Source organism: Protomyctophum parallelum (assembly GCF_964188405.1).
Source record: "Protomyctophum parallelum genome assembly, chromosome: 7".
Lineage (NCBI taxonomy): Eukaryota > Metazoa > Chordata > Actinopteri > Myctophiformes > Myctophidae > Protomyctophum > Protomyctophum parallelum.
In genome coordinates, this window is record NC_139705.1 from 45316916 (window position 1) to 45426991 (window position 110076).

At 44.5% G+C, this 110076-nt stretch overlaps 2 protein-coding genes across 6 annotated transcripts in view; both read right to left on the minus strand.

The window, feature by feature from the left end:
• Positions 1-6622: 6622 nt before the first annotated feature.
• znf512b (zinc finger protein 512B) lies at positions 6623-88388 on the minus strand. Of its 5 annotated transcripts, none has more exons than XM_083769078.1 (17): positions 87350-88388; positions 81213-81362; positions 50755-50834; positions 49439-49567; positions 47354-47529; positions 46470-46798; positions 45814-45885; positions 41956-42096; positions 38013-38143; positions 32702-32794; positions 20908-21006; positions 18778-19413; positions 17001-17381; positions 15388-15489; positions 13793-13855; positions 12379-12477; positions 6623-9923 (listed from the first exon to the last, which is right to left on the minus strand). In XM_083769078.1, exons 2-17 carry the CDS (start codon positions 81358-81360, stop codon positions 9504-9506), a joined length of 3099 nt encoding a protein of 1032 aa, XP_083625204.1. In that variant the 5' UTR covers positions 81361-81362; positions 87350-88388; the 3' UTR covers positions 6623-9503. The 5 variants fall into 5 exon arrangements, with proteins under 5 accessions (XP_083625204.1, XP_083625203.1, XP_083625206.1 ...); XM_083769077.1 differs by having other exon boundaries at positions 87287-88388; XM_083769080.1 differs by lacking the exon at positions 49439-49567 and having other exon boundaries at positions 87287-88388.
• An 11243-nt stretch (positions 88389-99631) lies between these two features.
• Positions 99632-110076, minus strand: part of LOC310862129 (sterile alpha motif domain-containing protein 10-like) — a gene marked incomplete at both ends in the record, with an annotated part of 60315 nt that continues 49870 nt past the window's right edge. Inside the window, one exon of the mRNA XM_083769865.1 lies at positions 99632-99654. Within this exon, the coding sequence (XP_083625991.1) occupies positions 99632-99654 (23 nt within the window). The remainder of the gene's footprint in view (positions 99655-110076) is intronic.

A 110076-nucleotide genomic window follows, 5' to 3' on the forward strand; every position in this document is an offset into this window, starting at 1 on the left:
TTTTTTTTTTTTTTTTTAAGATGTTTTTTTGCGGCTTACGCCTTTATTGATTTTTTAAGGGATAGACAGTAGGCTGACAGGAAACGGGAGAGAGATGGGGGGATGACATGCGGTAAAGGCCGTGTCGGGTCCGGGAGTCGAACCCGCGGCACACCGCGACTGGATCACCAGTCCGGTGCCCAGACCGTTACGCTACGGCCTGGGCCCAAATTCAAGATTATTAAATAGGTTTATCGTTTATTTAATTTTTAGCCTACATGAACATGTGGTCAGAGTCAGACTCCACCAGACTGTGCTAATAAAAACAAGCTGGTGTGCTATAATAAGACAATAAGACAATATAATAGCCCTACAAGTAGGCCTAGGGTTAATATTATAAGGGAGGTGAGAAGTAACACAAAGTAAAGCTAGTGTAAATTGTGGAAAATGTTAATGGCGTATATACGTGATATTTTAAAATGTGTTTATTATATCTCTATATAGTTGTAATGTCCTACAGTAATCCTGCATGGCTAGAGTGATTGTAACAGGGGTCTCCAGAAAATTCATTTTCATGTCAGGATACCATGCGATTTCATCACGAGAGAGAGCACAAGCTTCAATTTTATAGGGTTCCAATTACAATCTTTGTATGCCTTTTTTTAATTTATTTCTTTGGAAATTGGAAGTGATGGAAAAGATAATAACAGTCACAGTTGAATTACCATATGATTGAAGCTGATAAATGTGGTTCAACTTTCCTGAAATTGGTGTCCCATATATCTGAAAATGTGTTTTAAGTGTATTAAAGAGCTGGAGAGATGTTACTGAAAAAAACACTATAGCAATATTAGATAAAATATCGTATATGCTCTATATAGACCATTAATGTTTTAACGATAAAACGTTTGCAATTTGTTATAGGCCTTGCAGACTGCCTCCAAAAAAACAATAGGCCAGGGGCAGCGGTGGCCGAACAGTTAGCGGAGCGGTCTTGATACCGGAAGGTCGCCAGTTCGCATCCCCGGACCGGCACGTTAAAATTACCACAGCTGAAGTGCCCTTGAGCAAGGCATTGAACCCCTACCATGAAATGTTCTGTGAGCAGGGTGTGGCTGTAAACAAGTCCTTGGCTTAGTCCACTTCCCTGGGTAAACAAAGAACTTTGCTTTTGCCTATGTACCTAGAGGAGGCAGTATTTGCAACAGATGGTGCCAGGCCTCCTCTGGCACCCCCGTGGCGCATGCAGAAATAAATCAGTTTGTCCAAACACTTTTTCTTTGTATGGCAGCGTACGGTTCTCAAACTTTTCAGGCCGTGACCCCCTGAAATAATCATATTTGAACTGGGGACGCAATTAAGTAGGCCTACTTAACGTAGCAGATCTACAAGCTCACAATTACACAATTTAATACAATATCGCAGAACCTGTTCCTGCAGTGCCAACTGAGTTCAGATCAAATTAAGCATGTAAAAATATAAAAGAATAGAATAGTAAAATTATTTTACTATTAACCAATTATATATAGGCTATGCTGTAAGTGATGTGTTTTGGTAAAAACAAAGTGTTTAGTTAAAACGATGTTAAATCTATAACAGTAATCATTGCGTGTTTGTCCAATAATGGGTCTCGGTCCCCTTCTCTCTAGCTCTTTAGTAAACTTTTGTAACAATTCAGGTGCTGGGACACCAATTTCAGAGAGAGAGAACCCATTTATCAGATTCAATTTGACAGTGTTCTAGCCCTGAAACATGACTGTCATGAATAATCATGACAGTAATCAGTCAAGCTCGTGAAGTACCAGCGTCATGAACCATAACAGTGCCAATTCCAAATGTTCTGTCAATTCCAATTTCACTTGGATTAGTAAGTATTAGTCATCTCTCCTGACTGGATGAAACGGATACAAGAACGGTCGCCTCAAAACACTCCCACCCCGGGTCAAATCCAGCCACCTCTGAACGTTCACCAGCAGGTATTCCTAAACATCACCTCTGTAAAACTATGCCTAAACCTCACCTTATTCCTCAATAACCTCTGTAAAACTATGCCTAAACCTTACCTTATTCCTCAATATAAACCTCTGTAAAACTATGCCTAAACCTTACCTTATTCCTCAATATAAACCTCTGTAAAACTATGCCTAAACCTCACCGTATTCCTCAATAACCTCTGTAAAACTATGCCTAAACCTCACCTTATCCCTAAATGTAACCTTGGTAAAACTATGCCTAAACGTCACCTTATCCCTAAAGTATAACCTCTGTAAAACTATGCCTAAACCTAACCTTATTCCTAGTAACCTCATAAAACGATAGGCCTATGGCTATGTCTGAACCTACTGTAACCTTATTCTGTACGTAACCTCATTAAAACTGTTAAACGATTAAACTATAAGTAAGTCGCTGAGAGGCAATCATATATGGGCCGTATTGTCAGACGTGCTCCGCATGCAAAAGGAATTCCTGGGTCCAAATAATGTGTTTTAGGGGTTTATTAAAGCAGTGTAAAAAACTCATAAGGGTGCTCAAACGTAAAGCAAAGTAACCACAGCATCAACGTGAATAAAGTAAATAAAATAAAGCTAAATAAAGCAAAATAAAGCGGTGTAAAGCGGTCAACACAAAGTACAGCGTCCCACACACCCCACCCCCTCTCTCACTGTACCACCAGCAGGTGAACAGGGGATGTGAAGATAACCAGGTCCGCCCCTATGCCCGTCAATCATCCACATTAAACACCAGTGACAGACAGCCCATTCATTTCATTGACCAAAACGTAAACATAACAATAAACCAATTCATGGCTCCTACAAAAACTATATGCCTACTAACCTTATTCCTAAACTTAACCTCATTAATGCCTAAATGTAACTTTATTCCTATAACTTTAACCTCAGTAAAATAATACAAGGACCGCCGGGGGTAATCGGTCTGTGAACAAAAAGGGACGAGTGCATTTTTGGACGATCGTTCCGGTTACAGATGAAACTGGTATCCCAACCTGAAGATGTATTTTTGGGTATACTAAAGAGATCGAGAGAAGGGGAGACCCTACTGAACAATGCAGAATGTAGTAGACCTACTTAAAAAAAAAAAAAAAATCACTTACAAATCCTTCAAGTGTTTCATCATGTACTACACATGGCAGTAAACAATAACAGCAACTTAGTCAACAACATTTTTATTAATTAGTTCAGGGATAATAATGCACAGGTAATACAACAAGTTTGTGGGGGTGGGGGGTAATTGTAACAGTTCAGACTCAGAGGAGGTGATGCCTCCATTTTGTTAGGTACTATACAGCCTAATTTAAATCATGGACACCTGCAATACAAAGGTATAGGAACATTATTATTTTCATTTCACCTACACAGTAAAAACCCTCAGTGTTAATTTATCCGTTTGCAACCCAGAGAGAGAGAGAGCATACAATACAAATGTAACCGAATGGACCCGTCTCACACGTTCATTTGGTTATGTTTGTGCACTCTCTTGGGTTACATTAAACACGTAAAAGATTTGACTGCATATATACCAGTTATAATCTAACACCACCATCTCTCATACAACTATAGCTTCATCAGGCAATGTAGGTCGATGCACATGTCCTGCTTTTTACCAGTAGGTGGCATACAAAGTGAGCCACTCTTCTGAAGGTTCTAAAGAAGGATTTATAGGGGGGAGAGATTAGCCTTAGTTTGGAGGGAGGATGGGGGGGGATAACATTGCTGACAAAGGGAAGACAACTCAGCCTGCAGTATCCCCTCAGATACAAAAAGTCACGCCACACACAGTTCCAGGTTAACTAGAAAGCTCCAACAACACTCCTAATTCAAGCCTATTTCATGGGATAGTAAGTGCACTAAAATACAGAAACCAACACACCGCACGTACTGTACTGTATTGTACTCACGCCTCGATCGTCGTCCCTCATAGAATATAGATCATCATTATATAAAGGACTGTACCCTTTGTCAGTCAATTAATTAATTAATTAATGTGCATCAAACTGGATAAAGCAAACAGTGTATTCCAACACATTAGGCCTACAATGTTTTTTTTAATGATTTTCTTTTTGTGGACTACAAAACAAGTTTTAAATGTTTTTTTCTTTTTCTTACTTGTTTTAGATTTAATAATATGTAAAAGCCTTTTCAAAGCAAAACAAAAAGCCAGGGAGTGTGTGTGTGTGTGTGTGCGTGTGTGTGTTTGTGTGTGTGTGTGTGTGTGTGTGTGTGTGTGTGTGTGTGTGGTGTATTAGTGGGTACGGGGGTGGGGGAGAAAAAAAAGAAAGCCATACAATTTTGAGAATACACTTATCAATATCAAAATATCAGCAAGCCAACGAAAACAGCTAAATATGTGTGTATTGCTGTTACTGTACTCTCTTCTAAACAATGTCTGCAGTTCTAGCCTCACACCGCGGGATATGTGCGTTTCTCCACATCCTAGTAGGAAGACAGATAATAAAGGGCGTGATAAAATAGAAAATACTCACTGGTTAAAAAGCAGTGCTAAAACTATCATATTGCAACACCAAAGCTCGTTAGGTAAACATGGTCAAATTGTGGTCGTAAATCGATGAAAACAAGAGACAAAGCGACTAATGAGTTGATTCTGTGCCACAAAACAAAGAACTCTCAACCATTAAAGTGTTATTATAACCAAATCATCCTGACATCCAGTCATCATCATTAAAAAGGTGCTAACTCGCTTCATACACAGTCACTTCACAGCAACGTTCATCTTGTTTACTCTTGAGACCAAATGGACCCTTAAAGAGTTTATACAAATGGAACCAAACAGATCCTTAAGGCAGTGGTTCTCAAGACCCCCCAAAATAGTCATACTTGAACTCGGCGCCTCACTCTGACAAGCACTTGGAATTGTAGGAGTCGAGGCATTCAATTTAGTTTGATTTGGTTCTACAGATAAATATTGTGAAAATAGCCGAACTATTTCCGCCTCTTTCAGGTAATATTTGACAATTTGGCCAATCTTTTTTATAGCATAGTTTGTTGGTTACCTTTGACATACAGTAGTTTTTTCATTTGAAATCTAAAATGCAGATACCCTGTATACACCAATACTGTATGTTGGTTTGTTTACTGTTGAGAATGATGCACATTAAACTAATCACGCCCCCCAAAAAATAAATAATACAATAATAATAATAATAATAATAATATCACCAGTTTGGGAACCACTGCCCTAAGGGCCCGTTGAATCTTGTGAACACTCAGGATTTCACTGTATATACTGTAGGTCTGAACAACTCTTCAGTCAAACCTGGACAGAAGGAAACAAAAGTCCCCCCCCCCCCCCCCCCCCCCCTCCCCACACACCCTGCTAGAAAACCGACATGTGCATAATCATCACCTCCTACCCGAACTCCACTCCATTAGTTGATTGAAAAATGGAGGAATTCCATTCGAAATTGTTTTAAAACAGTTTTAAAAACAAAACAAAAGGTGTAAGGACAATGCACATTCACTGGGACATCCTTGTTGAATCTTAAACTCATTCTTTCCGGCAAACACTCTTTAGTTTTGACATCAGCCTTTGATTTTGAAACGATGGCATTAACAATTGTTTTTGTTGGTGATTTGACTTGCCAGCTAGTGCAGTGGTTCCCAAACGTTTTCGTGTCAAGGACCCCCAAATCAACATTTATTAGGCCACGGACCCCCCCCCCCCCCCATTTGAAAACATATGCCAGTGACCCCGATAATTAAGGATCTTTACGGCTCTAGCAGTGATTCCAAAACGTATTAATTTCAAGGGCCCCCAGTTTCACACGCATTATGCCACGGATCCCCGATTTAATGGCATTTCTATCTCTGGTACCCCAATTTATATTGTAAAACCACTGTTAATTTAACTCTGAGAGTGTACAAACATTTGTACACTCTCTGAGTTACAGACCCTTAAGGGTCCATTTGGTTACAAATTATCATTTAGCTGGGTCCCCCCTGGAATTCCCTCAAGTACCCCTGGGGGTCCCCGGACCCCACTTTGGGAACCACTGAGCTAGTGGACTGACTTGAGTGATGCTACGTCTCTTCAGCAGTCTGTAAGGTAGAGTGGAGAGGAAAGCACCCTTCAAAAGAACCACTTGAACCCTTGCATCTCTACTCTGTCTCTCGGAGGCGCTCACAACAACGCCTCGGAGAGATCACAACGTTTCACTTCAAAGCCTTCAATACACGTTGTGAGCTTCAGCTTTTATTTTGTTTCTTCCGCTGAAGAGCTTTGGTGTAGAGGGAAATATTAGCAGACCTAGTATAGACTAGCCCATACTAGTATGGGCTAGTCTATACTAGGTCTAAGTTGACCCGGGTCAACTAAGCATACAGGGTTTACTGGAAGTGGTTAAGTATCACTTGGTCGACAAATTTATACTTTTGCTCGACAAAAGTGGCATATATTCAACTGAAGAGTGTTGCTTAACAGTTAAAATTCCGTACTTTTTTCGAGTGAATCGGTTGACAGTACATCATCATCTTTGAAATTGTTATACGACAAAGTATAAATTTGCCTTTTTAAGTTATCTCATCAGAATATCCTCTCATCAACAAACTTTTATACACTCCCAAAGCTATCTGATTGCTCTCTGGGTAATAACACACAAGAGAATATAAAATAGATCTATGATCTTTCATTTTTCAGCAAGCAAGTCATTGTTATTCATCATTATGGATAATATACACACTAAAATATAAATCAAATATTCATGGTTCTTTCATTTGCTCAAATCATTTCATATAACTTTGTGGATTCAAGTATCTACTTTTAAAGGTTGTTAAAGTGAAAATATTATTATTCTCTGATTGCACACATTAGGTCTTTCCATACATGAAAGAATCTTGTAAAATTGGACTATTTTATTCCTTATAACCTTTTTTATTTCATAACTTTTTAAACATTATTATTATTATTAATCTGAGGATGGACTATCAGTGACCGAGCAGCCTTGTTTTCAACAGGACCAGATATGGCTTTAGTATCATGAGTTAGAAATGATGTTCCTGCTGAATCACATAGAACTACACAGTAAAATCTTTACAGTAGTGTACAGTCATCTGCACACTGTCAGAGTTAAATGAAAGCTGAAATTCATAACTTTTCTTTTGTGAACAAAGCGTTATTTTAACCAATCTGTCACTACAACAGTAGAGCATATGTTAATACAATATAACAAACACAACTGTGGTAGTTATATTTGGTCTCCCTGTTCTTCGACTGAGCAATTCAGATGGCTGTGATTGGGTAAGGGCCACTACTGGTTGACAATAGGTCCTGCATGAAGCTCAAAGCATAATATCCCTGTCGACAAAACACATTTTGACGCTTGTGAGGGAGACCCGAGGTGAATCCTGAGTAGGACATAATACATTTTACGGATTACAGCTTTACAGTACTCACAACTTTACTGTGTAGTAAGAGTTTTAACGTGCTGCTCGTTATCCATCGAACTACAAATTTTAGTGTTCGTGTAGTTTATCTTAGGATTCATACATAATCCTGCTTCTACGTCTCACTTCGGCGAGGCTCGGTAAGGGTTAAAATACTCCTAGAGTGCAAAAATACAAGAGGGCAGCCGGAAGGGGGGGTTAAGGGTTAAAGTGCAAAGGTAAATAGCTTTTTAGAGACCCAGGAGTCAAACATTAAGCATGACGATCACTTCTTGAATATTCATTTTGCAAAGACTTGCCGTTTCATAAAAACACCGTCGTCCACAGACTTTGTACAAAAGACGACTGGTTAATTATTTCGTTTGCTCAGCTGTTTGATTCTAGTGAACGCCTCGCTAGGTCCTTGAGGCTCACTTTTAGTGCTGAATTTACGCCCTGTCGCACGCCCGCTGTCGCTCGCCTGAAAAGGAAAGCTGAACGATGCGTCGTGCAATGGAGTCTAAATAGAGCTTTTTTAAGATGGTAGCATCTCATTTGATTGTGCCGCAATGGTGCAACAAGATCTCCTCCACACGCCTCCCCACTTTCTGTCAAGCATTTCGCATTCATCAATCCTATTTCTTGGACAGAATACTTCAAGTTCTATTAAATCTATTAAAACAATGTCACATTTAGTATTACTGTGGCTGAATGAAACAATACCACAAACCTATTATTATTATTATTATAAACTGGCTTGATCTCTCGCTTGTTTTTTTTCTTCTTCTGGATATTCTGCTTAAGTTGCTCTATAAAAACTGTGGCCTTTTTGTTAATTAATTAAATTTGTCAAATCGGACCGATTTCGTACTGTAATCATGTGTCGACATAATCTCAAAAGAAAAGGCGTTGAAATTACATTTAGAAAGTAACAAAAATCATTTGATATCGAACCACACGCAGAGCAACAATGCAGAGCAGAACATGATTAACAACTGATTAATGTGTTAGCTTACAAAACATTCAGTTGTAAAAAAATCTAATCAAATAAAAATAAAGCATGAAAACAAAAATGAGGGGAGAAAAAGAAAAGTGACAAACGTAGATCAATACAACATTGCACTATTAGCTCGCACAGCACATAATTTAGATTGCTTATGATCCAATTTCACACGTTGGCCATGACAAGTGATAGATGGCATCATTGCTTTGAGTATATAGATATATAGATATAGATATCGTTTATGTACATAGTACAGTATATCCGTGAGATAAAAACAAAATGTGAAAACACTATTATCAATAAAAAAGGACCTCACCATGCTAATAGAATATCCTTTTAAAAAACCTCTCAAACACAAACATGAACCTATACTGACCTGTTCACACTCAATTTAGTTTAGAATACTACTTGAGATTAGAAAACGCTATCCTTATTAAACGAAAAAAAATAAAAAATAAAATAATACTATTAACCACTCTGGCATCCCTATTTTCATTATACTGTAGGTCGAAAATAGCTGATCTAGAAGCTCAGTGAGCTTGTAGAGTGGCAATTAGATTATTATTATTATTATTATTTTAAACAGGGCTGAAGTGGTTCACTTCTGCTTATGACTACATGAAACTGAAATGTTGTGCCATTAATAATGCTGAAATTAAATGGAATGAAGGGGGAAAAACCAAAGCGTTCCACATGGACGTGGTTACTGTATATATACCAGTATAGACACATTGTAACTGTAGGGCCATTTAAAACATGGTTACTGTATATATACCAGTAGACACATTGTAACTGTAGGGCCATTTAAAACGTGGTTACTGTATATATACCAGTAGACACATTGTAACTGTAGGGCCATTTAAAACGTGGTTACTGTGTATATATATATATACTGTATATATACCAGTAGACACATTGTAACTGTAGGGCCATTTTAAAATCACCATTTTAAAGTGTGAACTAAGAGTTTTGTACTTTTGCAAGGTTGTCGAACGACGCGTTCTTCTCTTGTGCCGAACGTCCTCATGGGCGTTATTAGTAACATCTTTTAAACACATCCTGGTTTTGAAAATGTGAACTGATAGCATCCACTCCTGGGCTGTTGGGGTTGGGCGGGGGGGGGTCTATTCGGGGGGTGGCAGCACCCTCTTGGGTTTGCTCCGTCTGGGGGCGTGGGAGGAGGTGACGTGCTGTCTGTTTAGGACCGCACTCCCACTGCTGTCCGTGGGGCTTGGGTTCTGGTGGGTCTGGGTCTGGGTGGTGCTGAGGGTCTGCATGGGGGAGGTGGAGGAGGGGCTGAGGGTGGTGGTGGTGGTGGTGGGAGGAGGAGTCGAGTTCAGGGCGATGCCACCGCCGTCGGGAGTCTTTTCCGGGACGGGGACCGGATCGGCCGCCAGGGGGCGCTCTTTGGGCTTCCTGCCTCTCTTCTTGCCAGGGGTGGCTCCGTTCCGCACCTCGGCTTTGATCCCCCCGTCGCTCTCCGGGGCTTTGCTCTTGCTGCTGGAGGAGACGGTGTGAGTGGGGGCCGCCGCTCGGAACCAGTTCTGTGGGGCGAAGGAGGCGCAATGAAGTCATTCTACGCAAAACAACGCTTTCCTCTATTTTGACCCCTTTTCTCCCCAATTTAGTCGTTATGCCACAGGTCTGTGTTGTCACTGCTGTCCTACTGGCTGTGAGGAGCCCCCACCGGGAGGACATAGGGCCTTCGTCCTAGTCCTCCCGCCCAACACTCCCCACTGACAGCTGCGTAGGAGTACGTGTAATTACCTCCCCGACCTGCTGGGGAGGTGGAGGATGAGTCAATGTCTAAAACATTGACACAAAATGTTTTACACAAAGTTTACCGTGATCGTCTGTCATTTAACAAAAAGAAGACAAAAAAATGTGAAGTTGATGAATTTGGCAAATTACTTTGCTAAATTAGCCCCATATTTGCACGTCGATTTCAGTATTGGCATTTAGCGAAATGACAGACAACTATTTGAGGATTTTTACGGTCTGTGATTAAGTAATTTACTTTTTGTTCACTCATGTGTGGGAAAACCCCAGCCTCGGTCAGATCTGGCCACATGTTGTTGTTGCACCATTTTCACTTAGCTAACTCTCTCCCCACAATTCCTGCTGTAATTGGAAGAAAAACTCTCTCCTGTCGTTAATCACTTCCCTGTGCTTCAGCATTAACCCTTTAGCCTCACCATTTATACGCTGCAGTGTGGCTGCCTGGCTGGAAGAACACTTCAACAAGCGACTGGGCAACTGGTTACGCCTGGCTGTTTTGTATCTTTGCCGCCACTATAGAGCGTCGCAGTCCCTCCCCCTTTCAGAACGACGAGTGGCCCAGGAAATGAATCCCAATGCATTTTTCCCATAGGCTTTTCTTAAAGTATTTATTTAAAGACGGTTACAAACAAAACAAATAGTGTTGTCTCCTGCCTTTATTTTCTTCTTTCTAATGATTTGATCGGCCCAAAATATTGTGTTCATTGTCATGATTTGTCACGATCAGAGTTGGCTTTGTCCGCGGCGTAACCGTCTTTAAATAAATACTTTAAGAAAAGTATTTGGGAAAAATGCATTGGGATTCATTTCCTGGGCCACTCGTCGTTCTGAAAGGGGGAGGGACTGTGACGCTCTATAGGGTGAATGCTGCTGCTGTACTCAAATGTTTTATTTAAGTAAAAGTAGCAATGCTGCAATGTCGAAATACTCCATTACAAGTAAAATCCGGAATTCCAAATTTAAAGTAAAAATATATTGATATCAAAATGTACTTAAAGTACCAAAAGTAGAAAGTACTTGAAAAAATAGCAGATCTACAAGCTCACAATGCATCATCGGCTATTTCCATATGGCTGAACAGCTGAAGTGGTTTATGTATGTTTTGTAATAACAATAATCTACAAAGTAACTAGTAACTAAAGTTTTCAAGTAAAAGTACAAAATTTGCCTCTGAGATGTAGTGGTGTAGAAGGAAAAGTACTGACATTTACTCAAGTACTGTACTTACAGTAAGTACAGTACTTGAGTAAATGTACTTTAGTTTACACCACTGCCACAGAAATGGCCAACGTGCAAGGAACAGCTTTGTCCGTGTCCTGCACCTACGTATGTGTTCACCTATGTGACTATGAGCATCATATAATGAGTACCAGTAGGGGCGCTGTTTGCCAGAAACAAAGAGAGAGAGACAGAGAGACAGGCACTGTTGCCTGCTAATGAGAGAGAGAGAGAGAGAGAGAGAGAGAGAGGAGGGGGGGGAGTTGCATCATAAAGTGTCACTCACATGTATCAGTCTCTGTTTCAACTGCTGTCCGCACGACACTGAATATTAGAAATAATTTCGTGATTTTCTGCCTATGGGCCGAAGTCAGGACTGATACCGCGGTGGAGCAACGTGTTAGTGAACCCGCCCTATCAGACGGACTAATGCCAGGCTACAAGGTTTCCCCCCCGACAGCTAAGATAAGAGTAAATAATACGGCACGCTCTCACTGCAAGTGATTCAATTTACAATTATAATTTACAATTTAGGCATTTAGCAGACGCTCTTAATCCAGAGCAAATTACATTAAGCAATACTAAAAAGCATGGCATACATCACAAATATAAAAAGTTGAAACATGCGTAAGCTAAGAACGTAACAGTGTATCTATGTAAACTATACATACTATACTATATTACATATTATACATGTGTACTATAAAGTGCTATGACTACATAAAATGTAATTCTAGTGCTGTCTACGTATAACAAGCTATAAGTATGTTTAAAATACTATCTAAGTCTACATAAAGTGCTAGGCTAGGGCGAGTGCTATGGGCCATGGTGGAGTCTGAAGAGGTGGGTTTTCAGACTACGGTTTTCAGAACAGTATACGCTGGCCTCAAGAGAAACAAGCTTTAGGTCTACTGGACAGGACACGCTGCCTACAGTAAGTGTCAGGCTTGGGGAAAACAAAGCGGCGTGTAGCTACAAGAGGAGAGGCGTCTGTCAGCTCACCTGTGAGTGAGTCTTGCTGATGTGATATTTGACGCCACTCTCCGAGCTGAACTCCTTCTGACAGATCAGACACGTGTACTTCCCCAGTTCACCTCCTCCCTGCACGCACGCACACATGCATGGACACGCACACGGACGCACGCACGCACGCACGCACGCACGCACGCACGCACACACACACACACACACACACACACACACACACACACACACACACACACACACACACACACACACACACACACACACACACACACACACACACAAATGTAGTTGCAAGGACATTAACACGCATCAATCTCGAGGACATCAACATTTTCAAACTGCAATGTTATGGATGTCACGTATACGTTTGTAATACATTTAAACCCAAGCAGCAAGTTATATACTTAACTTAAGGCCAAAAATAGCCGATCTACAAGCTCACAATGAGTTGCAGCATGATGTGTTGTGAGCAATATTTGCACATCAATGCGACCTAATAATCCATATGTATGTAGATCAGCTATTTGTGGTGAGCGACAACTTATAAATAATAATAATAATAATAATAATAATAATAAGAGGAATGAAAATCAGGCTTTAGGTTCTTACGTACATGTACACGTACAAATACAAATACACATGCACACAAAACACCCGACAGGACCTGAGACCTGTACGGGACGGATCTGTGTTTTATCATAATCACTCAGAGCCGGGTTGTAATGGGCCGTACTGTATATCCTGTGTGAGTCGGGACTGTCTATCATCAGACGTGTACTACTGTGTGCCCGTGTGTGTGTGTGTGTGTGTGTGTGCAGGCGCGACACACTGCACTGGTGAAAGAGAAACGCAATGAAGTGCTGTTTAACTGTTTTAGGCTGGTTTAGGATCAGCGCAACAACAACAAAAAGTTGAGCTACGCAATGCATGCGTAGTGTACCATACTGCAAGGCTAAGCCAGCTGCCACAGCCTGCCTGCCTGGCTGATTTGAATGTAAAACTCTCTCCCTAGGTCATCCTCAGATGAGCCCTCCACCGTCGCTTTCAGTCATCCCGGTTCTTCGTACATCTGGTCAGTTTGTTGGTACTTTGCAACACACTGGCGTACAATCATGGATTCCTTGCCAGGTCTTTAAAATCTTTAATTTAATAATCGGATCTCGGGAAAAAATCAAGTCCACAGGTAAAGAAGGAATATCGGAACGGCTCGGAATCTGACCAAATTGTCAAGGGTCCACTCTGGCTAGATGCCGTCATTTAAAATAAATTGGGAATTTGGGGTTCGGGACCATTTCTTGTTTGACCCGTGAACGGTTAACACAGGCAAGCAAGCAAGCACGTAAACACACACACACACACACACACACACACACACACACACACACACACACACACACACACACACACACACACACACACACACACACACCTGGCTGCAGTTGGCTAGATGGGCTTTGAGTCCAGACACACTGGAGTAGACAGCTTCACAGTTCTGGAAAAGAGAACAAACAAGACTGAGCCACAGTAACACAATACCAGGAGAAAATGTTGAAACATACACACGTACAATTTAAATACTCTGTACATTTGTTATATGTTTAAATACCAATGTAAGCAAGCCTTTGAACTAATAGGTGGGAAATAGTAACCTGACTCCGCCAGATGGAAGAAATGCTTGTTTCACAATCAAATTTGTTTCACAACGTGAAACAAAATCCTTTCACCTGCATTTTTCACATCTGCTCTTTATAACGCCACCAGGTGGCCAACATATGCATTGTAAAACACTTTTTTGGATATTACTCCTACGCAAATCGCTACACATGATTCTCTATACGGGGATAATAAATCTTTTTTTTTTTAAAGATTCCCTGATCCATGTGATCAGGACGGATCTATTTGATTTCTCCTGACTGGCTAAGATTGCCTTACAAAATTCTGCAAATCATTAACAAAGCGTCCGATTGCGGTGAAACTGTGCATGCATATTCGCACTAGGCTGAGGAAGAAATGCCACTTGACATTTTTCCAAAAACGCTCCTATCCTGGTGGAGACCTGTGCCCCAAGCGTGAATTCCGTTTGTGTCCGAGCATAGGCAATAGGCATGGTAACGCCCCGCTTGCCTGTGATTGGCCTACCGACACTGCCCTCCTACTTGACTGTCCTCCGAGGTGGATATGCTATGCTGCATAGTCTGATGCTAGGTTACTCCGTGGTGGGAAGTGGTCCTCCTGGAGGTATGATACAAGAGAACGCTATTATGTACGTTTTATTTTTGTAGAAGAGGCAAACTAATATTGTGTATGCCGTTTGCTTTGATGGAATAATGGATTGAACATGTACGCCATAATATGATTTGATTTGGGTGTGTTCTAAAATAAAGTGTTTGTGTTGATTATTGTGTAATTTGTGTAAACATTATGTGTAAACATTATTGTACACTATAAAAATGTCTATTTTCCCTTCATCTTTATCCTTTTTAGTGTAATAGTATATCTATAATTAGATTAATACACGGTAATCAACACTAACACTTTATTTAGAACACACCCAAATCAAATCATAGTACAACATACGTGTTATTCAATCAAAGCAAACGGCATAAACAATATTAGTTTGCCTCTTCTACAAAAATAAAACGTACAAGTTAGTTACGCGTGTGCCAAGCTGTCATTCTCTTGTTGTATTATTTATTTCTCAATCTCACCACAGAGTAACCTCGCGTCTCGGAGGACAGTCAAGACAGGCAGTGTCAGTAGACCAATCACAGGCAGGCGGGGCGTTACCATGCCTCAGCCATGTCTATGCTCGGACACAAACGAGATTCACGCGTGCCCCAAGGGGCACTTTATTAGTTCATCATTTGTTTGCCGTTTCCGTTTCAGTCCAGGGACTGTTTAACTTCACTGGGAGGCTGTTCTTGTAGTAAGCAGTATGTGTGGTCTGCTACTCACACAGACTACTGCACATAACTATTTTACTTTACTTTAGCACATTAGAGAGTGCAAATGCTTGGTCCTTACACTGTTGATGCAGCAGATGAATCCTTTCTCCTTGACTTCATTCTTCCACGTCTCCAGTAGGTCCGGGCTGAAGTTGGGAAGGCCGGGCCGAGTATAGTTTAGCTGAAACATAAGGAACCACCAGTCAGTCAATATCCCCTGTCTGCATGTGTTCAGACATTACAGCCATGACAGAAAAAGACTGGGTTTAACTACCATATTTGTAATTTTGTATAGTTGCACTTACAGAGTAACTGTGCTTATTCCATGTTGTATACACATTTAGTAGTTATACTCCTCCTGGCAATTTAAGCATTTAGCAGACGCTCTTAATCCAGAGCCATTTACAGTAAGCCAGGTTAATACATCAAATTCATAGAAATAGTAATGTAGGATTACAGGTAAACCAAGAACTAATCATCAGTCTACACCAGGGGTTCTCAAACCTTTTACAACCCCATATTATGAGGGATTTTTTGGGGGAGACGACCGCACTTTGTGGCCCCCTTCCCGCGACCCGACTTTGAGCCGCGACCCATAGTTTGAGAACCGCTGGTCTAAACTAAACAGTATAATATCCAAAAATAAAATAATCTCTACATTTGAACTATACAAACTATACTATAGGTGCAACAAATGAACCTGCCATCTGCAGGGCTTAAAGCAAAAAACTGAAAAAGACTGAAAATGTTCTTTTGCAAATCTGCACTGATCTCATTAAATGACCCCTATGAGATCCTCAGGACTGACTATAGATAATTAGATATAGGTACAACCAGTATAGTAGCAGCAAAGTGACTTTATGCCTAAAGTAACTAAGTATATGTACTCAAGTACAGTACAGTTTAGAGGTATTCTTTTTAACTTCACTGGAGCATCTCCAATTTCCAATACTTTTACTTCTACTCCATTACATCTCAGAGGAAAATATTATACATGAACCACTTCAGCCCTATATACATTACGGTTATGGCCATTTGAAAATAGCTAACAGCTACAAGCTAACAACAATGCCACACATTGTGAGCTTTGGCTATTTTCAAAAGGTTTTATACATTTGAAAACTTGTGAAATGGGACATTCTGCATAATGAGTTTCTATAGTTTCTTTGTACTTTTGGTACTGTACCAACTACCAATACCTCTGTGCTGAAAGTGTTCATAGGTGGTTTTGAGGTGGATTTGGTGACGTGACGATGATGTTGACTGAAGTGCACTTAAAGCAGAATGAAGACATCAGTAACAGTGTTGAGTGTTTCCTGGAGGGAAGTGAGATACCGGGTGGTGTTTATCTGTTTGATGTCAAACACAATTTCAGCTTTCTCTTTCTGCCGCTGTGATGCAGTCCGTTGTCCTTTTCATGTTCGGGTTGGCTTTGATGTACCGGTGTGTGTGTGTGTGTGTCATAATTCCTCTGATGTGTACTGTGTGTGTGTGTGTGCGTGTGTGTGTGTGCAACATTTACAAAAGAAACACAAAAAGCTTGAATACGGAGATAAAAGGTTTCTTCATATTTAAACTGACATGATGCTTTCCCAGATTGAAAGCTATCAAATAATATAGGTAATATAGGTTTTCCAGGTCTTAATGGGTTAGTAGATGCATGAGCATAATGGTACATGGTGCTCCTCTCACCCTCTTGCTGTCGGGCACCAGGTCGTCCTTGATGCGTCTCTTGGTGCCCCAGTCCTTGGCCAGCTCGTCCTCGGCTATCTCCTGCAGGTGGAACACGGCCACCTGGGCCGAGCGCCGCCGTACCCGGCCGCTGGGCGTCCGGTCCAGGTCCTCCCCCACGGTGGTCTGCCGCTGCTCCGTGCTCACCCTGTCCCTCTCCCTCTCCCGGGCCTCCTTCTCCCTCTCCCTCTCCTTCTCCCTGGCCGTGTCGCGCTCCTTCTCCTTGGGCCATGAGCAGCATGTGGCCGCCGTGGTCGGCCGCTCCGGCCACTCCTTCCTGGAGTCGGCCTGGTGACTCTGCTCCTTCCTCTGCCCCGACGATGGAGATTCCTCGCAAGTCACCTAGAGGACAGAGGTCAGAGGTGAGAGACGCTTCGCTTTAGCGTCCGGTCGAGGAGAGATGCCACCAAATACACGTCACCATCTATTCCTGAATGCTATATAGAGCGTCGCAGTCCCTCCCCCTTTCAGAACAACGAAAATGAAAAGGAAATGAAAACGCAATGCATTTCCCCATAAGCAGTTTTTTTTAAGCGTCGTACGAAGCCAACTCTTGTCGTGACAAATCATGACAACACACACAATATTTTGGACCAAACAAATAATTACAAAGAAGAAAAACAACAAAAAAAGTGTTTTAACCTGCCGTTTGTTTGGCCCGAAATATTGTGTGTGTTGTCATGATTTGTCACGACAAGAGTTGGCTTCGTACGACGCTTAAAAGGTCTTTAAATAAATTAAATAAAAACTGCTTATGGGGAAATGCATTGCGTTTTCATTTCCTGGGCCGTTCGTTGTTCTGAAAGGGGGAGGGACTGCGCCGCTCTATAGAGCATCGCAGTCCCGCCCCCTCGAGAGACCCGGAAAATAATTCCCCATTCATTTTCTTTTTTTTTTTTTTTTTTTTAAGATATTTTTTTACGGCTTACGCCTTTTATTGATTTTTTAAGGGACAGATAGTAGGCTGACAGGAAACGGGAGAGAGATGGGGGGATGACATGCGGTAAAGGCCGTGTCGGGTTCGGGAGTCGAACCCGCGGCACACCGCGACTGGATCACCAGTCCGGTGCCCAGACCGTTACGCTACGGCCTGGGCCTCCCCATTCATTTTCCTCATAGACTTTTCAAAAAGTATTTATTTCAACTCTTGTTGTGACAAATCATGACAATAAACACAATGTTTTGGGCCAAACAAAGAATTAGAAAGTAGAAAAAACGACACTTTTTTTGTTGTTTTTCTTCTTTGTAATTATTTGTTTGGTCCAAAATATTGTGTTTGTTGTCATGATTTGTCAAGACAAGAGTTGGCTTTGTACGCTTGTAAGGTCTTTAAATAAATACGTTTCGAAATGTCTATGGGAAAAATGCATTGGAAACTATTTCCTGGGCCTGGCGTCGTCATGAAAGGGGGCGGGACTGCGACACTCTATATACTTCACCCCCAGACCAGGAGTGCTGACGGAGTCTTTGCAGTTACAGGTTGCTTTCTATAGTCGTTAATGTATTGGAGAAACAGTAATGGCCCTAGTATGCTTCCTTGGGGAACCCCACTGTTCAGTGGGAGGAACGAAGACAAACGCCTTTTGTAGGTCCAGCATGACCATGCCGCAGTATCTGCCCGAGTCTACTTCACGTTTGACGTGGTCGCTCAAATACAGTAGAGTAAATACAGTGGAGTGGGATGTTCTGATTGGAATTCAAACAGCAGGTGTCACCCTGTGAGGTGTGTACGACTTACCCTTTCTTTGCCTGTGTTGTTGTTTGTGTCCGTGGTGGCGGCAGACACGTCCTTGTTGTGGTTGGTGATGGCGTTGGGGGCGGGGTGGTGCTCAGTGCGTGCGTGGTAGTCCTTGACCTTGGGCGCAGTGGGGTGCTCGGTGCGTGTGTGGTGGTCCTTGGCGTTGGGGGCGGGATGGTGCTCGGTGCGTAGATGGTACTCCTTGGCGTTGGGAGCGGGGTGGTGCTCGGTGCGTGCATTGTACTCCTTGGCGTTGGGCGCAGCGGGGTGCTCGGTGCGTGCATTGTACTCCTTGGCGTTGGGCGCAGCGGGGTGCTCGGTGCATGCATTGTACTCCTTGGCGTTGGGCGCAGTGGGGTGGTGCTCGGTGCGTGGATGGTAGTCCTTGGCGTTGGGCGCAGCAGGGTGCTCGGTGCGTAGATGGTACTCCTTGGCGTTGGGCGCAGCGTTGGCCGCAGTGTTGGGCGCGGCGGGGTGCTCGTTGCGTAAGTGGTAATCCTTGCCGGCCTTGGAGCGGTAGGTCTTCCCACAGTGTTGGCACAGGAAAGAAAGCTTCTCATCTTCCGAGAGCTCCCTGCCGCAGCGCTTCTGGTGGTACTGGTAACCCATCAGACTAGTGAACTGGGCAGAGCAGCCCTGTGGATGTGTGCACGTGTGTGTGCGTGTGTGTGTGTGTGTGTGTGTGTGTGAGGTCGTATGTAACATGGAGAGAGAGGAATGAGACGAAATTAATAAATGCAAACGTCAAAGGGCAAAGTTGAATTTAAATGGAACACAATCGTTGTTTTGGTTTTGCAATTTGTTTTTGTGCAATGTATTTATTCATTTACTTACTTTGACTGTCATTTATTTTTAGACATGAGAAAAGGGAGGTAAATTTGATTTGTTTTTTGTTTGTGGGTGAGTTTTAGGCAACGTGACAAGAACAAGAGCGAAAAGGGAGGGAAAGAGACAAACGACAGGATGCAGTGTCAGAGAGAGAGAGAGGAAGGGAGAAGACAAGAGAAGTGGGAATAAATAAAAACCTCTAACCTGCCGAGGGAGGATACAAAAACGAAAAAGACATTAAAAACAAACCGGAGTGAAAGGGGGAACAGAAAGGCAGGGGAGGGGAAAGAGGAGAGAAAGAACACGGATTAAAGAAAGAGAGAGAGACAGGAGATAGAGGGCTCCATTTTTTCCCACCGCCGTTACCCGCGACGTGGCCCGCAAGTCAGCCGCTGCCCGAAAAGGACAAGTATAGGAGCTTGCTTTGTCCCTTAATGGTATTTTGGTCCAGTGTCACCTGCTATCTATTTTAACGAGACCGGTATTTGAGCCTAGAGGTGTCGCCATGGGCGTGTTTCCCCTAAATCGCTATTTTGGTCACACACATTCGGGAAGGCGATAGAGGAGTTTAAAAGCACCCGTAAGCCGTATGCCAAATTAGTTTGGTATAGCGCGCGCCGCTATACCAAACTAATTTGACTGCGCGGCTGCATGGAGATGTCCACGGAGTGCAGGCTGTGTCATCTCTCCTTATTCTCCTACGCATCTCTTTGTAATTGTCCTATAATCAGCAGAGGTGAGTGCCTGCCACTTCCTTGTGTCCATTGTTTTTATATAATTGTCTAGTCAGTTATTTGGCTTGTGCCATTTGCTCATTCAGTTTCATCACCCCATAGAGCAGCAAATGGGCAGCACAAGTGAGCCTTCAAGGCACTCTTCCATGGGCTGTAACCCGTAAGGCTATGAAACAATATAGAACTGGGCATAACGGTCAACGGATAAGGGATCTCTTAAAGGCAAATGGCATGTGGCACAGTGATTGGTTTAATTACTGTAACGCCCAAACCACACCTATGCATAATGTAACGGAGGTGTTTTAGGGATTTAGGGACAGGTAACCAAACAACTTTAGTGGGGGAACACCCTTTCCCCACTGCTAAATCCCCAAATTGTGTATTTAGGAGCCCAGAGAGTGAGTGGTGGGAGAAGCTTGAGTTATAGTTAGTTGCATGCGGGTGTCACGTCTTGTGAGCTTGTAGATCAGCTATTTTCGGTGCTATAGAGAAAGAGACAGGCTTCTTATCGCAGAGCAGAGAGTGAAAGAGAGACAGACAGACAGACAGACAGAGCAGCATGACATGCCTCGCTAGGACACTTGATTCGTCCCATCTGTTTGAGCACGCGGCGCAGTCTCTCTCTCTCCTCCTGCTCGTCCCCCGCCTGGCCATCGCTCCCCGAGGGCTGAGAGAGAGGAGAGGAACAAACAGATAAACACACATACAGTATAAAGTCGCGCACACGCGCACGCACACACGCACGCACACGCAGGAACAAACAGATAAACACACATACAGTATAAAGTCGCGCACACACGCACGCACACACACACACACGCACACGCAGGAACAAACAGATAAACACACATATAAAGTTGCGCGCACACGCACACACACACACACACACACACGCACACGCACACGCACACGCACACGCACACGCACACGCACACACACACACACACACACACACACACACACACACACACTTCAATTTCTTTATTTGAGTCCACATTTATAAAATACATTTTCAAGGGCACAAATATATGTGTCTCAGTGCTTGAGTCCAAACAAGCCCTATAAATGTACAGAATATAGTCTACACATGAACTTATTCACAGCCAACATTGGGTCACTTCAGTCTGTCATATTACCAACACCGAAAGTAAATCAGCACCTTCTCCTCCAAATAGACCGACTGCCTATAATGGAGGAGATTGAACAGTATGTTGCAAAAGCTGCTTTTTAAAAAGCTGCTATATGAACACTTGTATTTTTTTCCCCATCTCAGGGCTGTCTCACACTGTGCCAGGGATCATTAAATGGTTTTCACGGCACGGGTGGGGCAGGGGGGCTGTTAGTCAAGGCATGGTTTATGACTAACTGTCAAAACCATGGCGGTGGTGGTGGTGTTGTTGTCGTCGCCTCGTGCCACCGCTGGGGTGTCGGCCGGTCGGTGCCAAGCCCCCCCCCCCCCCCCCCCCAGCCACCAGGAGGACCACGACAACAGATGGTTGATCTGCCAGGGAGGAGGAGGGGGAGGGGGAGGAGGAGGGGGGCACTGGAGGGAGGAAGAGGGAGACCGTCGGTCGGAATGTAAAAAAGAAACGAGAAAAAAAAAAACCCACAATGTCCTCATCGGGCGTCAACGTGTCAGAGGAGGATTGAGCAGATTCAGACACACAATAGCAGATCTAAAGTTCAAAGCGTGTCACTTTGTGCCACGCTGAGAGAGAGTTACAGGTGTGTTGTGTGAGATTATCATAATGATATCCGTTACAGCTGGTGCCCGTTGACGCTCGTTAATGTCAAGGCAATTATTATGCACTGTCAAATAGGTCTACATATATTCTAAATTAGCATATACTTGTATAGACATATTATAACCCTGTGATCATACAATTTTTCGTGCGGCCCCCCATACACGCTGTGCGGTCCCCCCATACACAATCATTGTACAGTTGTGGAACCTCTGCTATAGGTTCTGGGTTTACCTATGATGCCAGATTACCATTTCATTTGCATTGAATGTATTACCTTGTGTTTCCCTTGCTTACTGTAAATCGCTCTGGATTAAGCGCGTCTGCTAAATGCCTATACATTGTAAATAGTTTGAACCTCCAAGACAATGGCCGACTCGGCCACATCCCCCAAAATACCCCCCAAATACCCGTATGTGTGTCTCGGCCACAGCCCCCAAATACCCGTATGTGTGTGTCTCAGCCACAGCCCCCAAATACCCGTATGTGTGTCTCCGAGAAGGAGCAGGACACGAGATGGCGACAGGATGCATCCCTGCTCGAAAGTAAATGTTGTTACGGTGTTAAGCCCTGCAGGCAGAGAGTACAGACATAAGCTATTCTGCAGGGGAAAGGATCTGTGAAACTACACATAGAGACATCATGTATACTTAATGTCCACCGTCAGAGAGAGAGAGAGAGAGAGAGAGAGAGAGAGAAAAGACGCAGGGGAGAGAGGACTGAGAGAGAGGAGAGAGAGAGAGAAACAGAATGAGAGAGAAAGCGGTAGAGAGAGAATGAGGGAGAGAGGAGAGAAAGGGAGAGTGAGAGAAAGCGCGAGAGAGAGAATGAGAAAAGATAGTAAGAATAAAAGAGAGAGAAAGTGAGGGAGTGGGCAGGGGGTGCTGAGAGAGAGAGAGAGAGTGTGTGTGTGTGTGTGGGGGGGGTTACAGGACAGTGGCAACACCACCAAGGTCAGTCTCAGCGGGTGAAACCTGCCCTTCTGTTGGGCCACACTGTGATTTAAATGCCATGGCGACTGCGATGACATCATCACCACCGGAAGGTTTAGTTGGGGAACAATACCTAGCAGCGCTTTCAAAGCGACGCTCGTGCCAACGCTCGCCGTTTCCACGGCGATGGCTTCTTAGCCTGGCACGAGGTGGGGGGGAGGGGTTTGTTTGTCTTGGAAGGAGCGGTTATAGGAGACAGTTCAATGGGTTCAGGGCTGAGGAGGGAGACCGACCAATCTGAACGTTTTGGACGGTTGGCGGTTTTTAAAACACGCCCCTTCCTCTTTTCTTTTTTGTCCCCCACGCCCCTCTCTCTGCTGGGATTGGCTGGCTGCCAACGAGGTCATGGCAACCCAACAGGTTTCAGACGGAAGACAAACGACTGTGACAAACTATTTAGCTTGCCAGCCACAGATGGCACCACCATCGATCATTGCTGCTAAATCAACTGTCTGTGATAAGGCACTCATAAGTCATAAACACTCATATGGTGTGCCTGACGGTACACACAGTACAATGTGGGGTACGGGGACCTCCAGGGGGTCCTTGAGGGGGGTTCCACGGGGTCCCCAGGTAAATGATTGATGGGTAGGAACTAAATGGTCTGGAATGGTCTGGAGGGGGGGGGGTGTCCCAGAGATAAGGAATGTGGTATCTGTCTAAAATACTATCTAAGTCTACATAAAGTGCTATCTAAGGGGCTAGGCTAGGGCAAGTGCTACGGGCCATGGTGGAGTCTGAAGAGGTGGGTTTTCAGACTACGGCGGAAGATTGGGAGTGAGGCTGCAGTTCTGACTGTGATGGGAAGTGCATTCCATAGTTTTGGAGCCAGAAGGGAGAAGAGTTTGGGACGTGTGGAGCGTTGTCCCGGCGTTTTTAGTGAAGGTACCTCCAGCTTCCCTGCGTTGGCTGATCTGAGTGCGCGGGAGGGTTTGTAGGGTACGATAATACTTGTGAGATATGGGGGAGCCATGCCTTTGGTTGCTTTGAATGCCAGCATCAGAGTTTTGTATTCTGTGCGGGCAGTGACCGGGAGCCAATGGAGGGAGCGGAGCAGGGGGGAGACGTGTGAGAATTTTGGCTGGTTGAAGACCAAGCGAGCTGCGGCATTTTGGATCAGTTGGAGGGGCTTAAGTGCACATGCCGGTAGGCCAGTGAGGAGAGAGTTACAATAGTAAAGTTTTGACGATTCCCTCAGCCCTCAGCAATAAGTGTCAAACAGAGCAAGACACTTGACCCCTAAGTGCTCCCCGAGCGCTACACACCAACGGCTGCTCACCGCTCCTAGGAGGGGGGGAAACGTCTCATAACGTTGCTGTCGGGCAGAAAACTCTTATCTTTTTTTATTTATTATTAATGCCATACTTGATCATACTATATGCAGCATCACACAAAAGCATAAAAAGTAGAAGATCAGCAAGCTTGAAACGCGACGTGTCACGTGATGCTTGTAGATCTGCTACTTTTGACGCTTTAGAATTTGAATCCTAACCTTATAGGTTTTGGACCTATACGGTTTCCACCCGACAGAGACGACATATATAAATATATATATACAAATTCATTGTTATTATTATTATTATTATTATTATATAGTGATAAAAAAACAGCCTAAGGACCAAATTATATCAAATTGGAGGACCCTTAAAAAAAGAAAGAAAAGGTTGAGAATCACTGCAGAATAGCACGTGCACGCACACACACACACACACACACACACACACACACACACACACACACACACACACACACACCTCTGCACACAAGGACATGTGCAGATAAGCGATAACGTACAACGCCAACAAACGCCACAAGCTCCAGTGCACATACACATATACACGTTCATAAATCATGCACGACTTATACGTTCTGAAACGTAGCGCTGCGACCGGTGAATTATTTAGCGTAACATCACAGGGAACAGCAGCGCACAACGCTCCGGTGTGTGGTACAGTGGCACGATAATATCTTAATGAGGCCTGCGCTGCGCTCGGCTGTCAGGAGTTAAGACAGCTGCAGAACGTAATGTGAGCAGTCAAGGGTGGGAATATCACTCATCATCAGTTGATAGATCCCAACGCCCCAGGGATCGGCTTTCTGAGAGGAGAGAGAGAGAGAGAAGCACCGGCAGCTGACGGTGAACAGAGACTCTACTATACTGTACTGTACTGTAAGAGAGAGTACAGGTGCTTATACTGGATTAAAGAAAAATGAGATCTCACGACTGAAAACGGTTGCACGGCCGAGTCCCATAATGGATTATGAAAAGGAGCCCCTCCCTCCCTCACACACACACACACACACACACACACACACACACACACACACACACACACACGCACACACACACACGCACACACACAACTAGTGCCGATTCCTAAACATTTAACACGATATGTAACATTATGACATTTTAGTAATATTGTTGCTGCTGTTCTACGTCTGCCGACCATGTGCAGAAGTCGCAGACTGAGGCTTTAACCTGTGCTTTTATACAAAAGTATGGAGGGAAAATGCGTCTGAATATATTGCTGTTTTAACGACTATACAAATTCTTAAAATAATAACCGAAAACAGCTACAAGTTCTTAAGTAAGCGCCTGTAGATAGGCAAATTTTTTTTTCCGCTGGGCAACATGCTGGCTTCAGATTATGGAATCCAAATGGCTGAAATCAGTCGGGGAGGCTGATGACTTGAATCAATGTACAGTGTACTGTACGTACACAGGCAATAAAACACAGGTTGAATGCAGGTACGGTTGTGAAGTTGCTTTAAGTTGTGCGCTAAGTACTGGGAGCTGATGGTAGGTTTGACCTCAGCAATCCATCTCCCAGGGGCCTAGAGGATTGAAACGGGGATGGACTCCTGCGCCCTAGCTGATACCGACAATAAGCCTCTCTGACTTACCCGGAAGGCTACTTACTTTTTGTGCGACACTGCTGTACAACCAAGTATAAAACAAGGGCTTAAGTGTTTAATTAGACTAATTGGTTTTGTCAGATCTGTTAGAATGTGTTGATAATATAGAATTATATATAGAAAAACTAATGTGCTTAAATATTACACATACATGTTTTATTATTGTTTTATCATTTCTTCTTTATTATGTACCGTACATCTCTTTTTGAGACATGTTTTGGGCTATAATATAATTTGACTTGAATGCCCCTTGGCCAAGGGGAGATGTATTATTCTTATGAGCTAGAACAGGGCTATACTCTGATACATTGACCTGCCTGTGACCTCAGCCCTGTGTCTTATGAGCTAGAACAGGGCTACTCTGATACATTGACCTACCTGTGACCTCAGCCCTGTGTCTTATGAGCTAGAACAGGGCTACTCTGATACATTGACCTGCCTGTGACCTCAGCCCTGTGGGAAACCCCATCAAGGTCATGCTACTAATGTAACACGCAGGATTTGAACCCAAGAGGGAAGCCAAACATCTTCACCGCTCAGACAAAAGGGGGATCTCTGCTTCTCCGCCGGGGGGGATTATTAGGCTGAGCTATTCAGTGATACTCCACCTTTTTCCATTTAACGTACCCCAAGGCACCACATTGACCCATTATTTGAATCCATTTAACGTACCCCAAGGCACCACATTGACCCATTATTTGATTCCATTTTTATAGTGCTAGAGTTAGACCCATTCTGGGCATGTCGAAATACAGGTGAACATTCTGCAAAGAGATTGAGGGCTCCATTTTCGTCACCGCTAAACCCCTTGGTCCTGATTCTTCAAAAACGAAATGCGCCAGAGTGTAACGGTGACGGAAACAGATATCGTATTTATCCGTCCGATCAAGCTACGTTGAGATGACGTGTTATTCAGAGAGTGGTGTGTACCACAGGTGCGCTGGCGTATCGCAGGTGTATGTCATACTGAAAGCAGCGGGTGCAAAGTGATCGGAAAAGCAACCGACAACCTCATCTGCATTGATCCACGCCCAATTTCATACCATAAAAGGCTTCAAGCATGACTCAGCAGACAGCAGTTTGTCTGAGATCACAGCCGCGGTCACTGCTATCCAAGCTTGCAACGTTGCGTGCTCCGCTGAAGCAATATAATTATAATTTATTTAATTAAGTTCGGGACCAAGGCGGGTGCTCACTCACACCTTTGCAGAGGTAAAACATATCCGATATTTAAAATATCGGATATGTCAATGCAAAAGTCGTCTTTTCAGCGAGAGAGAGAGAGAGACGAGAGAGGGAGGGGGGCTGCATGGGCCCTCGACACTGTTGCGCGATAAAGAACAGTAGCCCATACATTCATAAGTAAATATATTATAGGCCTGGGATCCTCTTGTCTGAAGAAATTATAATCCAGTGAGTTTATCCAGTGAGTTAAACTATTCTGTGTGTGGCATCCATGTGATCAATATCAATATACATTATTATAAATTCTGTCTGTCTGTCCGTCATGTTCACGAGTGGAGGTGAGCTGGTTTAAAACTGATATGACTGGCCGACTTTCAAACACGCTGCATTCATTAGGCTATAAATGTGGTCTTCTATTTTTTATATAGGGCTAATTAGCCCTATTCATTTTCCAATGTGAATCGGATCGGCAGCACGCTGCTGTCTGCCCCCCCCCCCCCACACACACACACACACACACCGAAACAACGTTAGATTCGTACAGTGCAAAATGCAGATAAGTGTAGGCCTATGTTCTTATTATAATTGTGAGTTTGTTTTTTAACATGCAGTCCGCGAGAGCCGATCTACAAGCTCACAACGAGTTGCACTGCGAGTAGCCTAGAGAAGGCTGTCAAGTGAGCAGCGCAATCGCGCATGGCATGCTATAGAAATATCCTAATAAATAAATAAAAAGGTGTCGGGGCTTGCAGGGGCAGTTTCCTTATGGGACTCTATAGGCTAACTTGCCTCTAGAATGCATGCATTTAGGCATACAAGTGCACTCGGCTTTTATATATATATATATCGTTTTTTTATGTGCTGATCGACCAATATGTTGGGGACACATGCCTACATATTTTATCTGAGATTTGGGAACAATTTATTGATTCAGCATGAAGACTAAAGCCTTCTGAATAAATCTATACGCTAGTGTATGCTTCCGCAAATTTCTCCGCCACCTAAAGAGCTCCCGTAGCATTTAGCGGAATTTCCGACCAACCAAAGACAGCGTCAAGTTCACGGCCATTTCCATGAATTCCAAATTAATGTGGGAAATCCACGTAAATGCCTTTCCGCCAGCGTCACGGCAATATATCAGCGGAAACGCGTTAATGAATCAGGCCCCTTATCCCTAAACTTTGTTGCCTTTTTTACTATTTTGCTAAACATTTTTGAATAGTTAAAATGGCCAGTCTACAAGCTCACAACGTGTCAATGTAGATTGGCTAGTTGAACTATTCAAAAATGTTTTTCAAAATAATAAAGAAAGGCAAAGAAGTTTAGGGATAAGGGGTTTAGCGGTGACGAAATGGAGCCCTTTAGTGTAGAGGGAAAAGGTGGAGACCACGTCACCCCAGTCAACTAAGTACCGGTATATATATATATATATAAGTTGGGGTTAACCACTAAACTAAAATAGTATATCATCTCTGTCAGGTGGAAACCTCATATGCCCCAAAATGTCACTTTTCAGGATTAAAATTAAAAAACAGCAAAAGTATCCACAAGCTCAAAAAACAAGCTTGTAAATCTGCAACTTTTGATGCTTTTGTGTGATGCTGTAATATGATCAAGCACGATCCTTTACGAAATAACTAAAAAAGTTAACAATAGCCTATACTTTGTTACTAGGCCCCTTGACCCCTTTGCATTGAAGAGCCAATATAATTTTTAACAGAATGATTGTCTGACGCTACAGCATGGCTTTTCAACAGGTGGTCCACAGAAATATTGCAGGTGGTCCCTGGCCATGCATTCAGATCAAATCAGTACTTTTCCTTTTTTAATTTATTTTACTTTTACTTTTATTTGCTACTCTTGTTTCTTGTTTGAATGTGAATAATATTCTGAGAGGATTTGAAGTGTCCTGTTTGGTCTAGGGAAAAAATAGTTGATGGATTCAAAATGTGGCTGTCTGCATCCAACAAAAATTTTACGCTTCTTGCTAAATTATATCCCTGCTGTTTACTGGAAATAAACGGCTTTGAAAACTAGATTTGTTTTAGCACAGCTCATGAATGTAGCCTGTGATAGTGTGATTAGTGAGTAACAAGGAAGAAGAAGAAGAAGAAAAGATAATCTTAACTTAAATGGTGCATGAACCCCCCCCCCCCCCCCCCCACCACTATTGTGTCAGGTAGGTCTCTGATGGACCCACCGAGCAATAGTGCTGGTCCCCCAGGTTGCGTTTAGTCAGGATAGTGGACATTTGGACAATGGGTCAAAATCAGTTGAAAACCCCTGCCCTACAGCATTGGTGTGGTTAACATAAGGCCCACCTCTCTGAAAACAGAGCGGTCCTTCCTGCTCCTTGCAGTGTGGAAGGGTTGGCTGCGTGCCAGGCGGTGTCAATGGATGCCGTTGGAAGAGACCACGGCATGCAGCCTGCTCCATCTACTGTTACCAACAGTTGTTTCTTCATAGAACCTACATATAGCCTGCTTATATTCACAGTTCATTATATTCACCCAGTCATATAGGCCTTGTCATAACACCACCGCCAGACATGCCTATATTATGGGATGCGTGGTGTCTCAATTCAAACCATGCCACCCCTTTTTCCCCTCACTGTATACTGTACCTCCTTTATGATGAATTCCCATTCTGTTCTTTGACTATATAGAAGTGTCTATTTGATAAATTGAACATGGTGGACCCTCTTGTAAACAAGTGTAATGCTTAATTGGGTCGTCCACTCACAGTTAACAGTCTTTGTATTGAGTTTGCGCTTGAAATGTCGTGGAGTGAACGGATTACAGACGTACACACGTACGTACAGAGACTTGGTGGCGCATTTATAGATACACACAAGTATACAAAATAGCAGATCCACAAGCTCGAAACAAACGGACTCACTGACTGACTGAAAAAAATGGCGTGTTTTGAGTTTGTAGATCTGCTATTTTTGCTACTTTTGAATTTGAATCCTGAAAAGTATCGACAGAGACGATAATGTAAAATGCATTGTTGTATTGTTTGTGTGGACAATTAGCTGTTACTGCAGTAATAACTAATGGGGATCCTACATGAATAAACAAATAATGCTTTGCCAAGCGTCTATAAAAACACAATTGGCCCATGTTCAGGGGAGGGAAGCCGGAGGGTGATATTTGTCACTAGACGTACTTGGTCTCCTACGTAACGGGCTGTGGCGGCACTCGTCAGCAACGACTGTTGGGTGGGAGGAGTAGGACGGAGGCTCTAGTCTCTGTCCTCCCGGTGGGGGCTCCTCACTGGCTAGGTGAGCCAGTAGGATACAACAGTATGTCCTCCCGGTGGGGGCTCCTCACTGGCTAGGTGAGTCAGTATAGGATACAACAGTATGTCCTCCCGGTGGGGGCTCCTCACTGGCTAGGTGAGTCAGTAGGATATAACAGTACGTCCTCCCGGTGGGGGCTCCTCACTGGCTAGCTGAGTCAGTAGGATACAACAGTATGTCCTCCCGGTGGGGGCTCCTCACTGGCTAGGTGAGCCAGTAGGATACACCAGCAGTGACAACAACACACCGAAATGTGTGTGTGGGGAGGAATCAATTGGCATAAAGACTAAATTGGGTAGAAAAACAAAAAAAAATGCCAAATTAATAAACAATTACATTTAGTTGGGGGATGCCCCGGGAACTCACTCGAGGACCACGAGGGAACCAGTGGTTCCCAAACTTTTTAGATCAAAGACCCAAAAGAGAAATTAGAAATTTGCCCGGACAAAAACTAGAGTATAGTGAAAATAGCACTGTAGCGTCAAAGTGCTATTACTTTGGGCTACTGGTTGCCCGATGCCGAGGATCTAGTTCAGACGTGTGATAAAAAGACTGATATCCAAACGTTTACTTAAAGTTCCAAAATGATATTTATTCACTGTAACTGTATTAAATAAAACAAAAGAGTGTCAAAACCATATCAATCACCAGCCTGTGTCTCACAGTCAAAAAACTGTTTGCCTTCACATCAGAACAACAACAGAGCATTCAATCAGGTCTCATTAAATAACCTGGCCAACCTTGACCTTGACCAAGGCCTTGTAATGACGTCATCAAAAAACATAGAAATAAAATGAATAGAGAAGAAATGGCTCTTACAAGCACAGTTTAACACAATTTGTGCCCAAGACGTCCACAGACGTCCTAGGAATTAATTGATGCAAAGTTGTGTGACTAAATCTCCTGGAACAATGTCATTTCTTTATTATTATTATTTATTCATATTTGTTTAGGTAGGAAACAAAAAAAAGGGGGACATATTTACCCGTGACCTGCAGAAACTGTAACCTGACTCCGCCAGATTGCGGCAGTACTGAGTTCACCAGTTCCCTCCTCCTGCCTGGATCTGGGATCTCTCAGGCAGAAACGATGAATCCGGAAGCAGCGGGACAAAAATCTGATATCTCCATAATAATTCCGAGTTGTAGTCTTGTTAGGTTGTGTTTACATTAGAGTTGTAGTCGTCTAAGGTTGTGTTTACATTAGAGTTGTAGTCTTGTTAGGTTGTGTTTACATTGCGCTGTGGCAGCGCTTCAATATGTCATAAGTCTCGCGTTGATCCCGCCTCTAGTGGCCTCATACAGCCGCATATCGCTCCGGCCAGAATTCGACCGGAGTACATCGTCTCTGCCTGAGAGATCCCAGATTCTCCCAGCTGGCAAAATGCAAATGTTGTCCAGCAGGGGGAGTGGTTCTACCAGGCTACAGAAACTGGTCCAGCGACACAAACATGGTATGGGTCCCGACTCCCGACCCACTGTTTGGGAACCAGTGGCCTCTATAATGTCACTGGGTGAAACCATGCGTCTCTCCACAAAGCCAGGGGTCCCGTGGTGGTGAGACCACGGCATCATATACCATGTCCATATGTGGCCAGTGAAAGTGTGTGTGTGTGTGTGTGTGTGTGTGAGTGTGTGTGTGTGTGTGTGTGTGTGTGTGTGTGTGTGAGAGAGAGAGAGAGAGACGAGGGTGTTCGGTAACATTCTGTGGTCACTGGGTCAGTGTGTCACTGGTTGAAACTTAAGCTCTCTTGACTCACTTGAAGCAACACTTAAGATTCTTCACCACTGGTTAATTAGAGCCCCAGAGAGTCAACAGTCAGTAAAGTGCATCCTTAAAGGAGGCCGACTGTTGTTAAATATTCAAAGAGTGTCCAGTTAACTAACACGTTGATTGGCAGGTATTCAAGAATCATTCATTCATTCTTCCTCAGTGTTTTTACCTTATATTGGCATCATCCCGTGCGGGCAGTGAAAGTGTGTGTGTGTGTGTGTGTGTGTGTGTGTGTGACTGTGTGTGTGTGTGTGTGTGTGTGTATGTGTATGTGTGTGTGTGTGCGTGTGTGTGTGTATGACTGTGTGTGTGTGTGTGTGTGTGTGTGTGTGTGTGTGTGTGTGTGTGTGTGTGTGTGTGTGTGTGTGTGTGTGTATGACTGTGTGTGTGTGTGTGTGTGTGTGTGTGTGTGTGTGCGTGCGTGCGTGTGTGCGTGCGTGCGTGCAGTACCTTGGTGCTGTGCTCAGCCATAGTGTGGTAGTTGAGACCAGCCTTGGACCTGAATTGCTTGTGGCACTGCTGGCATTTCAGGGCGTCCTGGAGCTGCGAAGGATTAGAAGGATTGCAAACACTGCGGTCAGCTTTTCTTCTACAAGGAGAAACCAAACTGTGTTCATGCTTACGGTAAGGTTCAGCCATACTATCCCTAACCCATGCCAAATTCACAATGCCTTTGCTTTTTGTCGTTAATACATAGCGACAAGGGTATTCAGGGTATTATGACCCAACTATTCTTTGTTATTAGCAGACAAAAGCCTATTTATCACATCGTGTACATTAAGGACATAGCACATATCAAGTGGCATTAAGGGAACCAGCAAAAATGACACTTTATGATACACAATGTTCTCTCTCACAGACATCATCGCGGCACGGTATCGATCCGGCGGGGGACAGAGGCGTTCTGATGATGGGTGACCCGGTGCTAAATGTGGTGATTGTGTCAGCGCTTAACAGCGAGAGCTGTCACTTTAATAGAGTCACACGGCCTGCAGAGAGCCAAGGCGCCATTAAAAACAGAACGGCTGTGAGAAAGAAGAACACATCGCCTCGGAGGGAAGGCCCAAGAGAGCACTGTCTGGACCGCTCTAAGCCCAGAACCGGTTTTACAGGTTCTGGATTGACTGTATTATGATGACACCACTAGGCCTTACTTCATACTCCCGGTATGAACGATGAAGTAAGAGTATAAAGCAAAATGGAAGCCAAATGACAGGAGAGAAAAAAACTTGTATGTCCAAAATGTATTTGTTACTTTTCAGGAAATGGAAAAACCTTTGTTGCAATGGATTAATGTAACTATTATTTAGTTGACCTGAGATCAGATTCAAAAAAATTCTTCTACATCTTGATAGTTTTCTGAAAAAGCTATGTTTCTATGTCAGTGGTTCTTTGATTTTTCAAAAATAGCAGACGTAGAGCTTGTAGATCTGCTATTTTTCAATAGCTAAAGCATAACATAATGCTAACACCAAAAGGGGTTCCCGCTACTTTTTCTTGGTTGAATATTTATAAAGTCCACGCCTCACGGACATAGACTTAAAGCTGCACAATGTAACTTTTCTCCTCTACCAGGGATCTGACCCGGTTTCCTGCGTATGACAAAGTGCTGACATTTTTACCATTGAGGTAATAGAGCCTGCCTGCTTGCTCAGGGGATAAATTGAATATTGACCATAAGGTCAAAATGTGTGTCAGATCCTGTGTCTAGGTGAGACACATGACATGGGGCGACTGTGGCTCAAGAGGTAGAGCAGGTCGTCCAATGATCCATGGGTCGGCAGTTCGAATCCCGGCTCCTCCTGTCTACATGTCGAAGTGTCCTTGGGCAAGACACTGAACCCCCAATTGCTCCCGATGTGCTGGTTGGTACCTTGCATGGCTTCCGCCGCAATCGGTGTATGAATGGGTGAATGTAATGTACAATCTATGTAAAGCGCCTTGGATAAAGGCGCTATATAAATGCACCATTTACCATTTACATGACCTTTGAGCAGGGAAACAGAATACCACTTGTATAAGTTACACTGTATGAACTTATTCTACCACACATGTTGGACAAAATTACATTTTGTTACGTAATTTTTTTTTACATAGTGCTGCTTTAACCACTATCACTTTCAATATAACAGAAACTGCAGATCTACAAGCCTTTACAACAAAGTAGGGCGTTCATGTACGAAGAAATACATGAAAAGTTTAAATATGGAGATACAAGGTTTCTGCCCGACAGGGACAACATGGTCAATACCGCCGCACCCAGCGGACACACTCAGGCCATGTTCCGTTATTGAACACAATAAACTGTAATGAAAACAAACCGCGACAGTGTAACCGTATCCTCCCGATACATTTCAAGACACTATTATATAGCTTTCATATCATCGTGGCATTATAGGAAGGGAGGGAGACCAGAGGAAACCGGTTGACAGCACTGTATTTATATAACAGACCCAGTATTATTTCCGCTGTCCTCGTGATCAATATCCTTACTGTAATTGCTCCCCAGACGACTCTGGGCAGTATTGTTCCTCAGAGAGGAGGCGAGACAAGGTCATTTTGCCGTCCCCGGAGGGCTCTAAACCAGTGGCGGTGATAATCCAATGTCGAGGTCATCGCTCCGAGGGGCGTGAGCCAGGAGTTTATTTCGCTACGGCACACACAGGCCCGAATGGGAAAAAATCTGTTAAAAAGTCCAGACGAATAAAAACGAAGGGCCCGATAGTCTTGTAATTATATTACTGTTTATCTGGGCAAAAGGGACTGGGATTCCATCACTTTGACGTGGCGGTGGCGTGAAGACAAAGCAACAAAACAGTTGATTACATGCGTCTGGAATGGTATGAAATCAACCCTGTGGAGTTGCAGTTCATATGCTAACTCAACATTAAGGTAACTCCAAACATATGGTACATTCATTTCAACTTACACCAAAGCAGAAGTCTAGGGAAGTTTACATTAACCCCGCCAAATTGTTTGAGTGTGCATGAATTGAAAACACATGCGCCACTCATATAATTATATATTATATTAAAAAGAATGAGTGTCTCTGGAGTGGAACATGTGGCACATGATTTATAGGGCCAGTGTCACCTCACGTGCGGGCGGTTTGAGGAATCCAAGAACGAGCAACTGACATAGTTTCCGATTGTAGAAATGCGAGGCAGATGTCGTAGTAATGGAGACAGTGATGACAGCTACTTTAGGACAGAGAAAGGAGCAGAGGGAAGGCAGCTTAAAGTCCAATTTATATTTCGGCATATGGCCGCATCGCTCACTGAAAATATATTACTCCCCATGTGACATTGTAAGTGTTTTGACCATGGATCCGAAATTAACACCAGCCAAGCACCAAATGCGGGTTTAATTAGTAAGTATTTTACCCCATTCCCAGGCCTATAGCAATCATATGGTGCAATAACGAGTGTGTTATCAAGACAGAAGGTGTCACGTAACAATAATAGATCTACAAGCTAATAACATATCACAGTGTATAATGTTTACATCCAGGGGGGAAGTGAAGCCAATAGTGTCTGAAGCCAGTAGGAAATCCTGACTTACTGAAAGTTCATAATATAATGGCCTGTTGTGGCACTGTCATTGGGCCCAAAAAAAACCCACATATCTCCATAGAGGTCCATGTATTTGGGCCCAAATTCACATAGACTGTATTACCTTAATAAACATAGTCATGAATACTTTCTGCTTCCAGTCACTAGTTTAAACTCTCATTTCTCATGTCATAATATTCTTTTTGGAAAATTATGGTCCCATTTATTAAAAAGATTACCATAAAGTCGAGTATGTTCTGAGGGGCGTGGCTACCTTTACAGTCTATGATTGGGATCCACCCCCCGCTCGAGTCAAAATAAAAACCAACGAAGAAGAAGGGGGGAAGTCCCGCCTCTTTGTCTGGGCCAGCCAATGGCCAGCTGGGCCCAAACGGATCTAGAAAGATGGCGATTTACAAAGGACTGACAGGCTTCATCTTACGTCCATATCAGACCCGGAGAACGCTTTGTCCATATATTTTTTTACAGTCTATGGTTTACATCTATTCTTTCCCTGTATGAACGGAAGCCAATTAGAGGCAAACAGTAAGGAATATCAAAACCATGTTCGATATCATGTTCTCATCCACATACCAGGAATATCTTAATGTTCCATAACATGTCACTGTGTTGTGCTGGTATGTGCGACTATATATTCTACTTACAGTAGGTGCAAATATATAGATTAAACACACACATCACAATATCTCCACTTTAGCGCTTCTCTTCCTGCATGTCTTTTTTCATGGACCCAAAGAAGAAATGTGATGTTTTAATTTTAAAACTAGGATCGTTTTAACTCTATTTAGTGGTAAATATACAGTATATTTTTTACCTTAAGGCCAGACCGCACCAACGCAACTAGTCATAACTCAAAACAGTTTTAAGGCCAGTCCACAGCCCACACGTCACCAATGCAACAACTACTTGGCATTGGGGATAATAGTCGCATGTTGCAAGGAGTTGCATTGGTGTGGACTGGCCTTTACAATCTGCTCTGACCAATGATTCTATTCACCACCACAATGTGTTATTATGCAGATTCAATGTGTAATACCTGGCACAAAAAGCAAAAAGTGTATATATATTTTTTATTTTTTGGCTGGTGAGCTAAAAAACAACAACTCCTCCTGTCTTGTACCATCAAAGCATACAGCAGGTATTAACCTACATATCGTTCTTGGAGATACAAAACGTGAAGGAGACATGATTCAATTTTTCCAGCAGGCGGTCTCATTAACCACCAACCCGTCAACCGTCAGTATGAGCCTGAGGTGAATGAAAATAATCCTCCAAGCACGTCTTCTGAAATTATCTTTATCTACCGGGGAATGAAAACCCTTTCATCTATTTCTGTGACTTATTATAATACAGTAACAGTATAGATCAATGGTTCCCAAACATTTTAGCCCATGGCCTGAAAACAGAAATTAGATATTCGTCCGAGACCCAAACTAGTGAAAATCTCACAACATGGCGCGCGTTGTGAGTTTGTAGATTGGCTATTTTCACTACTTGTAGATTGGATATTTTCACTAACTAATGGAATTTCTTAGATTTTTCTTTTATTTCTTCATGAAATGACTGAAAATAAATCATTGGATTTAGTTTTTTAATCCATGAAAAGTTTAGCTTTTTGGGGGGAATGTTTTGAAATAACAATAACCAAATCTAATGTAGGAAACAAAAAAATAAGGGGACCTATAACAATGTGTCCGTGACCCCACAAGTACAGTAGGCGCCGACCCAGTGTTTGGTATAGAGCGTCGCAGTCCCACCCCCTTTCATGACGACGCCAGGCCCAGGAAATAGTTTCCAATGCATTTTTCCCCATAGACATTTCAAAACGTATTTATGTAAAGACCTTATAAGCGTCGTACAAAGCCAACTCTTGTCGTGAAAAATCATGACAACAAACACAATATTTTGGACCAAACTAATAATTACAAAGAAGAAAAACAAACCTGCCATTTTCTTCTTCTTTCTAATTATTTGTTCAGCCCGAAATTTTTTGTTTGTTGTCATGATTTGTCACGACAAGAGTTGGCTTTGTCCGCGGTGTAAACGTCTTTAAATAAATACTTTCTGAAAGGTCTATGAGGAAAATGAACGGGGATTTATTTTCCGGGTCTCTCGAGGGGCCGGGACTGCGACGCTCTATAGACATCTCTCTCACAGTGCGGACAACTCCATGCAGGCGAGCCACTGACCTTCTGGCAGATCTCCATGTGTTTCTTCAGTCCATGGACGGTCTTCCGGGTGACGATGGAGCAGGTGGGACACACCACCTCGCCTCGCTCCGAGATGGTGTGCTGCCACTGGGCGTCTGACGACGGAGGGCCTGAGAACAACGGGGTCAGACGGTTTGGATCCGTTTTGATGGACATATGAAGGCCTATTCATAGCTAGATTAAAACTCACTGTAGGTGCCAATTGTCAATGTTCATGTTTAAGTGAATTCATGATTAAGATTAATAATTATTTTGGTTAAAAAAGGTATTTGATTGCATCTCATGAGTGTCATGTGTGTGTTTACAAAGGTCTAGCTGACCTGACCTGAGTGTGACCTAATTGCCCTTTGATGTTGATGGGAGCCAATATTGTCCTTTGATGTTATTGGGAGCTAATTTGGACCTGTTTGAGGCACCTGTGTGTATTTCTGTTTGATGTCACAGTCTTGTAGTCAGTTGGAGTCAGACACAGAAGGAAGCAACACAGTTTTTTGACCATACATTGGACTCTGTAATTGTCTCCACCAGGCCGAAGGCATGTGGGGAGAGTATGTTTTGCACTCCGTCCGTCCGTCCGTGTGTGTGTCCGTGTGTGTGTGTGTCCGTGAACAGCTAATCTCGGCCACCGTTAACCCGGTCGATGCCATATTTTGCACACACACTCCCTGGATGCCAACCATGAACCTCTGCCCCAAACTTTCCAGAACGGCCTGTTATAGCGCCACCAGGAGGCCACTTTGTGCAAAACAAGTTTTTCGATGCCATATTTTGCACACACACTCCCTGGATGCCAACCATGAACCTCTGCCCCAAACTTTCCAGAACGGCCTGTTATAGCGCCACCAGGAGGCCGCTTTGTGCAAAACAAGTTTTTGCACAGTACACCTACAGATTTTGTCCAAACATCACGCAAATTGGTACACAGTCTCTCTAGAGCCATTCAACGAAACGGGTCTTTCAGATTTATCAGACTCCATCCTGATTGGTTAAGATTGGCTTCCAAAGTTCACAGGAGTGCTCAGTTTCAAACAAAATGCTGCAAATCATGAACACATCGCGTGATTTCCGTGAAATTGTGCACCCACATTCCCACTAGGCCGAGGACGAAATGCCACATGAACAATTTCAACTCAGCCTCAAGGTGGCGCTATAACTGGCCCAAAAGTGTTTTTACCTCTAACTGCACGGATCTGTGGATAACCTGGTGGAGACCTGTGCCCGGAAGGGCACTTTTTCTAGTTTTTGGTGTTTTTTCCCAGTAAAACCTTTTGATGAAAAGTTATTTTTGTCTTGTCGTTTGCGTACAACTACTGTTTTGTGTTTTTGTGAGGTCTACTCCACCAAGTGGTACATTTTTAAAGAACATTTAGACTGAGTGCCACTACACTCACTACTGAATTTTTTTTGTTAGACCTGCAATTTGTGATCCTGCGTGAAAGGAGCCCACCACACGCTAGCTCTGTGTTTCATACAATTAACACATTATGTAAAATCATGGTGTTTTGGTAGCCTACAGTCAGCCAAACAGTTTGCAGATTTGAGTTTTTTAACCTTTGCTTTTTTATAATTATTCAAGATCATTAGGGTTTTATGGACAATTGAGCATGTATTTTATTGCTAGTTTGACCACTTAAAATACCCTTTAACCTTAAATTAACAAAGCATGAAAAATAGGCTATCTACAAGCTTACAGGCATTGTAAGCTTGTAGACAGTCTATTTTAACATGCTTCCATGGAAGACGTGCTGACTGAAATCAGCCGTGGCGACAGAGAACTTTAATCCATAAATACTTCTATCCATACATGATCCAAAATGCAGCAGCTCGCTTGGTCTTCAACCAGCCAAAATTCTCACATGTCTCCCCCCTGCTCCGCTCCCTCCACTGGCTCCCGGTCGCTGCCCGCACAGAATACAAAACTCTGATGCTGGCATTCAAAGCAACCAAAGGTATGGCTCCCCCATATCTTACAAGTATGATTGAACCCTACAAACCCTCCCGCGCACTCAGATCAGCCAACGCAGGGAAACTGGAAGTACCCTCACTAAAAACGCCGGGCCAATGCTCCACACGTCCCAAACTCTTCTCCCTTCTGGCTCCAAAACTGTGGAATGCACTTCCCATTGCAGTCAGAACTGCAGCATCACTCCCAATCTTCCGCCGTAGCCTGAAAACCCACCTTTTCAGACTCCATCATGGCCCATAGCACTTACCCTAACCCCTTAGATAGCATTTCTGTTGGCTTAGATAGCATTTGACACAGACTTATAGCATGTTATGTAGACAGCACTATAATTGTATTGTATATAGTTATAGCACGCCATAGTACATATGTATAGCATAGTAGTAAATATGTATAGTTTATATGTATAGTGTATGTATAGTTTCATTATATAGATATTCCACTGTTACTTTCTTAGCTTACGCATGTTTCATGATATTGATAAATGCTTTTATGTGATGTATTCCCATGCTTTTGTTCTTGCTTAAATGTAAGTCGCTCTGGATTAAGAGCGTCTGCTAAATGCCTAAATTGTAAATTGTAATCCCAGCAAAGTCTCCATGTTATCCGCAAGCTCAGAGCTTCATATGTTTCCCCCACCTCTTGTTGTTACCCTACAAATGCATAATTCATCCCATCTGCGCATGTTATCCTCTCCTTTTTCAACACACACACACACACTCTCAGACAAGACATAACAGAGCCATCACACCTACTGCAGATCTCACAATAACAAATGACAGTGACGACCACTTCAATTCACCACCAATAATGGCACTTGGACTGAGGTATAGAATTTAGAGATGGGGAAAACGTCGCTTTAGCAGCGAGTTTTGTCCAGCGTTTGTTTAATGCAGCAGCACCACTGCCAGTGCCTTAAACAAGTAGTGTTGTTGTTAGACACACAGTTTGTTCTGTTGTTACACAGAAGTACAGTACCCTGGAGGAAGCAGACTAAGAAAGGGGATGAAACAAACAGAGTTCTACTACACAAGAAAGGTGCAAAAACAAAGGGATTTTATTTCCATTTGTTTCTAAAGGGTTCCCAGATTGAACAAACACTGACATGTTTAGGAGGTGTTAGGAGGTATGGATGGATGCATTATGGAGATATTACGTATTGTCTTTACAATATTGTGCTGTATGTTTGTGTGCCAGTGTTTCCTTTTCCCGTTTCTATGTGGAACAAGGCTGTGAAAACAAACGTCTCCTCTGGGACAATAAAGTCTATTCCAATCAAAGACGGCCCATCAGTCAGTCACAACTCGTTCAGTTAATTATAGCCTTGATTGGGCCTGTGTCGCCAGGCTGTCCTGATGCCACAGGCCACCACGCGCTGTCACTTATGCACTCCGTCACGTTTGTACTATGTCTGCTGCTATTTTAACTGCCTTATTTCACTTTCACATCTGCAGCTATTTAACTGTTACATTGCCCAATTTCGCAAGAGAAACAAGCGGCCAAGTCTACGAAAACAAGCCCAGAAGAAGCGACTAGGCTTCGAAGTACTATGTTTTACCACTTGGCTATTTGGAAATTGCAGATATACAAGCTCACAACGTGGCGCAATGTGAGCTTGTACATAGATGCCAAGGGGGGCCATGGCATGTAAATGTTTGAGAACCACTGCAGTGTAATGAGTCAATGTTTGTTGTGTGCTGGTCTGGTAGCTTAGTGGTTCTCAAACTCTCAAACCCCCCCCCCCCCCCCCCCCCTAATCATATTTGAACTGGGGACTCCCACCCCCATAAGCACTTGAAATCTAATATGGTTTGCCTCAGTAACAACTTTAGAAAGGTGCAGATGCCCTGTATGCACTTATAGGCTACTGTATGTTGGTTTGTTTACTGTTGAGTGAGAAAACAATGTTGCACATTAAGCTAATCATCTGGATTTGGGAAACAAAGTGTGGTGGCTCACCAGAGCTGTGAGGAGCTGGATCTTTCCTAGAAGCTTGACCACCAGTGTTGGATCTTCTCTGGGTCTCCTCACCGTGGCCACTCCCCGCCTCCGGTCTCTTCACACGACCAGCCTTCAACTTCTCCTCCACCTTGGTCATACCTGTGGAACATGCACACGCACGTCACACACGCGCGCGCACACGTACACACACTGTTGGCAGTAATGAATACTTCCTATTGAAGCTGTTCAAGGTAAAATGAGACAAGAGTCATAGGAGGATTGGGGGGGGGGGAGACGAAGGACAATGCTGAACACGAAAAGAGAAAGTCGAGACTATGCATATAAAATGGGAAATTTCTGTGACCGCCAGGGAAGAGAGAGAGAGAGTTCAAAGCTCTGCACATTATGGATGGATTAATACAGTATTCTACACGGTGATAAATAATTTGCAGTCTTGCCTTTGCACTCTACTGTATGAGTCACTGCACATTCCCTGAGAGGGACAGAGCTTGTAAACGTGGACACGCATGCACACGCACGCACGCACACACACACACACACACACACACACACACACACACACACACACACACACACACACACACACACACACACACACACACACACACACACACACACACACACACACACACACACACACACACACACACACACACACACACACACACACACACACACAGGCCGCGTGACTATGTCTGGGTTCCATATGATGAGTGCATGTATGGGAGAACTGCGTCAGTGATCCATTCAGCAGGATATGAAACACCTTTTTAAAAGTCTCGCCTCATGAACGCCGTTTAGACCCACCACCGCTGATAAGAGAGTTCACACACACTGGCAGAGCTGAGGAGCAACACAGTATAGAATCTCCCATATTTACAGTTTTAATGCCGTGATTCATTAAACAATCGTGATCCAGATCTCACTGCCGTGTTTTCACTGACCGTTGAAGAGCCACTGCGCCGACCGCCGAGTTGCTTGTCGTGATGTTTTGGTGTTTTAAACATTATGTTATAATTTAGCAATTGAAAAATAGCAGATCTACATGCTCATACGAGCTTGTAGGTCTGCTATTTCTTTTTAATTGTGAAAATATGGCACACATCTTTGAATATATATTCTTTCAGAGCCAACGTTTTTAACTCAAATCTTTGCTTCTGAGGGGTTCCTGGAACAACATATTTTCAGATGGGGGTCGGCGGCCAATTACATATCATTTTAGGGGTTCTTGACATGAAATATTGAGCACCACTGATACAGAAACATCTTTCAGAAAACTGTCAGAATTTAGAAGACATCTTAAAAATGGGTTAAAACGGTGTAACCGCTTGTCGTAGTGTTGATAAATATTCCAAAGTGGCGATCACAACAACAGAGCGGAGAAGGAACGTGCGTGATGCACAGCACCGCCGCCATTGTAATGCATTAGCCTCAATTTCCCTTAATTAATCCATTTGTAACTCTGAAAGTGTAACAAACAATGATATTTTATCAACTTGAATCCTGAAAAGTAACAGTTTTGGACCATTTGGGCCATATCTTGCCCTTATCCATAAACTTTTTTGCCATATTTTACTATTTTTAAAAACATTTTTTTTAACAGAAATAGTTCTACTAGCCGATCTACATCGACACGTTGTGAGCTTGTGGCTATGATTGATTTTTTTTAAATGTTTTTCAAAATATTAAAACTGGCAAAGAAGTTTAGGGTTAAGGGGTACGGCGTGCAAGATAGGGCCCATGAGGTTTCCACCCAACAGAGACTAAATTAAAGGTATGGTAAGTGATATTGTTTGGTTAAAATGTTATAAATATATTATGATAGTAATCATTGCTTTTAGCTCATTGTTTTTTTTTTTATAATAACAGGGGTCTAGCTCTTTAATGAACAGAAAATACATTTTCATGTGGGTTGCCAATTCAGGAGAGAGTACCCATTTATTATCAGCTTACATTTCCTATATTGTTCCAGTTCCACTTACATTCTTTCTGCTCATTTCTGCTTTTCATCACTTCCAATTTCATTTGTTTATGCTGTATATATCCTGGGTGAGTTCTGTCTCCTGATCAGATGTAATTGGTATCCAGACCTGAACATGCGGTTTCTGTTTATTTAACCCATTTTGGGCGGGAACCCCTTTTGGTGTTAGCATATTTGTTATGCTTTAGCTATTGAACAAGCTACGAGCTTGTAGGTCTGCTATTTTAGAAAAATTGAATAACGACTGACATAGAAACATAGCTTTTTCAGAAAACTGTCAAGATGTAGAAGACATTTTTAGAATCTGATCTCAGGTCAAAATGGGTTTAAGAAGAGCTGGAGAGACTGGGAGACCCCTGTTACTAAACCAACTCTCTATTGGCCAAATTACACCAGGCAATTTTGCGCGCGTGCGTATGCTTTTACTGCGCGCGTACAGTGTGTTTGGATAGGACCAATATATGTCAATGATACCAGCTACACCAGACGCACGGATACCGCGGGCCATCCTACGCGCGCTCTAAAAATAGGATCGGTTCTAATTTTTTTACGTGCGTATGCCCCCATGCGCGCGTATCTATATTTCCTCCCGGAAGGTCCCGCACAAATCTGCCGCGCGCCACAGATCTGGTGTAGCCGGGGCATTTCGCAGGCATACTTTGTGCACGCAGTCAAACGCACACATGCCTGGTGTAGCTTGGCCGTATAGCAATGAGAATATTGAGCTATTTCATATCACTTACCCTATACTTTAAAGCTGCAATCTGTAATATGTATGTCCTTACCAGGATTCCTACAGTTATTTTAAACATAGTTTTGTTCACATTTAGTTGAATGTTTTGTAGTAACTGGGGAATTGAAATTATATATATATGTCATATTTAATGTAAAATTTAATGTAATCATGTAAAAAATAAGGTCATCCATCTCTTGTTTTGTGTACATTAATGAAAATTGAGGCCTCCGATGAAAACAAGCCATTGTGCTTTTCTGGGTATTTCAATCATCTTAGCAGAGTATTGACCTGTGCTTTCCTCGAACTGTGGTTACTCTACAAACTGTTAATACAATTTCCAATCATTCAATCAATAATTCAGAATTTCTATTGTATTGCCGAACAAAAATAAACTGCATGTAAAATGCTTTGACGACAACAGCCGGGTGTAAGAAATGCACTGAGGTGATGCCGTGACATCGTTTCTGTAATATCTTTGCATGGCAATTTTTTTAAGCCAAGCTTCATTTTCATATTCCGACATCCTGTCGAGTCATTTTGATCGTAGTTAATCTAAGCTGTTTATCACATTTTGGGCAGGAACCCCTTTTGGTGTTTTAAACATTATGTTATAATTTAGCTATTGAAAAATAGCAGATCTACAAGCTCATAGCGTGCCACCGAGTGGCGCGCTACGAGCTTGTAGGTCTGCTATTTTTGAAAAATCGTGAAAATATTTATTTCAGAATACTGGAGGATTTAGAAGATTTTTTTTTTAATCGTCAGGCCTAAATGGGTTATTCACCAAAAACAGGTTCCGGATGGCAGAGGATTATACTGTGCTGTTGTAGCATGGTACAGTTCAGCTGCTTCCTAGCTGCACTATATTTGTCCTCTCAAGGATTACGTTATTCAATGAATCATCACAGGGGAAACTGCGGTAGACCGGCTGTACTGTATAACAATGATGGATCATCCAGTCGCATTACACTCCTTTCCATTCCTTCACTTGTTCAGTCATTTATATTACACCCAAACCGGCTGATTCGATTGTTTCATTCAATAAGGGACGAGACCGCAGGGGAAGCAGTTTTCCTGTCAGGGAAAGAGGTATACAGTATACAACCAGACCAACGTAAAAGGATCTGTATATTATTACCTTTCAGTCCAAACGTCCCCGAGATAGAGGGCTGCTCGCCAGTGAACTTCTTGGGGGTCTTCTGTTTCCGTCCTGGCTCAAAAAGAGAACGTTAGAGTTATGGTCAAACACACACACCGGGACGAGGGACATGCTACGTTACCACAGAGCATTTCAGAAGATTTTCAGTTAAACAACCACTTGGACCCCTATATACCTGGGCCACCAAGCGGCTCCTTTATTCCCCCTCTACAAAGCACACATGTGCTGAATTTTGTGAATTTCGCAGATTTTTTACCCCAGAATAGGGATGTTAGGATTCATGTGGTTTAACTCTACAGTATTTATTTCATTGACTGGGTCCTCCTTTTTTCACTCCACACCAAATCTCTGTGAAGAGAAGCATTCTCACAACTCGTCCTTGTTACACGTTGTTGTGAGCATGTGTAAGGCCAGCGATTCGAACCCGGGTCTCCCGTGTGGAAAGCCAACATCTTAACCACTAGCCTAAAGGGGAATTTTCCGTTGGCTATAGGGGAGATATTAGCCTTTTGGTCATCAGAGGCTCTGAGCCACTCCGCTAAACATGTAAATCGGCAGTTCCTCGGAACTTACTGTATATTAATCGACACCAAGGAAAAGGTCCGCTATATAGGGTTGACGTAGTTTAATCTTACTGTGCCGCATCCTCTCCGGGTCCTCGTCGTGGGGCGGCGGGAGGCTGCCCCCCTCCTCGCTGTCACTGCCCCCGCCATCAGACGAGGTGCTCTGGTGGGACGGGGACTGGACAGGCTGCTGTTGGTGGTGGTGGTAGTGATGGTGGGACTGCTGGAGGCTACTGGGTGGTGGTGGTGGCTGCTGCTGCTGTGGCGGCTGGCTGTGGCTGTGGCCGTGTTGCTGTCTCCTGTCGCTCCTGGCCAGCTCGCCGTTCTGTGACGGCGTGGACGCCTCGTGAGTCTTCTTCACTTTGAAGAACACTGGCGAGGGTGGGCTGTTCTCCATGGGCCTGGTAGACGGGGAGGGGGGGGGGGGGGGGTTGTCAACAGTGATGAGCATGAGCAATAGGGGTAAATTGTAAATTGGGGAAATATTCACATTTTCCCAGACTGGGGGGGTTTGTATAGAGTTGAGATTGTAAATTAAGTTAATGTTAGCGTAACGTTATGTATAGAGGGTATGCACATGCATAAAGTGAGTGGCAAAGTGAGTTTAACGTCGTTTAATGCAATCAGATAGGATTTGGATGAATGGGCTGTCAGGCCAGAAAGTAGTTTTTTGCCACTCAGGAGGCGTTCACGTGTACGATGATGATGTCACGCGCATACCCTCTATACTCACTCCCGACTCATAGCCAGTCATGTTTCTACTGTATGCTTGATCGCGTACCTTTCGTGTCCGATGCTGATGGGGAGGACAACTAAATAATTAAAAAGTGATGCCATGAGGTCCTGAACAAGCATCTATTATTATGTGACAAATTGGGAGTGTGAATGTGTTGGCATGTGTGTAACAACAGCCATCACTGAGACCAGAGGGGGATTCAGTAGCAAACCCAGGTCACCTTTTCTTGGCGCTGGCCTTGACGGGGGTCTTGTGGAGCTTGGGGTGCTGGTCTTTGGGCTCCAGGCTGACCCGGTCGGGATGGTTCCACAGCTTATGCTTCTGCAGGCGCACCTTGGTGGCGAACGCCGCCTCGCAGTAGGGACAGCCATGACTCAGCTTCTCTGCCAGCGTAGCCTGGTGTGAACATGATGGGTAGCATAACAATAACCAGGTCGGTCACATACACAGACCTAAGATAATAGACATTTTAGACTCTAAAATGTCTATACTCTAAAATGTAGAGTATTGTTTAGTGCAGCTTTGAAGATGGAGAGGGCCACTATAGTTCCACGCTCACTCCAGAGGGCCACATTGCATCTACTGTCGTATCAAAAAGTAGCAGATCTACAAGCTCAAAATGCGTTTTGAGCTTGTAGCTATTTTTGCTATATTTAAATTGAAATCGTGAATATATGTATATATATTTTCTTTGCTATTTTGAATTGGGATCCTGAAAAGTATCATGTTTATTTAATTTCAAATGCATTTACTTATAGGTTACTTATGATAACTTTATGAACTTAAATGCAAATACATTGGACATAAAAGGACAATCAAAGTCTAAGTAATTAAATGGGGTCTTTGCAGCCCTGGTCGGTAAACAGGGAGTAATGATGCATCAGGAAGGGCATCACAGCATCGGCTCTGGGCCGTGGAATAAAGCTGGTTTTGACCAAAGATGCCATCTGGGACAAGGAATAGGAGATACAGGCGATTGAAAGAAGATCAGATAGAATGAGTGTTTATGGGCACGGCGATCAAGATGACGCGATCCTGTGTTATTGACAACAACAGCTAGCAACCAGATGCTATCATGAGTAGCATTATGTATTAGTATACATTTGACCAATCAAAAGCACTATAAAAGCCCAATTGCCGTAGATCTATCTATGACAATGGCGTTAAGCATAACATTTATTAATTGCCTTTAATTGACGTAGATCTAGATGGCAATGGTGGCCTAACTGTTAACCTGCGGGCCGCATTAAGTGAAGGTGGGGGCCACATGCGGCCCCCGGGCCGCCAGTTGCCCATGTATAATTTAGTGGTAAAAACTGTACATAGATATTGGTGTTTTGGTGATGTCAAATGCCACCTGGTAATGCACGAGGTCTTCTTGAAGCAGAATGTTACCCGTTTAATTATAAAACTAAATAAAACGTCTTGTTATTGTCGCTTCACTATTACAAATGAACCTTCACATTAAGTTCTCTTTTCCCCGTTATAAAAAGAACACGGGAGAGATAATTATAATCTTTTGAATATATGAATTTGATAAAATTACTTCCAGAGTTCGTTGCCAATATTTTAGTGTCTACTGAGATTGTGTGTGTGCGTGTGTGTGTGTGTGTGTGTGTGTGTGTGTGTGTGTGTGTGTGTGTGCGTGCACGTGTGTGTGTACTTGTATTACTATACTTGTGAGCACCAGATGCCCCAACAAGTTCACATGATAAATGATTGTTTCATGGCTAGGCTTTCGATTAGAGGCATTTAGAGGTGGTGCTTAATTAGTTGCACATCAACGTCGATCTACCGATCTACAAACTCTACAAGCTCACAGTGTGTCACACTGCGACGTGTTGTTGTGGGCTTACAGATCTGCTATTTTCGGTAGCACGACATTGACGCACAACTGCAGATGTGCCGTTTGCAACTCTTCACGCTTTTCCTGTTCTTTGCCTTAAGGTTTTCTGAAAATGCATGTTTTCCCTGCAGGTTTTATTCACCGATTAGCCTAATGCTAATTCAAACTGCTTTGCTACTGAATGAAAAGAAGTGTCCAGCAGAGGAACTCTATCCATTATGGGAATCTGAATAGAATTAACATATAACACCGCCCCCCTTTCTCACTGACGATGTTCTAACAATGCACTGACAATCTACTGAATTCCCAATGGCAGGACATGTGAAGTTCTCAAACAGCACATCTGTAGAAGTACAAATTAGGGTTATGGTTAAAAATGTTGACGTCCTCAACAAGTATAGTAAGACATGTGTTTGGGGGAGAGAGAGAGGAGAGTAGTTGCAGGCCATTGGCTCTCACCCCTCGGCAGCGCTGGTAGTGGTACTTCACACCATAGATGCTCGGAAATTCTAACCAGCAGCCCGAACTCGGACACTTTACCCGGGAGCGGCGCTTAAACTCCTCCTTCCACTGCGCTACCATATGGGCCTGCTCGTGGAAACACGCACCAGCAACATGTCAACATGAGGGTCGGGTGTCAGTCAGAGCGTGTAGAGACTGTTGCTTCACACAATTAAAAGAATGTCGCTGGGAAAAAAAACTCTTAAGGTAGCTCTCCACCAAACAGACCACTACAGACTGGCAGTCGAATGAAGTTGGGACATCAGTTAGTCGTTTGGAAGGTGTGAGAAAAGTTGCTGAATGTCAATGCACCTGAGAGCCGACACGGACACTCTGGTGCTGAAAATGGCTTGATGTGTTTTTCAACAACAAGGCCGCTGTTATCCAACGGTCGCTTCCATACAACTTGCGACCCGACGCGACAGTGTGTACCCACCGCTCATTCAACAACAGATTTTCAGCAACAGACACAATTACTGCCACCAACGTCGGTTTGGTAGAGAGCTACCTTTATGTCAAAAACCATTATTTTAAAGGATATAGAAGATAAAAAATAAAATAAAAACTTCTTTCACTAAAGTAGGGCAATAATAACAACATACAGTAAATATGGAGGTACAAGATATGTACCCGACAGCAACGGAATGCTTCTGTCATGCATGCTGATGCTGAACAGCGGATGTCCGCCTTCCTCCTAATTTGTTCTACTGTCTACAACTACAAAAAGCCGAAGCATATCTAGGTTGCTGCTAAGCAGAAATGGAGATGCATTTTCACAACGGAAATGACAAGCGATGACAACAACTAACTCCCTTCGCTCGGCTTTCAGTTGGGTGTAGTAGACAGTACGGTAGTTACAGACTGTGCATACTAGCGTTGTGAGATTGTGGAATAATTGTCTGACTCCAGGGACTATACCAGGGGTGTACACAACACTGCAGAGCAGCCAAGCCTCTTGTATTGAACAAACGCTCAAGTGAAGTAAATGGTCCTCTAAATAGTACCTAAACCACTTAAACCCCCGGCATCCATGTTGTGGGGAAAGCTTTCACTGAAAATAGCGGATCAACAAGATCACAACATGTCGCAAACACGACATGTTGTGAGCTTGTCGATCAGCTATTTCCCCCACAAATAACAGAAAACACACTAGGATAGAGCCGTGATGGACTACCATAATAGGGTTGAAGTGGTTAAAGCACGGTACTTGTATTACGTAAACAGTTACTTTCCGCCCAGTGCTGGACGCAAACGAGAGCTAAGCTAGCACTCACAGGGATGCTGCGTAGTTCCTGGACCTCTGCCTTGGGACGACCTTTCCTCTTCCCTTCGGCTGCTTCACCACACATGGGACCTGGATTAGAGAGAGAGAGAGAGAGAGAGAGAGAGAGAGAGAGAGAGAGAGAGAGAGAGAGAGAGGTTTTAGGTTCAAGGTTTCCAAGGTAACATTTATTTTTGTTTGGCTTCCTTCAGTCAAAAAACATTGTAGAAGCCATCCATTATACATGTTTGGGGTGTTGTTGGTGCCAAGCTGCTTGCTACAGACATTGCAGCAGCAGCATAGGTAATCATGAAAGAGAGAGAGAGAGAGAGAGAGAGAGAGAGAGAGAGAGAGAAGCAAAGCAAGAGAATAGAGAAAACAAAGGGTGGAAGAGGGACAGAGAGAGAGAGACATTTCTAGGTTAGCTCCCATTACATCACTACTCTACATGTTTACAGCATAAAGACTATTCCCTACAATAGGGTGTCGTCACCACCGATCCGATGCCTACAAAACAGCGTAACATCCTGAGTACTAATTTTACAGCACCCTCTTACGGGTCCAATCCTTTTTGTCCGGGAGGTGAATTAAGGGCTCACGATTTCACAGTATGAAGCGCCAAAAGCCTGCAGAACAGAAGCTGCTTTTCTGGAAGGGGTCCAGCTGTGTCCTAGATAATTCCAGGTACCCCACCACCACCACCAACGCCTCGGCACACAGCAAAGCATTACTCATCACATTGGAGACTGCGAGGAGGATGGCTTTTCAAGGACCCAGTGTCCCTTCCCTCACAATATCCGGTTGCAACACATTCGACCTAGTAATATACGAGGACATCACTTGTAATGGGCCTCAGTTCGTGACCGAGAAAAACCTGAATGGTTGCGATGAATAGAGGTTTTCTTTTAAGTGTGCCGTTTCTCAACGTCGCTTCCCGGGGGCCACCGTGGTCCAAATAGGGAAGCTTGTGGGTCTGAAGCGCTCAGGTCAGGATTATTGCGAACGCACTGAGCACTAACTATGAGACCCTGCAGATCATGCCACCAGAGGGCGCAGCTGTATCACACAAAATACACACACGCACGCACTCACACACACACACACACACACACACACACACACACACACAACTTAAAGGCGCAGTGAAACGGAAATGGTGAACAACGATTGTATTATTTATTTATTAAAACGAAAACGTGCTGCGTGATGACGTGTAGACATACACATCGATAAAAGCCAATAAAAATGAAGCTCACCCGTTTAATTCCCCATATTTGCGCCTCCGTCCATCACAGCTGATACTGATTGCAGAAATCCTCTGTTTTTATTCCCATTCAAAATAACATCCAGACAGTGTATTACTCGGTTTCAACTTAATCATCACGCTAAAATATGTATCCGAAAACATTATAGGGTAGAAATAAGCCACATAACAGTAAACTGGATTAGCTGGCGGACTATCTCATTTGTAAACAAACATACACCATGCGTGTTGCGTATAGCATAGCCACCGTCCCTAGCTACCGTCCCATCGCCTGAAGGGATGCGACGCTCTGATTGGTTCAGAAACTTCAGACCGGTGTTTCTTGTTGAAACACCATTTTCATGTTGTTCACCATTTCCGTTCCACTGCGCCTTTAACTTAAAAAAAACTTAACTTAAAAAAAAACTTAACTTAAAATGAAAAAACTTAACTTAAAAAAAACCTTTAAAAACACTTAACTTCAAAAAACTTAACTTCAAAAAAAACTTTAAAAACACTTAACTTCAAAAAACTTAACTTAAAAATAAAATCTTAAAAACTTCAAAAAACTTTAAAAACACTTAACTTCAAAAAACTTAACTTAAAAATAAAATCTTAAAAAAACACAAAAAAAGAGAACTTTAAAAAGAAAACCTTAAAAAAGTATGTAATTTATTCTAATTGTTGTTATTGCCATTTACGAGCTGCGATCGCTTCCCGCGTTTGCGCGTCTTACTTGTATTAGATAAGAATTCATAAGAATGAAATTGGCTATGCCTCTGAAACAGTATTCAAAAGAGTTGAATATCTCTGCTGTCGGGAAGAAACCACCTAACTTAATGTTAATTTTTCAGAAAAATAAATGTTTCTTTTTTTCAGTAAATGAAGAAAACCGTATATTTTAAAAACAAAGCAATACTGCCTCATCAATGTTGGTGGTGTGACTTTATATATTGTCAATTACTTGCATGAGAGGGGGACAGGTGGTGGAGTTAGTTGCTTTAGCAGACAGTTTGAGGGTCCAATGGAGTTAAGAGGTTTTGTCTGAAGGGTTTTTTAATACTTTTCATTAGTTCGATATTTTCGTAACAACACACATAAAGGGTGTGCAATAGCACTGATTTAAAAAAAAATCAAAACCCTCAAAAATGGAGTTAGGTGGATTCCTCCGGACAGCAACGATAATGTTATTGATTGAATACTGTAGTTTATATTATAAGCGTAGTAGTTATTTTTGTTTGTTTATGCCTGTGTAAGAGTGCAGTAATGTCTAATTTCCGCCGTTCTTTATTATTTTCCCTTGCTTTAGTTTGCGAGAAAAAACATATTGAAGGAGTTCATTTAATTTTAAATGCTTGCAGAGGTGAAGAACAGCGCCTGTCTGTGTCTACTGTAAGTTGGTGACAGTAAGTAGTAGTATGTCAGAGAGGCTTATTGTCAGTACAGTATCTGCCAGAGAGCGGGAGTCTATCCCAGTCTCCCAGTGTGCACTGGGAGGTGGAGCGCATCACCTACTGTACCCCAGTGTGCACTGGGAGGTGGAGCGCATCACCTCCTGTACCAGCAGCTCACAGTACTTACCGCACAACTTGCCACACACACGCAGTGCTATTCATGGCATCGACCCATGACCTTGTGGTCAAGAGGCCAGTGCTCTACCCGACAGTAAATTAGCAAGTGTTCCGCTTATCTCTGTGACCAGGTGACTCTTTGCGGACTCCCGTTCACCCCATTGGTTTAAAGGACAGCCAATGAGGAGAAAGTCGTGGAAAAAGTCACAACTAGCACAGCGACTGAATATAGACCAGCTTGCTTCACATAAAAGATATCCACACACACGCACACGCACACACACACACACATGTACTGTATGTTACATACATACATAGGCCTACATACACATACTGTAGCAAATAATAATGCATATCAAACTGGGGATGGTTATGAGGTTCAGAACCACTGAATTAAACTATACAGAACCATGACCCCAATCTAAACTGTGTACAAATCAAATGGAGCCAAATGGACCCTTAAAAAGGATCCACACATGATTTACAACCTGTAAAGGTCCATTTAGGACCACTGGTGCATCCCTGAAGCCCACATTGTGAACCAGTGGCTTAGTGTGTGAGACAGACAGACAGACAGACCTATGTGGGGGGGATATGCGGGAGAAAAAGATGGGGATGTAAGAGAGAGAAAGAGAGAGAGAGAGAGAGAGAGAGAGAGAGATGCAGAGTGAGTAAAGAGTGTGTCTGCTAAGCCAAATAGATGAGCAATAAATCACCAGCCGCCTGCATGAACCTCTGACACAGCACAGAGGACAGGCTGCCTCAGCTCCCTCTCTCTCTCTCTGTGTTCTATCCTTCACCCTTCCTTTTCTCCATTCTCTCGCTCTATCTCCAGGGTCTAGGCACCGTTTCCTCTCTTCTCTACCCCCCTCCCCTCCTCTCCTAACATATCCTCTCCCTTCTTCTCTTCTCTACCTCCCTCCCCTCCTCTCCTATCATATCCTCTCCCTTCTTCTCTTCTCTACCTCCCTCCCCTCCTCTCCTAACATATCCTCTCCCTTCTTCTCTTCTCTACCTCCCTCCCCTCCTCTCCTATCATATCCTCTCCCTTCTTCTCTTCTCTACTTCCCTCCCCTCCTCTCCTAACATATCCTCTCCCTTCTTCTCTTCTCTACTTCCCCCCCCTCCTCTCCTAACATATCCTCTCCCTTCTTCTCTTCTCTACGTCCCTCCCCTCCTCTCCTAACATATCCTCTCCCTTCTTCTCTTCTCTACTTCCCTCCCCTCCTCTCCTAACATATCCTCTCCCTTCTTCTCTTCTCTACTTCCCTCCCCTCCTCTCCTAACATATCCTCTCCCTTCTTCTCTTCTCTACTTCCCTCCCCTCCTCTCTGAACATATCCTCTCCCTTCTTCTCCTCTCTACTTCCCTCCCCTCCTCTCCTAACATATCCTCTCCCTTCTTCTCTTCTCTACTTCCCTCCCCTCCTCTCCTAACATATCCTCTCCCTTCTTCTCTTCTCTACTTCCCTCCCCTCCTCTCCTAACATATCCTCTCCCTTCTTCTCTTCTCTACTTCCCTCCCCTCCTCTCCTAACATATCCTCTCCCTTCTTCTCTTCTCTACCTCCCTCCCCTCCTCTCCGAACATATCCTCTCCCTTCTTCTCTACTTCCCTCCCCTCCTCTCCTAACATATCCTCTCCCTTCTTCTCTTCTCTACTTCCCTCCCCTCCTCTCCTAACATATCCTCTCCCTTCTTCTCTTCTCTATTCTTCTCTCTCCTCTTGCCCTCCTCTCTCGTCATCCCCTCCTCCATGAAACTACAGAGGACAGGCGGTCCACTAGCTCATTATATGTCTCTCTCTCTCTCTCTCTCTCTCTCTCTCTCTCTCTCTCTCTCTCGCTCTCTCTCGTCCTGCTACAAATTACAATTAGACCACTGCACTGTCAGTCAGTCGACTGCACTTTACTCTGCTTCCACACTAGGGCTGGACGCATGGATGTGTGTGTGATTGCTTTGAGAGTGATTGCTTTGAGTGCGTGTGCGTGCGTGCAAGCTTCACTATACTCGTCAGGGCCAGAATCGGAGAAATTGACAATGTGAAGAAAACGTCCCTGGCTCTCATTGTTTTTTTATGGTTAAGAAAGACATGGGGAGTTAAGTTTACAATTGGGAAATGTATGTGTGAGAATGTGTGAGTGAGTGAGTGAGAGGACGACCCTGGGGATGGAGGATGCTGAGTGGAGAGTGTAGTGGAGGTGGAATGTGATGGAGGCAGACAGCTCTCTCTCTCTCTCTCTCTGACCCAGCAGTATTGTGAATGATAGTGCTGCAGGTAGGTGGAGCCTACTCTCTCTCTCTCTCTCTCTCTCCAGGTCCTACTGTATATATATCGTCTCTAGATCACAGATCTGTAGCTCAAAACCAGACCAATCTGCCTCAGGGAGATAAAAAACAATTAACTCCTCAGTTTGAATGACATTTTGCTCACCCCAGAGTTGTGGGTGCACCAATCAGAGCCCACTATTTGAGACTGTGACGTTGGAATCCGTGTGGATATAAATCCTCCACGCGGAAGTTCAAGTATAGGAGGTTGATTTACGAGACAAATAAATTAATAAAACTGTTATGGAGATATGGAGGTTTCTGCCCGACAGCAATGATATACATTTCACCACACCACACCACACTGCTCTGTGTGTGTGTGTGTGTGCGTGTGTGTGTGTGTGTGTGTGTGTGTGTGTGTGTGTGTGTGTGTGTGTGTGTGTGTGTGTGTGTGTGTGTGTACTGATCTCTGAAGGGCCGGATGGAGACAGACAGACAGGAGGCAAAGAGAGATGCATGAAACCTATCCAGTCATATCAGATCTACAACATGTCAAAGTGAGGCACTCTGTCTGCCCCACAACGACAGGGGCAGACAGAGTATACGGTCTCTGTTGTCGGGGCGGAAACCTCGGATGACCCAAAGATGACCCGAAGAAAGGAGGAAAAGAAATTACTTTTCAGGGAACGTGAAAAAAAGAAACTGAGTTCCAAATGGACCCAGTGTAGTTATATTATTATTATTATTTAGTATTAATTATTTAGTTAATGCTTCTAAAAAGTCGTTCTTCGATTTTTCTAAAATAGCAGACCTACAAGCTCGTAGCGCGCCACTCAGTGGCGCACTATGAGCTTGTAGATCTACTATTTTTCAATAGCTAAAGCATATCATAATGCTAACACCGAAAGGGGTTCCCGCCCAGAATGGGTTAAATATTCATGAAACCCCACGTACACAATTAGAAGATATCTAAAATATCTGCAAGCTCACAACGCCTTGTGGCGCTGCGACACGATGTGAGCATGTAGATCTACTACTACTTTTGATCGACACTCTTGTACAGCAACAAAATCGATATTTGTATTGATTTATTTCAATGTTTTTCAGTTTTCACCCCCTTAGCTGAGAGAGATGAAGCATATAGTGTACATGTACTGTATACTATTGTTGTAACTCAGAGGTTAGCAGGGTGTTGTGATTTCTGTCTGTACATCTGTGTGTCTGTCTCTCCAAAGCAGAGAGACAACGGCAGAGCTTTTAACATCTAGTCTAAACCCTGCATGGCTGCCTCTCTCTCTCCTTTCAACTCCGCGACACACAGCGGTAGGGGAGGGGAGGGGGGGGGGGGGCGGGGGGGGAGTAGAACGCGTGCCCTCCGCCATGACACGTCTGCGGTGGGCTGCCTCCGACTCAGATCAGCGCCTGCACCGCGCACGTCTATCAGGATTAAATATCAAAAGGTTATAACTTTTTCCTTTTTTTTTTACCCATCAAAGAAATGAACTGACTCCATGGTGTCCCTACAAGCACAGAAAAAACCTTAGCTTATGTTGGTAAAATCTGTATATGTATACAGGCAGACAGACAGACAGACAGACAGAAGTAGCACAGCAGTTATAGAGTTTCAAAGTTACAGATATAACGAGTAAGGAGAGTAGCTCAGAGTACTGTCGTATATACACCAATACGAAGGCAAAAAATAACAATAAGAAGCGCCATCAAAACACAACAACAGTATACAAAAGTATATACACCTATACAGCTATCCTGCACTGTGCAGAAAAGGATTAGGGTCACAGCAGGCCTGACCCCTTATCCCTAAACTTCTATACTTACTACACACTGAAAAAACAAAATAGGGTCCAACCCTAACCCCAAAACAAATAAATTGCAGGTGTCAAAACCTTCCAATCAGTGCAATGCAAAAGAAAAGAGACAGCGTCCTATCCTAAAGTGTCCTTAGGGGTCAGAGTCCTTGCTACATAAGTTATGTGACAGTTGACCTGACAGAATGAACCAACGTGTGTCTCATTGTAAATCATCATACGTAGATATATAGGCACAGATGGTAATGTACGGTACAGAATACATAAAATAAATAATTAAATAACTAAAAGGAATAATTAAAACCAGTGTTGGGCAAGTTGAGCTACACGTATAGCTGTCCCAACACTGCATTTGGCAAATTGAAATGCGCTGAAATACACGAATAAGTTCTATAATGACTAGCATAATGACCAAATTGGGAGGAGAAAAAAAAAGAGGTAAAATAATTGCCTTAACAGTTTCCGTGCCGGGAATGGATTACTCCAGGTTAATGTCGCTGCCATAAAAGACTTACGCGACTTTTGTTTTATGTGTTTAATCCGCCGTAATGTAAACAAAAAAAAGAAAATTCTTTTTCGCCGCTTAGGAAGAGAGGAGGTGCATTTCGTGTTGACAATGAACCGGAAATCGTCACATGCTGTGAGCTGCTAGGGCTTCTGGGAAATTGAGGCCAATGCAAACGCATTGGGTTCAACGCCTCATGGAGGCGGGTCCTGTGCTGCCTCTTCTCGGTGTAGCAAGATGGCGGGTGGTTCGATCGTTCATAACAAACGGGGGGAGCTATTTTCGCTCGATTTTCGCGGATTAAAAGCCCAAATAATTCAGCGTGTGCTCTAAAGGTAATACAACAATCTCGGCAGTGAAGGGGGGTTGATTAAAATGCGGGTTAATCGTAAAAAACAGTCAAACTGTTAATAATGTTCAGCTCTGAATGCTTCAACTGAAAAGTAATTACACAAATCCCTTGAGTTTGCCTCAGGCCTATAAGCCAACCCTCACTTAAAAAACAAGCAAGTACAGTAAATGGTTTAACGTTCGCCCTTATTCTTTCTTTCATTTTAGTTTTGAGTTTTGACAAATGTTGGGCACAAACCTTCTGTCTGAGGTTTGGCATTGTTATAATTGGTTTTGCATGAGGAACTCTATGAGTGCTGTTTTCAGACACATACAGAGTAGAACATGTCTCAGAGGAGTTGATGTGTACCTAATGCATTGGTCCGGGGTCCGCCAGCAGAAGTAATTATCATAATCATTTTAACCACTTTAGCCTTTTACTGTACATTATTGGCTAATCTGCAAGCTCACAGCGCATCACTTTGTGCAAGCTTGTACTGCTGTTTTTTGACTTCTTTCAAAAATATAGAAAATGTTTGGAAAACTTTGAATATATACGCACGCACGCACGCACGCACACACACACACACACACACACACACACACACACACACACACACACACACACACACACACACACACACACACACACACACACACACACACACACACACACACACACACACACACACACACACACACACACACACACACACACACACAGAGAGAGAGAGAACCTCTCATATAGCCTCTTGCATAGCCATGGTGGAAAAAAAAACATATTGTAGGCCTACAAATGCGCACATGCACGCATTCACGTAAACAATCTCATGCATGCATGCGTGTGTGCGTTGGTGTGTATGTTCCAGTGTGCGTGGGTGTGTGTATTATACACAGCATGAGTGTATTAATAATTATTCTCTAGGGCGAAGGAACGTTTCTCTATTAGCTGTCTGGGCAGCAGCTGGAGGGGAGATGCATTCTGCAGACGAGAGCTGTACTCTGAGGAGGAAAGTGAGTGTGCATTCTAATTCCTGTCTCCGAAAAATATAGGTCTCTTTAACCCATTTTGGACTCGATATAAAAAGGCTTCTAAATAAATAAAAAAATCCTGAAAAACCCATGTTTCTATGTCAGTGGTGCTCAACCTTTTTCATGTCAAGGACCCCCAGAATTATCTCTATTGGGCCACGGACCCCCATCTCAAAATATGTAGTGCCAGGGACCCCCCAGAAGCAAATATTTTAGTTAAAAATGTTCGCTCTGAAATATATATTCAATGATTTGCGCCACATTTTAACGACTTTTCAAAAAAAAAAGATTCAATAGCTAAATTATAACAATGTTAATACCAAAAAGGGTTCCCGCCCAAAATGGGTTAAAGAAGGCATAATTAATGCATTCTGCTCTTTGGGGGGAGTGGGGGGGGGGAGAAGATATGTTGCTGTTGCTATGGGAATAAGAGATTCCATGCCGTCTTAGCACCCACTGTCAGTTCGTCGGAAGGGCGCCTCTTCTTTGCTAGTGAAGCGCAATAATTTGGCTCACGCGTGCGCACGCACACACACACACACACACACACACACACACACACGCACACAAGTACTGGAACTGCTTGTGCGAACGGAGGAGCACGTCACAAACACACAAAGGCCCACCCACCAGCGTATAGCTGGATTAAAAAACTTGAAATGAAACATGAGCACAGTGCAGTTTTCCTTTGGTTAAACAAATCAAAAGAGCTACACAACCCCCTAGCTAGCGTTCCCTTGTACTTGTCTCCACTCTCTGACACTGCAGACACACACAGCCCGCCCACCAGTGCTGGAGTTGGATTTAAAACATAACCACTTAAACCCCTTCATATGGCGTTGACCACCAGGGATCCCCCAGCCCCTGGGATCTGTATTGACCAGGGACCCCCCAGCCCCTGGGATCTGTATTGACCAGGGACCCCCCAGCCCCTGGGATCTGTATTGACCAGGGACCCCCCAGCCCCTGGGATCTTTATTTAGCCCACATCCTTTTTCTCCCTCCAAATCTCTAGATGCTTGTATAGATTACCATTTTATGCCAAATCTTTCGCCTCAGAATAAGGATGCTAAAGTTCATTAAGTAAAGTAGCCTTTGGAATCAATGGTTCTCGGGCCATGTGGCCTGCTATACAAGAAGTAGGTCAGTAGTTTATCTCCTTTTTCAATAGCGGGGAGGCATCTTGATACAAGTACACCTGTGGATATGATGCTATAAGTAGGTCGTAGTGACATATTGTCGGTGGCAGCGAGGGTAAGGGTGTCCATTCCCATTTCAATGGTAGACCCTCCTGGGAGAGGGATTGCTGAGGTGGAGTGCAACACCTACAAAGCCTCAGTACTCACTTACCACTAGACTTAGTTACCACGCCGTGCTACTCTCCTGCCTAGAATTGAACCGGGAACCCTGTGGTGCAAAGACGAGCTACCTGAATACTAAATGATGCTCCTCCAATCCATCCCTTTGATGTTGAGTGTCAAGCAGGGAGGCAATGGTTTCCTCAATGGTTTCCCAAACAGTGGGTCACGTCACGGACCAATTTTTATCGGGCCACGGCCACACAACTCGAGTACATTTTCTATTCTACACTTTATGTTGATAGATATTGTGGTGTCTCGCTGGGGAAAACCGAACGCCGCCCCAACAAGATTCCCCCCGGAGAGCGAGTGAGACAGAGGAGAGCGCGTCACAGCCTGGGCAGAGTTATAGAAGGAAGATACGTACCTGTGCACCTGCTTGATCAGCTTGATTACGCCGCACCTGTGTGGAACCGCCCCGCTGGAGCAAACACCATAAAAGCCACTTCTCTCTGTCTCATTGTGAGACAACACTCCACTGGAGGAGGAAAAAGTGTGAATTATACTATATATTGTGTATGCCTGACAAGCTAGCGCATGCAAACCTCTGAAGGAGTAATACAGGAAGTGTAAACGCTAAACGGAAGGAAACCCTATACCAGAGTACACCATAGAGTATTAAAAAGATAGAGTCTGAACTGGGGCGAAGCTCCGCCACCTCCGCTATTCATGTCAGTGGAAGTTGCTCAGTGGCGGCAAGCACCCGGAGGGACCGTCTATTTCCGCCTTTTTGGGCGCATTTCCGCATTTGACCTCCAAAATGTGGAGGTCAAATGCGGAAGTGCAACAGAGCGCTCAATGTTAAAGCCCAGCTGCACAGGGTTTCCTCGTCATGAATCCTCTTACCACTAGGGCCCAGCGCTTCAACATTGGAGTGCCTAGCTGGCCCCTTGGAGTACACGGACATGGAAACGGAGTGAAAAAGAGAAAAACTACTCTATTCGAGTAGAAATACTTACAGTGGAGAAATCCTACCATATTCACCTTATTGACTGTTAGTCACGTACCTGAGTTGAACTGCATTATCTGAAACCTATAGAGAAGCCTAAGCCTATAAGTTAAATCTTACTCACCTGTTGGAATGCCTCTACAGTTACCTACCTGTGATGATTTCAGTTGAATTAAAACAATGACGACGACAGCTTATCCTTTCCCCTGTGAAATGAACTTTCAGTTGGCCCATGCTTACCTTTGACTGCAATTTCCCCTGGAAAAGTGGCTAACTGTAATACAAGCTCAACCACGGCACGAAGCGGCGCGTTGTGCCTATTTTCACTACTTTGGGTCACGGGCAAACATCTAATCTCTCTTTGGGTCTCGACCTGAAGAGTTTGGGAACTGCTCTATGGTATGAATCATACTTAACCACAAACATTTATAGTCATTTGACTCTAGGGTTCATGGTGGCCTCCCTCTTCTCCTCATGCCTGGCAGCTCCATTTTTAGCATTCCTTCTTCCAATATACCCTGGGGCGGCTCAGGAGGTAGAGCAGGTCGTAGAGCAGGTCGTCCAATGATCCCTGGGTCGGCGGTTTGAATCCCGGCTCCTCCTGTCCACATGTCGAAGTGTCCTTGGGAAAGACACTGAACCCTACATTGCCTCCAATGAGTCGGTCGGTGTGAGCTCGCCAACCATTGGTGTGTGAATGTGGGAAGTGAGGACGCTGGCGTCGACTGTTCGCCGCTTCACCTCTCAATGTATGAATGAACCATTGTAAAGGGCTTTGAGCACTTGGAAAAGCGCTATAAAATTCATTACCCCTCATCCCTTCTCCACACATGTCCAAACCATCTAAAACTCGTCTCCCTGACTTCCAACCTGGGCTGTTAACCCTCTAAGGCGGTCATTCCTGATCTCGTCTCTCCTTAGCTGTCACTCCTAGTGAGTATCATGAGTGACAGCTTCAATTCTGTCACCTCCAGCTCCACCTCCTGTCCTTTGGTCTGTGGCTGCCACCGTGTCCAAACGTTATAACAGCATATAGCTGGTCTGGTCTCACTACTCACAACATGCTTGTACTGTAGGTCAGCTATATTTGCTATTATTTGAACATGAAAAAATAAACATGAATATTTGTGTTTGGCCAACATAGCTATTCTCAGGTATTTAAGTGGTTAAAGGTAGCTCCCGAGTCCCCACCAAACAGACTACTACAGATTACTACAGACTGGCAGTCGAATGAAGTCAGGAGATCAGAAGGTGTGGAAAGAAAGTTATGGAATGCACCGAGAGATGACACTGACAGGTGAAAAATAGTCTATGGATTGATGTCTTTTTCAACCATAAGCCATCCGACGGTCGACGCTTCCCTACAACTTGCGACTGGACACAACAGTGTACCCACCACCCATTCAACAACAGACAGTGTACCCACCACCCATTCAACAACAGACAGTGTACCCACCACCCATTCAACAACAGACAGTGTACCCTCCACCCATTCAACAACAGACAGTGTACCCACCACCCATTCAACAACAGACAGTGTACCCACCACCCATTCAACAACAGTGTACCCACCACCCATTCAACAACAGACAGTGTACCCACCACCCATTCAACAACAGTGTACCCACCACCCATTCAACAACAGACAGTGTACCCACCACCCATTCAACAACAGACAGTGTACCCTCCACCCATTCAACAACAGACAGTGTACCCTCCACCCATTCAACAACAGTGTACCCACCACCCATTCAACAACAGACAGTGTACCCTCCACCCATTCAACAACAGTGTACCCACCACCCATTCAACAACAGACAGTGTACCCACCACCCATTCAACAACAGACAGTGTACCCTCCACCCATTCAACAACAGTGTACCCACCACCCATTCAACAACAGACAGTGTACCCACCACCCATTCAACAACAGACAGTGTACCCACCACCCATTCAACAACAGACAGTGTACCCACCACCCATTCAACAACAGACAGCGTACCCACCACCCACCACGCTTTCCAACACTCACCGCCACCGACGAAGATGAAAGATGAATAATGGCAAACTGCCATTTTCTCCCTGGGAGAAAAACAATGAAAACTGGGTACTATACTCACTAGCTTTCCCCTGCTTGCTGCTTCCACTCTGACACTCTAGCAAGGATGCTCCAGCAATCACAATCATTGTTGTCTTTGCTTGGGAAACAAAGCAGGCCTATTGTACGCGGTATGATTCCTTCCTTCGCTCTTTCCCAGGCAGCGGGGACAACACAGCTGTTTAACCCGTGGTGGAGAGGAGAGGAGAGGAGAGGAGAGGAGAGGAGAGGAGAGGAGAGGAGAGGAGAGGAGAGGAGAGGAGAGGAGAGGAGAGGAGAGGGGAGGGGAGGGGAGGGGAGGGGAGGGGAGGGGAGGGGAGGGGAGGGGAGGGGAGGGGAGGGGAGGGGAGGGGAGGGGAGGGGAGGGGAGGGGAGTGGAAAGAGAAGTGGAGGAGAGGATGAGAGGAGAGAAGAGAAGAGAAGTGGAGAGGATGAGAGAAGAGGAGAGGAGAGAAGAGAAGTGGAGAGAAGAGGCGAAAAGAGAGGAGAGAGAAGAGAAGAGAAGAGCAGCAGAGAAGAGAGGAGAAGAGGGGTGAAGAGAAGAGCAGCAGAGAAGAGAGGAGAAGAGGGGTGAAGAGAAGAGCAGCAGAGAAGAGAGGAGAAGAGGGGTGAAGAGAAGAGCAGCAGAGAGAAGCCATGGGACCCAGGAGTGCTGCCAGCTGCCTAATGATCTCAAATAACCTCTGAGCTCTCTGCTAGCTATGGCTGAAACTGCTTCCCTTCAGTGAAAACACACATACACACACACACACACACACACACACGCACACGCCACACACACACGCGCACACACACACACACACACACACACACACACACACACACACGCGCGCGCGCACACGCCACACACACACGCGCACACACACACACACACGCACACTTGTTAGAACAGAGAACAGTCATTTGTTTTCCCCAACAAACACTCACACAGGAGTCTTTGTCTCCGTCAGCACAGTGGGTTTCAGAGAACAGACAATAAACTCACACACACACAAATGTGCGCACACACATACACACACACACACACACACACACACACACACACACACACACACACGACCCGCGTGGTGTAACTCCTTACGCTCAACAACAACAAACAATATAAGTAGGTTGAAACATTTGCGTAAAGCGCACAGTCGGTGCGTAGTAAACATCGTCACACTGTGTGTGTGTGTGTGTGTGTGTGTGGTTACTGTACTGTACTGTACTGTACTGTACTGTACTGTACTGTACTGTACTGTAGGCCAGTTTTTCCCCTCGGAATGCGGTTTCACTGCCTTGTGTGGCTGGACGTCAACTTCTCCTTTAAGGCTGTAGCCACCATTCATCCACTCCCTGCAGTGGTGCCAGATATTTTGTGAGAGAAATAAGCAACCAGGTTGATGAAAACAAGTCCAAGTCTTTAAACCTACAGTATAGGCTACTATAATGCATTTTTATCAAAGATCCCAAGAGGAGATTGATTTTAACGTTTTTTTATATAATAAAAAATGGCGGGTGTTCTAAAGGTCAGAGGTCAAAAGTCAGAAGACGAAAGTTGTTTGGCAGGAGGTTTTATTGCTGACGGTCATGAGCTATATGCCTGTTCAAAGTTTGCATTTTTAATTGAGTCCTATAGCGCCGCCCTTTAGCCAATGGTCATAGGCTTCACATCCTCATTGTTTGGCATAGCCAAACGATATTGCCAAGTTTCGCGAAAACCGACTGCACGGTTCAGCCAGAACTGCTATATTTGGCGGAAGGAGAAGAAGAAAAAAACAGACAGAAACAATAAGGGACCAAGAGTCCCTTCGGGCTTGGTCTCTTCATTAGTAAACTAATTGGAAATTATTTAACCAGAATAAGTAACTACACAATCCCCCTAGAAAATGCAACCCGGAACTCTCAATATTTACAAGCAACTTAGCAACTAACACTAACCCACAGAAAAACAAGCCCAAAGTCACTTAGTGGACATGGCAACAGTGCCTCCCTGTCATACTTCTCTCCTATATTTCCCTCTCTCTGTGTCTCTCACTCCTTCTCTTTGATGGCCCTTTCACACACACCTCTCATCTCTCCCATATTTTCCTACTTGCTATATTTCCATTTGTGATTCTCACACACTCCCTCTTCCTCTTTCCTCTCACTCCCTCGAAAGACACACAGTCAGTAAGTATACGAGAGACAGAGAGAGATATTGCACAGCAGCAAGCAAGAGAGAAAATGAAACACACACACACACACACACACACAGTCACAGTCACACACACACACACACACACACACACACACACACACACACACACACACACACACACACACACACACACACACACACTCACACACACACACACACACACACACACTCACACACTCACACACTCACACACACACACACACACACACACACACACACACACACACACACACACACACACACACACACACACACACACACACACACACTCCTGCAGGTTGTCATCCAGCACCATCTACACACCTTTCTTTGATGACGTTCCCATAATATTCTCTCTTTCTCTCTCTGTCTCAGAGTGTCTCTCTCCCGGTCAGGCTTGACTTCAGGCAGTTTTAGTACAAAGCAGACAGGAGACGCAGCAGCAGCAGAGCTGTTACCCAGACACTGACTCAGTGAGGGAGGGAGAACCTCTCTCTCTCTCTCTCTACCTCCCTCCCCCACGCTCTCTCTCTCTCTCTCTCTCTCTCTCCCCCCTCCCTCGGTCTCTATCTCTCTACCTCCCTCCCCCTCTCTCTCTCTCTCTCTCTCTCTCTCTTTCTCTCCCTCTCTCAATCCGTCTCTCTCTCTTCGTCTGTCAGGTGGAAACCTCATATTATGTCCAAATCGGATTACTTTTCAGGATACAAATTCAAAGCATAGCAGATCTGCAAGCTCAAAATGCATCCCATCGTGACTCCTTTTGAGCTTGTAGATCTGTGTGTGTGTGTGTGTGTGTGTGTGTGTGTGCAACAATAGTATGTCACATTGGAGCTTCTGTAATGTAACGTTTTCGACATTTTTGCCAATAATGACGAGGGGGTTAGGGCCTTTCTCTCACACACACACACACACACACACACACACACACACACACACACACACACACACACACACACACACACACACACACACACACACACACACACACACACACACACACACCACCACACACACCAAACACATGTGTTGTTGGCCTGATGCTGAATGCCCTATTCTAGGGATGACCCTAATTCGAATTTGTGAAGAGAGGACAAATATGAAGCGCCTGCCTGATCCGTTAGCTTACATGCCATTTAGCGGTCCTGTAAAGTAGAGCAGCAACACCGTGAACCATGATGGCATTAAACCCATTCTGAACGGGAACCCATTTTGGTATTAGCATCATGTTATGCTTTAGCTATTGAAAAATAGCAGATCTACAAGCTCATAGCGCGCCACCGAGTGGCGCGCTACGAGCTTGTAGGTCTGCTATTTTTGAAAAATCGAAGAGCGACTGACATTTTTAGAATCTGATCTCAGGTCAGAATGGGTTAATCAGACCAGTGTGTGTCCAGTGGAAACCTCGTGTGAATCTGATCTCAGGTCAGAATGGGTTAAACCCGCGCCAGCTTTTCTTTGGGTCGGGTTGGGTTCATTTCCCCGGTGGAGACGTTTGTACTGATGCTACAGAATATTATCGTCGCTGCCGGCGGGAACCTCTTATCTCCATATTTTATAATTTTGTATTATTATTATTCTCATAATTTAAAGGCCCTACAGTGTCATACAGTATAGCATCAAACGCAGCAGATCCACAAGGCTCTAAAAGTGACGTGAAACGACGCACTCTGAGCCAATTTGAATCCTGAAAATGTCACAGTTTTTTGGGACGTGAGCTTTCCACCCGACGGTGCCGATTATGCAGTCACGATACGACGAGGGCCTGGATTATACGAGCGTCTGCCAAATGGCATAATATGTCACCTGTCACTATAAGCAGCGTATCGCATTGCAAATCCATCTGCTATAGGCACAGAGCAGGGCCTAATGAATTAATAGATTGTGTTCCAACTGCTCCACAGCTTCTCCAAGAACGACGACGCGACAGGCAGCCCAGCTTTCACAAATCACTGCATCGTTGTTTTAGCAGATCTTTAGCTGTATCAGTGGTTCCCAAACGGACTGCTGTGTGTGTGTGTGTGTGTGTGTGTGTGTGTGTGTGTGTGTGTGTGTGTGTGTGTGTGTGTGTGTGCCATGAGACAATGTCCAGGTGTAGCCGAAAGAAACTACCCCCACTGAAAATTATACATTTACTGCTCCTAGTATTGCTGATTTATTGTATAGTATTTTATGATTTTATATCTTGATGAATTGAATACACAGAACCACAATGGAAACAAGCCTGTTCCTCTCTACATTTTGCAAACTGTTCACTATAGAGGGTATGCGCGTGACATCATAGTCAAACCAGGAAGTTATGCAGGAACGCCTACTAAGTGGCAATAAACTACTTTCTGGCCTTGACAGCCCATACATCCACACAGAGAAAAGTCATATCTGATTGCATTAAACAACGTTAAACAACGTTAAACTCACTTTGCATGTTGCTTTGCCACTCGATTTGCCCCTCGATGTGCCATTCACTTTAAGCATGCGCATACCCTCTATAGGCCGGGGAACATTTTATTGGCATATAAAATGTTTCACAAAATCTCAGTGATGTGTTGATGTTATGTATCATTGGTACAAATTCAAAACTAGCACAGAGCCCCGAGTGTCCCAAAAATCGTTCAATGAAGTTCAATAAAGTCACTAAAACAGCACCACAGCACTTTGTGTGCATACGGCCAGGAGGAGTCGTCCCCCAAAAGCCCCATGGAGGGGTATCGGCTTACGGGCTCCGCTAAACCGCACTTGAAACAGCCGAATCGACAGGGGAAAAAAAATACTTTAGCAAAACGCAGGAATCCTTCTGCATAATCGGGTGACTCGCGATACCTCGACCTCCTCTTCTTCAGACCTGCCATCGATTGAACAGCGTTTCCTTCCACCATTAAGGCGCGTACAGTACAATGCTTCATATTATTGGAAACACAATCTATCGCCTGACGGCGCACTGTCGTATTGGCCCACAGCCAACCGTGTGTTTGCCGTCACCCAATCACAACAGCTCGGATGACGACTGGCCACACACGCGGCCGCCGCCGCCAGCGGCTGGCGGTGACGAGGGAGGAGGAGGGGGGGGGGGGGGGGGGGTGGGAGGAGGGGGGAGGAGGAGGATGGGGATGGGGAGGAGGGCAAGAGTGGGTGTGGGTCACCTGGCCAAAGGAGAGAGAGAATGTGTTCCAGGCTTTCTACATGTTGCGAAGCTGATCACTAACTGTACTTGACACTCAAGTGTCTGACGAAGTAGGGCATTAAAGTGACTGAAAAACAACGAAAGTTGAAATATGGAGATATTAACGGAATAATGAAAAGGGCAGTCTGGTGGGGGGCGGGGGGGGAGGGGGGCTGATGACTGGAACGTGTGTCCAAATGACCACATAACCACGACGTCTCCCAGGTTCGACCCCCGACCTTTAGACCTGTGTTACTGTACGTGTCTCTCTCCCTCTCTGCAGCCGTTATGTTTCCTGTCTCTACACAACAGAGGACAGAGGTTTAACCACAGTATAATGTACTCTTCAGTTGACCGGGGTCCCCCAGGGGTCTATTCTTGGTCCTCTTCCATTTTTGCAGCTCTACACTGAATGCCTTTGCCAAGAATAAGACGATCTAAAGCTCACTACTCATGCTGCCATTTCTGTCTGCACGCACGCATGCACACACATGCACACACGCACACGCACACACACACACACACACACACACACACACACACACACACACACACACACACACACACACACACACAGTGTCTCAGAGGTGGACTGTGGACGGTTTGAAAATGTGCCCACTGATGACATCATCAGTGCCCATTTCAAATAAGATGACAAAGGTATTATTAATGCGGTTTTCATTGATGCAAGAACAATGGCTTCTATTTCAGCATACTACTAACTTTCCAGAGAAAGCACGGCTGTAATTTTACACTTGGGAAGTTGGAATCCCCCGGCCCACCTCTGAGGAGATAAAAATAAGCATTGGTGAGGAGTCTGCATGAGGACCAGGCATGTTGTTACGGTCGGGCAGAAACCTCTTATCTCTTTTTGTGTTTTTTTCATAAATGAATGCCCTATACTCGCCACAGTCAAACAAAAGTATACCAAATGTAGCACATATACAAGCTCGAACTTGTAGCTGATCTGAATATAATCGCCTGACTGGAGAATTGTCCTAATCTGTGATTTGTGCTATAGCATCATTAGCATGCAAGGAGCCCCCCCTGCACACTAACTAGCAGATGTTCCGTATGGATTAAGAGCTAAACTCTGCTAAATGCCTAAATTGTACTAATGCTCCGTTTCCTAAACAATTAACACAATATGTAGAATTAAGATGTTTAGGTATTATGATTCAAAAGCTGCTATGTTCTTGCTGTTGGCTGGTTGGCTGTATACGCACAGCCAGCCAACCATCACAGACTGTGGCACTTTAGACATTGCTTTTATGAAATATAAAAAAGTCGTACGATTAGTTCACACACGTTACCGCAGTGACATTTGTTCTCCGCATTTGACCCATCTCTTGGAGCGGTGAGCCTCGGTGTGCGCCACGCTTGGAAATCATTAGTTGATTTGAGTGCCAAGCAGGGAGGCAATGGGTCTTTTGGTATGACCCGGCCGGGGATCGAACCCCCGATCTCCCAGTTTCAGCCAGGGCGGACACTCTAACCACAAGGCCACTGTCTGGTCCATTATGGTTTAATGGAAGATGCGTCTGTACATACAGTATTCTATTGTTAGTTTGACCACTTGAAATTCTCTTTAATCTGAAAATAACTAATAACTGAAAATAGCCGATCTACAACGTGAGCTTGCAGATTGATTATTTTCAGTGCACAACATGAAGATGCTTCCAAATGACTTTAACTTTAATCCATGCTTTCTCTCCCATTTCTGTGGTAAAGAGGCAGTAGGAGAAGTGCTCCTCGTGTCAGCTCTCTGTGCATCCAATGTTTTTTTGAGTGGTGCAACCACTCCAAGGAACAGCAATGTCCGTGTTAACCTAAGTGACTATGTATGTGTGTGACTATGAGTACCAGTAGGGGCAAAAGTGGCGCTGTTGTGCCAGAAACAGAGAGAGAGATAGTGCTGCACTGTTGCCTGCTAATGAGAGAGAGAGAGAGGGTTTTTTTTCCGACTGGCCAGTCACATTCGAGGAGAACACGCACTCACTTGGAGAACTGTCCTTCCCCTAATGAGGAAGATCAAGAAAGGTGAAAGGTCAATCCTTTGCATTGTTGGACAAACCCAGTCATTTATTGCCTGACTTTGAAAGGTTACCACCACAACCATAAGACGTCCATGTTTACCGTTATCGGCAATTTTTGTGCTAATAGCGAAGATGACACCACGTTCGAGCACGGCAATGATTGATAAGCTCAAATGTCGCATCATCAGCATCAATAAACGCTCAGTGTGCTTAGTAAGAAGCACTCTGAGCTTTCTGTGCACACAGTGCCCCTAACTCAGCACCAGACCCTCTGCATCTATCCTCCCCCTTTTCCCCTTCTAACAGTGTTAGTGTTACTTTAACTCTGAGAGCGTACAAATGGAACCAAATGGACCGCCAGTAAGGGTCAATTTGGTTCTATGCGTACACGCTCTTGAGTTATGGGTCCATTTGGCTCCATTTAGTACTCTCAGAAATAAATGAACGCTGAGGATGTTATTGTGTATTCTAGCCTGCCAAATGATGATGACAAAGAGGACTCTCTGGTGATCCAATCTGACAAACATAATAGAGTTACAGTCTTTACCTCCAGATACAAACAACTCAATCTATGCCTCGTCTAATTGATGCTAGCTTTGGCGGTGTTGTTCACCACTTTCTTGGGGGCTGGAGTTGGGGGGGGGGGGGTAGATTAGATAGATAGATGGCAGGGTAAAACGAGAAGCACGAGGTACAGATAAGAGCTCAGAAGAGGAGGTGTATTAGTAGGACGAGGAGAACAGAACAATAGAGGAACGGAGTGGCTAATATGGAGAGAGCAGGACAGAGATGGTTCTGGGTATAGACACAGAGCTGAGAGAAGGAGAGATAGTGTGGGAAAGACGGATACTCCAGGGAGAGGATATAGCTTGGGGGGGCTATCGGCTGCGGAGACAGAGATGCAGGGTCAGCAGATGGGAGACCGTGGTTGGCCGGAGATGAAGGGCCCACCGCTCAGTCAGAACTCCTAAGTCTGACGTCGGGGAGTAAACGCACGCATAGCACTGCACACACACACACACACACACACACACACACACACACACACACACACACACACACACACACACACACACACGTGCATGCTTAAACATATACAAGTACACAGCTACTGCATACGGGTTCACATGCTACCACATTAAACATGGAGACACAGCGTTGATTAAGACGCTGCAGCGCCTACTGCAATATAAATCCCTCCCGTGCACCGTGCTAGTAGGAGGACAGGCAGCCAGAGATCTGAGAACTGGTCCCCAGCTAAAGTAGTTAACATACTGTATCATCAAAATCATTGATTCACCACGGCTTGCCAACATGGACGGGGCACTCATGGATGCGTCCATCGGTTGCCTGGTGGAAAAGGTACTCACATTACCAATGCTGCAGTATAAAAATAGGTCTAGAAATCGTCTTATTTTCAAATGGACAAAATCTATATAGGGCTTAAGTGGGTTAAATATGTTTTGTAATGATAATCAAAATAATAAGTAACTAGTAACTGAACTTTTCAAATAATTGTAGTGGAGTAAATGTACAATACTATTACCTCTAGTCTGAGGTAAAGTACAAATACCTCAAAATTTCACTTAAATACAGTACTGGACTAAATGTACAGTAGTTGGTTACTGCACACCACTGGCTGCCTGCTGAAGCCTACTGGCAGCTCTAGGCAAGACTGTGTGCTCTCAGGTAACAGAAACAAGCGCCCCCCCCACACACACACACACACACACACACACACACACACAAACATTTTAGTGTCAAGGAGGACCACCATGCAGGGACCCCCGGAAGAGAAGATTTAAAAATAGCGTGACAGATCTGCAATGTTTTAATAGCCAACATAATGGATGGATAAAGGGGTTAAAAATCATTGTGATGATTAACCCATTCTGGGCGGGAACCTCTTTTGGTTTTAGAATTACGTTATGCTTTAGCTATTGAAAAATAGCAGATCTACAAGCTCATAGCGCGCCACCGAGTGGCGCGCTACGAGCTTGTGGGTCTGCTATTTTTGAAAAATCCAAGAACGACTGACATAGAAACATACAGCTTTTTCAGAAAACTGTCAGGATGTAGAAGACATTTTTAGAATCTGATCTCAGGTCAGAATGGAAAACTGTCAGGATGTAGAAGACATTTTTAGAATCTGATCTCAGGTCAGAATGTATTAAGCAATGTGTCCCGGGCAGCTGGCAGGGCACCGCACCACTCCTGTGAGAGTGGCGCGGTGCCCTGCCAGCTACCCAGGGAGGAGGAGATGTGGACACACATCCATAGAACTCATTTAAACAGAGAGATTAGGGTTCAGAGGCTCGTCTCAGGTTTAGCCTCAGAAACGTCCTCAGAAAATCAATGTCTGTTCCGTTCAGATGCTGGCTTGGTATACTGTCTGTAAAGCCACTAAAGCCAGCGGTTCCCAAACTTTTCAGGTCGACACCAGGGGGGCAGTCAGACAGATATTTTGTGAAGCCTGAAACTCCTGAAAGTTCATATAATGGCCTGTTGTGGCGCTGTCATTGGACCCAGAAAAACCCATAGCCCCATAGAAGTCCATGTATTTGGGCCCAACTTCACCTAGACTGTATTACCTTAATAAACATGGTCATGAATACTTTCTGCTTCCAGTCACTAGTTTAAAGTCTCATTTCTAATGTCATAATATTCTTTTTGGAAAATTATGGTCCCATTTATTAAAATAATTACCATAAAGTCGCGCATGTTCTGAGGGGTGTGGCTACCGTTACAGTCTATGATCGGGATTCCCCTCCCACTCGAGTCAAAATAAAAACCAACGGAGATGGTCCATGTTAGACCCGGGGAACGCTTTGTCCATATTTGTTTACAGTCTATGGTCGACACCCAAAAGAGAGATTTGATGTTTGCTCTGGGACCCAAACTAGTGAAACTATAGATCAGCTATTTTCACTACTTCTTAATTAATTTTAAGAATTGGAATGGAATTTATTAGATTTGTAAATTTGTTTATTTTAAATGTATACAATTATAATATTTGTATTAAAAAAAAAATATATATATATATATATATATATATATATATATATATATTATTATTTTTTTATGTAGGAAAAAGAAAATAGATTTTTTACTTTGTGTCGTGACCCATAACATTTTGGCTCAGAGGGCAGAGTAAAACGGATGGTTCTGTGAGTAAAGACACTGAACCTGAATGTGTGTGTGTGTGTGTGTGTGTGTGTGTGTGTGTGTGTGTGTGTGTGTGTGTGTGTGTGTGTGTGTGTGTGTGTGTGTGTGTGTGTGTGTGTGTGTGTGTGTGTGTGTGTGTGTGTGTGTGAATGGGTGATTTGTTCTAACACGCATTGTAAAGCACTTTAGATAGAGGCTGCTATAGGAATGCAGACTATTATAGAAATGTAGACCATAGTGCTTCTGTCTATGGTTAACACCCTTTAACTGAGAAAGCAAGAGTGACACGATAGAGAGAGAGAGAGAGAGCGAGAGAGAGAGAGAGAGAGAGAGAGAGAGAGAGAGAGAGAGAGAGAGAGAGAGAGAGAGAGAGAGAGAGAGAGAGAGAGAGAGAGAGAGAGAGAGAGAGAGAGAGAGAGAGAGAGAGAGAGAGAGAGAAACCACATCCTTTCCTGGTAATTATCTGGCGTGGCAGGGTGACAACGCAACCACAATGCTCATTCTTTATAAAGACTTCATGCCACACAAGCCTCAGCCAACGGGCCGTTTGTTTCTGGTGTGTAAGGAAGCACTGAGGAATTCCAAGGAAACCGCCGGGCTCGACAATGGACTCAACGGAAGAAAGAGAGCAGCACTTTATACAGTCACAATATAATGTCTTGTCAAAACAGCAGAGCAACTCCCCGGGGGGATACTCGGATACCACTTGAAAAGTTCATATAGATACTGTAACTGGGCTAGGAGGATAATGAGGCCAAACTAGGCACTGCTTCAAAAGCATTGTAGACCAGCTGGTGTTTAGTGCCAGATGACGTCGTAGTACCTAACAGTTTGAGGAAGATAGTGTGTGCATTTGCGCACGCGCGCGTGTGTGTGTATGCGTGTGCGTGTGTGTGTGTGTGTGTGTGTGTGTGTGCGTGTGTGTGTGCGTGCGTTAACAGGCACAGAAAACGAGCACTGAATGACTGCCACAGGGAGCTTTGGATAGTTATGCTACCCGTTTCCCCCAAACCGCACACAGCACACACATTCACCCCCATGGGATAGACTAGCTAGCTCGGGGCTCCTCGTGGTGAGATTAGCATTGTAGCATTCTCCCTCGTCATTAGCTATAAAAAGCTCCAGCCATTCGCTGATGAGTAACAAGGGCTAAGGGAGATTTTGCTTATCGTGCAGGGAGGGAAATACTATGGAGACACAAAGAGTCTCCTTTGTGTCTCTGTCTCCACATGGAACCACTGCTGGTTATCAAAGTATTGGCTTGCCTCACAGTGTGTTTTAACAGCGGGAGAGCATCGGCCGACACATCGCCTAGTATCGCCCAGTATCGCCCGAAAAGATGAATTATTTTGATCTTTTCGGGCAACGTTCCTCTGCCCACTTTTCGACTATCGGCCGTTCGCCTGCTATCGCCGGTAGTCGCCGGGTTCCATAGACAAATTGGCTGAACAATAATTCTGCTCCTCTTGACACCCTACTGTAATCAACACTTTCATATAGTAGAGCCAGAACAATGACAGATTGTTGAGTCTTGACACCTACTGTAATCAACACTTTCATATAGTAGAGTCAGAACAATGACAGATTGTTTGGCCAACCGTTTACCAATGTTTTGACCAATATTTTGAATTTTAAGAATCAATTCTATAAATAACATAAAAGGCAATCTATTGTTGATGATTGTTTACAGAAACCTTTCACCTATAATGACATGCCCAAAACAGGGACACTTAATATACCGATTTCATAAAACAAATAGTTCTTGCCTATAGTTCTTGCCTCTCAGTCTACACTGGCTACCAGTGGCGTTCAGAAACTGATTTTAAAATGACATTGTTTGCTTTTAAATCACTGGACAGACCACCTGTTCCATTCTTCCACCTGTTTATATTCTTGACCTCCTGTCTCCTTCATACCACCCTGTAATCTTAGATCAGCTGCAGACCCACTCCAGGATAAGGCGATAGGACATTCGCTGCTAGGGCTCCCTATTTGTGGAAACAACGTAACTTGTTGCTTAGCTCATTATTAAATGGCTTGGTTGAATGCTTTATTCTGATTTGTCAATCGCTGAATTCAGCCAATGTATTATTTTGGGTTACACACCGGCCATTCTGACACGCTCATTACTAACCCTAATTCTAAAGGCTCATACATAGTCTTTAGATTTTAGGTGGTTAGGTGACCACCGAACTACAACATGACGTCACAAGCCGCGGTGAAGAAGAGCAAACCACGCCACCGCCCCAGCCCTGGTCTCTGTCCACTGCTCAACGTTATTTCAGCTCTGGTGGTCACCTCACCACCGAAAATCCAGAATATGAATAGGCCTTAACCCTATACCCGCACACGGAAGCCACATTGTCGGAATGGTGTTGCGTTTACTCTGTTCCAGTTATTTTGTGATAATGACAGTTTGGCTCAATATCCAACCGCTGTATAATCAAAGGCTCAGTCAGAGCATCTGCTCATATCAATTTGCACTGCTTGATTTTGTGCCATATCCAACAATGTAATTTACAACTCAACGTTGCTCTCAAGAATGTTTTTGAAAACATTTGAAGCGAGTAATACACAATGCAGTAACCACAAATGTATTCTATTTGATCAACACTTACCGGTACATGTTTTCCGAGGCGACTGTGTCGGACTTTCACTGAATACTTTCATTACTGCTTTTGTTTTTTGCATTTATGAATTAAATGATTAAGTAGTCGTGAAATAAGCGGGATAATATATTTCTTGCATTTCTATAGCGCTTTTCCAAGTGCTCAAAGCGCTTTACAATGGTCCATTCATTCATACATTTGGAGGTGAAGCGGCGAACAGTTGATGCCAGCTTCCTGATTTCCCACATTCACACACCAATTCACACACCATTGCCTCCAACTCATTGGAGGCAATGTAGGATTCAGTGTCTTTCCCAAGGACACTTCGACATGTGGACAGGAGGAGCCGGGATTCGAACCACCGACCCAGGGATCATTGGACGACCTGCTCTACCTCCTGAGCCACAGCCGCCCTTTCACAGATTCACAGATTCTTCAGGATGATTAAACACCTCAACTTACGCCTCTGTGTTTAATCATCCTGTCGGGCGTTAATTCTCAACAACTGCCGGTGCAGTGTATATTATGACTTTGCTTATTATACAATGGCTTTTAGCTTTTTACCTACCGTAGGGCGTAGGCTTAGGCTATGTGAACCAGTTTCCTTTTTATAAATAAGGTTTATTGTATTATTCTAAATAAAGGCTCATATATCAGTCTGGACAACCTTAGAATGGATGGGTGACATCAATATGAATGGCTTCGTTTATTTGTGCAATCCTGGAAAAGATTCCATAGCCTCAAGTTTTTGTCTCAAAAAAGATTCTTCCATCCATATTGTTCCAAAAAACGCTTGCCAGTGACTATATTTCTCAAAGGGAAAAGGGAACTGAACTTAAGCATCGCCCACAGCTGTTGTATGATCATGGAGGAGAGCCTTTTGACTCAAAGGGGCTTTCAGCTTTCATAGAGGAAACAGGGAAGACATATTTGAATATTATAACCACACCCAGGGGGTCAATTAGAGTAATGTTAACTCCATAGACACGTACAAAACAGAAAAAGTACAAAATAAATCACTCCATCTTTAAGTAAAGTGTTACCACAGATCTTCACGCTTGCTCTATTTCGTCGAAGAGGAGTCTAGTGATCCATGAGAGAGAGCAAGAGAGATCCAGAAAAAGAAATAGATAGCTCAGCAAGGCGGACAATGTAATGTCTAACGTTGCCAATTATAACCCCATAAAGACCTGTTACCAACCACCAGCTGCGCCGTACAGCAGCATGATCTCAACGCGCACATGTGTGACGCACGCATGCACGCATGCACGCACGCACACAAACACAGTCACACACACACACACACACACACACACACACACGCAAACGCACACGCACCCACACACACAGGGACCTTGTTGGAACCGGAATATCATTGCCATTACTCATTAGTGAACATGGGCCAAGTGTTTCTGTGTCCTCTACTTGAGTTGTGATCCTCTCTCCACCTCCAACGTTCATCCATCTCTCCTCCCTGGCACTCGATGTCGACACAACGAGGGGTGGAGCGCGCACCATCAACTTAGCACTCTCATTTAGCTCTGATTGATTTATAAACATGTGTTTATTGAGTAATAAAGTTGGGGGGAAAAACAATCTATAAAACATCAGACTTGGGACTGCCAAGAGAAAATATGCCGTCGTTCGAATGGAGATGGCTTTACAGGACATTTTTCAAGAGGAAGAGTTAGGCCTGACTTACTTATACTAAATCAGTCTTTCTCGAGCGAAAACATTGTCCTAAACCGTTACCCACAGACAGACGTAAGGTCACATAACCAGTTCCACTTTCAGAAATTTGCTAAAATAGCTACAGTACAACAACTTGCACCTCACAGGGTGAGCTTGTTGATCAGCTATTTTCTCTACTTTTGCACGCCAGTCTTGTACGACAAGTAGTAACTCAGTAAGTGGCCTGGGGAACCAATGCTACCGTTTCTGTAGCGTGAGGCCGCTTGAAGTACGAATACACCCCCTGGACATGTCGCTAGTATGCCGCAGGGACTTGTCCCCAATCTGACCCTCGATGCTGACTGCCAAGCATCATTGGGTACCGTTCTTATAGTCTTTGCGTTACGGTTACAAATTGAAGTTGATTAATTGTCACACAAATATTTGTGATTAATGTTTTAATTGTGTTTTTGGCTTTGAACATTGGAATATATGAATACAAATTACATTTCAGATTGCCTTTAAGGCCTCGTAATGAAACTTGCACAGGGCAGATATGACATATAACTTTAATATACAAAGAAATTACTGACATTTAATAATATTATACTTTTAAAGCAAATTGTGGAAATAGCGTGATGCGTTGTAAGCTTGTAAATGCCGTTTCTTCTTTTTTTTTATTTCCACGATTATGACGATTATGCAAAAATAATTGATGAATTATGTAATAATTGTGACAGGCCTGTTACTATGACTCGGCCAGTGATTGATGTTGAACCCCGACTTGCCAGCCTCAGGGCTAACACTGCTAGTGTTGTATGACAAAGTAGGGCATTAAAGTACGAGTATGAGTAAACAACAAGTTGAAAATTAGCGATACAAGCTTTCCACCCGGCACAGCGACGATATGTGTCAAGACTGCGTGCTGTATACATGGAGGCACTGAAAGACCTGTTGTGTGAACCTCTGCAACAGAGCCAGCCATTATTCCAGAGGACCCAGAACCATGCGAGCGGCACCCAAATGAAAGCACTTCATCAAGTGCAAAAGAAAAAAAAACGAGTCTGTGCTTCCTTACATTGTCAAACCTGTCATGCAAAATAAGCTCTCGCTTACGCACGCGCCGCACGCACGCACGCACACACGGTCACACGCACACACTAACACACACACACTAACACACACACACTAACACACACACACACGTCACACACACACACACACACACACACACACACACACACACACAAATTCCCAGCCAACCTAGAGGGCTGTTGAATATTTACATGCATAGAAAACAAACCGAAGCATCTTGGACTAGTACAGCCCTGCTGTGTTGTTCTGTTCTGTGCTACTCAGAGGCTATTGTAGCAACTGAAAAACAACTGGGTCATATTAAACACAGCCCCCACTTATTCCAAGTCTGCCTGACTCCATTAACAAAGTCATGATGATCTCCAGGTTATTGGATTGAAGCATAATTCCACCATATTGCTCTCTCTCGTATATCTCTGCTCTCTCTCTCTCCAAAGTGTTCCACCCGCACCTCCAACCAGATGGCTTGTGTTTTCACTCATGTCAGCACTCAGGATCATTTGTTTGTTTGGTACAAACACTGTGAGACAGTCGGAGGAGGAAAAACACGTCACCCGTTTTCCAAAAATCCCTTCTGTGGTGAGAGAGAGCTGCAGCTAAAGTGTCAGCCGTTGTTCAGGAACACTGTTGCCAGATTTTTGCAGAAATAAGCAGGTCTATGAAAACAAGCCCAAAATAAGCGACAATATAGGCCCTTTAGCACTTTAAACCTAGTATATGCATCTACTAACTCACAGCCCCAACGCGTCGCATCGCGCCCATTTTGGGCGGGAACCCCTTTTGGTGTTAGCATTACGTTAAAAATAGCTGATCTACAAGCTCATAGCGCGCCACCGAGTGGCGCGCTACGAGCTTGTAGGTCTGCTATTTTAGAAAAATCAAAGAACGACTGACATCGTTTGACAGCTTTGACAGCTTTTTCAGAAAACTGTCTGTAGAACTGGATGTAGAAGACATTTGTAGAATCTGATCTCAGATCAAAATGGGTTAAGTGAAAATGTTTGAAACAAGCTTAAACAATCAACTACACTAGAAATAAGCCACAAAAAAACCACAACCCGCAGCTACCAATATGTACAAGCGACGTTACAGAAGAACAAGCCCAAAGTCGCTAGCTTACAATAAGCAGACATGGCAACACTGTTCAGGAAATCTCCAGAGGCAATACCAATTATATGGTATGCTAATGGAACATAAACCCCTCTCTCTGAGAACCAGCTCTGGAACTTCTGCGAGGCTAGCCACACTAATGACAATTTGGCTCGGCGAGCGAAGAAATAAATAAATGAATAAACAATTAAAAACAAATCACCGGCCACAAAAAAATAAATAATCAGAGGACACTAGTTGTTTCTTCCAAAACTGTGCGTCGGTTTGGTTTGGTTTTTTTGGTGCTACTCACCATATTTGTTGTTGTTGTTGTTGTTGTTCTCGGGGACTGGCGTGGCTCTGACTACCTCCTGGGAGTGTCCGTGTTTGGGAGGCCGGCCTCTTGGCAGACCCGACGATGAAGACAACTTCCCTGGCCGGGGGCCGCTTTGGCTCTCCATGCCTGTGAGGAGAACCAAGAAACAAGAGAATCAACAGAGGGCTTTATTTGTCACTCAGTCAGACAGGTTTGTACCTGTGTATGAACTAGCAAACTAAATGTTGGCGTGAACTGGTCAGCAAGACAACAACAATATAATATACACAAGATAATACTGGATTTTAACAACTTTAACAACCTTAAATGACAAAAGAGACATGTTGGACCCCCAAAGGAAATCAGTGTGGAGCCACAAATATATTTGAACTTTAAAATGAAGGCAACATGGACTAATACATGTATAATATATTAGCCTATCAAAGTTATTAAATACAAATACAGGCTAACGAGCATTCACTAAATATGATGTTCTCGCAGCAGGTCAAATATACAGATAATCCCGCTGGCAGTGAAAGCAAACAACTCTGTCCACGATCTATTGCATTCTCTGTTTTCCTCCTTCCTTATATTTTTTCTTGTATTTGGAATTGCACCTCGCCAATAAATGTGTCACCATGTAAAGTTGACCTGAGTTGGCTCTGTTAGTTAGAAAAAGAACAAGAAAAAAATATATAATAGGAATAAGATTTTAAAAGTACAGGTAAGAACCACACTTTAAATCATCTGTGAAAGGAACTTCAGCAGCGAGAGATCCTAATCATTAGGGGATGTGCAACAGGGAACATTTAGAAATGGGGGAGAGGGATGATTTATTATGATAGCTAGACTTTGTGGTAAGATAAATACAACTATACACTAGGGTTGGGTGACGATACGAATACATCGTCAATCGCGAATATACAAATCCAATCGCCGAATATTTTTATAAGGCGATTTTTCGGGACGATTTTTAACCTGTAAAGTGTGCGCAACATGTGAATCAATTTGGGCCAGGAAAGTAGTAACAGCGGCCGGGTGGAAATCCCCTCCTCCCGTTATAATGGTATGGTCCCGACTCCCAGTCCCCGCAGCCGTGATGCTCAGTTGCTCACTGTGCGCCGAGCCGAGGAAGGCTATTGTTACTGTAGCCTACATGTTGTTTACGCTCCTGAGTCCAGACCCATGCAGTTTAATAATATACAGTCACAACAGAATGCACACTGCTGTCTCGTGTCTCATCACAATCCCAATGCGCCACCCATGAAGTCAAGAAAAAAAAAAAAAACAGGCTGATAGTGTTAGTATAGATGAAGTTCAGTGTGTTGAATCAGTAGCTACACGCTAAGCTAAGCTAACGATCCCCGAGCCTATACTGTATAAGCAACAGGCAGGACTCTGCGCCTTGAGAGCCTGCTTATCAGCAGCAGCATGTGGGCGACCCTCTGAGCCTCCGACGCCGGTGCGGGGAGGCAAGACTTCTCCAGGAGAAGTTACTAGGGCAGGCAGGCTACATGTTTAACACTGTCACCAGCCAGTGGTTGTGATGTTAGCTTAGCTTGCAGCTGCTTGTCCGTTCCAACTTCACTTCATCTAAACTTATTTCTTATTTTGTTACCCTGGCTGCGCAGTTATGCTGCAAAAACAGACGGATCTACAAGCTCTCAACGCGTAGCGAACAGAGCTGCAAAAACAGGCAGGATGCGGTGCCTTGAGAGCTTGTAGATCTGGCTTTTTTGCGACCAGCAGTGAGCTGTTCTCACTTTACTTTAATGACACGAATACATCGTCAATCGCCGATTTTTAGACAGACGATTGGCGATTGAAAATAATTGGCATATCGCCCAACCTTACTATACACCGTCACAGTCGGCAGCAGGGGGTGTACAACGGGGGATGTAAAACTAATTAAGTCAGAGTGGCTTATTATCGGTATCGGCCAAGAACGAGGGCGTCTAGCCACTTTTTTCCAAGCCCTCCTAGACCCCCTGGGAGAAGGATTGCTGAGGTGGAGTGCAACATCTACCATCGGCTCCCAGCACTAACCGCACTTCTTACCCCGAGCCGCGTTACTCATACACTGAGGGTTGACGGTACCTTAGTTTGGACCGAATCCAAGTCCTTGTGGTCCAAAGACAATCGCTCTACCGACTGAGCTACCCAATTTATCAGGTTTATAGAATATGCAGTAAAGGTATGTACAACTATACATCAGTGTTCGGGTGTTTTTGCTTTGTCGTCTCGTTGCTTCCTTCCTTCCTAGTAGTAAATGTCTACAATGCATACAACTCTGTTTAATTCCCTTCGGGAGCAAAAAGACACACAGAGAATAAAACTAGATGACTCAGGGCAAACATGAGCACAGCGTCGGCAGCTGTTGGCTGATGATGTTCCATCAGCTATAACACATTATTAGCAATGCAGCAGCCGCATCAATAGTTGATTACGACGCCGCCTTTGTTGTCCCAGACAAGACTAGACTACTATTGGTGTGGCCAGGCACACCGGTGGTCGGTGGTGGAGGAGACTGGAATTGGAGGTTATCCGAGTTGAGGCACGCACACATCATCTGGAGTTGTAACGAGGGTGCGACCTTCCATGTTTCATTTCTAAATCAATACCTTCACTTACACACCAACTCCATGCTCTGCCAATTAGACTAGAGGGGAGTCACAGGGACATAGGGAGGGAGGAGGGGGGGGCAGAGAACGAGAGAGAGAGACAGAGAGATACATTAGAGAAAGAGAAGGAGCACTTTAAGGACAAGCTCGCAGCCTTCGAGTCCTTGAGTAGGCCTCACGTCTTTCTGTATTATGGATCGAGACGAGCAGGGATGCATTTCCTGGTCAGGTCACATGGTCAGCAGCAGGACAAACTACAGTCTCAGGTTAAAGTCACACAGTGAAGCCAGATTTATAACCTCATTGTGCGACAATGTCACGCGTCAACGGAAATAGCCGATCTACAAGATCACAGCTTGTGCTTTGGCTATTTTTGCCAAATGTCATTATTATACCCTATAATATATGGATTAGTTTTATCCTGCAATGCGGTGGCTCAGGGGTAGAGTCCCTGGATGGGAACCACAAGGTTGCCAGTTTGAACCCGGGCTCCCCCAGAGTGACTGTCGAAGTGTCCTTGGGCAAGACATTGAACCTCTAATTGCTCCCGATGTGCTAGTTGGTGCCTTGCATGGTTTCCGCTACATCGGTGTATGAATGGGTGAATGTAATGCACAATCTATGTAAAGCGCTTTGGATAAAGGCACTATATAAATGCACCATTTACCATTTACCATACAATAGCAAATTCTACATATGATCATCATGCATTGCACCGAAAGACAAATGTCGACGTTGAACTCTACCGGCACGTTTTTAATTATGCAACAGCAATGACGCTTTTTTATTTATTTCACTGATGAGTTCACTATATGATGTCCTACATAGAACTCCCTATATAGCCTACGTATAGGGAGCAGTGAATGAGAGTGACTTCAGACAGACAGCAGTGACAGGAGTTTCCATACATCTCCTTCTTGTTCTCCATTCTGTAGCCTTCATGTCTCAATCCACACACAGCAGGCTGGTGGAAGAAGGAAGGAGGCTATGAGCCGTGGATATTATTGGCGGCACGGGGCCCCCCCAGCAGCACGGAACAGCCCTTAATGGATGGAAACTGACTGATGGCTAATTATGCTAAGTGGGATTGATTACGGTACCGACATGCTTTCTCTTTAGCGCGTATTGGTGTCGTTCTCCTAATGAATTACAACAGCACACAAAGGGTCACTCATTGGAGTCTTCTCCTCGCCCGGTATCCGTTTACACGCCATGCTATTCAGTGGCCGTTGAGTGATGATGCCGGCGGGCGGGCGGGCGCGGGTCCTCCCAGGCACCGGCTGACTGCGTGCTCGCTGTCTTTTGCATCATGTTGTACTGAAGATACCATCAGTGTTGCCACGTTTTATTATTATAAGCGACTTTTGGCTTGTTTTTCAGTAAAAGTCACTTGTAACTACTGGTAGTTGCCTTTTTTGGGGGGGGGGGGGGCTTGTTTCTCTTCTAGTTGGGCTTGTTTAGTAGGCCTATAAACCAGTGACATTTTTCATGTCAAGGACCCCCCCAAATGAATATGTATTTGTATGCATTTGTATCCACAGACACCCCCCCCCCCCCCCCCCCCCCCCTTAAAAACCAATCAAGATTTGTTTGAAAATAGCAGTAGAGTAGACTCAGTAGAGATGTCCCGATACTGTATCGGTATCGGCCCTTATTTGTCATATCAGGTCATATGCCAGTCTAACCACCGATCCGACACAGGGGTAAGAGGTTGACACTATGATTGGCAGGTAAATTAAATTTCGGGGCATGTGGAGTTTGCTTTGGAGTTGCCCAAACTGCAAGTGCACATTTGATTGAGGAATCTGCTATAAACACAACACGAGATATATAGCTAGATAGCTATAAACACAACATCACATGATCACAACACTGGTATCGGTATCGGCTAACTATCGGGATCGGAAACAAAGATTTGGTTTCATTTTACATTTTGCATTACTTAATTTACAAGAAGACTGCACAATTAGAGATTTTATTTTTTTGATCAACATTTGCCCACTATCGCTCCTACGGTACCGCATCAATACAGCATGGAATTGTGGACAAAATCGTATCCAACGACAACAAAATATTCTTTTGTTTTGGGTCTGAGAGGCTAATGTTGTCAAATGGTGGTCCGTGGGTCAAATACGACATAAAGAATGGACCTTGATATGAAAATGGTTGAAGACCACTGGTCTAAAGTGCTCATGTGACCTATAGTCGGCGTCGCTTCTTTTGGGTTTATTTTTCATAGACCTGGTTGCTTATTTCTCTCGCAAAATTGACGTTTGGAGTTTGAGTTTACAGTAGAGTAGACAATGTGATGTGATGAAATGATGAAATAACTCGGTGCGCGTAGATGCTTCTCCGTGATCTAGCATATAAAAAATATTATGGCAGAAAAAGGGAGGAATAGTTCACGTCATCCCCACATAAAATACAACTTCCTGTCACTTTGTGAGGCAGAGAGAGGAGAGGAGTTGACAGAAAAAGTTCACGCAAAAAAGAAACTAGCTAGTCTATAGCTAGAGAGAGAGAGAGAGAGAGAGCGAGAGAGAGAGAGAGAGAAAGAGGGGGGGGGGGGGGGGGGGGGGCTGGGTACTAATATTAAACCCAAAAGGAATGTCATTTTATATTTTGTTTTATATAACCATATATGGAAAACTATTTGATTACTACACTACACTGTGGTTTGTTATGCCCACGAGAAGAAAGAAAGGAGAAATATGTCATAACAGTCAGCTGACCAATCAGCCATAATAAACACCTGCACGTGGCATGTTGCCACTGTGTATGAACTTCAACATGCTTACAGTCAGAGCTGCCATATATATACAGTAGCTATGGCTACAGTAACACAGTGTACAGTATGTGTGTAAAACACAGTAGTGTCATGTTGGTTCTCTGTTGAAATGAGTAGAAACCACCTGGCGTTCCTTATCTAAAACAAAACACGGGATTGATCAAAGGTTGGAGAACCATTGATCAAGAATATAATAATAATAATAAATTTAAAAAGCTGTAGGCCTACATTAAGCTCAATTGGAAATGTGTAGATATGACCATTTGATTTTTCTTTTACATGTTTAATGGCCTGGCCCAGAACATATGGACGCCACGCCAGGTTGAAACAAGTGGTTAATTGCACTGTTATTTCATCAGCTATATTCAGACATCAAACAGTATAGGTTTCACACTCTCCAGTCTCCACCTAGGCAAGTCTACTACACACTACACAGTATTAGACAGTTGTAACAATCCTGGACTTCATCTAATAAACTAACTATTAAATATGCTGCTATATGGTGGAGATCCCCACAGCACAGCTCGACAGCTGTCATACAATCTTATTGTATGACATGTCATACAATCTTATTGTATGACAGCTGTGAGGGTCCCTGACAACAATAATGAGAAAATGTTTTGACAGCCACACTATAGTTTAGTCCATAAGGCCACACCTACCTGGATGGTCGGGGAGTCACCCAGCAAAGCCAAAGAGAGAGACAGAGAGTGGGGGTCACTCACCCACGTGGTGGGTGGGTGCCGGGTGGCACTGGGCTGGGGGTCAGGCGATAGGCAGCAGGCAGGCAGGCAGGCTGGCAGTTGATCCCCCTCCCCACCAATGTTATATTACATGGCAATCACACCTGTCCTGCTGCCGCGCGCGTGTCGCACGAAGACGACTCCGTTTGGGGAGGAGGAAGAGGAGGAGGAGGAGGAGGAGGAGGAGAAGAGGGGGGTGCTCTCAAAGGAAGGACAGTCACCGTCTCTGATCGAGCGTCGTATCCCCCCCTACCACCCCCCCACTCTGCAGAAGAGACGACGAGGAGAGAGAGAGAGGGCAGCAGAGAAAACAGGAGCCGCGGAGTCAGGCGGCACAAATCACAAACATATCTCTTAAAATATAATCCCGGTTAGTTTCACCTCCTCGGTGTCCAGTCGCCCACCACCACCACCACCTCCTCCTCCTCCTCCCCACCTCCTCCTCCTCTCCCCTGCATTAATATGTGTACCACGAGGCACTTCTTCCGACCAGCTCCTCCGTCGACTCGGCGTTGAGGAAGAAACAGTCCAGAAATGTCATGAAAATTACGCAGCTGGGGATAAACACGGTCCCCCCCTCCCCGGCCGGCCCGGCTCCTCGGGGAAAATAAAAAATAAAAAATACAGGACGGTTTTATACGGGCAGTGAAGCAAAATGGCGACTTTATTACGAAGGGGGAGTGTAAAAAAAAAAATCCTTTGCTTGCGCTGTGGAAGCTAAAGGGAGGCACAGAAATATGTTTAGTGCAGTAATGTCGACGGCTTGCCAGACAGTTGGTTAGAGAGTAAAAGAAAACCGAGCGAAGGTCGAAAGAAAATCACCGGAACGGCTCCATATGTCGGTCGCTTTGGCCACACTCCACGGTTCCTTTACCTCGGTATTATTTGTCTTTTTAATATACGGATATTATCTTCGAGTGCGGCTGTGTGTACAGTATTACTGTACTGTGCGTGCGTGCGTGCGCGTGTGTGTGTGTGTGTGTGTGTTGTTGGTTGGCTCATGCGCGTATCCCACTCCACCTTTGACAGTTGCAACTACAGTCGTTCTTGAGGCAACTTGCAAACTCTCGCGTTATTATTATTATCATCATCATCATCAATATCCAATCCAAGCCAGTGATAATATTAAAGAGGGGTTTGTTTCTACAGTCTTAATAAATCCGGTGCTAAAAACTAAACCCCGTCATCATCGACGTAACTTGCGTGCGTTCATGACGAAAAGGGAAAAGAAAATAGATCAGGTTTAAATTCCTGCATAAATCAGCCTTTGAATCTAATTGCAGCTAAATGTTATATCCCCCATTCACCATTGCATGCATCCATATGCACTAGTTCACTCTGCCAGCCTTGCCGAGCAGACTAATTTGTGCAGGTTTATTACAGCACAAGGCACAAAGCTAGCCTATATATATCTGCGGCTACTGCACTGATTGTCACATATCCTACTGTTTCCATGCACGGTCACTATAGCATTCCCTAAATAACAAATACACTACAAAGTCCAAACTGCAGGGAAATCCAGCTTGAAAGCAAATTAGGCTAGCCCTCCTTAATAGGCTATAAAGTATAAACAACTGTCTGAAATGCTTCTGCTTTGCTCCTCTCTATAGTAGTCTATAGGCTATCAATATTTTCACAAAGAATTGGACACAATCCAAAGTCACTGACACAGTTTAATGCACTGGCTAATGGCTATTAAAAACGCTGATGTTAATGCCAGCCTAATATAGACTCCCAAGAAGTCATTGGAATATTCGATTTTTCTGCATGCAGTGCGCCTTGCTGCAATCTGTGAACTGAAACTTTAATCAAAATGATTAATGTTTAACATGTGTCCTGCATGGATTATTGTGGTTACTGCACTACAAGCCACCAGTGAGTCGTATAGCATGGCATCATGCCGGCACCATAACCAAACCACTTACCCCATGTGGTTCTAAAACTTTTTCATTTCAAGGACCTCCCATGAATTATGTAGGCTATTTGGCTACGGACACCCATCTAAAAATCTGTTGTGCCAGGGACCTCGAGTAGCAATAGTCGAGTTAAAAATGTTAGCTTTAAAAAAATAAAGATTCTCATACATTCTCATAAGATTGTGAGTCTGTGACGCTATATTAACTAATTTGACTGGGGACCCCCTGGTATCTCCCCCCCTCAAAGTGGGGTCCCCGGACCCCACTTTGAGGACCAGTGCACTAAACAGTGGGTTCAGGGGGGACAAGAGGGGAGATCTCTGTATTTGATTGGTTCTACTCATCATGACCTAATATTTCCTATAGCCTATAATAATTACTCATTTGAAACCATGATGTAATCCAGACGAACTGTTTTCAACACTGGCCAGTAGAGGGCAGGGTAGACTCATTTTTTACTGTAGTCTAGTCTAGTCTAATATATTTCATGGAATCTCAGGAACTTTACAATGTTTTTCTATGTAGTGTTTTTTATACTGAACTTTGAATACTACATGCAGTAGACAAACATTACTGTGGTTGGTTCTTTTGTTTTATATATCCTAATCATTATTTAATTATATAATAAAAACATATTTTTCATCCCTTAGCTTGGTGTTCTGTGTAATGCATATTGAATGGCCATACAAATAAAATAATAAATCTGCGTTGCCTTGACTAAATCTTCAAAAACCTCAAAGTCCTCACATCGAGAAGGAATTTCAAAATTACTATCAGATTCTCTTTGATATTATGGCCAAGTAGTCTGACTGTCTATGCGTATCACCCACTAGGGAGCAGTGGTGTCTTTTTGTTAGACAAAACTATCACAACAATCAACTAGAAATGCACTCTGTCGAGGTGCCAAGCCTACTTGTGCTAAATGACTAGTAGGCCTATATTGATTACTGTATAATGAATTACCACTATTATCACCAAGTCATATTTTTGTCACACAAGCCTAAAATTGGATAGGCAATATAATTTAAACCACAACATATTCGCGGTCATAGGATAGAATCATGTGAAATAGGGCTACAATACATCATAGCCTATATCCATCCATCCATCTTCAACCGCTTAGCCTATCCGTAGTCAGGTCGCGGGCCGGGGGCAACAGCTCCACCAGAGAGCTCCAGACTTCCCTCTCCAACTCATAATCGGTCTACCCTGGGGTCTTCTTCCATGCAGCGGGACGTGCAACGATCGAGGACCTCCCTATAGGGAGACGCTCGAGAGGCATCCTAACCAGATGCCCGAACCATAAGCTGGCTCCTTCAAGCGAAGAAGCAGCAACGCCAACTCTACTCCGTAAGTCTCTCCCGTCACGTGTGACTAAACTTCTCACCGTAAGGGAGATGCCAGCCACCCGTCTGAGAAAACTCATTTTTCCTGCTTATATCCGCGACCTTTTTCTTTCGGTCGGTCATGTCATGACCCACACTTCATGACCATATACTGTTATACAGTAGGTGAGAGTGGGAACGAAGATTGCTCGGTAGACAGATAGAGAGCTTTGCCTGGTTCAGCTCTCTTTTCGTCACAGCAATTACCCAGCAATACCGCCCCTGCTGCTCCGATTCTCCGGCAATTCTCCTTATATCCGTAGTCCGTACTCCCCTCACTCGTGAACAAGACCCAGAGGTACTTAAACTCCTTCACACATGGGGTAATGTCTCATTCCCTACTTGGACATCATACAACCTAAAGGACTCAATTTAGGAGTCTGATGTGAGATGAGAAAGTTTGACAATCCATATATTCCCCTGGGAGACACCCAGCTGTTCCATTATTTCACGATAAGTTAAAACAATCACACCCGTGTGAAGTGAGGGGCACTTTACCAACCCTTATCATCTTACATCAACACAATATCATAACATAATATGCATATGCCGATTTGCTCAGTGACAGACAAAACAAACATTAAACTCTGTTCATTGGCATTTAATGTTTGTGTTAGTGACAAAACAAACATTAAACTATGTCCATTGTCAATAGCGTTTTTAATGTTTGTCTAGACAAGCCAAACATTAAACCTGTATATAGGAGGGGCTAGCGCCCCTCAAACACCATTGTGAGCTTCTAAATTTTAGTTTTGGTGCTGCCTAATCGCCTGACTCATACCACCAGGAGGTGACTTGTGACCCAATTTCAATCAAAGTTATGTAATAGGCCTGTTATTTAGACAGATGCCAGGTTCAATATTGACCTGGCATCTTATAGTTTGTATAGTTTCAATGTAGCCTACGTATATATTTTTTATATTATTATAATGTCTAGACTGAGAGGTTCGTGGTTTATCTATGATCCTAGATTACTGATGGCACTACACTGTCTCTATGCATTAGATGTATTACCTTGTGTTTATCTTGCCTATTGTAAATCACTCTAGTTTAAGAGCGTCTGCTAAATTGTAAGTTGTCTCGAGACACTTAGAGCAGATACCTGACATTGTAAATCCCATTTAACGGCAAGAAACCAAATACAGTAGGCAGAACCATGACTCTTGTGGTCGCCCAAGGGGGAAAGAGAGAGGGAGAGGGCAGAGAGACAGAGAGAGACAAGCAATTGCAACAACAATATAGTATACACTATAATGATGGCAATAACAATAATAGCAGCCAGGTATAACAATAGCATAATGTAATATAATAGTACAATAATATAATATAGGATCAGTCCCCAGCCGTGTTCCGCGGAAACCCTTGATCTGTAGCCAGCGGCTCATAATTACTGTCCAGAAGTAGCCTATATTATATGATCCACAGGGAGCTGTGATAATAGTCCAATAACACTCTGCAGCTGTGTTCAATATAGCAATAGCAATAGAGTATATTATAGTGGCTGCTTCCCTGTTTCATGTTCCATGGAAGAGAAGAGTGGTTGTCAGAAAACATCTGCAGGAGACCAAAGGGGAGCCGGGGAGCTAAATGTAATTTTCCCCTGTATTTGTTGATATGTACAGTATGATTGTGTTAATCTTTGTAGCCTGCCTGTATGCTATGTTGATGCATGGAATGGGACCACAATGGAAACAAGTTCCCAGGACGTTTTGTGTTATCCTTTTAGCTTTAATTTCACATGCTGTGTAAATGTAATATAAATAAATTATTCAACCAATAAAAATAAACATTTCCAAATTCCATATATGTATTTGGCCGTGGAGGAGGACCCGCATCTCCAAACATGTTTTGTATATCATAAGAGCAGATTCATGTTGCTAATTATTAATCAGGCATTGGTGGCAGTGGCTCAAACTGCAGACTGTTAAAACATTCACTCAGGAGATTACTGCGGGGCGGCAGTGGTTCAGGGGTAGAGTGGCTGGATGGTAACCGCAAGGTTGCCAGTTCGAACCCGGGCTCCCCCAGAGTTAGTGTCAAAAGTGTCCTTGAGCAAGACACTGAACCCCTAATTGCTCCCGATGTGCTGGTTGGTACCTTGCATGCATGGTTTCCGCTGCCATCGGTGTATGAATTGGTGAATGTAATGCACAATCTCTGTAAAGCGCCTTGGAGAAAGGTGCTATATAAATGCACCATATATATATTATATGATACAGTGACTGAGTGACAGCTGCTATGCCGCGGACGGCCTGCAGTGATGGAGCGTCGGCCGCCTCCCGCTGCGCCCCTCTGTGTCTTTAATGCTACTTAATGAGCACTTCAGGCTGCAGGGCCTTGTTTGACCGGGGATAAATCCTGCTACTCTGGCACTGATTTACATCCCCCATATCTCTCTCTCTCTCTCTCTCTCTCTCTCTCTCTCTGTCTCTCTCTCTCTCTGTTGCTGAGCAGGCAAAAGTCTGTTTAATGGCTTATATGGAATTGGCTAGCTGCTGGATTGTTCTGCATGTGGCCCATCTGCCTGTCACAGCAGTGAAAAGATCAAGTCCAAAAGGTAGTCTGTGTTTATGGTGTGTTTCCCATGCACTTTGTTTGGGTTGGGGGGGGGGGGGGGAGTGGGGGGTGGGAGGGGAGTGGGGAGATGAGGAGATAATTAAAGACAGACGTTTGGAAATAAAAAACTCACCCTTTCCCATAAACCTCACAGCAAGGGACTGAGCATATACACACAAACACACTCACAGTAGTTCACACCCACCCACCCACACACACGCATTCACGCACGCACGCACGCACGCACGCACGCACGCACGCACGCACATAGTGTCACACACACATACGGACACGAACATCATCACACACACGGTCACAGACACACATAGGTGTGTCTGTGACCGTGGATCTACAACCACAAATCTCATCGCACATCATGATCAGCTATTTTGGGTGCACGATAGCAGCGCCCAACTAAAATAAAAGCAAAATCAAGCATACAGTAAACATTTACAACCTTTCTTTTGAGGACCAGGAGAATTGTCTTCACAATGTCTATTTCTAACATGATCCTACTACAGTATAGGTTGGGCGGGAACCCCTTTTGGTGTTAGCATTATGACATTTTTTGACGTCAGGTCAAAAGTAATACAGGTGTACACGCATGCACGCACGCACACACGCATGCGCACGCACTCACGCACGCAAATAACACATTGCTGTGTAAACAGCATCCCCAATTAACTGCGACCCCCAACAGTGCAATCGACCCGCAGCTGCTCAGAGGAGATATGCTCTGTTAATAATGACACGGCCACTGTTGACTGGATGTGTTTATCAAGGCAGTAGCACCCATACAGTATACCACACATGACTCCATGCCATTTACAGGTATAGGATGATGCTCAGCGGCCCGCGATAATCGTTTCCCATTTGTGCGCATCTGAGCGTGCATGTGTCTTCAGTGGGTGGAAGCTGTTTGGCATTCATGGGGCCTGAATGCGGGGTTACAATGCAAGGTGCCCCATGGCGCGACATAATCTCTATCTAACATTATCTGTACTAAATGTCACATTCGATCCCTGTTATACTCAGGCCATTTTTATCAAACTGTTCCTTCTCTGCACTTTATCTACTTGCATAGATAAGATATGCACACACACACACAAACACACACACACACACACACACACACACACACACACACACACACACACACACACACACACACAGTCTAGACTATCGCGATTATTGTGTTTGTGAACTATTGTAAGTAATGGCTTTGTTAAAATGTTGTCAGACCCCCAGGAACACTAGCTTTTGTCATGGCAAAAGCTAATGGGGATCCTATCCTAATAAACAATAAACACACACTGCACTATTGTCACTGTCTGTCGAGCAGAAACCTTGTATCTCCTCTGAGTTTAATCTTTTAGCTTTTTCATTAACTAGACCTGTGCTCGCATTGTTCCAGAATCCCAAGTAGGCCAACATGGCAACATGCCTACTCGGGATTCAGGAACGATGCGAGTTGGTTAAGATGCAAGTCGGAAATGCATGCCCCTAACCCTAGTCTTGAGTGGCCAGACTAACTGTTGCCTCCCATAATTTTCAAATGCTTCCGGTCATACAGTCTGGGACGCGACCTGCCTTTTCCTCCCAATACATTGACATCTGATTGACATCAGTAGGGAGCGCGGACGAGGATTTATTGGAGTCCTGGCCTGTCTTGTCTATAACGTCAGTACTGAGACGACCACTCGACTGAATTACCACTCGGTGTATCGCCTCGATATCGGGCGATACGGATGCCAAGTTTGAAGTCGATATCAGTCCAATCTGCGGTTCTGGACAACCGGCACTCCGTTAGGCCTATATATGGGCATATGAGTCGGATTGGCGTTACGATCGATATGCCTGTTTGACGATATTTTGGACATGAAGGTTTCCACCTGCCAGCGACGATATACTTAACATGCACATAATCCTTTTCATGTATAGAGGAGACAGAGCAGTACAGTCACTGGAATGCATGAGTAATAATGCAATAATGAAAGAGGCAGAAGTGGGGGGAGGTTAAAAGACTTTCCGTGTAACAGAGCCTAGAGTAATTCCTTGTTATGGTTTGAGCAGGTTACGAGGGGGGGGGGGGGGTCGTTAGGGATTTGAGGAGGGGATAGCTGAGGTGATTCAGTTTTGCTGCACTTAAATAAAAACCACTGGTGCACTGCTGGACTGCACTGTGTGTGTGTGTGTCACAAAGACTGAGAAAGAGAGATGCTGATGCAGACAAATCCTTTGTCCTTTATACATGATACTGCTACAGAGCCGCGGCACAGAAGTGCTTCAGTTTATGTATGAGTTTAATCTAAAAAGACAGCTTTCAACATGTTCATTTACATCTGTAAAGCAGATACATCTCCCTTTTTTGCATACCATATCAAACCAACGAACAAACAATATACAGCCACGATCTCACAGAAAGTAAACCAAAAGGCATGTCTATTTACATCAGGGAAGGGTCTCAAAATAATAACATTAATTTAGAAAAACATACATCACGTGTCCCTTTTTAACAGTCAGTTACTTGATTTCTCCGAGGTGTCCTTCTCAAAAGACGGATGTAAGGATGTAAGGGGGAGGGGAGCGCTGCACTGTATACAATCCATAGGTGTAAATGTATCCATCTGTGGGTCCGGGGGCCAGGGACCCCCAGGGGTCCTCGAGGGAGCTCCAGGGGCCCCCCAGCTGATAGTTAGATGTCCATTTATGATAGGCTCATAAATGGACCCTTTATGAGCCTATCACTCTGAGTGTGCGTTTGGTTACACTTTGGTGCACTCTCAGAGTTATATTCACACCGAGGATTACACTGTGTGTGTGTGTGTGTGTGTGTGTGTGTGTGTGTGTGTGTGTGTGTGTGTGTGTGTGTGTGTGTGTGTGTGTGTGTGAGTATGTGTGTGCGTGCGTGTGTGTGTCGTGCGTGGTCGAGCAAGCGTTTCTCGACTGCGATGATACAGGCGTCACACGGCGGTGGACGCTTGCTGTCCAGTGGGCGAGGGATCAAAGGCCATTCACGAGCAACGCTGGAACTCTTTGCGTCGTCTGGTCAGCGATGATGGAGGGAGCCGGCCCAGGCCACTATTTTGAACTCACAGTGTGTGTCACAGCCAGACGGACAGAGAGTTGGCGATGTACAGCAGAACAGAACAGAAGGTTGTCACACATCTTAAATTATGACTTACAGAGGGATTTGCACACACAGGGACATTGAGCCGTGGGAAATATATCGGATCATCGACTGACTAATGCCGTATTTTATGCTGTGTACATTACGTCTGTGTCAAGTGCGGAAAATAGCCAAGCTCGCAGATCGGCAGTATTCTGCGCTTGACAAGTCTTGCGAAGAAGTATACTTTGTCAGGCTTAACACCGCCACTGGAAAAGGGCAAACGTGGGCAATTATCACTTAAGTCAGTGGTTCTCAAACATTGTCATTTTCATATGCAAACTGATGTACAGTATTAGGCTGTGGACACCATTGGAAAAGTTTGTGCCATAAGAGAAGATTTTGTTATGTCACGTACTTCTGCAACTTCGATACTGATACTGCAATACTTTTGTACTTTTACTCAAGTACATTTTGAATTCCAGAGTGACAGAATACTTCACTCTGGAATACTATTTGCAGCATTGATACTTTTACTTTAGTAAAACATTTACCACTGGAATCCAGTCAGCAAAGCAGGGTAAATAGGGTTTAAGTGATTAATGGTAAAAGTGGTTATCTGGTGAAATAACAGAGAAATTAAAGAGAACTTAAACTGCTCCTCATTTTCACTGGGGACCTGACTTAAGATTATTGCTTTATCAAATCTACAGAACACAAACCAGACAACATTACAGGGCTGTATGTCTTCTTGATCCATTCCATTAATAAAAGACTATAGTTACAATATGCACAGAGCTACAGTGTATATTATTCTACAAAGTTCATATTACAGTATATATATATAGTTTGTCGACATACTGCAGTTGGTTTCACAGTACAGAGAGAGAGAGGGATAAGTGGGATTGACATAATTCTGCAGATGATTATGAACAGGCTTACAAAAAATAACCCTGGGGCTGGGCAATATATGGACAAAATCAAATCACATTTTGTCCACCACTTTCAAAAAACTATAGAAAAGAAATAGCCGAAATAGCTTGTAGATGAGATATTTTTGAAAGGGCGTAAAGGGGCATGAACCCCCAGGCTGATATTGTAGATTGTTTTCCAGTTCAGGTTAAAAAACAACAGCAGATGAAAAACAAGCAGGCTATAAGCAACACAGCTGCACCAAACAAATTACGAGTGTGTTAGATTTCCGTACAGGTGTGTCCATGAGCCAAAGGCATGCCAATATGCAAGCATGACAGACAGTATTGACACACCTAAAATCTAACACACATGAGCATTTGTGCCTGTCGTAGACATGCTCAGAGCAAGTTCAGTCAGGGAACCTCAGTGCAGTTGCTGCCGGCCGTTAATTAATTGCCGCCTCAGCATTCAATAAATATATATTCCATACATTCTTGAGTTGTCCTCCTGACTGAACTACATATAAAAAAAGAAAATAAATAGCAGATCAACAAGTGCATCACGATGTGATGAATTTTGCGCTTGTAGGTGAGATATTTTGTAAAGGGCGTAAAGGGGCATGAACCCCCAGGCTGATATTGTAGTTTGTTTTACAGTTCAGGTTAAAAAACAACAGCAGATGAAAAACATGGCAGGCTATAAGCAACACGGCTGCACCAAACATTGTGTGTTAGATGTTCGTGCCTTTGGCTCATTTTCAAGAGCCAAAGGCATGCCAATATGCAAGCATGATAGACAGTATTGACACACCTAAAATCTAACACACCCATTATTAATTTGATTAACTGCAGCTGTGCCATATCATGATGTTACGATATCGAAAACCCCAGACGATAATGGTCTCACATTGATATAATATGGAGATATTGCCGAGCCCCAGACAAGAATGTGCTTCAGGGGTAAAGAGTGCTCTTGTGTTGGACTTTGTCATGTGATATACCGGTATCAAAACTACAATGCATATTCCAAAAATGAAAATCCTGAGAGGAGAATGCACTGTAAGGAGAGTACTGACTAACTGACTGAACCATATGTCCAGAAGTTAAAGGGGGTGTCAGTGATACTATCATTGTTATTATTTTATTTTTTTGTTCAAATAAGTGTTAAATAGCTCTATATTCTGATAGCAGGCCAGTCTGGTGCATCTCAGAAGCAGGACAGGTATCATGAGAAAAGGAGGCACTGGAGCAGCTCAGACAATTTAGGCCCTTATTTTAATAACACCTTGAGGGCCCCGGGCCTATTTAATCCATTAATAAAATGTGCCCATCGTCAGCAAGCCCCTCTAGGCAGTAGAGCGATGCGATCAGTTTTCATAGCACTAATTTGACGGAGATTATCAATCTCCGTCTCGGGCACATGACCGTGCACTTGAACTTGGCGGTGATTTACGTCATGGGCCCCGATGGTGTTACCAGGGTACAGGTCAAAAGCGACAACGTTTCAATGTTTCAGTTACATCTTCATCAAGTGACCTGACAAAAGATGCAACTGAAACATCGAAACGTTGTCACTTTTTACCTGTACCCTGTTAATAAAGTAAGGGCCTAAATTGACTAACCATTGAGTGTTTGTTCAGTAACAGCCTAGGGGCCTCCCTGTCTGTCCAGGTCTTTAGTAAAACAGAAAACAGAAAACAATGAACTGGAACACTGTATACATTTGAAGCTGATAAATGGGTTCTCTCTCCTGATTGGATGAAATTGGTGAGCAAGCTTCGCAGCTGATAAATGGGTTCTCTCTCCTTATTGGATGAAATTGGTGAGCATGCTTCACAACATGTCGCAGTGTGACGCATTGTGAAGCTTGTACAGCTGCAATTTTTTTTTTTTTTTTTTTTTTTTTTTACACATACAACAAACTTTTAAATGTTTGAATAGGACAAAGTATCGGCCCAAACATCGGTAATCGGTGGACCCAAAGATCTGTCATCAGTCATCAGGCTCTATGCCGGTGATTGGTCCATGTAGTCACTGGATGGGACAGAATGGGACGGGGGCGGGGGGAGTGAATCTTCTGTATGTCTTTGTTACAGTGACCCCTCCCTGCTTTGAGAGGGGGGGGGGGGGGGGCTTTGTCTCCACGCCATGCAGGCAGTGTCTGTAAAACCAAAGTTGGCCATGTCGAACTGGAAATCCTCCTCCGGGGCGGTTGGCATGTAGTCTATAGAGGCCTGTCCTTTTTCCCCCTTTCACACACACCGGTTTTCCGTCCATCCGCGGACAGCAGCTCTCCTGTGTGACTCCCGGAGGCGCGTTGTTGTTGTGACAGGGGAGGAGGAGGGCAGAGGGGAGGGGCTGCTGCCAAACGGGGGCCAGAGGAGCTAAGAGAAGTTTCCAAAGGAGGCTGCAGAGGAGAGAAGAGAGCAGGAGAAGGGAATGCATAATTAAGATTTGAATAGATAGAAATGCAAGAGAGGGCTTAACTGCAGAGCTGAATTGTATCTGCTGCTCTGCCCTGAGGTTACCCAGAATACTCATAGATACTAGAGGTGAATACAAACTAAGTCTCTCTGTCAGTCTCACACACACACACACACACACACACACACACACGCGTGCACAACCCCTTGGCTTGTACCTCTGCCCTTTTTGTATACCCTGTGCGATAAGTCGACTCTCTCATCTCAACCTTTGAATTTCAAGTCTTTCCAAAGTTTGTTTGTTCATGACCCTGTCTAGCTCCCCAAGTACAGCGCAGGTTTTACCCAGTCACAACTGAAAATAATAAGGGTATATTTTCAACTGATCATTATGTCCCCACATAACACATGGGCGTCATCATCATCATCATAACCTTTTTTTTAACATAATACATTATGTTACAACATATTATGTTACTTCTGGCTATACTGATGTAATGGTTCTCTGTTTAGCCTTCCATAAACACATACCTTGTGTGGTACACAAAACAGCACACAGTTAGTGTACAACTGGACATACAAGCTAGGCCTTGCTTTGGGAGAAAACATCTGAGTCTGGGTGCGTTACATGCATTTACAGGTTGTGACACTGTGAGTGCCTTTGGCTGGTTGTGGAAAACTGAATGCACTTCAGGTTATTGAAGACAAATCCTGATTTTCTTGGAGACATTCAAACAACTCGGATAGGCTTTGGTCTGCACCAGATCCCATACTTGGATAGGCTTTGGTCTGCACCAGATCCCATACTTGGATATAATGCCGAATATATAATGGACCTTGATGTGAAAAGGGTTGAAAACCACTGCTACAGGGTTCAAGTGGTTAAGTGAAGTAGAGAAGGACAAGTGCGGGGTGTGATGAGGGGTGACCTGACCTGCTCTGAATGAGATGGAGACGGTCATGTGAATTACTTATGCATTGTCGCTGCTGTCTGTGCTTCTGGCTCCCATATATTATCCAGGTAATACTGAAATCTCTGGAATTCAGCACCGGAGATATCAGGCTGAGTTTAACAGGCAATTCCAAAAACCATTAAATTTCAATATGCCGTCGCTCCAAATGAGAAAACAACTGAAACGCAGTCTGATTAAAGGCCTTTCTTCAGCAGAGAGAGACGACAGCAAAGGTGTATTTTTTGTTGTTGTTTGTGCAAAGCCTTGTCTGTTGTTGTCCGTTCTGCACACCAGTCACTAAAGTCACCCCATCATCATTAGCAGAGCGCCACTATTTCTCCAGATACACACCCAAACACAAAATTGACTGATCCCTATCAAAAGCAAAAGAGAAAGGATACGATTACAGTTTGGCCCAGAGCGAGAGAAAGATCAGTGGAGGGGAGAACTCAATATTGTTGCTGAATTCCAAAAACAAAAAGCATTATAGCCTCCCTGTTTTCCTACTTTGTACCCATCTGATAAACTTTGAATCGTTCCAAACTACAAAAATGTTGCATAATTATGATTTCATGTTGGACTGCTAAACTTGAGCTTGCAAAATCTGTTATGTTTTCTGATGCTGTTGGTAGTCATGGCTGCTATAGTTCCCACCTGATGTCATGTGTGAGGCCTGATTGCTCCAGACCTTACTGATTAACCAGTAGCTTGCATAACGTGTTCAGACTGGGACTAAGGTCTAAAACAGCGGTTCCCAAAGTGGGGTCCGCGGACCCCTAGGGGTACGCGACGCATAGCCAGGGGGTACCCCAAGCCCCCTCAACAACAAAAAAAAAAAAAAAAGGTTTTTTTTTTTTTTTTTTTTTTTGAGGGGCTAGTGAATTATGGTGTGTGTGTGATATGAAATGTCCAGTACCTCCCCAGTGCCTCCCCAAGTGCCACCCCAGTGTCTGCCCTGCAGTGTCTGCCCAGTGCCTCCCCAGTGTCCGCCATGGTGCCTCCCCAGTGTCTGCTTAGTGTCCCCCTGAGTGCCTCCCCAGTGTCTCCCCAGTGCCTCCCCAATGTCTCCCCAGTGGCTGCAGTTTCTCCCCAGCGCCTCCCCAGTGCCTTCCCAGTGCCTCCCCAGTGTCCCCTCAGTGCTTCCCCAGTGCCTCCCCAGTGTCCCCCTGAGTGCCTCCCCAGTGCCTCCCCGTTTCCCCCCAGTGCCTCCCCAGTGCCTCCTCAGTGTCCCCCTGAGTGCCTCCCAAGTGCCTCCCGAGTGCCTCCCCAGTGTCCCCCTTAGTGCCTGCCCAGTGTCTCCCCAGTGTCCCCCCAGTGCCTCCCCAGTGTCCCCTCAGTGCCTTCCCAGTGCCTCCCCAGTGTCCCCTCAGTGCCTTCCCAGTGTCCCCCTGAGTGCCTCCCCAGTGCCCAGCCGAGTGCCTCCCCAGTGCCCCCCTGAGTGCCTCCCCAGTGCCCAGCCGAGTGCCTCCCCAGTGCCCCCCTGAGTGCCTCCCCAGTGTCCCCCTGAGTGCCTCCCCATGCTCCCCAGTGTCTCCCCAGTGCCTCCCCAGTGTCCCCTCAGTGCCTCCCCAGTGCCTCCCCAGTGTCCCCTCAGTGCCTCCCCAGTGCCTCCCCAGTGTCCCCCTGAGTGCCTCCCCATGCTCCCCAGTGTCTCCCCAGTGCCTCCCCAGTGTCCCCTCAGTGCCTTCCCAGTGCCTCCCCAGTGTCCCCTCAGTGCCTTCCCAGTGCCTCCCCAGTGTCCCCTGAGTGCCTCCCCAGTCTCTCCCTGAGTGCCTCCCCAGTGTCTCCCTGAGTGCCTCCCCAGTGTCTCCCTGAGTGCCTCCCCAGTGTCCCCCTGAGTGCTTCCCCAGTGCCTCCCCTTTTTTGAGGGGCTAGTGAATTATGGTGTGTGTGTGATATGAAATGTCCAGTACCTCCCCAGTGCCTCCCCAAGTGCCACCCCAGTGTCTGCCCTGCAGTGTCTGCCCAGTGCCTCCCCAGTGTCCGCCATGGTGCCTCCCCAGTGTCTGCTTAGTGTCCCCCTGAGTGCCTCCCCAGTGTCTCCCCAGTGCCTCCCCAATGTCTCCCCAGTGGCTGCAGTTTCTCCCCAGCGCCTCCCCAGTGCCTTCCCAGTGCCTCCCCAGTGTCCCCTCAGTGCTTCCCCAGTGCCTCCCCAGTGTCCCCCTGAGTGCCTCCCCAGTGCCTCCCCGTTTCCCCCCAGTGCCTCCCCAGTGCCTCCTCAGTGTCCCCCTGAGTGCCTCCCAAGTGCCTCCCGAGTGCCTCCCCAGTGTCCCCCTTAGTGCCTGCCCAGTGTCTCCCCAGTGTCCCCCCAGTGCCTCCCCAGTGTCCCCTCAGTGCCTTCCCAGTGCCTCCCCAGTGTCCCCTCAGTGCCTTCCCAGTGTCCCCCTGAGTGCCTCCCCAGTGCCCAGCCGAGTGCCTCCCCAGTGCCCCCCTGAGTGCCTCCCCAGTGCCCAGCCGAGTGCCTCCCCAGTGCCCCCCTGAGTGCCTCCCCAGTGTCCCCCTGAGTGCCTCCCCATGCTCCCCAGTGTCTCCCCAGTGCCTCCCCAGTGTCCCCTCAGTGCCTCCCCAGTGCCTCCCCAGTGTCCCCTCAGTGCCTCCCCAGTGCCTCCCCAGTGTCCCCCTGAGTGCCTCCCCATGCTCCCCAGTGTCTCCCCAGTGCCTCCCCAGTGTCCCCTCAGTGCCTTCCCAGTGCCTCCCCAGTGTCCCCTCAGTGCCTTCCCAGTGCCTCCCCAGTGTCCCCTGAGTGCCTCCCCAGTCTCTCCCTGAGTGCCTCCCCAGTGTCTCCCTGAGTGCCTCCCCAGTGTCTCCCTGAGTGCCTCCCCAGTGTCCCCCTGAGTGCTTCCCCAGTGCCTCCCCAGTGTCCCCCTGAGTGCCTCCCGAGTGCCTCCCCAGTGTCTCCCCAGTGCCTCCCCAGTGCCTGCCCAGTGTCCCCCCAGTGTCTCCAATAGCAATACAAGAGCAATAATACAAATTAATCTTAATTTATTAATCTTATTCATTAATTATTGAATCAAATTAATTAATTCATCAAAATGTTCGACGCAAGAAGGCCCCCCTGCGGCCTGCGCCCAGCACCATGCCAAAGCTTTTTCCTGCAGGAAACACTGCTTGTGGTTGTAAATATATTGTTATCTGTGTTGCGAGGATGAGGGGGTACCTGGAAAAATATCTACCCCAAAAGGGGTACCTTGTCCAAAAAAGTTTGGGAACCCCTGGTCTAAAATATACAGGCCCTCTGGTCTGTATCCTCCTACGACACCATCCCCCACCACACAGCAGCACCACACAGCACCTGCAAGACATACATGAACATGGCCACTTCCCCTTGGGCTCAACCTTCTTCCAGGAAAAGGTCTCTGGATTGAATTTCCACAGATCACAGAATCTTTGGATCATCTTATACCTTTATACATATTTAATATGTACAGCTCTCTGGCTGAATGATATGCACGTCCTTCAGGAAGAAGCTGTACAGAAGGCATGTTCAGCCAGAAGTTGGTCTCGGTGTCAAATACACTGATGTTGTTGGCGTAATCTAACCAGTCCCCAAAGCAAACATCTTTGTCAGAGAGTGATTTAAGAAAGCAGGCGTGGGAGTGCCTCTGTGCCTGTGGTGTTAATGATATACATGACCTTCCCCAAGCCACAGGCTGAGTGGCCGCATCTCGCCTCTGGAACAGCCCCAGAAATCCTGGGTTTGAACCATCTGCACGTTGCAGTACTTGCCTGTGTAAGAACACCCACCCCCTAGGGTCCCCTAGGAGTATGTGTGAGCAAATCATGAGTGGGCAGGAATGTTCTGTTGGGCGGTAGGAGCAGGACGAAGGCCCTACGTCCTCCCGCTGGGGGCTCCTCAGTGGCAGATCTATGTCAGTAGGATACAACAGCAGTCTATGGAGGAACCAATAGGAATAACATCTAAATTGGGGAGAAAAATGAGTAAAAAGCTAAATAAATGAAAACATGTTGAGAATCACTGGTCAATGATGGCCTATCGATCTGTTCTTAACTCTCTCGTATTCTCTCTGTTGGAACAACAGATGTGACCACAGGTGGTTTCCCTGACAACCAGTCATCCGTCTCAACACCGAAGTGACACGAGTGTCAGTGGGAAACCCCCCCAGCTCCCCCCATTGCCATGACAAAGTCCCCCCACCTGTCTAGACCCAGACAAATGCAACATGGCACCCAACCGGGGAACATGATAGAAGAGGGAAAAGGGGAGATGGAGGGATGATATTTAGCTGGAGGGTTGTAGTACCGACACGAAGACGGTTCCTTTCTCTGGTATAAAAACCCTTTTAAATGAGCTCCCAGCGGAGCCACCGGGGAAACTAGCTTGCCAGCGCAGGAGAGAGAGAGAGAGAGAGAGGAGAGAAGATGTGGAAGGAGTGTGAAGAGCGTTCAGACGTTTATGTAAAAAAAAAAAAAAAAAAAAAAGAAGTCATGTTCGTGTCTTTTTTTCTCCCCGTGTCTGTCACGCTTGTGAGGTTCATTCATATTGTAATTTGGAGCTACAATTTGGTGACACACCACCACGGTGCAGAGATCTGGCACGCATGGCGTGTGAGCGAGGATGTGCTCTGAAGTGACAAGGTTATAGCCCTAGACAGTCGCTCAGACGCTCACAGAAGGAAAAAAACAAAGCGCCGCTGACGACGGCACTTTATTTGGGAGGGGGGCGGTGTGATGACGGCTGCCGCCGACGTCACCCTGGTTTCAGCTAATTACCTCGGAGACACAAGATGGCTACCGTACGATCTCGCGTGAATCATGTGCTGTGAATACGGCTGAGGGTTATCAATGGAGATATGACCGTATATATACACACCAAGGGATGGAGGCAGTGTGTTAAACCTGATTCATACTTTAGTTGCTGCAGGTGTTGCGTGCCATGAATAGCAGATCTACAGGCTCACAACGCGTGGTCACGTTCGTGACGCGTTGTGAGCTTGTAGATCTGCTATAATTACTGAGCACGACACCAGCATGCAACTAAAGTATAACTGAGGCTATAACTGAGGCTTTGGTTCAGCCACATGTTAGAGGACGGCCTGCGGGGCTCACATGGCCCTGAGATAGCTGCTGGGTGTTGGGCTGGTTGAGGAGTCTCTCTCAGCCATGGGAACAACATCAGAGAGCTGCTGGGTGTTGGGCTGGTTGAGGAGTCTCTCTCAGCCATGGGAACAACATCAGAGTGCTGCTGGGTGTTGGGCTGGTTGAGGAGTCTCTCTCAGCCATGGGAACAACATCAGAGTGCTGCTGGGTGTTGGGCTGGTTGAGGCGTCTCTCTCAGCCATGGGAACAACATCTGTCTTGACAAGTTATGACAGTGTCGTTTTCTGCTGGATTTAATTCACCATAGGTAGTCTTTCTTCCTTTTTTTTGACACAGGTAAACAGAAACACATCGCTACACACACACATGCAGATAAGCAGTGTTGGCCAGTAATGAGTTACTAGTAATATATTTCTGTAATATTATTACATTACCCAGTAACGAGTATTGTATGGTATTACTCTGCCAAAACAGTAAGCTTATACCATATTACTTTGAATTTGTTGGCTACCGTATGAAAACATTTAATTTAAAAGGTAAGAGAGGTTGCTGCTTTATTTTAAAGCCTTTTTGGCTGATTGGTGACTCTTTTTATTATTATTCAAAACAATTTGATTCAGTTCTAAAAGACGCTGACTACACAGATGATGTTGTACCTCTGGGGGGGGGGGCAAAAGTAATATGTAATATAAAATGCATGTAGACTAATATATTACTCATTGCCCAACACTGCAGATAAGATCTCATACTATGCATTCTCTGCATCACTTTTACGACACACACACACGCTCTCTCTCTCTCTCTCTCTCTCTTTATCTCTCTCTCTCTCTCTCTCTCACTCTCTCGCACACACACACACACACACACACACACACACACACACACACACACACACACACACACACACACACACACACACACACACACACACACACACACACCACATTCTCGCATCCTCTTATCTTGCCTGCCGATTGGCCCAGGGGAGTCCCCCCCCCCCCCCCTCTGTCCCATAATAATTTGCCATGGCAGTAATGGTATTCCATGTTGAGTGTAGACGGTCATTACGGTGCTGTGAGCAAAGCGAGCTCAGCGCCCCGGGCAGATTAATGGCATGCACAGAGCTATCGCTGTAGCTTTAGCTATAGTGACGACTGGAAGACTGATATCAGACCTTTAGCCTTCTCTCACTCCTCCACCTTCCATCATTAACCCTCGACTAGTTCCTCTCCATCAGCGTTGCCAGAGTTTGTGCGAGAAATAAGCAACCCGGGTCTAGGAAAACAAGCCCCAAATAAGCGACTATTATAGGCCATTGGCTATTTGAGAATAGACGATCTGCAAGCTCACAACATGTCGTATGTGACCGTGTCGATCTGCGATTAAAGAAAGTGGAATATTTAGAACCTTTTTTAAACAAATCTGGTACGGGGCTGTGCGAGAGCACAACATATTTTCAGATGGGGGGTTGTAGTGACAAATACATATAAACTTGGGCGTCCGTGACATGAAACTATTTGAGAACTACTGGTTTAAGTAATAATTAAAACTAAATGGACGCAAAACGGAAGCAAGCCCAAACCGAGTGGCGCTATGAGCTTGTAGATCTGCTATTTTTCAATAGCTAAAGTATAACATAATGCTTAGTTAAAACACCAAAAGGGGTTCCCATCCAGAATGGGTCATAGTGGCTGATAGTGGCCACCACCCCCACTCCTCCGTCTCCACTGTCTAACATTCTAATTTTATCCCTCAGACAGTGCCATTCCTTCCTTTTCACTGTGTTTAAGAAATCACTGGAGGGTGAGTTCTTGTGGAGCCGCTGAAGGTGGTAAACCCATAGCACCACGGCCCAGATCAGAGTCATGCCCAGATCAGAGTCATGCCCAGATCAGAGTCCCGGCAGAGCAACATGCACACACGAGAGAGAGAGAGAGAGAGAGAGAGAGAAAGAGAGAGAGAATGGGGCCACTCTCTGCTCTTTTTAAAGGTATATAAAGGCGAGATCAATATTTAATTTTTGGTAAATCTAGTGGAGATGAATCTGATGGGACAGAGCCCGCGTGACACCGGGCCTCGCCATCACACATTCAGGTCACAGTCTTAACTGAATTATAAATGAGTGGGAGAAACGCTCTCTCTCTCTCTCTCTGTGTGTGTGTGTGTGTGTGTGTGTGTGTGTGTGTGTGTGTGTGTGTGTGTGTGTGTGTGTGTGTGTGTGTGTGTGTGTGTGCACGTGCGTATGTGCATGCGTGCGCGTGTTTGAAGACTACACAGGCGAGTGCTTTTCAGTGGTGCAAAGTATCAAAGTATTTTTCATTATCTGTACTTATGACCTTCACTTCAGCACGTTTCAAAGACAGATATTGTACTTTTTTACTCCACTACATTTCTAGGAAGGGGGGGGGGGGGGCGTAGCTTTGTGCCATGAATTGAGCTTACAGATCTGCTACCTTTGATGCTTTTGTGTGACGCTGCAGTATCAAATTTACGGGCAAAAAACCCACAAAAAGTTAAACTACAAGAAGTTTCTGCCCGAACCTAGCCGAGGACGTGCAAGCAAGAACAGATCGATACTACCAAGAGGAATGTGTGTAGGATGACGCGGTGAGTCTCGGTGCTGCGGCGTGACCCCAGTGTAATCTAATCCAGCATTCTTCTCTTCTCATCGCACCTTTACCCCTCTAGCTCTTATTATCTCACCTTCACCGCAATCTCATCCTCTTCCCACCGTCTAGAGGACTGAGACTAATCACTCACTCCACACTGTGGAGGAGTGCGAGTGTGTGTGTGTGTGTGTGTGTGTGTGTGTGTGTGTGTGTGTGTGTGTGTGACTGTGTGTGTGTGTGTGTGTGTGTGTGTGTGTGTGTGTGTGTGTGTGTGTGTGTGTGTGCGTGTGTGCACGCGTGGGGCGAGGTGACATGACCGTGGCTTTAACTTCAGGATGTTATATTGCACTCACTGCAACTTGCGCTTTTTCTAAAACTGTACTGCAAGATGTATTAACCACCGTGTTATCCACCGTCTGCAACTATCTATATGCTATACTGATCTACAAGCTCACAACAAAAAAGATTGGCTATTTCCGCTGACCCCCGCTAATTTGTGAACATTTTATGAAAACAGGCAATGGTTGAAAGTAACTGAACTTTAAAACTACAATCTATAAATCTTTGTGTGAGATTAAAATATTATTTTGACCAGTCTGTATGGTAAAGATATCGTCTCTGTCGGGTCAGGGGCAAACCACATTATGTCCAAAACTGTAACTTTTTTGGATTCAAATAAAAAACAAATAGCAGATCTACAAGCTTGAGAATGCAGATCTGTTACCTTTGATGCTTTCGTGTGAAGCTGTAGTGAAGTATTAAAGGCAATCATTTACGAAAAAACAAAAATATAAAAGGTTTCTGCGCAACAGTGACGATATCATATGTTTTCCAATGGAGCTTTAACTTCAGGACTTACCCCCCCCCCCCCCCCCCCCCCCCCCCCCGATGACAAGACAACAATAGAGTCCTCTGAATGTTCCTCTACTCTCTCTCTGTCTCTCTTTTGACACCATGGCACCATTATCATGTCAGTACACCCTCCGCCCCGGAACATCCAGGGTGTTATGAGGCCCACCCAATTAGTCGGTCCTTATAGCTCGCTGTCAAGGCCTGTTGAACTGCTAAATTACATTTGCCCTACTCTATTATTATGAAGTGTCCAACGCAGCACTTTAATTCCTCGCCATCTTCCTTTTTTCCCCCCTCATTTCTCTCTCAATTTAGCCATGCTTGTAAAGTCCCTGTTACTGCCACCCCCTAACCGTGTGGGGTTGTGGAGGGTGTGTAGCATGGGTGTCTCCATGCTTGTAAAGTCCCTGTCACTGCCAACCCCCTAACCGTGTGGGGTTGTGGAGGGTGTGTGTAGCCAACTGGTACTCACTGATACATCTGGTGTTTCACTCGGATAAGCCATGGTTTAGCACAATTGTGGAATCTGGGGACCCCAAGAGGGGTCCTTGAGTGGGTTCCATGGGGTCCCCAGTTAAATGATAGCTATGATGCTATGAACCACATGGACCCTTACATGTCTGTAACTATACGGGTCCATTTGGTTCCGTTTGTACACTATGGTTGTCCATGGCCTTTAATCTGTTCTTTCGCTCTTTCTCTCTCTCTCTCACACACACACACACACACACACACACACACACACACACACACACACACACACACACACACACACACACACACACACACACACACACACACACACACACACACACTTAACATCTTTATTTGCATTCACATCTCTCTCTCTCTTTGTGTGTGTCTGTCTCTCTCTCTCTCTCTCTCTCTCTTTTAGTCTGCAGACCAACATAGTACACAACATGACAATGTGTCG

Excerpts from the sequence above, each read along its gene's own strand:
- znf512b (XM_083769078.1), bottom strand. The coding sequence starts at position 81,360 with ATGGAGAGCCAAAGCGGCCCCCGGCCAGGGAAGTTGTCTTCATCGTCG. Across the intron at positions 38,144-41,955 it reads TCCAGCTCCTCACAGCTCTG|GCCCTCCGTCGTCAGACGCC; the intron begins GTGAGCCACCAC and ends CGTTGTTCTCAG. Across the intron at positions 19,414-20,907 it reads GAATCAAGTGTCCTAGCGAG|GGCTGCTCTGCCCAGTTCAC; the intron begins GCATGTCATGCT and ends ACACATCCACAG.